Source organism: Lathyrus oleraceus, chromosome 5 (assembly GCF_024323335.1).
Source record: "Lathyrus oleraceus cultivar Zhongwan6 chromosome 5, CAAS_Psat_ZW6_1.0, whole genome shotgun sequence".
NCBI lineage: Eukaryota > Viridiplantae > Streptophyta > Magnoliopsida > Fabales > Fabaceae > Lathyrus > Lathyrus oleraceus.
Window position 1 is genome coordinate 248,201,249 of NC_066583.1, and position 144,179 is coordinate 248,345,427.

At 39.8% G+C, this 144,179-nt stretch overlaps 3 protein-coding genes and 1 non-coding gene across 4 annotated transcripts; 1 reads left to right on the forward strand and 3 right to left on the reverse strand.

Moving 5' to 3' along the window:
* Positions 1-29,627: 29,627 nt before the first annotated feature.
* Positions 29,628-29,734, reverse strand: LOC127089598 (small nucleolar RNA R71). The gene has a single exon (XR_007791173.1). It is a non-coding gene; the product is annotated as a small nucleolar RNA R71 (small nucleolar RNA).
* A 19,872-nt stretch (positions 29,735-49,606) lies between these two features.
* On the reverse strand, positions 49,607-80,357 carry LOC127080012 (uncharacterized). Its single transcript, XM_051020350.1, has 6 exons — positions 80,212-80,357; positions 72,413-72,700; positions 51,222-52,799; positions 50,901-51,098; positions 50,038-50,564; positions 49,607-49,890 (listed from the first exon to the last, which is right to left on the reverse strand). Exons 1-6 carry the CDS (start codon positions 80,355-80,357, stop codon positions 49,607-49,609), a joined length of 3,021 nt encoding a protein of 1,006 aa, XP_050876307.1.
* A 451-nt stretch (positions 80,358-80,808) lies between these two features.
* LOC127080013 (uncharacterized) lies at positions 80,809-81,519 on the reverse strand. Its single transcript, XM_051020351.1, has 2 exons — positions 81,139-81,519; positions 80,809-81,000 (listed from the first exon to the last, which is right to left on the reverse strand). Exons 1-2 carry the CDS (start codon positions 81,517-81,519, stop codon positions 80,809-80,811), a joined length of 573 nt encoding a protein of 190 aa, XP_050876308.1.
* A 7,780-nt stretch (positions 81,520-89,299) lies between these two features.
* Positions 89,300-91,928, forward strand: LOC127080014 (uncharacterized). The gene is made up of 3 exons (XM_051020352.1): positions 89,300-90,044; positions 90,101-90,227; positions 91,922-91,928. Exons 1-3 carry the CDS (start codon positions 89,300-89,302, stop codon positions 91,926-91,928), a joined length of 879 nt encoding a protein of 292 aa, XP_050876309.1.
* The last annotated feature ends 52,251 nt before the right edge of the window (positions 91,929-144,179 follow it).

Below are 144,179 nucleotides of genomic sequence, written 5' to 3' on the forward strand. Positions count from 1 at the left end.
TTTATTTATGTCTCTAACTTTTGTCTGGATCGCCCTTTCAGGTTTTCAATCCACCGAGACGCTCATTTTTGCCTAAGCCGCCCTTTCGGGTTTTCAACTTAGCGAGCTATTCTGTTTTTATTTTTATTTTTTTTAGGCGAAGTATTTCTTGACTGCATCTGAATTCACAGGACGAGTGAAATCCTCCCCATCCATAGTTGTAAGTATCAATGCACCGCCTGAAAAGGCTCTCTTGACAACATATAGACCTTCATAGTTTAGAGTCCACTTGCCCCTGGAATCGGGCGCGAAAGACAAAACTTTCTTGAGCACAAGGTCACTCTCTCGGAACACCCGAGGCTTGACCTTCTTATCAAAGGCTTTCTTCATCCTTTGCTGATATAACTGGCCGTGGCACATGGCAGTCAATCTCTTCTCTTCTATCAAATTCAGCTGGTCATAGCGACTCTGAACCCATTCAGCATCAGTCAGCTTGGCTTCCATCAAAACTCGCATTGATGGGATCTCTACCTCTACTGGGAGCACAACCTCCATGCCATAAACAAGAGAGAAAGGGGTTACCCCTGTTGAAGTGCGGACAGATGTACGATATCCATGTAAAGCGAATGGCAGCATCTCATGCCAATCTTTGTACGTAACAACCATCTTCTGTATAATCTTCTTGATGTTCTTATTAGCAGCTTCAACAACCCCATTCATCCTGGGTCTGTAAGGAGAAGAATTATGATGTGCTATCTTGAACTCGCTACATAGCTCTTTCATCATTTTGTTGTTCAAGTTTGATCCATTATCAGTAATGATCTTATCTGGCACGCCATACCGGCATATGAGTTAATTCTTGATAAATTTCACGACCACCTGCCTGGTCACGTTTGCGTATGATGCCGCTTCAACCCACTTGGTAAAGTAATCAATTGCTATAAGAATGAATCTGTGACCGTTGGACGCTTTTGGCTCTATCATGCCAATCATGTCGATTCCCCACATAGAGAAAGGCCATGGTGATGAAATCACATTCAGAAGTGTCGGAGGAATATGAGTCTTATCCGCATAAATCTGACACATATGGCATTTCTTCACATATTTGCAGCAGTCAGACTCCATTGTCAGCCAATAGTATCCTGCTCTCAACATCTTTCTAGCCATGGCATGTCCATTGGAATGTGTACCAAATGAACCCTCATGGACTTCAGTCATTAATAGGTCTGCTTCGTGTCTATCCACGCATCTGAGCAGCACCATGTCAAAATTTCTCTTATAAAGCACATCACCATTGAGGTAGAAACTGCCTGACAATCTCCTCAAAGTCTTCCTATCTTTCACAGATGCCCCAGGCGGGTAAATCTGGTTCTGAAGGAAACACTTGATGTCATAATACCATGGCTTATCATCTTTTACTTCTTCAATTGCAAATACATGAGCTGGTATATCCAAGCGCATCGCAATGATATTGGGGACTTCATTCCAAAGTCTTACCACAATCATCGAAGCGAGCGTAGCGAGAGCGTCTGCCATCCGATTCTCATCTCGAGGATCATGATGGAAGTCAACCTCAGTAAAGAACGTTGAAATCCTCCTCGTATAATCCCTATATGGAATGAGGCCGGGATGATTCGTTTCCCATTCACCCTTAATCTGATTAACAACGAGGGCCGAATCACCATAAACATCAAGATGCTTGATCCTAAGATCAATACATTCTTCCAATCCCATAATACAAGCTTCACACTCAGCCATATTATTCGTGCATTTGAAAGTTAGCCTTGCTGTAAAAGGAAAATGTGTGCCCTAAGGAGTAATAATCACTGCCCCAATACCATTTCCATATTGATTTACAGCACCATCAAATACCATACTCCATCTGGAACCAGGCTCTGGTCCTTCATCAAGCGTGGGTTCATCGCAATCTTTCATTTTCAATTACAGAATCTCCTCGTCTGGGAAGTCATACTGAACTGACTGATGGTCCTCAATTGGCTGATGTGCCAAGTGGTCAGCCAAAATACTACCTTTAATAGCTTTTTGAGCTCAATACTCAATATCATACTCAGATAACAACATCTGCCAACGGGCAATCCTCCATGTTAAAGCAGGCTTCTCGAAGATATACTTGATTGGATCCATTTTGGATATCGACCAAGTCGTATGATTCAACATATACTGGCGTAAGCGCTTAGCAGCCCAAGCCAAAGCGCAACATGTTTTCTCAAGCATTGAGTATCGGGACTCACAATCAGTAAACTTCTTACTCAAATAGTAGATGGCATACTCTTTCTTTCCTGATTCGTCCTGCTGACCAAGGACACAACCCATTGAGTCTTCAAGAAATGTCAGATACATAATAAATGGTCTTCCTTCCATAGGCGGAGACAGGATCGGAGGCTCAGACAAATATTCTTTAATACTGTCAAAAGCTTTCTGGCAACCCTGGGTCCAATCATGGGATTGATCTTTCCGGAGGAGCTTGAATATCGGCGCACATGTGGCAGTCATGTGTGATATAAATCTAGAAATGTAATTCAAGCGGCCAAGAAAACCTCGGACTTGCTTCTCAGTTTTGGGCGCAGGCATCTTTTGTATTACTTTGACCTTTGCAGGATCAACCTCAATACCTCTCTCACTAACGATAAAGCCCAAAAGCTTGTCGGAACGGACTCCAAATGTACACTTGTTGGGATTCAGACGAAGCTTGTACTTCCTCAAACGTTGAAAGAGCTTCAACAGGTGCTCTACATGTTCAACTTCCGTTCTTGACTTAGCGATCATATCATCAACATATACCTCGATCTCCTTATGCATCATATCATGAAACAAGGTAGTCATAGCTCGTTGATACGTGGCTCCGGCGTTCTTCAAACCGAATGGCATCACTCGATAACATAATGTTCCCCAAGGTGTGACGAATGTTGTCTTCTCCATATCCTCGGGTGCCATTTTAATCTGGTTATATCCGGAAAATCCGTCCATAAATGAGAAGACTTTGAATTTAGCTGTATTATCTACCAACATATCAATATGTGGTAGAGGGAAATCATCTTTCGGACTAGCTTTATTCAAGTCTATATAGTCCACACACATCCGGACTTTTCCATCTTTCTTAGGCACAGGCACAATATTGGCCACCCATTGAGGATATGTAGAAGTCACCAGAAACCCCGCATCAATTTGCTTCTGAACTTCCTCCTTGATTTTTACTGCCATATCGGGATGAGTTCTTCTGAGCTTCTGCTTCACAAGCACGCACTCAGGCTTCAAAGGTAGGAAATGTTGCACAATATTTGTATCTAAACCAAGCATGTCTTCATATGACCAGGCAAAGACGTCAACATATTCTCGTAGCAACTCAATCAACCCCTTCTTAACAGATTCTTCCAGGAGTGCCCCAATCTTCACTTCTCGCACACAATCTTCAGACCCCAAATTGACCGTTTCCAGATTCTCAAGATGCGGCTGAATGATTTTCTCTTCATGCTCAAGTAGACGGGTAATCTCGTCAGGAATCTCTTCAACATCATCTTCTTCTGCCTCAAATACAGGGAACTCAAAGTTGGGAGATGGTGTTGGATCATTATGTTCAATGGGTTTGATTAACCTGCATAATGATTTTGGATATAAAAGAAACTTTAGAATTCAAACAAGGCAAATCATTATGCAAATGAAAAGATTGATTTTATTCTTATTTTTAGGGTTTTATGTGATCACGAATTTCATGCAAAAGCAAAAAGGGAAAATAATTTGAAAAACAAACATTTAACATGAATTTATTGAATGAAAACATCATCGTATTTATGTGCCAACAATGTCATCACTTCTCCTTTTGGCATGGGAGAAGGGTTTTTAAACACAATGAACATTACTTTGACTTATGGATAACTGTCAGAATATCCACAACGACCCAATTATTGCAGACCCCTCCAGGGATGATGAAATTGCCAGAATCCTCCTCCTCTTCTTCCAAAATGGCAGCAACCTTTTCGTCTTGACCAGTGTGGATGAAACCTTCACTCTTGAACAATCCTTGCTTGTTGAAGACCCCAAAAGAATAGCCTATGCCAGCCCGGGACTTGTTGTCTTCCAACTGGATCATTTGCCCTAAACTGGCAGTTGCATCATGCTCAATGGCCAACTTTGCATCTTTGTAGGAAGCAAATGAAGGAGTTATCTTCTCAACAGGTTCAACAATAGATAAAGCTTGGAACGGAGTTCTGACTTTATCCTCAACATCTATATATGAGAAGGAAGACAAATGGCTAACCAAGAGAGCCTTTTGTCCCCCTATCACCACCAGCTTCTTATTCTTTACAAATTTCAGTTTCTGGTGTAGGGTGGATGTCACGGCACCAGCCTCCTGAATCCATGGTCTGCCTAGGAGACAGTTATACGATGGGTGAATGTCCATAACCTGGAAGGTGATCTGGAAATCACTTGGTCCGATTTTGACTGGGAGATCAACCTCACCAATCACAGTTTTGCGAGACCCATCGAAAGCCTTCACAACTACTCCACTCTGCCTCATGGGAGGCCCCTGATATGACAACTTCGCGAGAGTGGTCTTCGGCAATACATTCAACGATGGGCTAGTGTCCACCAACACATTGGACATGGTGTCATCTTTGCAGCTCATAGATATGTATAATGCCAAGTTGTGGTCTCTTCCCTCCTCGGGGAGATCAGCGTCACAAAAACTCAAGTTGTTACAAGCGGTGATGTTTGCAACAATACTGTCAAATTGTTCTATCATGACATCGTGATCCACGTACGCCACGTCCAACACCTTCTGCAGAGCTTCTCGGTGTGGTTCTGAATTTAGTAGCAATGATAACACATATATTTTAGATGGCGTTTGTAGAAGCTGATCTACAACGTTGTACTCGCTCCTTTTGATGAGCCTCAACATCTCATCACAATCTTCTCTCGTATTGCCACTCGGGCCAGCAGAAGCAGGAATTCTCGACGTAGAGGAGGGCTTAGCAACAAGTTCCGGATTTGGAGCGCTCACAGCATTCCCAATCGGGCGTTCAACAAAACCAGCGTCAACATTTTCTCGAGCATCAACTTGAGGCTTCGGCGGGGCCGAAAATACACGACCTCTACGGGTCAAACCGCTGACGTCGACAATATTAACGACAGATGAAGAGGGCAGGGACACCTCTTTCCCATTTTCCACTACTACATCATTGTAGCGATAAGGGACTGCCTTCTCGGAGGAGTACGGTACAGGTCCGGCTGGTTTGATAGTCAGAGCGGGAGAAACCTTCTACTTGTTGCCATCATACTTGATGACAACAGGCTCAGGTATCCGGAGTACTGGAGAAATTACGTTAACTTCAATAACATCTTCGTCAATATTTCTGTTTTGAAGGATCTCAATGACTCCTTCGTCCAACATCTCTTGAACATCTCTGCGCACCTGGCGACATCCTCTCTAATTAACAGAACAGACTCTGCATCTATCATGGTCATGCTCATAATGGCTATAGTCACACAACAAGCGATGCATCTCAACCAGCGATTGTCGAATATGACTGACATATTTATCTTTGTATTTGCCAGGGCAGCCCTGGACCATATTAACAGATTTCCCATGCTCGGGCAATGGGTTCTTCTTCACGTTCAGACCTACGTCCTCGAAAAACAGAATCCCACTTCTCACAAGGTCTTGCACCTTGGTCTTCAAGGGATAACAATTCTCCACATCGTGTCCGGGAGCACCGGAATGATATACACAGTGAAGTTCTGGCTTGTACCACCACTGGGGGTTAGCAGGTACAACGGGAGGATCTCGCGGAGTGATTAATTTTCTATCAATCAGAGATGGATAGAGTTCAGCATAAGTCATTGGAATTGGATCAAAGGTGACCCTCTTCCTCTCGTAGCTGGTGCTGGCATTGTTGTTGTTGTTTCGAGGCTAGTAGGCCTGTTGTTGCGGACGCTGTTGTTGTTGTTGATATTGCTGAGATTATGGTTGTTGATAATGCTGAGCTTCCCTGAAAACAGGCGCTATATGAGCCACCTGATGCTGATTGTTGATAGGGCGAGTAATCTTCCTCTTTACAGAGGGTCTTCTCTTGACATGGGAAGACACAACATGTTCCTCTCCCTCTTTCTTCTTTGCAAAGCTTCCATATCTCTTTGCTGAAGAGCCTTTCTCTCGAGTCAAACGTCCTTCACGGACCCCCTCTTCTAGTCTCATTCCTATATTCACCATCTCGGTGAAGTTTGAGGGAGCACTGGCTATCATTCTCTCGTAGTAAAATGAACTCAAGGTCTTCAAAAAGATCTTGGTCATCTCTTTTTCCTCAAGGGGTGGCACTATTTGAGCTGCCAACTCGCGACATCTCTGGGCGTATTCTTTGAAGGTCTCTTTCTCTTTCTGGGACATTGCCCTCAGCTGGTCCCTATCAGGAGCCATATCCACATTGTATTTATATTGCTTGACGAAGGCCTCGCCAAGATCGTTGAAAGAGCGGATGTTCGAACTCTCCAGACCCATGTACCACCAGAGAGCGGCACCGGACAGACTGTCCTGGAAATAGTGGATGAGCAGTTGGTCATTATCAGTTTGCGTTGACATCTTGCGAGCATACATCACAAGATGGCTGAGAGGGCATGTATCTCCCTTATACTTCTCAAAGTCAGGTACTTTGAATTTAATAGGGATCTTCACGTTGGGCACAAGGCACAACTCAGCAACACTTTTACCAAAGAGGTCCTTCCCCCTCAAAGTCTTCAGTTCCTTGCGAAGCTCAAGGAATTGATCTTTCATGTCATCCATCTTCTCATAAACGTCTGGGCCCTCAGATGGCTCCGAATGATAGATGGTATCTTCAACCCTTGGTAAAGTGTGCACAACAGGAGGTGGCACTGAAAGGACCGGGCTAGATGCCGACAGAGAAGAAAGAGTTGGAGCAAAACCCTCTGGCACAAAATTGGCGGGCATTCCCCAAGGGAACCCGGCTGGCATAGATGGCGCAAAGTGAGCTGTTGCAGCAGGCACAGTAGAAGTCACAATCTCAGAAATGACCGTCCTCTGGGGAGGAGTTGCAGGCGTTGGAGAAGACTGGCTTTGAGCGGCCAAGAATGACTCCATCAGGGCAGTCAATCTGGCTACCTCTTCTTTCAGCTCGCGATTCTCTTGTTCCAAATGATCCATCAGTCTCGAAGAGTTGGCCCTGGTGTAGTACCGGTGAGTCAGCTTCAAAATAAATGAAGAACAGAAAGTTAGACCATAGGACAAGAAGCTGGGAACAAAACCTGCTTATGCACATGATGCATGCAATGCTTGTGCATATGATTTGTTTTTTACTTCAATGGAACTTTAGAGTTCTACTTGCAAATTTTGGGAAATATTACATTTTCATCACATACGGAAACATCTTATCAATAATATATGGAAAATATTTTTTACACCAAAGAAGTACAACATTGGTAACCAAATACAAGAGAAAAGGAAAATAATCATCCTATGGATCCCTAGAAACAATCATTTAAAGCTCGGGACACGGGAAGATAAGATGCACGAAGCCTCTTCACCTCCTCCTCATAGGCTGCCTCCATATCTGCCTTTTCCTTATCGAGTCGATCGTACTTCCTCTTCTAAAACCTAGAAGACTGAGGAAGTAGAGAAGTCCATGCATCATTAGGATCATCAATAACCTGATGCTCGAGAAAGTCAATCAGGGCATCCTTCTCCTTAATCTGCTGAAGCAACTCCTCTCGTTCACTGATACAAGCACGCGAGCGGTCTTCGTCTCTCAACTCCTCTACTCCTTGGTCAGGGAGGGTTGAAGGCCCAACCTCAACCAAAGGTGTAGGTCTCGGATACTCGTATGGCATGAGGTACTCAGAAGCTCTTCTCCTAACCCAAGCAGTATAGGGCTCCAAAGTGACACATTTCTTTGGAGCTAACTCCTTCCTTTCTTTTCTATGAATCTTGCGCCAAGCGCGGACCATCCTGCCCTTCAAGCCTTGGGGATCTTTACCCTCCTGAAAGAATACACCCTCTAACAGAATGTTATTGGGTTTATCCTTTAGGGGGAACCCAAGATGACGACGTGCCAAAACGGGGTTGTAGCTAATTCCGCCACATGTACCAAGAAGAGGTACATTGGAGAATTCACCACAAGAGTCGATAATCTGCACACCATCATACACGCGATTATACCAAGAGATATCATCATTAGTGAGAGACATGAGTCTCGTGGACCACCATAGACATCCCTTGTTCTCCTTGAAGGAGACCGTCTGCGGTAAGTGAGAAATAAACCACTTATACAACAGAGGCAAACAACACACAATGGCACTACCACCCTTTGCGTTCCTCATATGCAAAGAAAAGTAAGTGTCACCCAACAGAGTCGGAACGGGATTAAGAGTAGAGAAAATCCTAATGGCGTTCACATCCACAAACTTGTCGATGTTGGGGAATAACACTAACCCATAGATGAGAAGTACAAATATGGCCTCAAAGGCGTCCTCACTCATGGCCTTCCCATACACAGTAGCTTGAGCAATAAGGAACTCGGAAGGAAGACCTTGAATTCCACCTTTGGTAGTCATATGAGCACCAACCAGAGATTCATCTATATGCAACATATCAGCGATCTCTCGAGAAGTAGGAATACTCTCCAAGCCACTGAACGACAACTGGTCTAGAATAGGTATACCCACAAGGTAGGCATACTCTTCAAGTGTAGGCAAAAGCTGGAAATCCGGAAATGTGAAGCAACGATACAAAGGATCATAAAACTGCGCCAATACACTCATCAACCCTTCATCCACCTGAGTAGTCAGAAAATGAAGAAGCTTCCCAAAACGAGCCTTGAAACCCAAGGGATCTAATACATAGGATGTCAAATTCCTTAGCTCTTTGAAATCAGGTTGTCTGAAGCTGTACTTCTTTGTATTCCTTCTTTGTCTTTCCATGTCTGAAAATTTGCAAATAGAACTCTTAAGTTCCTTGAAAATTTCTTATTATGTTGATGTTATGGATGCAAATGGGTGCATGAATGCATGAATGCAACAATCACACTCAAGGATCAAGCAAAGCACACCAAACAAAGGTCATGGGATGGATCATATTATCCTTAATATCAATCATCCATTTTGGTGGATTGTGGTTTACACCTTATCAACATCCAAGTTCCATTGATATTAAGGATACATGAACGGATCAACCACGAATCAAGGGTTTGTTGCAAGTCACGAGCATGGAGTCTCGGTTTAGAACCACCCAAAGGGAGTGTACTAGGGTTTAACCTGCCAAACATGTTCTACAAGAGGTTCCCATAGTCATCATCCCATCTTTCGGATATTATCGGAGAAACGACTACTCGTATTCCAAAAATATTCTCAAGAGAGACTCTTATGAGCGTAGTAACGCGTAACAATCGTATCAAATCTTACACTTGAACGACTTTCACACTACATCCTAAGAATAGGCCAAGATGGGCTTGGTAAACTAAGGTCCTTGGCTTCTAAGGTCTATATTGGAAAGAGTAATGTCTAACCACAACTACTTGTGTGACATTATTGATCCCAACATGACCTCCACCAAGTGAATGGACTTGCAAGTCAACTTGCTAAGGAATAACTCCACACAAGTCAACAAGACTATACCATTCTCCTATCCTAAGTGCACTCGAGTTCGGGTATAGAACTCATCTCACAAAGATCACCAAGCATACAAGGAATTAATATTTCAAGCAATTCAATCATTACATACAATACAGTAATCCCAAATTGCACAAAAATATCTCACAAAACAACATACAATACAATACAACAAATATGAAAAGTAGGCAAAACCCACTAGGCAAATCACTCCCCAGCAGAGTCGCCACTTTTCTGTAGCGGGGTATTCGTTACCATTAGAGATATTAACTAGATCCAAGGTAAACCATACAAGTCGAGTCGCCACCGCACTTCTATTTATCCAAAGGAATGGTTAGAAAGCGAACAAAAACCTAAAAGTTTTATCGAATCAAAAACTAGTAAAAATGTCAAAGATCTGGGTAAGGGGGTTGGTTATGCAATGGGAAGGTTTTAAGCACCCAAAACATCCTAGGTACTCCTAGGGAGCCCTTTTCACATTTGTTGTAAGGTTGGTATTTTTGTGAAAAAATTTGTTTGTGCAAACATGATTGAAGAGATGAGAAGAGAATATACAAGTTTATTTACATTTTGTGTTTGGATGGATAAACCCATTGCCTACGTACCATCTTTAAAAGATTAGGATCAAAACCTCGTAGTTCGGGGTAAAAATCTTAAAACAAGTTGGTGGATTGATTTGGTCCAAAAGCCTTAAGGTCTTTTGTTATCCAAGGGAGAAGACTCAACCTAAAAACCACAAATCCACCATGTGAGGATAGCTTCAACATGCTAGTGAGGGGTTAACCCTATAATAAGCATGGAAGACTCATTGTCCATCACTAAGTGTAGCGGGGTATTCGTTACCATTAGAGATATTGACTAAATCCAAGGTAAATCATACAAGTCGAGTCGCCACCGCACTTCTATTTATCCAAAGGAATGGTTAGAAAGCAAACAAAAACCTAAAAGTTTTATCGAATCAAAAACTAGTAAAAATGTCAGAGATCTGGGGTAAGGGGGTTGGTTATGCAATGGGAAGGTATTAGGCACCCAAAGCATCCTAGATACTCCTAGGGAGCCCTTTTCACATTTGTTGTAAGGTTGTTGTTTTTTTTTTAGTAAAAATTTATTTGTGCAAACATGATTGAAGGGATGAGAAAAGAATATACAAATTTATTTACATTTTGTGTTTGAATGAATGAACCCATTGCCTACGTACCATCTTAAAAAAAGATTAGGATCAAAACCTCGTAGTTCGGGGTAAAAAATTCAAAAAAAAGTTGGTGAATTGATTGGTCCAAAAACCTTAAGGTCTTTTGTTATCAAAGGGAGAAAACTCAACCTAAAACCACAAATCCACCATGTGAGGATAACTTCAACATGCTAGTGAGGGGTTAACCCTATAATAAGCATGGAAGACTCATTGTCCATCACTAAGGATAAAGGTGAGTATTATATCTACCTCAAGCATAATTCAAACCTAATAGCTAATGGTTATAAAATAAAGGGTTTGATTAAGAAGGTGGCCATTGAAACCACAAAAAGTATTTGAATGAGTTATATTTACCAATTAAAAGTATTTACAAAAATATGGTTAAAGTGGATTAAAAGGTTCAATTCAAAATAAGTGTTATGAAAAATAAGTTTTGAAAATCAAAAGCATAAGGCTTAGGTTTCTAATGTTGAAAACAAAAGTTATTGTTTGCACAAATTTTTTTGGCTTGGGTTAGAATGGAAAAAAAAGGGTTAAATTCCTAAACATACAAGAGATAAGGGGAAAGAAAATAAAACCACATTAGGAGTTCCCCTCTTGAGATCATATTGATGATCCAAGTAGCTCCCATCCTTTGGAATAAGCAGTCACAAACAAATATCTCAAGCCATTAAGCACAGGTAATCGGAATAAACCTCCAGGGGGTATCCCACAAATAAAGTGGAACACCAGGCCATCTCTGCAAGAGTCATGTGAGCCCTCACAAAAAACTCAACAAACAGGTTAGAGAAACAAGATAGGGTAATCAAGAGTTGCCCCCAAATCAAAATGTAACCACATGAATCATGCCATTAAAATTCACAAAAAAAAAACACACAAAAAGGAACAAAGGGCAAGAGGCCTAAACCTCCTGTCAAACACATGCATCAAAAGGGTATCAAATAATTTCAGGTTGAAAGTATAAAGTAGTGGAAATAGGGCATACCTGATTGGGGAGGATTGATTGAAATTGAGTTGAACCAGTGAGGTTTGTAGAGCAATCTGAGGGGTTGCCTCTGGAGGTTGCTCTGAACTCTGTTAGCTCTTCTCTCACTTTCTTTTTCCTGCCAGGGTAATAAGAATAGAATCTTTGTTTCACTGAAACTCTGAATTTATAACCTGGTTTTTGTGGACCTGTGGGCTCAAATGAGAGAGGCCCAAGTCCAAAATTTTTTTTGGTATATTTTATTATTTTTTTTTTTCGTTTTTCTTTTTCTTTTTTTCTTTCTTTTTTCGTTTTTTTTATTAAACAAAAGTAAGAGAAACAATGATGTATAATTCAAGCATGCTTGGTGATCTCAAACCAATCACAAGGAGTCCCGCCTAAAGGCAAAGGGAACCAAGATGCTCATGATCCTTGAGGCTATGCAAATGCAATGTTATGATGCCATGAGGGATCTTAGGGTCAAAATTGGGGTCTTACAGATGCCCCTATTTAAGGTCATTCTAGCCGGAGAAGTGAAGGTTAAAATCTTCGTCTCGACGAGGTAGAATGGGCTTAAATAATAACAAAGAGACAAATTTTGGTCCCTAAGAGACCTCATGATGCAGATGTATGTATGCAAATAGTACGAACTCTGTGGGGATATGTGTCCACAAAGAAGAAAAAACATCCGGAGAAACTGACAATCCATATGAGAAATACACTCAATGGGACAGAGACTCTGGGGACTCTTATGGGGATAGGAGAGGGAATAAAATGCGTGAGCAGGTCACGACTCAACGCTTGGGGAACAGAATTCCAAAGGGAAAATATCCAATGGAAAGACCCGAGCTGACTCAAAGGTGCATGTATTGGGGAATATGCCAATACAGCAAAAACTATCCACAACGGATACTTCGGATAAATATCCGAATGAAAATAATCCACTAAGGGACTTCGCTGGGGATGCCTAAAAGGACACCCCTGGGGAAGCAGCGGGACGAGGTATTACCGGTTACTGGGTAATAAGCTCAAGGAGACATGTGATCTGATCGCCGGTATGAGGGTGAGATACAACATGCTCGGAAAGAATGAATATCTAAGACCGGTATAAGGGTGAGAGATATCAATCAACCAAATCATCTGAGGAAGACCTAAAAAGGTATATCTCAACTCAGGAAAATCTGACTCCACAGAGGACAAAAAGTCATAATAGGGAGCAGAGAGGAGGGAACACCAGGGATATCGGTTACTGGGCATATAATAGGTGACCAACCAAGGCGTGAATTGGGGAATATTCCCAAAACACTCATCATCCAAAAGAGGGCTAAAAGTAAACTCGATGATAGGATGGATATTCTACTCCGTAAAGGGGGTACGAATCTTACTCGACTGGGGAAGAACAAAAGCTTCGACCAAAGAATGCATGAGATATACTATCTATTACCGTCATAACATAGATAATATACTCGCATGGACGATTATCCACAACCGGTTACTGGGTTAATAAAGGATAAATCGACCGAAAAGAAAAGGCATCAGGATACCGAAACTAGGTATATAATGATGACCAATCAAGGCGTGAATTGGGGAATATTCCCATAACACTCATCATCCAAAAAGAGGGCAAAAAGCAAACTCGATTATGGGATGGACATTCGACTCCGAAAAGGGGGTACGAATCTTACTCAACTGGGGAAGAACAAAAGGCTTCGACCAAAGAGTGCATGAGATATACTATCTATTACCGTCAGAACATAGATAATATACTCGCATGGGCGATTATCCACAACCGGTTACTGGGTTAATAAAGGATAAATCGACCGAAAAGAAAATGCATCGGGATACCGAAACTAGGTATATAATGATGACCAATTCAGGGGAGGAACAATCGTTACTAACAACAACAAGATAGACGAGAGATGACCCGCTGGGGATAAATTGCGTAATTAGAGCAATTATCCAAGAGATATATCACCGGTTACTGGGTGGTATACTAAAAAATTAAGGAATGTCAATATCGAATTTTGTATAAAGATAACCAACAAGAAGGGAATTACATCTACCGGTATGAGGGTAGAGAACCACAAAAGAGAGTACCCGTCATCGGTTAGGATGAACAACAATCAAGGTTTAACTCTGCACGGGGACAAAATGGGGTTTACAACTACCGGTTACTGGGTAGTAGACCACAGAAATATGACTTACAACTACCGGTATGAGGGTAGAGAACCACAGACTCCGCCGGGATAATAATTACTAATTATTGAGCGATTATTCATTTACCACAGGGAAACAGGAAAAGAGTCTCAAGAGACCGATCTAGGATCAAACTAGATAGGCACACCAAATCAAGACTTGTCCCGGTGAGGATATAACTTAATGGGGAAAACCATCCCAGTATATGTGTTGGGAAGGAACAAAAACAATCAACATCCACGAGGATATAACCCGTGGGGGAATATGGAACAAAGGATAGACGCTTTCTGCTTATGGAGCTGACTCTATATGGAGAGATCAGACACACACGTCTGCTTGGGGAAGTATATCACCAAATAGCAGGAGACAACAAACAACGATATATGGCAAAGAATGCAACATGAATACCTGAATGTTATAATTATGCATGAATATGCGTGGTTTATGTATGATGTATGCTGACAGACAGACATATCTAACACAACCAGGTCCAGGAATTAACCACCCGGTACTACATCTCAAGAGAGAAAGCCAAGTTCACCAGAGAGTATCCAATCTGCTGGGGATCAGAGATACCAGGAAGCAAAGAACTTTGCAGGGGATGAATCATCAATCATTCCAGCTGGGGACGAGAGTTATCACAGACAAGGTCCACCACACTAACAACTCTGCTGGGGAATCTATCCGAGGAGATAAAGGATTTATCGGGATCAACCACTAAATATCGCTCTTGCCCAAAGAGATCCAAGCTGCTGAGGAAGAAAGATTGCTACTCTGCTATAGGGAAGAGAGGTGACTCTCAACAAGCAATCCACTTGGTAGGATAAACCACAAGAGGTTCCGAAGGGAGGAGATTCAGTCATGCCAGGAATATGGACAAAAATATTACCCTGTTGGGGATCGTACCACCCTTGGGAGAGCACTGAGGATCTCCTAAGTATCCTTTCGTCATTGTGAATGTTCACTTTGTTTAAAAACAAGTTATGAAATTTTTTATTGTTTAAAGCAATGATATTTTCTCAATCAAAACATGCAAAACATTTGTTGAATAGAAACAAATAAGAGTGCAAATAATTGGATAAAGGCTCAAAATTATTTGATGGAATGGTGGTCTGCAAATGGCAAGACTCCATAGATCTTTACAAATTTGAAATTGGTGATATATATTGGAAAAGGGCTACATTAAACATAATGACCATTTCTCCACCAATTCTGAATCCGATGTATTTGAAGCTTTGGCTGATAATGAGCAAGGATCTCTGACGGACGACAGTTGTAGAACAAAGTCTTGTCAGGATGCAGTTACTTGCCAAATCCCTAATTTTTTCCTAGATTGCCCCAAGATGAGGTACTCAATCTAGCGGGATACATATATCATTATTATATATTTTTTGTGTCTCTAGCTTTTTCCTGGACCGCGCTTTCGGGTTTTCAATCCACCGAGACGCTCATTTTTGCCTAAGCCGCCCTTTCGGGTTTTCAACTTAGCGAGCTATTCAGTTTTTTTATTTTTTTTAGGCGAAGTATTTCTTGACTGCATCTGAATTCACAGGACGAGTGAAATCCTCCCTATCCATAGTTGTAAGTATCAAAGCACCGCCTGAAAAGGCTCTCTTAACAACATATGAACCCTCATAGTTTGGAGTCCACTTGCCCCTTGAATCGAGCGCGAAAGACAAAACTTTCTTGAGCAAAAGGTCACCTTCTCGAAAGACACGAGGCTTGACCTTCTTAAAAGCTTTCTTCATCCTTTGCTGATATAACTGACCATGGCACATAGCCGTCAATCTCTTCTCCTCTATCAAATTCAGCTGGTCATAACGACTCTGAACCCATTCAGCATCAGTTAACTTGGCTTCAACCTCCGATCTTGACTTAGCGATCATATCGTCAACGTACACCTCAGTCTCCTTATGCATCATGTCATGGAACAAGGTAGTCATAGCTCGTTGATACGTGGCTCTGGCGTTCTTCAAACCGAAGGGCATCACTCGATAACAGAATGTTCCCCAAGGTGTGATGAATGTTGTCTTCTCCATATCCTCGGGTGGCATTTTAATCTGATTATATCCGGAAAATCCATCCATAAACGAGAAGACTTTGAATTTAGCTGTATTATCTACCAACATATCAATATGTGGTAGAGGGAAATCATTTTTCGGACTAGCTTTATTCAAATCTCTATAGTCCACACACATCCAGACTTTTCCATCTTTCTTAGGCACAGGCACAATATTGGCCACCCATTGAGGATATATAGAAGTCACCAGGAACCCCGCATCAATTTGCTTCTGAACTTCCTCTTTGATCTTCACTGTCATATCAGGATGAGTTCTTCTGAGCTTCTGCTTTACAGGCATGCACTCAGGCTTTAAAGGTAAGAAATGTTGCACAATATCAGTATCTAGACCAGGCATGTCTTCATATGACCAAGCGAAGACATCGACATATTCTCGTAGCAACTTAATCAACCCCTTCTTAACAAATTCTTCCAGAAGTGCCCCAATCTTTACCTCTCGCACACAATCTTCAGACCCCAAGTTGACTGTTTCCAGATTCTCAAGATGTGGCTGAATGATCTTCTCTTCATGCTCAAGTAGACGGGTAACCTCGTCAGGAATCTCTTCAATATCATCTTCCTCTGCCTCAATACAGGGAATTCTAAATTGGGAGATGGTGTTGGGTCATTATGTTCAATGGGTTTAGAAATCAACCCGCATAATGATTTTGGATATGAAAAGATTTAGAATTCAAACAAGGCAAATCATTATGCATATGAAAAAGATCGATTTTATTCTATTTTTTAGGGTTTTATGTGATCACCAATTTCATGCAAAAAGCGAAAAGGGAAAATAATTGGAAAACAAACATTTAACATGAATTTATTGAATGAAAATATCATTGTATTTATGTTTCCAACAATGTTATCACTCCTCCTTTTGGCATGGGAGAAGGGTTTTTAAACAAAGTGATCATTACGTTGACTTATGGACAACTGTTGGAATATCCACAGCGACCCAATTGTTGTAGACCCCTCCAGGGATGATGAAATTGCCAGAATCCTCTGTATCTTCTTCTAAAACGGCAGCAGCCTCCTCATCTAGACCAGTGTGGATGAAACCTCCACTCTTGAATAACCCTTGCTTGTTGAAAGTACCAGAAGAAAAACCTATGCCAGCCCGGGACTCATTGTCTTCTAACTCAATCATTTTTCCTAAACCAGTGGTTGCACCACGCTCAATGGCCAACTTTGCATCTTTGTAGGAAGCAAATGAAGGAGTTCTCTTCTCAATAGGCTCAGCTATAGATAAAGCTTGGAAAGGAGTTCCAACTTCAACCTCAGCATCTATATAAGAGAAGGAAGACAAATGGCTAACCAGGAGAGCCCTTTCTCCCCCTACCACCACCAGCTTCTTGTTCTTCACAAATTTCAGTTTCTGGTGTAGGGTGGACGTCACGGCGCCTGCCTCGTGAATCCATGGTCTGCCTAAGAGACAACTATACGATGGGTGAATGTCCATAACCTGGAAGGTAATCTGAAAATCACTTGGTCCGATCTTGATTGGGAGATCAACTTCCCCAATCACAGTTTTGCGAGACCCATCGAAAGCCTTCACAACTACTCCACTCTGCCTCATGGGAGGCCCTTGATATGATAGCTTTGAGAGAGTGGACTATCCATCAGTCTTGAAATGTTGGCTCTAGTGTAGTACCGGTGAGTCAACTTGTCTTCAAAATAAATGAAGGACACAGAGTTAGACCACAGGGCAAGGCACCGGACACAGAACCTGCTTATGCATATGATGCATGCAATGCTTATGCATATGATTTGTTTTTTATTTCAAAGGAACTTTAGAGTTTTATTTGCAAATCCTGGAAATATTAAGCATTTTGTCACATATGGAAATATCTCATCAAATAATATCAGGGAAAAGAAGTGTAGCGTTGTTAATCATATACAAGAGAAAAGGAAAATAATCATCCTATGGATCCCTAGAAACAATCATCCAAAGCTCGGGACACAGGAAGATAAGATGCGCGAAGCCTCTTCACCTCCCTCTCGTAGGCTGCCTCCATATCGGCCTTCTCTTTGGCGAGTCGATCATACCTCCTCTTCAAGAACTTAGAAGACTGAGGAAGTAGAGAAGTCCATACATCATCAGGGTCATCAATAACCTGATGCTCAAGAAACTCAATCAACGCATCCTTCTCCTTAATCTGCTGAAGCAACTCTTCACGTTCACGGATCCAGGCACGTGAACGGTGTTCGTCTCTCAACTCCTCTACTCCTTGATTAGGGAGGGTTGAAGGCCCAACCATAATCATAGGTGTAGGTCTCGGATACTCGTAAGGCATGAGATACTCAGACGCCCTCTTCCTAACCCAAACAGTGTAAGGCTCTAAAGCGATGCAATTCTTAGGACCCAACTCTTTCCTTCCTTTCCTATGAATCTTGCGTCAAGCGCGAACCATCCTAGCTTTCAAGCCTTGAGGATCTTTACCATCCTGAAAGAATACACCCTCTAACATAATGTTATTGGGTTTATCCTTTAAGGGGAACCCAAGCTGCCGACGTGCCAAAACAGGATTGTAGTTAATACCACCACATGTACCAAGAAGAGGTACATTGGAGAATTCACCACAAGAGTCAATAATCTGCACACCATCATACACACGGTTATACCAAGAGATATCATCATTAGTGAGAGACATGAGTCTCGTGGACCACCGTAGACATCCCTTATTCTCCTTGAAGGCGACCGTCTGCGGTAAGTGAGAAATAAACCACCTATACAACAGAGGCAAACAACACACAATGGCGCCACCACCCTTTGCATTCCTCATATGCAAAGAGAAGTAGGTATCGCCCAACAGAGTCGGAACGGGATTAAGAGTAGAGAAGATCCTAATAGCGTTCACATCCATAAACTTGTCGATGTTGGGGAATAATACTAGCCCATAGATGAGAAGTACAAATATGGCTTCAAAGGCGTCCTCACTCATGGCCTTCCCATACATAGTAGCTTGAGCAATGAGGAACTCCGAAGGGGGACCTTGAATTCCTCCTTTGGTAGTCATATGAGCACCAACCAGAGATTCATCTATGTGTAACATGTCAGCTATCTCTTGAGAAGTAGGAATACTTTCCAAGCCACTAAACGACAATTGATCTAGAATAGGTATACCCACAAGATAAGCATACTCCTCAAGGGTAGGCAAAAGCTGAAAGTCCGGAAACGTGAAGCAACGATACAAGGGATCATAAAACTGCACCAATACACTCATCAATCCTTCATCCACCTGAGTAGTCAGAAGAGGAAGAAGCTTCCCAAAACGAGCCTTGAAACCCAAGGGATCTAATACATAGGATGTCAGGTTCCTTAACTCTTTCAAATCTGGTTGCCTGAAGCTGTACTTCTTTGTATTCCTTCTTTGTCTTTCCATGTCTGAAAATTTTGCAAATAGACCTCTTAAGTTCCTTGAAAATTTTCTTATTATTTTGATGATATGAATGCAAATGGGTGCATGAATGCATGAATGCAACAATCACACTCAAGGATCAAGCAAAGCACACCAAACAAAGGTCATGGGATGGATCATGTTATCCTTAATATCAATCATCCATTTTGGTGGATTATGGTTTATACCTTATCAACACCCAAGTTCCATTTATATTAGGGATTCATGAACGGATCAACCATGAATCAAAGGTTTGTTGTAAGTCACGAGCATGGAGTTAGGTTAAGAACCACCCAAAAGGAGTGTACTAAGGTTTAAACCTGCCAAACATGTTCTACAAAAGGTTCCCATAGTCATCATCCCACCTTTTGGATATTATCGGAGAAACGACTACTCAAGAGAGACTCTTATGAGTGTAGTATCACGTAACAATCGTATCAAATCATACACTTGAACGACTTTCGCACTACATCCTAAGAATAGGCCAAGATGGGCTTGGTAAACTAAGGTCCTTGGCTTCTAAGGTATATATTGGAAAAAGTAATGTCTAACCACAACTTACTTGTGTGACATTATTGATCCCAACATGACCTCGACCAAGTGAGTGGACTTGCAAGTCAACTTGCTAAGGAATAACTCCACACAAGTCGACAAGACTATGCCATTCTCCTATCCTAAGTGCACTCGAGTCTGGGTATAGAACTCATCTCACGAAGATCACCAAGCATACAAGGAATTAATATTCAAACAATTCAATCATTACATACAATCATTCTCCTTTTCACATTTGTTGTAAGGTTGTTGTTTTTTTTTTGTGAAAATTTATTTGTGCAAACATGATTGAAGGGATGAGAAAAGAATATACAAATTTATTTACATTTTGTGTTTGAATGGATGAACCCATTGCCTACGTACCATCTTAAAAAAAGATTAGGATCAAAACCTCGTAGTTCGGGGTAAAAAAATTCAAAAAAAAGTTGGTGAATTGATTGGTCCAAAAACCTTAAGGTCTTTTGTTATCAAAGGGAGAAAACTCAACCTAAAACCACAAATCCACCACGTGAGGATAGGTTCATCATGCTAGTGAGGGGTTTACCCTATAATAAGCATGGAAGACTCATTGTCCATCACTAATGATAAAGGTGAGTATTATATCTACCTCAAGGATAATTCAAACCTAATAGCTAATGGTTATAAAAAAAAGGGTTTGATTAAGAAGGTGGCCATTGAAACCACAAAAAGTATTTGAATGAGTTATATTTACCAATTAAAAGTATTTACGAAAATATGGTTAAAGTGGATTAAAAGGTTCAATTCAAAATAAGTGTTATGAAAAATAAGTTTTGAAAATCAAAAGCATAAGGCTTAGGTTTCTAATGTTGAAAACAAAAGTTATTGTTTGCACAAAAAGTTTTGGCTTGGGTTAGAATGGGGAAAAAAAGGGTTAAATTCCTAAACATACAAGAGATAAGGGGAAAGAAAGTAAAACCACATTAGGAGTTCCCCTCTTGAGATCATATTGATGATCCAAGTAGCTCCCATCCTTTGGAATAAGCAGTCACAAACAAATATCTCAAGCCATTAAGCACAGGTAATCGGAATAAACCTCCAGGGGGTATCCCACAAATAAAGTTGAACACCAGGCCATCTCTGCAAGAGTCATGTGAGCCCTCACAAAAAACTCAACAAACAGGTTAGAGAAACAAGATAGGGTAATCAAGAGTTGCCCCTAAATCAAAATGTAACCACATGAATCATGCCATTAAAATTCACAAAAAAAAAGCTCACAAAAAGCAACCAAGGGCAGGAGGCCTAAACCTCCTGTCAAACACATGCATCAAAAGGGTATCAAATAATTTCAGGTTGAAAGTATAAAGTAGTGGAAATAGGGCATACCTGATTGGGGAGGATCAATTGAAATTGAGTTGCACCCGTGAGGTTTGTAGAGCAATCTGAGGGTTTGCCTCTGGAGGTTGCTCTGAACTCTGTTAGCTCTTCTCTCACTTTCTTTTTCCTGCCAGGGTAATAGGAATAGAATCTTTGTTTCACTGAAACTCTGAATTTATAACCTGGTTTTTATGGACCTGTGGGCTCAAATGAGAGAGGCCCAAGTCCAAATTTTTTTTTGGTATATTTTATTTATTTATTTATTTATTTTACTTTTTTCTTTTTTTAATTATTTATTATTATTATTATTATTATTATTATTATTATTATTTTTAGTAAACAAAAGTAAGAGAAACAATGATGTATAATTCAAGCAAGCTTGGTGATCTCAAACCAATCACAAGGAGTCCCACCCAAAGGCAAAGGGAACCAAGATGCTCATGATCCTTGAGGCTATGCAAATGCAATGTTATGATGCCATGAGGGATCTTAGGGTCAAAATTGGGGTCTTACACTAAGGATTAGGTGAGCATTACATCTACCTCAAGGATAACTCAAACCTAATAGCTAAAGGTTATGAAATTTTTTGATTAAGAGAGTGGCCATTGAAACCAAAAAAGACATTTGAATGGGTTATATTTACCAATGAAAAGTATATACAAAATGGTCAAAGTTGACTTAGAAGTTCAATTCAAAATAAGAGTTAAGAAGAGAAAGTTTGAAAATCAAAAGCATAAGGCTTAGGTTTCTAATGTTGAAAACAAGTGTTAAATGTTTGCACAAAGTTTTTGGCTTGGGTTAGAGTGGAGAGAAGAAAAAGAATGGCTAAAGTCCTAATCATACAAGAGGTGAGGGATAAGAAGTAAAACCACAAATGGAGTTCCTCTCTTGAGATCATATTGATGATCCAAGTAGCTCCCATCCTTTGGAGTAAGCAATCACATAAGCATAAACTCAAGTAATCAACAATCAAATGAACTCTTGGAAAGCTCCTCAATGTATCTTGGATCCCTCTCTCTTAGAAGCTCATGGTAATGGTTCCTTAATTTAGATCAAGTTGGAATCCCTAGCACAAGAACACACACATTAAAAGGTTCTAGCAAACAAACAAGGAATGGACAAGAAGAGTTTAGAAGTTGGTCCTTTCAAGGTTATCTTCAACATTAAGCATTCTAAAGGCCCAATGCCTAGTTGCTCTTTGACTTTTATAGCACTCTAAAGGCCCAATGCCTAGTTGCTCTTTGACTCCAAATTTGCATAGGGAAAGTCCTAAAGTCTAAGTCCATTTGTCCATTTCTTTGCATTTGGTCCACAACAATTAAAACAAAACACAAACACAAATGATATATACACAATTATGTGCTCAAGTGAGCAAAAGGAAAATTGCATTAACATAAACATGTGCTCAAGTGAGAAAAGGAAAAAGCAAATGAATAATATGTACAAGAATAGTAAATTTCATAAAAGTAAAGTGCAAAAGTAAATGTTAATGGTTAATGGTTAATGTTAGTGGTTAGTGTGCCATAAGGCAAATTTAGCGCTATGTTAAGCAATCGTAATTGGACTTATGTAGAAGTCACAACTATCGGAGGCCGGTCAATAATAATGTAGGCAACAACACAAGTTAGAAGTCTTGATTAGTGAACCAAGTTCCAACAACTTGCCATGCCAAAAAGAAGAAGAGAAATGATCTTGTATTGGTTTAAGTCCTTTGCATGATTTAGGAAGCAACCTATCCTTAATGCAAATCCATTCACTTGATCATTTGATCAAGATGAATTAGATTTGAATCAAGGAAGATTAAACCTCCCTAATAAATGCTAACTTATCAACCTTTAACTCATTGATCAAAAAAGAAAAGAAGAAGAAGATGAAGAAGATGGATAATGGAAATGGAAAGAATAAAGGGCATTAAATGAAATAGAATGTACCAATCAACAAGTGTTGACCAATGACATTGAGGATCATGGTCAAACAATCAAAAACAGAAGAGAGACGAAGATTAGAGGTCAAGACATGAACAAAATATTTTTGGCATTTTTAATATTTGAAAATAAACTTGAATTAAAATGTTAAAGAAGAGTCAAACTTTAAAATCACTTCAAATCAACTTTGAAAAGTCCAAGTGATTTATCCCAAGTTCAACAAGGTCAAACAAAGTTTGACAAAAAATTTCAGCATTTTTAAAAGTCAGAAACTATTTTTAATCAATTAAAAATGAATAAAAATAACCTAATTGAACTAAAATCTCAAATAAATCTCAAATCAATTAATAAATTGATGAGAATATTTTTCATAGATCCATCATCATTCAAAGAGGTGGGGAAAATATTTTTGTATTTTTTGAATATCAAAAACTATTTAAAATGATTTAAAAATAACCAGAAAAGAGAAAATTCACAAAAAATATCAAATGATGAAATAAAAAATATTAAAAATCATTTTTAGAAACTAGAATTAAAAAGAGAAATAATGCAATTGGTCCCATATTTTTTTGGATTTAAAATGAGAGAGTTATGAATTTTTGAAGTTAAATGAAATAAAAGAAATAAAATGGAAATTATAAAAATCAGAAAAAACCACAAGCGTCTGATCAAGCCTCATTAATTGACGTGGCTGATCAGAAGGCTCTCAAGTGCGCGCTTACCATGTACATGAGTCAAGCGCGTGGTACCATGAATTAAATGGAGTCAAACATAACAAGGGCCCAAATTAGATCGTGGGAAACGCATCCAATGGTCCAGATTCAATCTGGCATGGTGGACGGTGGTGTACACCACCGTCTTCTCCGGCGAGCACGCCAGCTCCGGCCAGAGTTGCAGGTTTGCAAAAGTTAACCAAAACTCACGATCCATATACCAAATTAAAGCTGGGGTGATGTACATCACCCCTGTGCCATCTATTTTCACTCTAGATCTCCATGGTGAGAGAAATCAGAGGTTGAAACTTGATGGTGTTCATCATGAACTTGCTTGATTTCAAAAATTGAGCATACAACAATGATGCCTCTATAGAGAGGACTTCAGAGAACATAATATCAAGGCCAATAGATAAAAGAATAAGGAGTTTTGAAGAAAAAACCAGTTGATGCACACCTTTGAATTATGAAGCTTTGAGTCCCTTTCCTTAGCTCCTTTTGCAAAACAGAACTTCAATGGATCAGATGATGAAGGTTTAGGAACTTTAGATCTGAAGATTCAACCAAATTCAATTGAATTCCAGATCTGAAATTTTGAATAAATGTGAACTTAGTTCCTCTGGTATGGTTGGGAATTCACTCTTGCAGCATTTCAGGCACCTTTAGGTTAGTTCATAATGAAGCATAACACATGTATTTATAGCTGGAATTGGCTGAACAAGTGATTTTACTCGTGTGCATGGCAAATGGATTTTCCTTGCATGGGCTTGTATGATCATGTGGAAGGCCCAATGAAGCTTGGAATAACTTGTTGAACTCATGCAGATTGCAAATGGACGTGTACAAGAAGTGTAAACAGCTAATGCATGGCAATTGGAATTGAATTTCATAAAATGCACTAAACCTTCATGCCTTCGAGAATGGTGCTTCCAAACTCCAAATGCCACCTCACGGGTAATGGTTAGAAAGCTTATTGCATAAGGAACAAATTATATATTGATCAAAATTTCAATTGGGCCTTGGAAATTAGTGAATTTTGAGTTTAAAGTGTAAGGTGCAAAACATGCAAAAGTGAAGTTTCCAAATTTGGCCAATGTTCAAGCCCTTCTGTTTTGATGATGCAAGCCTCAATTGGAAAAACCTCCAACATCAAAGTTGTAGGTCGTTTCAAGACAATCAATATGGACTTGAATTTTGCATCATTTGGATTTTTGATGAAGAAGTTATGGGCACTTGAAGTTGGATTTTTTTTGTCTTTCAATGCATTTGGTCCAAAGTGACCTATAATGTTTTGCATTATCACATGTATTTTATTTGAGATTATGAAATTTTGTTCAACATAACATTTGAAGTAGACACAATAAGATTTCCAATTAATTTAATCCCACCTCAAAATCATAAAAAATGAATGACTTATGTTCTTGGGAAGTTGACCCAAAATTAGGGTTTCAGTCAAAATGACCTATAGTGTCTTGGGATGGGAGATGACCTTACATGATTCAAATCAATTTTTGATGAACATGAAAGTTGTTCATATTGTCCTTAAGAACATTTTTGATTTTGGGATTATCTCCATTTGACCAATACATAAAAAGTTAGGTCTCAGTGCATTTCAAAATAGTCAGATGAATTGATTGATCGACTTTCCAAGTCCACAACCCATATCTTGATGAATTGATGATTGAGGACACTTAAATAAGTTCAAATATTTATGAAATGATTAATTATAGAACTTCACTTGATTGTATTTGACCATGGGCTGAGGTTGCTTCATGAGCAAGGCATTGTGGATGATCAGATGAATTAGGGTTTCCTTGGGACACAAACCTCAAACCCTTTGACTTGCTTTGATAAAAATGATGAATTGAGATGCTAGGGAGGCATATTTGGTGGATGAGAGCTTTGGGAACCATTGCCATGCTTGCCCTCATATTCTCTTGGCCATATCATTGCACCAATGATCTCCTAGGAGCTTTGGGACCTTGTGATTGCTCAAGCTACAAACAAAAGATGTTAGTGACATATTTTTGTGCTTTTGGTTAGTAAATAAAAATGAGAAAAGCAATAATATACAATTCAAGCATGCTTGGTGATCTCAAACCAGCTCACAAGAGATCCCACCCAAAGGCAAAGGGAACCAAGATGCTTATGATCCTTTAGGCTTTGAAAATGTAATGTTATTATGCCATGAGGGATCTTAGGACCAAAATTGGGGTCTTACAGTCACGTGGCATAATTTGTTGACTTTTCAGAGCTTGAGCCTGCGGAGGCTGCTGATACTGAGACGTAACACCATGTGGGTATGAGCAGCTTGGCGTAGGCATCCAAGGTACTCGTAAAGAAGCATAAGTCGGAGGAATCGCCATTGGATGAAACATTTGAGTAGAGTGCCCCAAGCTAGGATTGACTGTCTGATAAGAAGTCTCTCCATGATGACCTTCAAATGGGGTATAGGATGCCCTAACATAGGTGTATTGAGGTGTAACAACAGTAGATGATGATGCCCCAAGATAGGCCAACGGCGTTCCAGGATGGTATCCTTGATTCAGATACTTCATAGTAGGTTGAACCACAGGTGGAGTAACTTTCACATGAATCGGAGGACCCTTGTATTCAAACCTTTTCTCAACAGATACTTCAACAATCGCAGGCGTAAAGCTCAACAACTTCTGATCAAATGAGTTCTTGAACTCTAGCCTTGAGAACATGACAAGTTTCTATAGAGTGCCCCACGTATCCAGCATGGTATCCACACGTGGCATGAGGGTCATGCTTACGGCTGTAGGGAAACTTAGCAGGCTCGATTTTTTTAGGCACAATTGCCCCAACCTTAACCAATATAGGTAGCAGATGTGCGTAACTCACAGGAATTGGATCATAGCGAGGACGTCTCCCTTCTTGATCTTTGATTCCTTTGCTGATTTTCTTCTGCTTTAGTTTCTGGTTGCTTTGAGAAGGCCTTTGAGGTGGAAGTACACACTGTTCTTGAGGAAGAAGTGGAAGAATGCCTGTAGCCATTTTCTGTTTGTTATCTTCCTTCAGAATGTCTTCAACTTGCTCATCAATCACAACCTGGTTTGGGAAGTTTGTTGTCATGCTATCCAGGAATAACCCCAAAACCATGTCAGTTCTGTCAATTCTCTTGATCTCCTCCATGATCCTCAGATGAGTGGTGTCGGCAAATCGTTGTCTTTCTGACGGAGGAATGGATGAGGTGAGTTTTCTGGTTAACATGCATGAAATGCAAATGAATGAATGCAAATCTTAGGGATGGAATGCAAATAATTATGAAACATCCATAGGTTCACGGCCTTGGCGGTATAACGACCCAAGTTCCAAGCTCCAATACGTATACAACAATGTAATAACATAGGTTAACAACACCAATAATCCGGATAGTCTGTGTACACTGCCTGATGCAGGATCAAAAGTTTGATATCCATAAGAATAAAGGTATTGATCACACCGAATTACACCGTGTTTTTGACTCGGATTTCATATGTTTATTAGGACTTTATTATCATTTTATTTGTATTATTCTCTCTTTTCTCTTGTTTTCAGATATTTAGCACTTTCAGACTCTTTTGGAGAAAACGAAGCAAAAAGACCTAAAATTAGGGTTTTTCGGCGAAATTACACACATGGCGTTGCACATGGCGGCCGCTACAGAGGAAACCATGAGTCATCAGCCCTCAACTAGGAGGTAACCACCATGTTCCCATGATCCACCCCATTTACACACATGGCGGGTGCCATGAAGGGATGGCGGGCGCCACCTTTGGAAATCACGTTCCCACTAAGTCCCACTAAAGGGAAGTTGGAGGGAACCATGGTCTTTACAAACTGTTGAGAATCTCTATAAATAGCTCATTTCATTTTGTTTTTTATCATCCAACTTAGTTTTACAACACTAAGCATATAGTTATCATTTGCAATAGCGATAATCCGTCACATCGGGGGGTTATCGCACCTTTGTGAGATTGAGTTGGGTCACTTCGAGTTGTTGTCGTCTTTAGCTTCAGGAGTCGGATGTTTATTTTTGTACCAGAATCGAAGCCTCCGTTTGGAGCAGGTTCTTATTTATCGCTTTATTTATTTATTTTCCGCATCGCTTTTACTTTATTTATTTTCCGCATCACTTTTACTTCATTTATTTCCCGCATCGCTTTTACTTTATTTATTTTCCGCATCACTTTTACTTTATTTATTTTCCGCACTCGCTTTATTTTATTTATTTTCCGCACTCGCTTTATTTTATTTATTTTCCGCACTCGCTTTACTTTATTTATTTCCCGCACTCGCTTTTATTTTATTTATTTTACGCACTTTACTCGCTTTCTACGTCTCACATTCTAAAACAAACTTTTCATCATGATTAACACCGTTATGTTTGTTTGTGTTACCATGTCTGACTAAATCTTTTAAAGGTTAGGATGTAAGGATCGCGGTTAAAGTAATGTTTCACATATTGAAATCTGTAGAAATACTTTAAAGGATGTTTTGATTTTTAACTTGAGTTTTCTAAAACAAACTTGGTTAGTTTTAATTATTCGAGGAGTGCGAAAGCCCCCTGGCGTAGTAACTAGGAATCTTTATCACTTTAAGGAAAAACTATTTTTGAAACTGTTTTCGGACGCGTTGATAGGTTTAAAATCAGTAAACTCCTTGTGTAAACTTTCTAAATCAAAATCACTTTTCAACTAAGTTTACGAGTCTCATTTCTTAAAAATAGGTTTACTACTTTAGCGTAGCACACCTTTTATAAGTGACAATAAAAGGCCTTAATTTAAGGGTAAACTCGGTTCTGAATACGCGAAAGCGACAATTCCTGTTAAATGGATTCTTTTCAAGAGTAGAAAATATTGCCTCATAAGTAGTTCTATTTAGACAATCGAAACATCACTTAACTGACGTGAATTACATTCAATCTGTCTTTACCTGCATTTATTATTTATCGTTATTTTGCAAACCCAATATCTCTTCTATACCGCCTTAGATAAACACCGTAACGATAGTAACCGATAGATTGACGATTGGTCTCTGTGGGATCGATATTCTTTTATATTACTTTGACGTTATTTGTGCACTTGCGAATCACAACGATCAAGTTTTTGGTGCCGTTGTCGGGGACCAACTTCGTCAAATTTCATACTCTGTTGTTACACCGTATAGACTAAGGCATTATTAGTCACTAAATGCGAAGAACCCGTAGTACCGAAAATTTAGTAGATCCTTTAGCGGAACCCGAAAGTTATACTCATACATGCCTCTTACTCATCCGAATTAAGAAAGCTATGGCCGAGAATCGTGATAGGCGACCCCTTAAGGAATTTGCCCAACCCTCTGATGAGGAACCTTGTTCGAGTATTGTAAACCCCCTTACACCTGCTAACAATTTCGACCTAAAACCTTCTTTGTTGTAATTAGTGCAACAGAACCAATACGCGGGTCTCGCTACCGAGAACCCGAATCAACATTTAAAAGTTTTTATCCAACTAGCCGACACCTTTAAATCTAATAGCGCTTCACCTGATGCGATCCGTTTAAGATTATTTCTTTTCTCCCTCAGGGATAAAGCACGTTCATGGCTAGATTCATTTCCAGCTAATTCAATAACTACCTGGGAAGACCTTAGGAGAGTATTCCTTGCTAGATATTTCCCCCCTAGTAAGACTGCTGTTCTTCGAAACCAAATAACTAGATTTGCTCAAAACCAAGGAGAATCGCTTTTCAAAGCTTCGGAGAGATATAAAGAGATATTAAGAGTCTGTCCACACCATGGCCTAGAACAATGGCTGATCATTCATACCTTCTACAATGGACTCCATTATAATACCAAGATGAGCATCGACGCTGCAGCAGGTGATGCACTGATGAACAAACCTTATCCAGAAGCTTGTGACCTAATTGAGGATATGGCCCAAAACCATTATCAATGGGGAACTGAACGAGCATCAATAGAGAAAAAGGAGACCCAAGGTGGATTGCATGAGGTAAGCTCTCTAGACATGATGAAGGCGAAAATGGACGCTTTATCCCTTAGGATCGAACATATGTCTACAAACACTAACACCGTAGCAGTAGTCCACACAGAGTGCGAACTCTGTGGATCTAAAGGACACGAATTGGCAGAGTGTAACCTTTTAAACGAACTAAATACCGACCAAGTGAATTACGCCCAAGGTAACCCGTTTTCAAACACTTACAACCCTGGATGGAAGAATCATCCAAATTTCTCTTATAGAAACCAAAACCCTATCCAAAATAATGCACTTCAGAGACCGCAAGGTTATCAAGCCCAAAAACCAAATCACCCTATGCAAGTTGTGCCCCAGAAGTCTAACCTTCAGAAGATCATGGAAAGCTTTATATCGGGCCAGACTCAGCAAAATAAAGAATTTCTAAACCAAAATATTTACGTAAACGAACTTATAACGCAATTAGGAACCAAGGTTGATCAGATAATCACTCACAACAAGATGCTTGAAACCCAGATCTCACAGGTAGCACAAAACCAAGCCCCACAAACTACACCTGGAGGCCAATTTCCTGGACAACCTCAACTAAACCCTCAAGGGAAAGCTAGCGCTATCTCGTTACGAAGTGGGACCGCTTATGAAGGGCCTCAGAACCCAGCAATAAGCGAGTCCAAAACTTCTAACAACCAAGAAGAGGAACCAGAGAAATCCGAGACACAAACCAACCAAGAAGGTGAAGCCAAGGATAAAACTTACAAACCACCGCCCCCGTACAAACCACCAATCCCGTATCCGCAAAGACTTAAACAAACCAAAGTCTACAACCAATATCAAAAATTTATAAAAGTGATAGAAAAGCTTCATGTAGAGATTCCTTTCACCGAAGCTATCACCCAAATTTCGTCTTACGCCAAATTTCTCAAAGACATCTTAACTAATAAGCGTAGGCTCGACGATCCAAAACCCTTGGAATGCAACTTTATTTCTAAGGATAAACTTGCCAAAAAGGAGAAAGACCCTGACAGTTTTTCTATACCTTGCATTTTAGGAAACCATGTGATCGACAAAGCTTTCCTAGACTTAGGTGCTAGTGTAAGTTTAATGCCCTTAGCTGTATGTAAGAGGCTAAACTTAGGAGAGTTACAATCAACTAAGATGTCCCTTCAATTAGCCGATAGGTCTGTTAAGTATCCCGTAGGCATTTTAGAAGACATCCCAGTTAGGATTGGTCAACTTTATATTCCAACAAACTTTGTGGTCATGGATATAAAAGAAGACGAAGATATCCCTATCCTTTTAGGTAGACCATTCTTATCAACAACCGGAGCTATAATAGATGTCAAAAGAGGGAAATTAACCTTCGAAGTAGGGGACGAAAACATCGAGTTCATTCTTTCAAAATCCCTGATGGCACCAATTCTAGGAGACGCATGTTATGCGATCGATATCATAGATGAGTGCATAAGAGAATTTGATCAGGGAGAACCTAAGATTGAACCATTTTCAAACCCGAATGAAAAGGATGACGAGTTAGAGGAAACGGAACCTCACGAATGTTTGGATCTTACTCCAGACCCTTCACCTAATTCTCAAAAACCAGCCCAAGAACTTAAGGAACTACCCAAGAACCTAAGATATGAGTTCCTGGATGAAGAAATGAACTGCCCAGTAATACTTAGTGCCACGTTAAACCAAGACGAGACGAATCGACTCTTGAACTTTTTAAGAAGATACCCCTCTGCCTTAGGGTACAACATCTCTGATTTAAAAGGTATTAGCCCATCCGTGTGTATGCACAGGATATCACTAGAGGAAGATTCAAAACCTTCCAGAGAACATCAGAGAAGAATAAATCCTGTGATGCGCGAGGTAGTAAAGAAGGAAGTCCTTAAACTACTGGAAGCCGGTATAATCTATCAGATCTCTGATAGTAAGTGGGTAAGTCCTATACATGTGGTACCCAAGAAGGGAGGCATCACAGTTGTGAAGAACGAAAAGGGAGAGCATGTCGCTAAACGCATAGACGGCGGATGGCGTATGTGCATAGATTATAGGAAGCTCAATAAGGAAACTAGGAATTCATAGATCAAATTCTTGAGCGTCTTTCTAGACACTCTTACTTTTTTTATCTTGATGGATACTCTGGATTTTTCCAAATACCCATTCACTCCGAGGATCAAGAGAAAATAACCTTTACATGTCCCTACGGAACGTTTGCTTACAGACGAATGCTGTTTGGACTCTATAATGCGCCAACTACTTTCCAATGTTGTATGATGTCAATCTTCATAGATTATCTCAACGGAATCATGGAAGTATTCATGGACGACTTCTCGGTGTGTGGATTAGATTTTGAAGACTGCCTTATAAACCTTGAGAAAATCCTAGAGAGATGCGTAGAAGTGAACCTAGTGTTAAACTGGGAGAAATGCCACTTTATGGTCAAAGAAGGCATAGTGTTAGGACATATAATATCCGAAAGAGGCATTGAGGTCGATAAAGCATAAATAGAAGTTATAGAAAACCTTAAACCTCCTAAGACAGTTAGAGAGATCCGTAGTTTCCTTTTACACGCCGGTTTCTATCGACGTTTTATAAAAGACTTCTCTAAAATAACAAAACCCCTGACCGGCTTTCTGATGAAAGACATCGAATTTATTTTCGATGAAAAATGCATCAAAGCCTTTAATCAGTTAAAACAAGCATTGATCTCATCACTCATTCTACAAACCCTGGATTGGACTAAACCCTTCGAAATAATGTGTGATGCTAGCGATTTCGCTATAGGAGCTATTTTAGGGCAAAGAAAAGATAAGAAACTACATGTAATATATTACGCTAGTAGGACCCTAGATACCGCTCAATTAAATTATACAACAATAGAGAAGGAGCTCCTAGCTGTAGTTTTCGCAATCGAGAAATTTAGGTCTTATCTGGTAGGATCTAAGATTATAGTCTATACAGACCATGCAACTATCCGTTACCTTCTGAGCAAAAAGGATGTGAAACCTAGATTACTCAGGTGGATCCTTTTGCTACAAGAATTCGATTTAGACATTAGAGACAAAAAAGGAACAGAAAACGTAGTTGCTGACCATCTTTCTAGATTAGAGCATTTAAAGCCAGATCATTTACCTATAAATGATGACTTCACCTATGACAGACTAGTAGCTAAGATAGACACCACTCCCCTTGAACCTGATAGAGACAACCTTGGGACGATTTCAGAAATTAGCGAAGTACCATGGTACGCTGATTTTGTGAACTATCTAGCCACTGATATCATACCACCTTACCTCAACTATCAACAGAAGAAGAAGTTCTTTAAAGATATAAGACACTTCTATTGGGACGAACCACTCCTTTTCAAAAGAGGAACTGATAACATATTTCGACGTTGCGTCCCGGAAGAAGAAGTCAGAAACATCATAGAGAATTGTCATTCTTCACCCTATGGTGGACATTCAAGCATATCCAAGACATACACTAAGATCCTTCAAGCTGGTCTTTATTTGCCGATATTATGGCGTGATGTCCATGCTTATATTGTCCGATGTGACCGGTGCCAGCGCACTGGAAACATCTTAAAACATGGTGAAATGCCTTTGAAGAACATCCAAAAAGTAGAACTATTTGACGTTTGGGGTATAGATTTCATGGGACCTTTTCCATCTTCATTGGGAAACAAGTACATTTTGGTAGCAGTTGACTATGTGTCCAATTGGATAGAAGCTATAGCCGCACCCACCAACGACACAAGAGTAGTCATCAAGATGTTCAAGAACAATATCTTTCCCAGATTTGGAGTTCCACAACTTGTCATAAGCGATGGTGGATCGCATTTTATATCTAGAATATTTAATAAGCTCCTAAGGAAACACAGAGTAGCAACACCATACCACCCCTAGACTAATGGTCAAGTGGAAGTATCCAACAGAGAGATTAAGCAGATCTTGGAGAAAACTCTATCAATATCTAGAAAAGATTGGTCTGAAAAGCTAACAGAAGCGTTGTGGGCTTACAAAACTGCTTACAAGACCCCCATTGGAACTACACCGTACCAGTTGGTCTACGGGAAGTCATGCCACTTACCTTTTGAACTCAAGCACAAGGCATATTGGGCCATTAAGACCCTAAATTTGGATTACCTAGCATCTGGAAAGAAGCGAATCCTTGATATTCACAAATTGGAGGAACTTCGCCAGAACGCTTACGAGAATGACGTTATATACAAGGAGAGAACCAAAGCTTGGCACGACAAGAGGATTATGAAAAAGGAATTTAATATAGGAGTCTCTGTTCTTCTCTTCAATTCGAGATTACGTCTTTTTCCAGGCAAGCTGCGTTCGAGATGGACATGCCCCTTTTAGGTGTCCAAAATCCTGATATCTGGAGCAGTTGAAATCTGGAACAACTCCTGTAATCCATTCGTGGTAAATGGACAAAGATTGAAGCAATACCAAGAGGTGACATACCCACAGAATGTCATGACCAAACTCTGACCGACCCTCCAGTTCCTACCTCTAACATATAAAGTCCGAATCGTCAAGCTAACGACGTTAAACAAGCACTGCATGGGAGGCAACCCATGACTTCTTTTCCTTTACTTTTAATATTTTCAATTTATATTTATTTGTTTTATATGTATGTATATCTACGTGGAGACTAACAGTTATAATATTTGTGATTTCAGGTGTCCTCTGTTTCTAATCTAACTTTTCAGGAATGGAGAATATCGACACCATGCCAGTAATCTTCCGTGACCCAGTTCAAGAGCAGCGCTACGCCATGCTTTCACAGTACCCGATGCTGCCTACTAGATATCCCGACTCGAGCTGCATGAAGGCATTGGACATTGAGCCTAGTGTCAGGCACTTATGCAATCAGTTACAATGGGATGAATATACAGATGCTATGCACGTGACTTACAGGAACCTGGCCTTGGAGTTCCTGAGCTCGCTTGTCTACGAGCCTTATGTTGGTCACGCTAGTGATGGAGGATACATTAACTTCAGGTGTTTGGGGCAGAATACACCTTCAACCACGAGCGTTTCGGCGACTTGGTTGGTTTCCAGACTGCCTATGATGCTTCGTCCGAGATCTTCATGAGCTACTTTCTGAGCCGAGACGTCGAGAAGTTTTGAAGCGATATCACGTGTGGAGGTAGTCTTGACCCTTCAACCCAGATCTCCAACAAGATTCACAACCCTGCTTTCCGATACTTCCAGATGATCATTGCCCACACCTTCCTAGGGAAGAGTGACCCTGATGCGCATGTGAGTGCTGAAGAGATCTTCTTCATGTACTGTACCACTCAGTCACGCCCGGTAGACTGTGGAGCTTTCTTGATCGAGAGCCTATACCTTAATGCTCGCTCTGCTGCGAGCCCCATACATGTCAGAAGCACTGTGACTCACATAGCCTCAGCCCTGGGACTCGATAGGAGACTTTCTCACCTGACACCTTATTGCAGCTACACCTTGATGGATGTTGATTTCTGTCTAGACCGTGGTCTGATGAGGAGATCCTCTTTCCATCCGGATCAATACAGACTGTTAATTGAAGGTGAGACCATTCACTACTTCACTTTACCTGACCCTTAGATGACTTGTGTTATTGATCAGGCCAACTGGGTCTACGCCATAGAAGGGCAGGGAGAGACTGTAGATGCGTCGAAGATTGCATCGATCAGAATTAAAGTCCGTACCAACAATCCTAATCTCCAGACTTCGAGCATGCAATCCGAATTGGTTAAGCTTCGCATGGAGATAGCCGAGCTTCGCTAGGAGCTTGTTGATGTTGCCCTGTAGGTCGAGGTAGCAGTTGCCTCACACGACACCGAGACTGATATGCTGCATGATGAGATCGCCGATCTCCGACGCCAGATCACGGAGATTCGAGGCTACGAAGTCGAGGAGACTCCACTATATCTCGAGCGTTGATGTCATCGTGGACCGAGAAATACCGTTTGAGTTTCCCTATTTTTCCGTACTTATTATTCATGCCTATTTTTATCGTTTCCTATGACATTATGCTTGCTTTATTTCCTAAGATCTCTGGACTCATGAATTATTATTGACTCTTCACACACACACACACACACACACACACACACACACACACACCACACACACACACACACACACACACACACACCACACACACACACACACACACACACCACACACACACACACACACACACACACACACACACACACACACACACCACACACACACACACACACACACACACACACACACACACACACATATATATATATATATATATATATATATATAATATATATATATATATATATATATATATATATATATATATATATATATATATGCATTATATTAATTATTATGTTTTTTATGTCCATTATTTTATTTTGTGTTATTTTGTTTTACTTTACTATTTTATTTTGTTTTGTTTTACTTTATTTTGTTTTATTTTATTTTATTTTATCAAGCTTAAAAAAAAAAAAACAGCATTCGTGGTTACCTATATACACCCCCCATTGCAAAAATGAAGACGAGAGAATTGAGGCCCAAGAAGCAAAGAGCACAGCCGACCCAAACCATATCCGAAGACATGGCGGGTGCCATAAGTTCCATGGCGGGCGCCATGACGTAACAGTCAGATTTACCTTTTTCACTATTTATACCTTCTTCAACCTCTCCAAACATATTCTCTTCTTCTCCAAACTCCACCAAATTCATAAAAATTTCCAAGCTTCTCATTTTCACTACAAGCCATCACAATTCTCCATCTTCACTTCTCCAACTCTCCACCAAAAATCCATTAAATTCCATTTTCTCCTTTCTTTTCTATAATTACTCATTTTTCTCTACAACCTCCATTAATGGCCGGAATGAAGTTTAACAACATCACTCTTCGTGGAGGAAAGCCCGGTGAGCGACAAAACAAGATTTTGCAAAGATTGCAAACTCGGGAGATCCTCGCTACCAGGTATGTCGACGAAGACTATTTGTACACTTTAGGCACATATCAAAGTGTATTCCACATGCTAGATAATTTAGGATTACACGATATTTTTGCTAGTAAAGTGCCCACCTACGATAGGCTCACTAGGGAATTTTTAAGTTCCCTAATTTACACTGTCTATCCTGGCACTGCTAGCACGGTAGGTACCGTTTATTTTAGAATGTTTAATGTAGAATACGAGTACACTACCGATGCTTTAGCGGGTTTGCTCAGAATGTCTTATGGTGATGGTGCTATTTCTGAGACGCCCTTAGATGCTGAATGGGCACTCGAGGCATTTACTTTTTGGAACCGATTATCTAATGTGAATGTCACTTCCTTTGAAGGAATTTTGGCTTCTAATATCTATAACCCGACCATACGTATTTTTAGATACCTTTTAGCATGTACTATATTTAGCCGAGAAAATTCTAACAAAGTAAATGCCCGAGAATTACTATTTTTACAGGGTTGCCTCACTGATCGCAGGATCAATCCTGTTCCTTTCATGTTGGCCCATATGTCTGACATCCTTAAGAAAGGAGGAACCATCTCTTTCGGTGGTTTGATTTCCTCCATTACTAGAGCGTTGAATCTACACACTGAGTTGGCCACCTTGGAACCACTCCCTCGCCGCACCATTAACTTGAAGTTTTTGAAAGATATGAAATTATGCAAGGTGTGGCGAGAAGGTGGTTTCTACCTCATGATACATGGTGCAGCTGTACCTAGTGTTGTCCTACCTTGCTCTCAGCGTAAGGATGTGCGACGTGCGAGGAATTGGACATACGATCTTGATGCTCCGCCCTTTACCGGACCTTTGCCACTTAACATTCTTATGGACGAAGGGCAGGGGACCGATGATGAGTATGACCGGCGCGACCAGTCACCGACTCATGATATTCCTGCTACATCACCTGTACATACTGCACCTTCTTCCTCTAACCCTTTTGCAGGTACCACTCCCGGTTTCTACATCACCGAGGAGTTGTGGCGCGAGCACCTGGCTCGTGAGGAAAGGCGTGACACTCTCCTGAACACCATAAACCAATAACTATCAGATAATATGAGTTTTATGGTAGCTTCCCAGCAACGTAGTGAGTGAGCACATCAGACTGTCGCTGAGTCTTTGCTTGCAATCACTAATAAGCAGCAACGCATGAGACAGTCTAATGAGCGTCACTTCGCTCTCATCGAGGCCACCCAAGGATCTCTCCTAGGTCGCTCTCAGCAGCTGCATGAAAGACTTAGTACTTGATCCAGACGTCGTCGACCCAGGCATCCTGACCAGGGAGGTGACGGTGACGGTACCGGTGCTCACCCCTAGCTCTCTCTCTCTCTCTCTCTCTCTCTCTCTCTCTCTCTCTCTTCCAGGTTACTCCTACCCTATCTCATATCGAAACATTGAGGACGATGTTCAGTTTAAGTGTGGGAGGAGATCTCATCGCTTTTCATTTCTCCTTTATTTTTATTGCTTTTTATCGCTTTTCTTTACTTTTATCGCTTTTTACCGTTTTCCTTTATTTTTAGTATGTTTTGTTTATTTTATTTTTAGTATGTTTTTCCCTTTCAATAAAATAACATGTGTCTGACGAGTCATCTGTGTGTGTGTATCCTTATTTCCCCCATTTCTTTAACCTTACCAAAATTTTTTAGCCAAGAAAACAGTACATCTTGAACATTCAGGCTATAAGACAGGTTTCTAATAGGATGTAAAAGACTTGGGAAAACTATTTTTCAAAAATCGGTATTGTCTTAACACCTTAGGCTTCATGATTATAAGAGTCGATCCCGATACCCCATATGCTGTAGCCCCAGTTTTTGTTCCAAATAAGTCCTTAAGTAGTTTATCCTAGCAGTCAGCTCCGGCTTAAGCATGCTCTACGTAGGGGACCGATGAAAATAAGTGAATGATCACAAAAATCCCTGCTTTGTTCCCAAACCGCATGAAAATTCGGGCTAGGTGACTCTCACACGGTCATTTAACCTGGCAAAATAAAAACATATGCGGAACATGCAGGAGAAAAATAAAAAAGTAAATAATAATAAGCCTATTTGTTTGTTGGTTCAGAGGTATCTGGTGCTGAACTTGGTAGGGTGGATCACAATCCAATCCCCCATGACTGCAAATTAGGTTAAATAAAAGGGCTACACCAACTTATGTACCAAAGCCCCATGCTTAAGATCATAATCACTAACCTGTCACTTTACTATGAGTATGTACAGATAACGGGCTTAACGTGATTGCACTTGAATGAAAAGGACTTTAGGAAAACAAAAAGAAGGCTTAGGTATGGTAGGGTAATGTGGATTGATTTGTATAGGAACGAAGCCTACGACCACAATTGCGGGAAGTGTCACTACAATACCCTTAGTTCGATTCGTTAGTACCTATCGATACATTCCTTTAATGAACTCGTAAGTCTTTTTGCCTCAAATTAACTCTAGTTGATAATAATTTTCTTGCATAAACTATAAAGAGTTTTGCTTGAGGACAAGCAAAGGTTTAAGTGTGGGAGAATTTGATCACACCGAATTACACCATGTTTTTGACTCGGATTTCACATGTTTATTAGGACTTTATTATAATTTTATTTGTATTATGCTTTCTTTTCTCTTGTTTTCAGATATTTAGCACTTTCGAACTCTTTTGGAAGAAACGAAGCAAAAAGACCTAAAATTAGGGTTTTTCGGCGAAATTACACACATGGCGTTGCACATGGCGGCCGCTATAGGGGAAGCCATGAGTCATCAGCCCTCAACTAGGAGGTAACCGCCACGTTCCCATGATCCACCCCATTTACACACATGGCGGGCGCCATGAAGGGATGGCGGGCGCCACCTTTGGATATCACGTTCCCACTGAGTCCCACTAAGGGGAAGTTGGAGGGCACCATGGTCTTTACAAATTGCTGAGAATCTCTATAAATAGCTCATTTCATTTCGTTTTCTATCATCCAACTTAGTTTTACAACACTAAGCATATAGTTATCACTTGTAATAGCGATAATCCATCACATTGGGGGGTTATCACACCTTTGTGAGATTGAGTTGGGTCACTTCGAGTTGTTGTCGTCTTTAGCTTCAGGAGTCGAAGGTTTATTTTTGTACCAGAATCGAAGCCTCCGTTTGGAGCAGGTTCTTATTTATCGCTTTATTTATGTATTTTCCACATCGCTTTTACTTTATTTATTTTCCGCATCACTTTTACTTTATTTATTTCCCGCATCGCTTTTACTTTATTTATTTTCCGCATCGCTTTTACTTTATTTATTTTCCGCACTCGCTTTATTTTATTTATTTTCCGCACTCGCTTTATTTTATTTATTTTCCGCACTCGCTTTACTTTATTTATTTCTCGCACTCGCTTTTATTTTATTTATTTTACGCACTTTACTCGCTTTCTACGCCTCACATTCTAAAACAAACTTTTCATCATGATTAACACCGTTATGTTTGTTTGTGTTACCATGTCTGGCTAAATCTTTTAAAGGTTAGAATGTAAGGATTGCGGTTAAAGTAATGTTTCACATATTGAAATCTGTAGAAATACTTTAAAGGCTGTTTTGATTTTTAACTTGAGTTTTCTAAAACAAACTTGGTTAGTTTTAATTATTCGAGGAGTGCAAAAGCACCCTGGCGTAGTAACTAGGAATCTTTATCACTTTAAGGAAAAACTATTTTTGAAACTGTTTTCGGACGCGTTGATAGGTTTAAAATCAGTAAACTCCTTGTGTAAACTTTCCAAATCAAAATCACTTTTCAACTAAGTTTACGAGTCTCATTTCTTAAAAATAGGTTTACTACTTTAGCGTTATGCGCACCTTTTATAAGTGACAATAAAAGGCCTTAATTTAAGGGTAAACTCGGTTCTAAATACGCGAAAGCGACAGTTCTTGTTAAATGGATTCTTTTCAAGATTAGAAATATTGCCTCATAAGTAGTTCTATTTAGACAATCGAAACATCACTTAACTGACGTGAATTACATTCAACCCGTCTTTACCTGCATTTATTATTTACCATTATTTTGCAAACCCAATGTCTCTTTTATACCGCCTTAGATAAACACCGTAACGATAGTAACCGATAGATTGACGATTGGTCTCTGTGGGATCGATATTCTTTTATATTACTTTGACGTTATTCGTGCACTTGCGAATCACAGCGATCAGGTATGTAGAGGCTATGGTTTCCTGCAGAAAAATCCCATATCCCCCTCACAGGTGTGGACTATGCTCCAAGGTGGTCCCTAGAAGGTCTCCCAGAGTCATCGACTCAAAATGAAAATACCCTGCCGTAGTGAATACTCACAGGACAAAAGTACTTCCAAGTGAATCTAGTCTGGGTGTGGTTCTCGTGACACCCAACGCAAAACGTAGGTGTACACGACTATGTGTGATATAATCTGCTTGTTGTGCTTGGTGATCTCTGAGTGGTGAGATAAGTTCTAACCCGAACTTGAGTGCAATTAAGATAGGAGGATGGTATAGTCATGTTCGATTTGTGTGGAGTAGTCCTTAACAAGTTAGTTTGAGATCCGTATACTTAGTCGAGATCCTTTTGGAGTTATTGATGTCACACAAGTTATTTGTGGTTAGGCGTTACTTTCTCTGATTTGGGGTCCGAGAAGCTAAGGATCGTATAACATTTAACCCAACTTGGTATATTTAAGACGTAGTGCGAATACTGTTCAAGTGTAGACTTGATAACAGTTATTACGCGATACTACATCAGACGAGTTTCTCTTGAGAATATTATGGATTGATGAGTCAGTCATCCTAACCAGTAATATTTGATAGATGGAATTAAGACTCTGGGAACGTTTTAGAACATGATCTACAAGTTTTTATCCTTAGAACACTCCTTTGGGATGGTTCTTAACCTGACTCCATGCTCATGACTCACAATAAACCCTTATTCTTGGTTGATCCAATCAAGTCTTGTCAATATCAATGGAACTTGGGTGTTGATAAGGTGAAAACCATAATCCACCAAAATGGATGATTGATCTTGATAATGATTCATCCCTTGACCTTTGTTTTCTTGCCTTGTGTGTGATCCCTTACTTGTGATTGTTACATTCATGCATTCATGTGCATCATAACATTCATCACACGAAAAATAACTTCAAGGAACTGAGGTTTTATTTGCAAATATTTTCAGACCATGGATTATGGATGAAGGAACACTAAGAAGTAAAGTTTCAGATGTTCTGATTTGAAAGAGCTAAGGAAGCTATCATCTTTTGTATTAGATCTCTTGGACTTCAAGCAACGTCATGCGAAGCTTCTATCTGTATTGTCTGTTGATGTAGTGGAAGGACTCTTGAGTGTTTTGGTTCAGTTATATGATCCTCTCTACCGTTGCTTCACTTTTCCAGATTATCAGCTTATGCTTACGTTGGAGGAGTATGCCCATCTCTTGGGAATACATGTTTCTAACAAAGTGCCCTTTAGTCGATTGAAGGAGATTCCCAGATCTCATCTTATAGCTGAAGCTCTTCATCTGAAGAAGTCTGAGATTGAGGCTCATTGGGTGAAGAAAGGAGGATTGTTTGGGTTAACTTCCGAGTTCCTCATTGGAAAAGCTACTACTTTTTCTCAAGCCGGTAGTGTGGATGCTTTTGAAGCTATCTTTGTGTTGCTCATCTATGGTTTAGCTTTGTTCCCTAACATTGACGGATTTGTTGATGTTAATGCCATTAGAATCTTCTTGATTGGGAATCCCGTGCCTACTATGTTGGGTGATATGTATTTCTCTTTGCATCTAAGGAATTATAAAGGTGGTGGAACTATTGTGTGTTGTTTTCCTCTTCTGTACAAGTGGTTTATTTTGCACTTGCCTCAGACGCTTGCTTTTGTGGAGAACAAACAATGTCTACGGTGGTCTCAGAGACTTATATCCCTCACTAATGATGATATTGTTTGGTATGATTCTTTATTGAGTAGCTTGGATATTATTGATAGTTGTGGTGAATTCTCTCATGTGCCTCTCATTGGTACATAACGAGGAATCAACTACAACCCTTCTTTGGCTTGTCGTCAACTTGGGTTCCCTTTGAGAGACAAACCTAATAACACTCACTTAGAAGGTCTTTTCTATCAAGAGGGTAAAGATCCCCAACATTTGAAGTAGAATATGGTGCATGCTTGGCATAATGTGCATAGGAAAGGAAGATCTGAACTTGGTCCGTGCAACTGTGTAGCTCTGGAAGCTTACACTACTTGGGTGATGAAGAGAGCTTTGGAATTGAAGATGCCTTATGCTTGTGAGAGACCTATGTCTATGGTTGTGGTTGAGCCATTAACTCTCCTTAACCAAGATGTAGAGGAGTTGGAAGACGCACTCGCCAAGATGAAGCAAGAGAAGGATATGTGGGAAGAGCGTTTCCATGATTTGAGCCGAAAGCATGAGGAGTTGCAGCTTGAGTCTAAGGATAAAGATGCACTTATTGAACTTCTTGAAGACCGAGCATTAAAGAGACAGAGAGAGCCAGAGGGTCCATCTTCCTCTAGTATGCCTCAGCCTTCCGGTGCTTGGAAGAAGATTTTGACCGGCTTGTCCTCGAGAAGGCTCAGATGAAGACTTCTTTTGAGTCTGAGATTCGACGCGTCCGAAGGAAGTACGCGCCAGCAGTCAGATCATCTGACATTGTTGTTAGGGGATCCTTAGGATGATTAGTTTCCTTTTCTCTTGTATTTGTATTTTGCTTTCTGAAATTATACTCAGTGTAATCCTTCCAAAATTATATGAATAAAAGAGATTTTTTATGGTCAATCAAATTGTTATTATATACTTGCAAATAAAATAGTATGTTCCTTGAAAATAAAAACAAACAAAACATTGCATTTCATGCATCATTTACATAACAGGTTTTCTTCTGCAAGATGTCTTATTGGTTATTCTTCTATGCTTCAATCAAGCTGACTCACCGATACAACACTCGTGCCAATCAACCGAGAATTGAAAGATGAGATTGCTCGTTTGACTGCCATGATGAAGTCTGTTCTAGCTGCTCAGAATCACTCTTCTACAATGCTTGCAACTCCTCCTCCTCATAGGACTGGCATTTTAGAGGTTGCTACCTCAACTGTGCATGCCACTCAGTTTGCTCCATCTAGGCCTACCGGATTCCCGTGGGGAATGCCACCGAACTTTGTGCCTGAAGGGTTTGCACCTATATTTACTTCCATGTCGGCATCTAGCCCGATCATGTCTGTTCCGCCTCCCGTTGTTCACACTCTGCCTCGTGCCAAGGACACCATCTTCCACTCCGAGCCGTCTGAGGGTCCGAATATTTATGAGAATATGGATGAGATGAAGGATTAGTTCCTTGAGTTGCGAAAGGAATTGAAGACTTTGAGAGGAAATGACCTGTTTGGTAAGAGTGGTGTTGAACTCTGCTTGGTTCCCAACGTCAAGATCCCGATGAAGTTCAAAGTCCCTGAATTTGAAAAGTATACGGGAAATATTTGTCCACTTAGCCATCTCGTCATGTATGTGATCGAAAAAATAGCAAGTTTACTATTTTTGTCGATGTAGTAATAAGAGGGATGTTTCCCAAAGATCTATCTCGAGGATTGCGCAACAATATAAAGGTAAACAGTCACTCAATTGAACAAAAGTAATAGTTATGGTTTTGGAGAATTCACTATAAGGAAAAATATAATAAATAAATATTTTCACAAGTTAATATGATATGCCAAGGAAGGTGTATAAAAATCTCCTGTAATGACCCTTGAATGTATATCTCCTTAATACTGAACATTGTTTCAATTACTAGATCTTAAGATTATTTCCCCCTTAGACTTCGGAGGGAAACCTTTGGTATTTAATTTAACCTCTAAGTCCTTAGGTGATTATGATGAAACCAAACATTTTAATTTAACAAGAATAATCTGATAACCATAGGGTATCCCTAGTCCTAGGTGATCTCTACTATGGTTTCACTGTATGAAAACCTTAACCATTGAAGTCCTGCTAATCGTTAACCATACATCAATCTTAATTTTTTCCATAAAGAAAGCATTATGCGAATCATACAGTGAAATTGAAATCAAATAACATATATTAAGGAAAATCAAACATCAGAGTCATTACATGATCAATTCAGGGACACCCCCTGGCATTGAGGGGTTTAGCCTATCATATTATTCAAATCAGATACAAGATAAAATTGAGACATTACAAAAAGTTTGGAATTCTGTTGATCTTCAATCGCGTTTGCTCTTGAAGGATCTTCGTTCTTCTTCGCTTTCCACTGCTTCAATCTTGATCGTCTCTAATTTTCTATCGTGTAAAAAGTCCTTTTCTACATATTCAAATCTCCTATAAATAGTTCTTGATGACCATTTTTTTCACGTAAAAGTCCAAAATGCCCTCCGGGATAAGCTGTACCAAAAACAACACAAAACTGGAAAATCAAGTGCCCAAGCCAACACTGGCCGTGTCAGGCAACACGCCAGGCCGTGTTGGCTTCTGAGGAACAAAGCCTTAACACGCCTGCTCAAGGAAGCTGACACAAGCCGTGTCAGCTGACACGAACACCCATGTCAGCTCCCTGGTTTCCTCTTCCATGCCCCTTCTCCTGACACGGCCCATGTTGGCCAACACGGGTGGCCGTGTCAGGGCTACTGTATGTCCAATTTTCTTCTCCCGACGGGCCCGGAACGTCTACTTTGCTTGTCTTTCCCTCTAGTACACTTGTTTACACCTGAAACCAAAAGATCTACCATAAAAGGACATAAAATGGAGTATGATGATGCATATAACATGTACTCAATAAATGGAGACAACAATACCAAACATATAAATAACCAAATAAAACAATAAAATAAGTGGACTAACGTGTTACCGACTTCTTACAACGATGTCGAATGAATGTCAGAAAACAAGGAGAATTGAAGATTGATCACAACCCCAAACTTATCTCATTGCTTATCCTCAAGTGATGCTCGAGACATCAGGACGGTTGCCCCCAAAATTTCGCATCCACAATGCTACTGCGATCTTTCGCGATCTCCTGTTCTTTTTTTAATCACAATTTTACTCTTTCCCAATTTCCGACTTTAGTGACACTTTAACTTTGACACACCTTTTGGCCTATAGCTTTTCACACTCTTACCAAATCTCTCGGGATCAAAGTGTGGTAGTGTATGTAAAGTCAACTGTTAGGTTTGAAATACATATGCCTTCATAACAAGCAACACATAACACACATTATTCGAGGATTTTTTCGGTTGTAGCGGGGCTAAGGTGTAAGGTGGGGAGTTAAAACAAAAAGGGAAATACTAGGGGTTCAGGCTTAGATTTTGTGTTGTTACCCTCGTACTGTTGTTCAAATTTAAAACTCGAGGGTATTTCTTTTGTACACCGTTCTTGTCGAGGTTCATTGGCGCATATATTTTCTTTTATCGCTCTTTTGAGCATGCTTTTTGCCAACCATAATATTTTTAGATAAGTGCTTCATGATTTTTTTTTTCTTTTTTTTTTCTTTGAATTTTCTCATCTTTTTGCACTTATCTAAGGTTTACCGGTGTCTTCAAATTTTGATGAAACCCCAAACTTAGGCTTTTCAGCAGCTTCGAGGTAAACAATACTTATCTAAACAAGGTGTGGTAGTGTATGGACTTATGGCTATATACAATGGTAAAATAACAAACAGAAGGAAATATGGCTCAAAATTGGTGAACGACGGGTAATAATGTCGGGTTGGCTGGAAAGGCTCAGGGTTAAAATACAAAAACAATGCCTCAGTGTGTGTAGTGTGTTATGAAATTTCAGTATCTCTAATGCAAACCCAGAGAGACAAAGACATACTTGAACAACTCTCATGATGACAAGTGTTTGGCTTTTTGTAGTTCTCACCATGTTTTATCTAGCTTTCAGGCTTCCAAGATGTCTCTCAGTGTGATGTAGTTTCTTCTTCTCTTCGGTTATGGAGTGTCCCTATAAAATCAAGTGACAGAGAGTCGCGTCCAATTTTTTGAGTCAATAGCATCAACCTTCGGGGGTTTCCAGAAGAGCAAGTAGAGGGGTGTGTCTTCCAGCCCATCGCTCCAAACTTCATCGTTCATCCGACACGGATGTCCTTTATCTGTAACACATAGAGTACCACACAACTAATTAAAACAAAAATATTAAGAACAAAACAAACAACAAAAACAATAAATAATACAAACCCCCCACACTTGAACTAAACATTATCCGCAATGTTTAATCCAAGATAGAGAGGGACTCACACCGGTTCACTATGGTGGCGGAAATTGAAACATCATACGTTGCATCATCACGTGCATCTCATCCATCAGAGTCCCTTGACGGGCTTGCTCTACACTTTGGCGTGTTTTCTCCGCTCGGAGATCACCAATTTTTGTTCGTATCCATGACCATTGGTCCGACATCACATATGACGAACCAACACCTGGGTGCATGGAGTCCTCTGGGGAAGAAGCAAATTGCTCCTAATCCTGCCTCTTTTCCTGTACTTCTTCTTCCCGTGGGTCACCTGCAGCAAATGTGTCAACATTGTACTCGTCCATATTATCTTAGACGACACTTTCATATAGCCAATTGGTCGTGTTTGAGATGCTAATTCATGCAGGGTCAGGAAAAGCCATAATAAACTGACCCGAACTCATTAAGGAATAATAATTAGAAACTTGTGAAATCATACCTTGCTGGACCAATGTGTTCAGGTCCAGTTTGATCTTACCTGTTATCGGTGTCTCATTAAGTGCAGTCGGGTCATATCTGAAATGGTGGGCAATCTGAGTGATGATGCCGCCTTTGGAGATTCCCCCTTTGGCTGCTCTCCCCACGCGATCCAGATAATCTGCAGCAAATGCTGCAACACTCACAGCTACCTGGTTTGCCATGGCAAATAAAAAGAATAACTCTCTCTGGGTGGCTACACCTGTACTGTTACCCCTGCCAAAAAGTGTGAAAGCTAACACCTTATGGGCATACCTGAAACATGGGTTTTGAATACCCGATGCCTTCGCCCCTTTAGCCACATAGTCGGATCGTCCCGTAATGGCCAACTAGAACGTCTTGACATCGAAGCTGTCTGGTACGACTCCAGGTCATAAAGGGGTAGGCGAAGAATTTCACCCAGCTGCTCCACTATCAACTCGTGGTTGACATTGTATAACCTGAAAGACATTGTTCCTCCAAAGTACATCGTTGTACCCGTCCGACCTTTTTTAAGCTTGAACTCAATTGTGCTAAGAAATTCTAATGTGATGCGCTATCAGGTTGGCGCTTCACAATGCACAAACTCAAGCATTCCTAGAACATGGAACACCCTATCTAATTCTTCAGACATACCTAATTGAAATAGAGTATTGGAGCAAAGGTACCTTATCAGAGTGATTTTCCGTTTGATATGAGATGCGTACCTCCTTTCATGATCTGGGTTGTCAAAGATTATGTCATGTGAATTTGGATGATGGATTGTCCGTTTCCATGGACGGGATGATTCCGCATCTGCTTGTTTCCCTTTGGAAATTATTTTCGGCGACATTTTTGTTTCCTGAAACATAGTTTATCAAAAAAAAATTAAGGAAAACAAAAAAAGATTACCGTAGTTTTGTATAGGATAGCGAGTAGAACAACTTTCGTGAAAGGTGCCGACAATTTGGACGGAGTATGACGGTAAAGATGGGAGCTTTAAGGGAGTTTGGTAATGGAGGAATGTAAAGAAAATGAGAGGAATGAGAAGGATGATGTGAAAATGAGAGAGAGAGTGAAAGAAAATCATATGTTATTGGTAGATTAAGGGTAAAATGTGTTTAAGAGGGGAAAATTTTGGATGGGGTTCACAAAAACACAAAAAGAAGAAATTTGAAAAATATGGTCGTTGGGCCTGACGCGGGCCGTGTCAGCTGACACTGGTAGCCGTGTCAGGCTACTGTAATTTGAGGTTTCCTCTAGTAGAGCTGACACGGGCGGCCGTGTCAGCCAACTATAAAAATTCTGTTATTCCTTTGCTTGTCTGACACAGGTCGTGTTAGATGACACGGGAACCCGTGTCAGGGCCCTATTTTTAAAAAAAAATCGACTTTTTTCACTGTTTTCGGATTATCCTTGTTCTTTTGGTGTCCGACAATCTTACTCAACCCTTCTCTTATGAACTGCGCGATGTAACCATGAACCTACGAATGAACCTGAAAACACACCAAACATGGAAATAATTAGATAAAAACCGTGTGGGTTGCCTCCCACGAAGCGTTGCGTTTAACGTCGCATGGCTCGATGGTCGTCTCCCTCATCCTTGGAGACGAACATTCTCAATCAGACCACTTTTCTGTCCCTGATAGTAGTGCTTCAACCGTTGTCCATTTACCTTGAAGGTATCCCAATTATTTGGATTTTTCAGTTTGACAGCTCCATGGGGAAACACTTTGTGAACCATAAACGGACCCGACCACCTGGATTTCAACTTTCCTGGAAAAAGCTTTAATCTGGAGTTGAACAAGAGCACCAGCTGTCCCTCGACAAACTCTTTTCTCTGCAGCTTCTGATCGTGCCATTTCTTTGTCCTTTCTTTATATAACTTGGCATTTTCATATGCATGATTCTGAAATTCCTCTAACTCATGGAGCTGAAGGATGCGAAATTCACCTGCTTTATCCAGATCATAATTCAAGAATTTGGATGCCCAAAATGCTTTGTGCTCCAACTCTAGTGGCCACTCATTTGAGGTTGATACGGAGTGGTGATTTTATGTTTAACATTAAACTTCTTCAGCAGGTTCTCCATCAGTTTGTTCAAAAAGTGAGTGCCTTCATCACTGATAAGTGCTCTTGGCACCCCAAATCTCGAAAAGATATTGTTCTTCAGAAATGTCACCACCACTTTAGCGTCATTGGTGGGTAATGCCAGAACTTCCACCCACTTGGATACATAGTCAACTGCTACCAAGATGTAATTTTTCCCACAGGATGGTGGAAATGGCCCCATGAAGTCTATTCCCCAGACATCAAACAATTCAACCTCCAGCATAGCATTTTGCGGCATTTGATTTCTCTTTGAAATGTTCCCCATTCTTTGACATCTGTCGCATTCTTTGACGATGTCCTAGGCATCTTTGAACAAAATGGGCCAATATATACCTGATTGAAGAACTTTGGCTGCTGTTCGGTCCCCACTGAAATGTCCTCCATAGTCTGAATCATGACAAGCTCTAAGTACATCCGTTTGCTCCTCCTCCGGGACACATCTTCTGACCAACCCATCCACTCCTCTTTTGTATAGGAATGGGTCATTCCACAAGTAAAACCGGCAATCATGAACAAACTTTTTCTTTTTGTTAGAATCAAAATCGTTGGGGATTATACCCCCCACCAAATAATTTGCGTAGTCTACGAACCACGGGATACCGATAACAGCGAGGATGTGTTCACCAGCGAACTCATCCTTTATTGGTCTCTTTTCTTCTATTTCTTCAATAGGTGACATGTGGGATAAATGATCCGCCACTGTGTTTTCACATCCTCTTTTGTCTCGAATCTCGACATCAAATTCTTGGAGGAGTAGGATCCACCTAAGGATTCTCGGCTTAGAGTCTTGCTTTGCAAACAGATACTTCAAAGTGACATGATTCGTATACACTACAACCTTTGATCCCAACAAATACTTCCTGAACTTGTCAAAAGCGTAAACCACAACCGATAACTCTTTTTATGTGGTTGTGTAGTTCATCTGTGCCGGGTTCAACACATGACTAGAATAGTAAATGACATGTAATAACTTCTCTCTTCGCTGTCCTAAGACTTCCCCTACAACAATATCACTAGTATCACACATGATCTCAAATGGTAGAGACCAATCGGGGGAAATAACAATAGGTGCAGAAATCAGCTTGCTTTTCAATGTCTCAAAGGCCATGGTGCATTATTTGTTGAACAAAAACGCCTTATCTTTAACCAACAGAATGGTTAGCGGTTTAACAATTTTCGAGAAATCTCATATGAACCTGCGGTAAAAACCTGCGTGTCCTAAGAAACTCCTAATATCCTTCTCATTCACCGAGGGTGGGAGTTTAGAGATCACTTCCACTTTTGCTTGGTCAACTTCAATTCCCTTATAAGAAATTTTGTGACCGAACACTATTCCCTCACGCACCATGAAGTGACATTTCTCCCAATTCAGAATTAGGTTCGGTTTCTGGCACCTGTCTAAAAAAAGAGAGAGATTAGTCAAACAATTATGAAATGAGGATCCAAAGACTGAGAAGTCATCCATGAAGGCTTCCATATGCTTTTCGAGCGTGTCAGCGAAAATGGAAGTCATGCACCATTGGAAGGTGGCAGGAGCATTACACAACCAAAATGGCATTCTTCGGTAAGCAAAAACACCATACGGGCATGTGAATGCCGTCTTTTCTTGGTCTTTCGGCGCTACAACAATCTGATTATACCCGGAGTATCCATCTAAAAAACAGTAGTAGTCATGCCCGGATAACCTCTCCAGCATCTGGTCAATAAATGGAAAAGGAAAATGGTCCTTCCTAGTTGTTGTGTTCAACCTTCTGTAATCAATGCAAACGCGCCACCCGGTTATTGTCCGCGTGGGAATTAGCTTATTTTTTTCATTCCTTATTACGGTGGTCCCCCCTTTTTTAGGGACAACGTGCACCGGGATCACCCACAGACTATCAGAAATGGGATATATAAGACCTGCATCCAATAATTTTACCACTTCTTTCCGAACCACTTCCTTAATTGCCGGATTGAGTCTCCTCTGTGGTTGGACTACCGGTTTGTGGTCGTCTTCCATGAGAATTTTATGCATGCACACAGTAGGGCTAATACCCTTCAAATCCTCAATTGCCCATCCAATAGCATTTTTGTACTTTTTCAAGACTTGGATGAGCTTTTCTTCTTGGATATTCTGAAGGCTTGAGTTTATTATAGCAGGACATTTTCCTTCAAGTTCGAGAAAAACATATTTGAGATTGTCAGGAAGTTGTTTCAACTCTGTTTCCTTCTTAGGTTCTTCATTCTCCTCACTAGATTGAGGTATGCGTAAATCCTCCCACCGGCGTGGTCGAGATCCTTTCCACGGGGTTTGTGCGTCCAACAAGGCAAGCACTTCAGATTCCCCGTCGTCCACCTCTTTATCCGACTCGAAAATGGACAAACTTAACACTCTTTCCAAAGGTGACTGGGGTGTATGCAAAGGGTTATCATATGTCGTCACCTGATCCAGAACCTCTATAGTATGACTGGTACAAATATCATTCTTGTACCTCATGGTGTTTCGAACATCGCTTTTCAATTCCTCATCATAAACCTTCAGTGTCATTGTTCCTTCTTCTATGTTTATGAAGCACCGTCCCGTCTCCAAAAAGGGTCTTCCCAGAATGAGTGGGATCTCTTTATCTATCGGCATTTCAAGAATTACAAAATCCACCGGAAATACAAACTTATCAATTTTCACCAGAACATCTTCAACAATGCCATACGGTTTCTTGACCGAATGACCGGTGAATTGGAGTGTCATTCTGGTATTTTGCACAACCCCTATACCAAGCTTCTTGTAAATAGATAACGACATGAGACTCACACTAGCTCCCAGATCAATAAGAGCTTTGTTGAACGACCTATCTCCAATAATACATGGAATAGTGACAGCTCCTCGATCCTTTTTCTTTATCAGAATCTTTATACCCTGCAAAATAGCACTACAAGTTTCGGTTAGAATAATTTGGTTAGTGTCGGTGACACGCCTCTTAGAAATGATATCCTTCATGAACTTGGCATACGTAGGCATTTGTTCAAGTGCCTCCAACAACGGAATGTTAATTTCCAGCTTCTTGAACAACTCTAAGAATTTTTCAAAGTTTTTCTCATGTTGCCCTTTTTTCTTATTTCTAGTGGGGAATGGGAGCTTAACAACCGGCTTGGGATCAACGACTATTTCTTTCACAACCGGTTTCGGTGCTACCACTTCTTCTCTAACAACTTCATTTTCTTTGATCTCAAGGTCCACTTCGATCAATTGGTCTTCCTCTTCATCCACTTCCTCAACAACTTCATCAATTTTACCACTTCGTGTTGTTGGTTCTAAGTGTTGGCAACAATTTTGGTAAAACAAAGAGTGTTCACAAGATATTGTATGTGATGTCTTAACTTAAGATATCTATGTACCTGCTGGAGTTTAAATGGAAAACATAATTATGCAGGATTGTTTCAGGATGTCATACACAATGTCATGGCATCTGATATGTTTGTACCTGCTGCAAATTATAAATGGAATTATGCAATTATGCAGGATTGTTCCAGGATGTCAGACCCGATGTCACGACATCCTGTACACAAAACATTCAGTAAGAATGTCTGGTGTTTTGTGATTGCACAATTAATGGCAATCTTTGTATGATTGAAGATCTGATTTACAGGCGCATTCAATCATTGATTACAACCTGATTTACTTAATTTCCAAGGATATCTAACCAGCTGTTATGAGAAGATTTAATTGGAAAATAGTTTAGGGTTTTCAAGATGTCCAAGCCCAGCTGAAAGCTTCTATAAAAAGGGACTTGGAAAACCTGATTTTACACACAACCAATACTGAGCGAAATATTGAGAGAATATAAGGGTTTGTGTCTTGTTTAGTCGTGAGACTTGTAAGCCATTCAAGTCATCCATAGATGATTGAATTGGTCTGATTTGTGGGTTGTAATTTGTCACTCAAAGCTTTTAAGAAAAAGTGTGTGTCTACTTGATTAAAGCTGTTAAGCAAGATCAAGTGTGTGTCTACTTGATTGAAATTGTGAAGTAAAATCAAGTGTGTGTTATTGAAAAGTGTTTTCTTTTCACAAGGAATTGTTGTTTAAAATCACAGGTGTGATTGAAGGGAAGTGAGTGGGTTCTCATATCTAAGAGTGCTTAGGTAGAAATTGCACGGGTAGAGATTAGGTGAGAAAGACTGTAACTTGTTGAAGTGTACGGAGAGTCTTTGAACTGATTCTATTTTAGTGGATTTCCTTCCTGGCTTGGTAGCCCCCAGATGTAGGTGAGTTGGACCGAACTGGGTAAACAATTGCTTGTGTCTATTGCATTACTATTCTTTATCTTTATCCTGTTTTCATTATTCAGATATTAGTGTCGTGACATTACCTTCGACATCTCATATCCGATACCAGAATTTCAATTGGTATCAGAGCAGGCATCCTGCTTTGGTTCTGGGTGAGATCTAGGGATAATACTTTCTAGTACTATGGAGAGAGATGGAGGATCTGTTCACAGGCCACCAATTTTGGATGGATCTAACTATGACTATTGGAAACCTCGAATGGTAGCTTTCCTAAAATCCCTTGATAATAAGGCTTGGAAGGTTGTGTTAACAGGCTGGGATCATCCAGTAGTTACTAAGGAAGGAGAAGCCACTGTTGATAATAAGCCTGAAGAACAATGGTCCAAGGAGGAGGATGACCTAGCCCTTGGAAATTCTAAAGCATTGAATGCCATCTTCAATGGAGTAGACAAGAACATCTTTAGATTGGTAAACAACTATGAAGTGGCTAAAGATGCTTGGGACATTCTCAAAACCACTCATGAAGGCACCTCTAGAGTGAAAATGTCTAGACTACAACTGCTCACCACCAAGTTTGAAAACTTAAGGATTAAAGAAGATGAAAATATTCATGATTTTCACATGAGTATCCTTGAAATTACCAATGCCTTTGGAGCTCTGGGAGAGAAGATGTCAGATGAAAAGTTAGTAAGGAAAATACTCAGGTCACTCCCTAAGAGATTTTCCATGAAAGTGACATCCATAGAAGAATCTCAAGACATCTCAAATATGAGAGTTGATGAGCTAATTGGATCCCTCTAATTATTTGAGATGGGATTATGTGATGGATCTGAAAAGAAAGCCAATAACATAGCCTTCATGTCAAACACTGAAGGGGAAGATGAGAAAGATGGTCAAGATATTGATGAAGATCTGGAAAATGAAGTAGCAATGCTGGGAAGACAGTTCAACAGACTTATGAAAAAGATATATGTAAGATCTAAGGCCAATGTCAAGAACATCGCATCTAACATCAGCAAATCCAAAAACTTTGGAAGAAGAATAAGGTCTGAAGAAAAGCCCAAAGAAGGAAAAGAAGTTCAGTGCTATGAATGTAATGGGTATGGTCATATTAAAACTGAATGTGGGACCTACCTCAAGAAACAAAAGAGGAGTCTTGCTGCCTCTTGGTCTGATGGAAGTGAAACAGAAGAAGCAGCAAATCATGTGACTGCATTAACAAGAAGATGGGGTTCTGATGAAGAGTATAATGATGATGAAGTAACCTTTGAAGAGATGGCCACTACCTACAAAGAGTTGTGTCACAAAAGTGTAGAAGTGCACAGACAAGCTAAAAGCCAAAAGAAAGTGATATCTCAGCTGGAGAATGAAAAGGGAGAATATGTGGAAAACATCTCCAAGTTGAAGACTGAAGTTGTACTCTTGAATTCCAAACTAGATGAGATGACCAAGTATGTAAGAATGCTTAATAATGGATCTGACATCTTTAGACAAGATTCTCTTGACTGGTCAAATGACAGGAGACAAATTTGGCCTTGGATTCAATGAATCTAAGGCTGAGTGCAGTTACACTGGTTGCAAGCTAAAATCCAAACCTAAGTGCAGCCATATTAAAAGCAAGCCTGAGATGTCATATCATATGTCACAACATCAGAAGGGAAAACAGTAGAAAGGGAAACATCAAAGATGGAGATGCCATTACTGTGGAAAATTTGGCCACCTGAAGCCCTTCTGCTATAAGCTGTATGGTTATCCTAGACCTATTCATCATCAGACTCAATATCAACCAAGACCCAAACATTACAGGCCTGTCAACAAGAAGCAGTGGGTTCCTAAGACAAATGTTACAAGTCTAATAGCTCACACTTCCTTCAGAGTTTCTGCCAAAGAAGATCGGTATTTTGACAGTGGTTGTTCCAGACACATGACTGGAAATAAAAACTTGCTAACTGACCTTCATCCCCATGCCACAAGTTATGTTACCTTTAGTGATGGAGCAAAGGGTGAAATCAAGGGAATCGGTAAGCTGGATTGCTCTGGAGTTCCTGACCTTGACAATGTCCTACTTGTTAAGGGATTAACTGCTAATCTAATAAGCATCAGTCAACTGTGTGATCAAGGTCTAAATGTAAACTTCACTTGAACTGAATGTCTGACTACTAACAAGGAAAATGAAGTAATCATGAAAGGAGTTAGGTCTAAAGACAACTGCTACATGTGGAGTTCTCAAGAAACTGGTTACTCTTCAATGTGTACCTTGGCCAAAGAAAAAGAAGTGAAGATATGGCATCAAATATTAGGCCATCTGCATCTTAAAGGTATGAAGAGGATCATATTTGTTGAAGCAGTTAGAGGAATTCCCAACTTGGAGATTGATGAAGGAAAAATCTGTGGAGAATGTCAGATTGGAAAACAGACAAGGATGTCACACCAGAAGCTCAGACATGACACCACCACCAAAGTTTTGGAACTCCTCCATATGGACTTGATGGGACCCATGCAAGTAGAAAGCCTTGATGGGGAGAAGTATGCATATGTGGTGGTGGATGAAAAACAGGTAATTTTCCCTTCTCCTTCAAACCCCCCTTTGTCCCCTCTGGGCTCAAATAAAGAGCACGAGAAATCTCAGCAACATCAGGTTCCCCCTTAATGGCAAAGAAAGGAATCTGATCTCGGGTCTGAATACCCAGGATGTTGGCATAATCCTCTATCAAGGGTCCCAACAAGTAATCCGGGAAGACGAAGCATCTCAAGCCTGGGTCATAGAACTGGAGAAGAGTATGAATGGCGCTCCTATCACTGTCTGTGAGCCTGAAAACCAACTTCAGAATACTACCGTATGCCTCACGGAACAAACCCACATGGTCAGGGGTAATCAATGCTATCATATCTCTCAGCACACTGATCTCTGGGTCAAAGAAACTGTAGACGACGTCGTCCTTCAAACCGGTCCTCATGTCTGAAACAAAGAAGTCTCTCAACCAGGATCTCAATCAAAAAATGTCCCTGCATATGGATAAACATGTGTTAGATGCAGATAAATGCAAAATGTTAATGATGCTGATGTATGAATGCAATGCACTGTGCCATCCTCCAGGTCATCTGATCAACCACTGCACTGAATTACGGCCTCTGAACTGATCATAACCATCTGAGGTACTGAGTAACCACAAATCCGACTTAGGGTTCTGAAATAAACGGAACTGAAGGATACATCACCATCATCACCAGAGATCCTCTGAACAGATAACCACAAGACCCTCTGATCCAGCCCAGGGAATCCTGAAATAAACGGATCCCCACTGATAAATACCACGGACGGAATTCCGGCGTCTCAAAAATAAATGTCCATAAATCCGACTTATAAATAGGACTCTGATCAATAACGGAACCATTAGTTACCATCAAAGTCACCATCAGAACATACATCTGTAAGAATCAACCCTCCCCTCACAGGTGAATTCTAATCAGGTCATCCTAAGGCGGATAATAGTCTCGACAATCGGGCAAAGATACTCAACGGGTTTGCCCTTTCGGGTGTGCCGTTGTAGCTCTCTTAAGATCATCTAAACCAAAGATCCGGGAAAGATCGGTCACCGAAGTCAATAGTTCAAATGAAGTGACTCAACCAAAGTGGATACTCCACAAAGGAAGAGCTCCCTCAAAAGAACCTTGTCCGGCTTGTGGTAAGTCACGTCGCCAAGATCATGTTGACCTAACATGAGACCACGCTAATCCTAGGTGTATACTCGGGCCTGGGTTTTAGCCCCACTCAGAACACCCACCCCAAATCAGAGGAACCAACCTGTACAGAAGACAGCACAATGATGGTATGATGCATGCAAACATTTATGCAAATATATACACAACATAATAATCATAAATGCAATAAATAAAGCAGCACAAGCAACCTAACTATCCTAGAGAACGCTAGGAGAGACTCGCTTAGGGAAGATGGACCAGCAAAAGGTCAACTTCTATAGTCCCCAGCAGAGTCACCAGCTGTCGCATCCGCGAAAAACAACCGGCGGGCAAAAACAAAACAAACAGAGCCGCCACCGTGCGTTATTTATCCCAAAAGAGGCAAAGGAAACGCTCGAAGTAAACCTGGAAAAGACATGGTCTCACGACCAAAGAGAGATGGGATCGGGAGTCGGTTATGCAAAGGGAAGGTATTAGCACCCCTACGCATCCGTCGTACTCGACGGGATCCACGCTCAAAAGAATAGAAGAAAGGTTGCTAACACTGCTCAAAAGAATACACACACACACTGGAAACAACACAGGTGGGAGAAGAGGGGAAAGGGCTCGCTAGGATATCGCATCCTATGCCTACGTATCTCATCTGGAATGAGAATCAGAGCTACCGTAGTTCGGCTCACGCACGCCAAACAAAACACACGCAAACAGGCAAACATGGAAACCGAATGCCAATCGCTGGACTTACATCAGACTCCGGACCAACAAACACACACTGGAAACCAACTGCCAATCGCTGGACTTACGTCAGACTCCACACAAACCAACACCAATAGGATATGGAATGCCAATCGCTGGTCTTACATCCATCTCCTAACACACAAGAGGGTTAACAAACAAACAAGTTACTAAGGAGTCTGGCACTCGAGCCTAGTAACTGTCAAGCAAACACACACAAAAAAGAAAAAGGGTGCCCGGAGAGACCTCGTACGATCTCCTGCCTACGTACCTCATCTGGTATGAGGATCAGGGCAACGTAGTTCCCCTTAACAGGGGAGAAACTTTCTCCTAACCAGAGACTGGGAAATGACAAACTAGAAGGGAGACTGACTCGAGCCTAATAGTTATCATGTAATCCACCATGGTCCTAGGTTGAGGTTTCTATCTAACTTGCACAGGCAGCAAGCTATCCTAAACAGCACAGGCAAAGCAAACATACACACAATTAGCACACACTATATACAAACAAAGTGGGCTCACACAAGGTTAGGCTGTGAAACACAAGCCAACTGGAATCGGGTGTAGTTAGCTCTTAACCCTAACATTGAGAGTTAGGGCGAAGCAGATGAAATGGGGAGTGAGGGCCCTCACAGCTCTTATCCCTGGCCTGGGAGAGCTTCAGACAAATGAAAGTGGGAGTTCAGAAAGTTGGAACTCTTCTCCACATATGACTGACACAACAAAAATCTTGGGTTAATGTCCACAATGCATCAACACAAGGTGTGAGCAAAGTGGATGACACACTGAATAGCAGGAGATGGATTACACATCTCTTTTATCTGCCAATTGCCTTATCAAAGGACTTTTCCTGCTTGGCACAAAGATAAACAAACACAAGCATTGCCTCTTAAGGAGGACTTCAGACAGGTGCCTGCCCAAATAACAGGACAGGTCTTCCAGACTACATGAAGTCAAGAGAGTTATACCTATGTGGTTAAGCAACCAAGCAAAAGCAAGTTCAAATTGAACTTAAGCAACTTATGTACCTGTGGAAACATCAAACAAATCAGTTCAACTGTACAGACAAACAGACAACACTAATATCAACAGTCAAACCCAATGAGCAAAGGCATAAGCCAACAAGTCAAACTCAAATGAGTTAACAACCCTACAAAACACACAAGGTTAGTAGTCACAAGTAAACATCAAAGGCTCAAGTGATAGAGCATCATCAACTATGGAACTTGAGTGCTCAACCTGAAATCAAAGCTCAAACATAAGCAACCAACCACTAGGTCAAGGCCTAGGGTCAAAGATGGAGAAAAAATTCAAAACAGAACATGAAATTTCACATGAATCAACTTCAATCAATCATGAACACCATCCAAAAGGTCTCATCTCATTATCAATTACCAAATCCATTTCATGAACTAAACATGGCAAGGTATGCAAGTTGTAACCACATTGTGACATCAGAAGAAACAAATGCACCTTAAATCAAAAATGGTTCAAATAATCTTGGCAAAATTCATGGGTAAACAGAACATACAACATGATCATCAAACAAAAAATTAGAGCATTTGGATAACATTAGGCATGGTAATCAAATTGTATAAGTCAAGGCAAGAACAATCAAGCACATATGTGACACAACTTGGCACACCAACTTAGCATAAGCCTAAAACAGAAATGGTAATTGGTAAAAACCTCAAACCAAAGCCAAAACAACCTTCAACATGTCTAGAATTAGTGTGCAAAATTTCACATCCATTGGATAAAGAACAAGCATTTCACAATCACATGAAGATCAAGACACTTCAAAAGCTCAAAAATGACCATCCAAAATGAAAAATCTCAATCAAATCAGAAATCAATCCAAAAATTCCACCAAAAATCATGAGCATTCACACAATGCATATCAAGCATCATACGAAAAATCAAGGCATTTGGAATTCATTTGGCATGGTAAATGCATCAATCAAGTTGGACAAGAAAAGGTGTGACACAAATTGTCACACCTAACTTATAAAAATCATAAATCAGCAATGGAAATTGATAAAAATGCAAACTCAACACCAAAATGTCTAGCAAGATGTCTAGTTTTAACATGTAAAATTTCATGAGTATTGGATTAAAATTGAGCATTTCACAAATGAAGAAGCAAGGCAAGGTCAAGATATGACACATGTACACAAACCCTAGGGCAAAACAAAATCCAGCCAAGCACAATTTGCAAAATAATATTCAGAAAAGACTAGACAAAAAATGTGACCTAATGCAAAAAACCACACAATTTTTGGATCAATTTTCCATTTGTTATGAATTTTTAAAGGTCATGAAAAATTAAAAAATGCATGAGAAGCATATGGAAATGATAAAGGAGAAAATGAAATAAAGCATGTGAACAAATGCCAACACGGAGGATCGAACACAAGAGCAATTTGAATTGCTCAGCGCGCCCAGGCAAAACGACAACGTTTCACCAAGCCAAGCCCTAGCGCGCGCTCAAAACATGTTTCAAAAATCCGCAGGAAATTCCCTAGGTAGCGCTATGAAGGTTGCAACAAAATTCGCAGGAAATTCCCTATGTAATCTGGAAACACATGCATCATGAAGAACACAATGAATGTTCTTCATGCAAATTTCCAGCAATTCTCAAACACTCCTGAAATTAATAATGATCATATCATTAGGTAGATCTTGCTTCATACATTAAGAATCAATAATCAATTTAACAAGAAACAACAACACATGCATGAATCGAAGGATTTAAAATTCATCATCCAAACTTGAATCACATAGTTCTCCATGGATATGGCATCAAATTGCTCGATTCAAAGCGCAGATTATTCAGCATTCAACAAACTATAAGAATATATCAATAATTTTTAGAATTAAGGATGTTGAAAAAATGACCTCTTGATGAGCAACACTTGGATCGACGTGTTTCTTGGCTTGGCAATGCTTCACTCTTGCTCCAATATGCTTCTTAAGGTGAGCGATGATGAATATGAGGCTCAACAATGAAGGAATCAAGCTAGATCTTCACTTGCCATGGAAGCTTCACCTCTTGAATATGAACAAAATAGCAACCAATTCCTCTGTTTTCACGTGCAAGAATGCTCAATAATGGCTCAAGATCATGAATGAATCAAGGAAAAGTGCAAGTGATTGAAGAAATTTGGAGAAAAAAGTGAGAGAGAATTTTGAGATTTTTGGGATTCTAGATCTAAACTTGGGAATTGTGATGAATTCTGTTATGATTAGGCATTTATAGTCCATGCTAAACATGATTAGGAAGAGGTTTAAGCAAATGCAAATGAAATTAAGGAACTTGTGGTGTTTATGCAAAAAATGAACTTTCATGCTCATGCACCCTCATGCAAGCTTGGCCACGTGAACAGTGCCATCACTTAGTCAAATTTCACTTAAAAACTTCCCATGCAAGGTTTGGAATGGTTTTGGTAGGCATGTATTCAACCAAAAATGAAATTATGCAATTTTCCACAAAAATCTTCATGCTTGAACCAATGCTATGAAAATGAGATTTCGCGCCAAATGATTGTATGCTTGGAAAATACATGTTACAAGGATCATTGTGCAAAAAGAGCCACCCAAATTGGCCTTGTGGTTTGAAAGTTATGCCCATTTGAAGTTCCATGCATCCTTTGTCAAGTTTTGATCACATCTCCTTAACCACACCTGAGAAATTGATGATCTTGGACTTTTTGGAAATGGGAGAGAAAGATCTACAACTTTCATGTTCAACAAAATTTCATTTGAAGCTTCCTTGATGATGTAATCTTGAGTTGAAAACCTTTCCATTTTTGGCAATTTTGAATTAGAGGTCACTTTCTATTTTTGGAAAGTTTTGACTGAACCTCAAATTCTTCAATGTTGATGTTTGAAATGTCAAATGAGACTTGTTTGAACATGAATGAAGTATTTCTAGTCACTTCCCACCTCCAAATCCAACAGTTGACTTGTGGTTGACTTTTGTAGTTGATAGATGACTTGGCCATGCATAGATGAATTTGGGCCTCAATCTCCTGATGAAATGGCTCCAAGATGAAACCCTAGCTTATACAAGCTCAACAAAATCATATGATGATCTCCATCTCATTAAAAACCTCATCTCCTTGAAAAACCCTGATTGGTACAATTCAACTGATTAGGGTTGACCAGAGGTCAAAACCCTAATCCCAAGGCACATGATCAGGCACAAGAACCCTAATTGAAGCACAAACCCTCAGATGGCTAGTGATCAATTCATGAGACCCTCCAGCTTGAATCTTTTAACCTCTTTATCTTCTGAGCAAGACTTAGAAGGATGACTTGCTTATTGTTTCCACATGACATGCAAAGATGTAATGCCTAATGTCCTACAAAATGAAATGCAATATGCAAAGCTAGTCCCAAGAGAGGAGGGCAAATTTTGAGGTGTTACAGCTGCCCCTATTCAATCCACTATGAACCTGTTGATATGAATAGCTTCGGCTTTCAGATGATCAGGGTGAAGAGTGATTGAATACCAAGAACAGACGAACAATTTGCACTTTGATGGGAAAATAAATAACAATGCCTGTCAGAATCGGCAAAGAAGCAACCTCAAAAGAAACATCCGTCTGATACGGAGAAAGTCGGCCTGAATACCGAAACAGGAATACTGACCTGAATACCAAAATAAATGGTAACACAGGAATAATCATGGCTTGAACACCACCTATCCGCTGGGGATTATTATTACTTTTTTTTACTTTTCTTGAACCCCGGAACTTTCTGATTGATAATCTTTTTTGCTTTTCTTGAACCCCGAACAAATATTTTCTTTCGCGCGGATGATCCCGGATCACCGCATTTGAACCCCGACATCTTCATAGTAGTCTCGTTTTCCAAATAATGAACCCCATTCTCCATTTTTAACCCCAGTCGCCGGACGATATCTCGCGATCGCCATTGTGAACCCCAGTCTCCAGAAAACACCTCGTGTCTCCCTTTCTCCATTTGGACCCCGTTCTCCAGAAAATGCCTTAACACTTCCTTTTCTCCATTTGAACCCCGCTCTCCAGAAACTGGTGATAATTCCACTGGCAACGTCGGAAATAACACCAAAACACCACTCTGATGGCGACATATCAGAGGGTACACCTTCACAAAAGGAAGGTAACATGTTCATCTCTTCCTCAGAAGACACCCATAACGACCTCTGTTGACCTTAGCCAAAGTCTAAGGTGACACATGAACAAAAGATAATCCTGAGGACCTCACCCCGGATATAATCTTCAACTCCGATCTCCATTTGAACCCCGCTCTCCAGAAAATGTCTCAACACTTCCTTTTCTCCAATTGAACGCCGCTCTCCAGAAAATGCCGCAACACTTCCTTTTCTCCAATTGAACCCCGCTCTCCAGAAAATGCCGCAACACTTCCTTTTCTCCGATTGAACTGTATTTTCCCGCTGATCGCGTAACGTCCTTTGATTTTATTTCCATCTCCGCCCGACGGAAAAGTTTCCTCCAGTATCGTACTACTGGGGAACATTGTTACTCCAACGTCATGATGCTAAACTCCTCAGAGTAACATCTTCCAACTTCTATCTCGCACGACAGAAATCTCCTCCAGTATCGTACTACTGGGAAATACGGTTGACCCAACACCATGATGCTAAACTCCTCGGAGTAACATCTTCACCATCCGGCGAAACCAAATCTCAAGCGGTAACCACGACTCGAGTAACTGATGCTTGCAATGTTGATGTTGATCTTCCAACTAGCGAAACCACTCCTCAAACGGTAACCACGGCTTGGGAAGCATCTTCACCAACTGGCGAAACCAAATCTCAAGTGGTAACCAGGACATGAGACTAGCTTATGCTTGCAATGATGATGCATGATTTTTTTAGCGCAATGCTCCATAATTATGGAAATGCTACGCAATTTATTATGCAATATGCTATGATCTCTTAAATGATGCATGCATAAAAAGCATCCCCCTCAAGGGACTCTCCTGGGGAGCTCGAGGCACTCTGCTGAGGAACTCGACAACACTCCAATCTCCACCCTGCTGGGGAATAGCACTGCTGCTGGGGAAAGGACCACCCTTACCAGGGATGACCTCCACTGAACCCGATCCACTTGGGGACTTCGCTGGGGAAGAATCCACCAACGCACTCTGTGGGGAAAACAACAGTCTCTGACATGCTGGGGAAAAGCCAGCAACGGACACCTCCACTAGGGAAATAGCAACCTTCAGGCCTGGCTGCTGAGGAAACACCGATCTCAAACATGCTGGGGAGATAACCATCCCGACCCTGCTAGGGAAATCACAGACCTTGAATCTGCTGGGGAGGTAACAATTCTGACTCTGCTCGGGGAAACAAGGAAATTCTGGCACAGAACACCCGTCGACTCGTCGAACTCTGGTATTCAACATCCCAATCCAGTGTCAGCTTTCCACTTTTGAGAGCTCCCAGACTCGTCTGGACTTTTCTGATTCATCACCTTGTATTCTCGACTTCTTCATACTCCACGGAGATTGTACTCCTTGGATTCATACAAACTTTCCAGTCTTCAGACTTTGAAGAGTCTTCTTGATTAACCCTCCAGGATCGTCGTACGTTCTTTCACCGTCTTTTCACCATTCTTCAATTCATTGTCCCTGATTGGACTCCACGGGGATCTTTTGTCAAAAGCTTCACATCACAGCCTGCAAGTGAGTGAAAATATCTAACAGCCCCTGCAAAAGAGATCGTTAGATAAAAACGTGCCCTAGGCGTGCCGAGATTCAACACTTGGGTCACTCAACCTTCCGAATAAGATTTCAAATTTTCAATCTTATAAACATGCATTGGAAGGGACCTGTATGTCTTAAAATGCAAAGATTCTTTATAAAAAATAATTGGATGTTTTTGCAATCAAAGCGGTAATGAAAACAAAAACAAAATTATTTGACTGAATATGCATTTTATTGATTGAAAAAGTGTGGGTCATGAATGAGCAATACAAAGGAAGCAATTCCTGAAAAGAGGTAATTGCGCACAAAAGGAAAAATTTATCCTAATGGCAATGTGAAACCGCGATCTCATCGAGTTCCAACTCGATTACACCCCATACGTCCTCAGACTCTCCGTGCTTTCTTCCTTCTGAACAAGACGCTTCCGACTGATCCCTACCGAGGATTATCCATATGCCTTAACCAAAGTAAACGAATCATGCCAGACGCAGTTGCTCGTTTCAATCCCTCTTTTCCCTGGACCGCCCTTTCGGGTTTTCAGTCCACCGGGATACCCTTTTTTGCCCAAGTCGCCTTTTCCGGTTTTCGACTTGCCGGGTGTACAGTTTTTTTTCTCTTTTTATCCCTAATTTTTGCCCGAACCCTTTCACTTTTTTTTTCGGTTCGCCGGGATGCCCATTTTTGCCTGGACTATTTTATTCTTTTCGTCCAACGGGTCTCTTATACGAAGAATTTTTTAACTGCGTCCGCATTCACAGGGGATGGAAAATCTTTGCCATCCATGGTCGTTAACAACAAGGCTCCACTAGAGAAAACTTTCTTGACCACGAATGGACCTTCATAATTGGGTGTCCACTTGCCCCTTTGATCGTTTTGAGGAGGAAGGATCCTTTTCAGCACCATATCACCTACGTGATACACCCGAGGTCGTACCTTTCGGTCAAAAGCATGCTTCATCCTTTGCTGGTACAACTGCCCATGACAAATGGCTGCCAGCCTCTTTTCCTCAATCAGGCTTAACTCTTCGTACCGAGTCTTTACCCATTCAGCCTCTTGCAACTTTACGTCCATCAGGACTCTCAAAGAGGGAATTTGAACCTCAACTGGTAGCACGGCTTCTATTCCATATACCAAAGAGAAAGGCGTTGCCCCAGTAGATGTACGCACCGAAGTTCGATACCCATGTAATGCAAATGGCAACATCTCGTGCCAGTCTTTATAGGTCACAACCATCTTCTGCACAATCTTCTTTATATTCTTATTAGCTGCCTCAACCGCCCCATTCATCTTCGGACGATAAGGAGAAGAATTGTGATGCTCGATCTTGAATTCCCGGCACAGTTCTGCCATCATCTTATTGTTCAAATTAGAACCATTATCAGTAATGATTCTCTCGGGAACCCCATATCTGCAAATGATGTCTCTCTTCAGGAATTTGGCGACGACCTGCTTCATCACGTTCGTATAAGAGGCTGCTTCCACCCACTTGGTGAAGTAATCAATAGCCACCAATATGAACCGGTGCCCATTCGAAGCCGTAGGCTCAATCTTCCCAATCATATCAATGCCCCACATAGCAAACGGCCACGGAGACGACATCAAACTCAATGGATTTGGAGGCACGTGCACCTTGTTAGCATAAATCTGGCATTTATGACACTTCCGCACGAAATTGAAACATTGGGCCTCCATTGTCATCCAAAAATAACCTGCCCTCAGCAGCTTCTTCACCATTGCATTCCCACTGGCATGGGTACCGAACGACCCCTCGTGAACCTCTTTCATCAACTGGCTTGCTTCTTTATCATCAACACATTTGAGCAAAACCCAATCGAAATTTCTCTTGTACAGAACCCCATCCTTATTCAGGTAGAACACCATAGCCAACCTCCTCAGAGTCTTTCGGTCCTTCTTGGATGCTCCCTCAGGATACTCTTGGGTCTCCAGATAGCGCTTGATATCGAAATACCACGGCTTCTCATCATCAGGCGCTGTATCAACAGCAAACACATAAGCCGGTCTATCCAGACGTCCCACCTCAACACTGGGGAACTGATTCCACCACTTCACCTTAATCAAGGCAGCCAGAGTAGCCAAAGCATCCGCCAAAGGGTTTTCTTCTCTGGGCACATGATGCAATACCACCTTGGTGAAAAACGTCAACAATCTCCTCGTATAATCTCGATATGGAATTAAATGAGACTGATGCGTATACCATTTTCCGTTAACCTGATTCACAACCAAAGCTGAATCTCTGTATATAACAAGGTTCTTGATTCTCAAATCAATCGCCTCTTCAATCCCAAAGATACAAGCTTCGTATTCAGCCACGTTGTTGGTGCACTCAAATGTTAGTCGGGCAGCAAAAGGAATGTGGGATCCTTTCGGCGTAACCAAAACAGCACCAACACCGCTACCATTCACGTTAACGGCCCCATCAAACATCAGAATCCATTCGGATTCAGGGTCAGGCCCCTCCTCCGGGATTGGTTCCTCGCAATCTTTCGATTTGAGAAACATGATGTCCTCATCAGGGAATTCAAACTTCATCGGTTGATAATCCTCAATGGGTTGCTGAGCGAGGTAATCAGACAATACACTCCCCTTGATTGCTTTCTGAGAGGTATACTGAATATCATATTCTGTCAAAATCATTTGCCACCTCGCAACCCGTCCGGTCAATGCTGGCTTCTCAAAAATGTACTTGATTGGATCCATCTTGGAAATGAATAAAGTGGTATGAACCAGCATATACTGCCTCAGTCGGCGAGCAGCCCAAACCAAAGCACAACAAGTTTTCTCGAGCAGTGAATATCTTATTTCACAGTCGGTAAACTTTTTGCTAAGGTAGTATATGGCATGCTCTTTTCGACCAGACTCGTCATGCTGCCCCAGTACACACCCCATAGACCCCTCGAGGACCGTCAAGTACAGGATTAACGGTCGTCCCTCCACATGAGGCATCAGAATCGGAGGCTCCTGCAAATACTCTTTTATTTTTTCAAATGCCGCTTGGCAATCATTATTCCACCTGACCGTTTGATCTTTCTTCAACAATTTAAATATCGGTTCGCACGTGGCTGTTAGATGAGATATGAACCGTGAAATGTAGTTCAATCTACCTAAGAAACCACGAACCTCCTTCTCCGTTCTCGGTTCAGGCATTTCTCTTATTGCTTTTACTTTAGCAGGATCAACCTCGATTCCTTTTTCACTTACAATGAACCCCAACAATTTACCGGACCGCACTCCGAAAGTGCACTTATTCGGATTCAACCTCAGTTTGAACTGTCTCAGCCGGTCAAACAGCTTGGCCAGATCTACCAGATGCCCCTCTTCCGTCTGGGACTTTGCTATCATGTCATCAACATAGCATTCGATTTCATGATGAATCATATCATGAAACAAAGTCACCATGGCTCTCTGATAAGTAGCACCGGCGTTCTTGAGACCAAATTGCATCACCTTATAATAGAAAGTGCCCCATGGTGTGATGAACGTTGTTTTCTCCATATCATCTGGCGACATTTTGATTTGATTATAGCCAGAAAAGCCATCCATGAAGGAAAACACCGAGAATTGAGCTTTATTATCTACCAACACATCAATATGAGGTAGCGGGAAATCATCCTTCGGGCTAGCTCTGTTCAAATCCCGGTAGTCCACACACATTCTCACCTTCCCATCTTTCTTCGGCACTGGCACAATGTTCGCGACCCAAGGCGGATAATTAGTAACAGCAAGGAAACCAGCATCAAACTGCTTCTGAACCTCCTCTTTAATTTTCATGGCCATCTCGGGTCGAGTTCTGCGCAACTTCTGCTTCACTGGAGGACAATCTGCTCTCAATGGTAGCTTGTGCACAACGATATCGGTATCCAACCCTGGAATATCTTGATAAGACCAGGCAAAGATGTCGACATACTCTTTCAACAAGGCTACCATTTTGCTCTTAACACTTTCCTCCAAAGCGACCCCGATTTTCACTTCCTTTCTGACCTCGTCGGTACCCAGATTCACTATCTCAACTTGCTCCTCGTGCGGCTGAATCACCTTCTCCTCTTGTTTCAACAACCTGGCTAATTCCTCCGGCAGTTCACAATCTTCTTCGCCTTCTTCTTCGGCATGATAGATCGGGTTGTCGAAGTCATATGAGGGTGTAACAGGATTGTTATCAATGAGATCCGGAGAATGATCGCATCTGCATGAATGTTGATTCATGCATTGCTTTAGAACCGGAGCGAGACAAATTGAAAAGGAAAATGAAAACATTGCCATTTTTATTTTTTATTTTTATTAAACTGCAAAAATAAATGAAAAACAGGGAACATCGCTTTTAACTGAAAAACATCCTTTCATTTATGATGCAAATTTTGCAAAATGAAACATGAGGTGGCCCTTACAATGAACCATTACGTTTCGGGCAAAACGTATGGCTTCCATGCAAATAAAATTGAAAACAGAAAATATTACTCTTCAAGTAGAGTGACAGTGATGATCTTTTCAGCCTTCCAGTTCTGGACTTCCATCCCTGGTGCGCACGGCTTTATCCATTGATCCATTTCGCAGTCACTGTCAACTTCTTCACTCATCATACAGATGTGATCTGGATCCAGCATTCCAGCACTGGTGAATGTGAATGACGGACGACGTCCTCTACCTGGTCCAGACGAGCCTCGGCCCGGCTGATAACCCACTCCAAATCTATCTTTCTTAGCGGAGATGTCCATCATTTTCCCCCAACCAGGAGCTTCTCCACTCTTCACCACCTCAACAGCCTGTTTATACGAAGAAATGGACGGCTTCTCCTCTTCTTTGGCAAAAAGAGCATTCTCCACCTTGACGGTTTCGAATGCTTGACTCGGTGTTTCCCATATCTCACCGTCCATTTCAACGTATTTGAACAATGACAAGTGGCTGACAAAGATATCCTCCTCCCCGCAGACTGTGACGACCTGCCCGTCCCATATGTACTTCAGCTTCTGGTGCAAAGTCGAAGTCACTCACCCAGCAACATTAATCCATGGGCGACCCAACAGGCAACTGTATGCCGGCTGAATATCCATGACATAAAATACTGACTTGAACACCTCGGGCCCAATCTTCACCGGGAGCTCCACCTCTCCAAACACCGCCCGCTTTAAACCATCGAAAGCCCTCACTATCAGGTCAGTGGGCGTCAAAATTAACCCTTCGCAGTCCAGCTTCGCCGAGGCTTTCTTTGGCAACACATTCAAAGAGGAGCCGGTATCAACCAACACATGTGAAAGCACGGACCCTTTACATTCTATAGCAATGTGTAAAGCCCGATTATGATTCCTCCCATCCACAGTCAGATCCAAATCGGTGAAACCCAGCCCATGACTGGCGTTGACATTTGACACCACCGTCTCCAATTGATTGATTGTTATCTCCTGAGGAACATAGGATCTCTTCAGAATCTTCAATAAAGCCTCTCTATGCCCCTCGGAGCTCAGCAACAACGACAAGATTGAGATCTTGGATGAAGTCTGCTGCAGATGGTCAACGAGTTTGTACTCTGACTTCTTGATGATTCTCAGGAATTCTTCAGCTTCATCATCAAGTTCTTTCTCCGACCCAATAGGCGCCGGTGTCACCACTGGAGTACCTTCATTCACCACTTGTTTTCCCCTCGCCCTGGCTAAAGCCTCAGCCTTTTCCTTCTTTTCTTTTTCTCCTTCCCCACTTCTCAAAGCGTCGGGGGCAAACAACCTTCCACTGCGAGTGAAACCACTGGGTCCGGCATTATCCACCTTTAAAACGGTGGTTTCACTTGCAGCTTGATCCTCCAATCTCTCCCCATTACAGTACACCTCCCCACCATAATGCCACGGCACGACATCATCTTTGTCATAAGGAATTGGTCCAGGTACCGTGATAGTAACTGGAGCCGTATCTGCCAGCGTTGACAAATCAACCGGGTGAAAATAGATAGTTATGGTCGAGACATCTTCCTTCCCCAGATCCACCTTCTCCAATCTGAGGCTTCCCTCGTCCATCAGCCTCTGGACAACCTCCCTCAACATTATACACCCATTGAAAGCAACAGTGCACGCAGCACAACAATCATTACAGCCCGGAAAAACCCCCTGCTTCAACAACCGCCTCTTGACCTCAGCCAATGGAGTCTTCAACTGATCTATACTCAACAACCCAATTTTGTCCTCCTCAGAAATTGCATTCACCCCCATTTGACCATGCGCAGGCATGGGATTAGCATTAACGTTTGGAGATGGAGCAAAGTTGATAGCTTTAGAATCCACCAAGTCCTGGACAACATGCTTAAAAGCTTTGCAATTTTCTATGTTGTGTTCAGGTGCACCCGAGTGAAATTCACATTTGGAGTTTTCATCAAAACTGGCTGGCCTCTGATCAGGTCTCAACGGTGCCAGCGTCCTCAACTGGACCAACCCCAAGTCTTTCAGCTTCTTCAACAAGAAGGAATAGGTCACAGGTGGTCTATCGAATTGACGATCATTCATTCGCCCTCGCACCTGATATCCAGCCCTCTGCGGCCTTTGTTGAAACGGCTGCCGTTGTTGTTGTGGTTGTTGCTGCTGTTGTTGTGCAGGCTGATTATCAGTAGGAATAGTTACTGCAGCAGTGTGCTGGTAGTAACGATCCCTACTCTGTTCTCTTTGGGTATATACAACGCTGGTATCACCCTCCTTTTTACGTTGGCCATTCCCAAAGGGCTTCTTCGATCCAGACGACGAAGCATTGCCCTGGATTTTCCCTAGCTTCAACCAACTTTCAATCCTCTCTCCGGCCACCACAATATCAGCGAAGTTAGTAACCGGGAAACCAACCATTCTTTTTGCAAATGTCCCTTGAAGGGTACCCATAAACAAGTTTGACATCTCTCTATCCACCAACGGAGGTTGGACCCTGGCAGCCAGCTCCCTCCATCTCTGCGCATACTCTTTAAACCCCTCATTAGGCTTTAGAGACATACCCTGCAGCTGGGTACGACTAGGAGCCATGTCAGCATTGAACTGGTATTGTTTAAAGAATGCATCTCCAAGATCCTGCCAGCTCTTAATGTCAGAATATTTCAGCTTGGTATACCATTCCAGGGATCCTCCAGACAGACTGTCCTGAAAGAAGTACATCCACAACTTCTGATCCATCGTATACGCAGAGATCTTGCGGACGAAAGCCTGAAGGTGAGTTTCCGGGCAAGAACTCCCATTGTATCTGTCAAATGCAGGCGCTTTGAACTTCTGTGGGATCACAATCCCCTCGACCAGCCCCATATTCGACATATTGACAAACCCCGGAGTAGCATGACTCTCTAAAGCTCTGATCTTCTCTGCCAGCAACTGAATTTCCTTATTTGGCGGTTGGACACCATACTGACCAAATGGTTCATTAAGCATAGAGAATTGATCCGCTTCCCTATCCTCCTCGCTATCCTCCTCAGCCCCAAAGAAAGGAGGAAACAGACTGTCTTTCAAATTATTGCCCACTAGACCTGGTCTACCGCTTGTGGCAGCACCGAAACCACCAGCATTGTTAGTCACCACACCAACAGTTGTCCTCTTCCCAAGATCTCCTCCATCCCTGGAACCACCAAGGCCATATTTAGAGACACCCTCCAAATTGACACCACTGTTGGCAGCTGAAGCCCGCTCGAGCTTCTCCACTTTATCAGCAAGCGCTTTCTGCCCTACGGCAAACCCTTGCATGATATTGATCAGTTCATTCATCTTCTCCTTCAGCTCGAGAAAATCTGTATTAGGTAGATCCATCAGCCTTGGCATGTTGCGTCTGGTAAAATATCTGTGCGGACGGGTTGTGTGCAAGGGAATGACTCTACGCGCACGAGCAATGATTCCTGAAACAACCAAGCACGTTAGAAACCGGCACCTGCAAAATAGAAGACAAGTTATTATGATTATGCATGAATGCAATGTCTATCCATATGAGGAACACTCTGTCTTTCGATCCTGGCTTCATCGAGACAGATAATAATCCGGCAACAATATTTCGACATTCACCATTTGATTTCATCATACAGATCAGAGATATATGATTTAGCAAAGATACCGCCCAACCACGTGTGTGTGATGTGAAAGCATACAGGAAAGAAAATAAAGCTTGAAGATTGATCACTGAATAAAAACAACCATTGCATATCAAAAGGGCACCATATGTGCGAGAGTCATACATCAAGCGGATACACATCACATACAATTCTCCAGAATCAAAAAGAAAATACAAGCAAGTGAATTCCGTCAACAGGCCTGACGGTAATCCACACAAATGAGAAAGGTCTACACTGATAAAGGTTCCACAGAAGGTTCTGCATCATCAACCATCTGGGTAAACTTCGCGGCAAACCTGAGCTCGGTGTTCTCCTGCAGCAATCTCCCTATCTCCTTCTGGCCAATCTTCATCTGTCTGAAGTAATGATCCCTCTCAGAAATGTAGTGATCTCTCTCAGCAATAATCTTTGCTTTCTCAGCTTCCCATTCTGTAGCAAGGATTTTGGCTCTGGCATCTCTCTGATCCCTCACAAGGATTTGTCTCCTCTTCTCATCTTCAATGACCTGCGAAGCTCTAGCTAGCTTCTCCTTGGTAAGGTCATGCTCCTTTGTAGACGCCTCTAATGCTTGGCTGATCTTACGGTAATAGGCAGTGTCTATCTCAAAGCGCTTCGCTTCCATGGCATGCCTCTTATCCTGATCTTCATCCTCCCTCTGATTTCCTGATTGGCTATCTGAATCCTAGCAACACTCATCTCCAATTCAGTCTTCTCTGCTTGCAGCTGATCTCTGGCCTTCTTCATCTCAAGGAACTCTTCCATGCTGACAGAAGAACGTGGCCCCTCAATCAAAGGACACCAAGGATCACCTCCAGGAAATGGTAGATATGTGAGCTCAATCCTCTTCCTAAGCCAATCATCAAATGGAGGAAAGGACCTGCTGTTAACCTTGCCAAAAGGAACCTTACCCTTTCTCTGAATGTCACGCCACTGGTCCAACACCTGCCTCAGCTTTGTCTGATTGCCCTCAATTGGGAAGTATAAGGACTCCTGAATCTCTCATCCAAGAGGAGGACCCTCCACAGCAAATCCCATCTGTCTCCTAAGAAGCACCGGGTTGTAATTAATGCAACCTTGAACTCCTATGAGAGGCACATTGGGAAGACTCCCACAACTGCATATGAAATCTCGTCCAGCCATACCGTTGTGAGTCCAGGCTATGTCATTGGCTCGCAAACCCATCAACCTGACTGACCACTTGACGGTAGGATCAAGAGCGACAAAGGCACCTCTGGAAGGCAAATACCCCATAAACCACTTGTATAGCAGCTGAGCACAACATCTGATCAGTCCCCCGAGCCGCTTCTCGTTCCGATTATGGACTGAGTAATACACATCTCCAACCAGGGTAGGAACAGGATTCCTCTGCATAAACAATCTGATGGCATTAACATCCACGATGTTCTTCTGATTAGAGAACATGATGATCCCATAGATGCTCACAGCAATCAAGGCACAGACAGTCCTCCAATTACCCACAACAGCATGCTCCTTGGCCTTAGCCTCCAAGAAACTCAGATGAAAACCAGGTAATTTTCCCTTCTCCTTCAAACCCCCCTTTGTCCCCTCTTGGCTCAAATAAAGAGCACGAGAAATCTCAGCAACATCAGGTTCCCCCTTAATGGCAAAGAAAGGAATCTGATCTCGGGTCTGAATACCCAGGATGCTGGCATAATCCTCTATCAAGGGTCCCAACAAGTAATCCGGGAAGACGAAGCATCTCAAGCCCGGGTCATAGAACTGGAGAAGAGTATGAATGGCGCTCCTATCACTGTCTGTGAGCCTGAAAACCAACTTCAGAATACTACCGTATGCCTCACGGAACAATCCCACATGGTCAGGGGTAATCAATGCTATCATATCTCTCAGCACACTGATCTCTGGGTCAAAGAAACTGTAGACGACGTCGTCCTTCAAACCGGTCCTCATGTCTGAAACGAAGAAGTCTCTCAACTAGGATCTCAATCAAAAAATGTCCCTGCATATGGATAAACATGTGTTAGATGCAGATAAATGCAAAATGTTAATGATGCTGATGTATGAATGCAATGCACTGTGCCATCCTCCAGGTCATCTGATCAACCACTGCACTGAATTACGGCCTCTGAACTGATCATAACCATCTGAGGTACTGAGTAACCACAAATCCAACTTAGGGTTCCGAAATAAACGGAACTGAAGGATACATCACCATCATCACCAGAGATCCTCTGAACAGATAACCACAAGACCCTCTGATCCAGCCCAGGGAATCCTGAAATAAACGGATCCCCACTGATAAATACCACGGACGGAATTCCGGCGTCTCAGAAATAAATATCCATAAATCCGACTTATAAATAGGACTCTGATCAATAACGGAACCATTAGTTACCATCAAAGTCACCATCAGAACATGCATCTGTAAGAATCAACCCTCCCCTCACAGGTGAATTCTAATCAGGTCATCTTAAGGCGGATAATAGTCTCGACAATCGGGCAAAGATACTCAATGGGTTTGCCCTTTCGGGTGTGCCGTTGTAGCTCTCTTAAGATCATCTAAACCAAAGATCCGGGAAAGATCGGTCACCGAAGTCAATAGTTCAAATGAAGTGACTCAACCAAAGTGGATACTCCACAAAGGAAGAGCTCCCTCAAAAGAACCTCGTCCGGTTTGTGGTATGTCACGACGCCAAGATCATGTTGACCTAACATGAGAGGCAACATGAGACCACGCTAATCCTAGGTGTATACTCGGGCCTGGGTTTTAGCCCCACTCAGAACACCCACCCCAAATCAGAGGAACCAACCTGTACAGAAGACAGCACAATGATGGTATGATGCATGCAAACATTTATGCAAATATATACACAACATAATAATCATAAATGCAACAAATAAAGCAGCACAAGCAACCTAACTAATCCCAAGGCACATGATCAGGCACAATGAACCTCTTGGTGATGATAAGACCATGATGATGGTGATGTACAATTGCAATCAAGATAATGATCAATCTCCTTGAGGAACCAAGAACCCTAATTGAAGCACAAACCCTCAGATGGCTAGTGATCAATTCATGAGACCCTCCAGCTTGAATCTTTTAACCTCTTTATCTTCTGAGCAAGACTTAGAAGGATGACTTGCTTATTGTTTCCACATGATATGCAAAGATGTAATGCCTAATGTCCTACAAAATGAAATGCAATATGCAAAGCTAGTCCCAAGAGAGGAGGGCAAGTTTTGAGGTGTTACACTCCCCAAGCTGAACCTGAAGATGACAAATCAACAAGGGACCCTCTATCAGAATTCAGAAGGATCATCCCAAAGATCTCATTATAGGAGATCCAAATAAAGGGGTCACTACTAGAGCAAGGGAAGTGATCTCACATGGCTGCTTTGTGTCAAAGATTGAACCTAGGAATGTCAAGGAAGCCTTGACTGATGGGTTTTGGATCAATGTCATGCAGAAGGAATTAGGTTAATTCAAGAGGAATGAAGTATGGGAAGTGGTCCCTAGACCTGAAGGAGTAAATGTCATAGAAACAAAGTGGGTATATAAGAATAAATTTGATGAACAAGGGGTTGTTACTAAAAACAAAGTAAGACTAGTAGCACAAGGATATACTAAAGTTGAAAGAGTAGACTTTGATGAAACATTTGCTCCTGTAGCTCGCCTTGAGTCCATTAGATTATTGCTTGGAGTGGCATGTATTCTGAAATTCAAACTGTTCCAAATGGATGTAAAAAGTGCCTTCTTGAGTGGCTACTTAAATGAGGAAGTATATGTTGAACAGCCTAAAGGATTCGCAGATCCAAATCTTCCAGAGCATGTATACAGATTGAAGAAAGCCCTCTATGGGTTGCAGAAAGCTCCCAGGGCTTGGTATGAGAGACTCACAGTGTTCCTCACTAATAATGGATATAGGAATGAAGGTATTGACAAAACTCTATTTGTGAAGAATGAAGGAGGGAAGCTCATGGTGGCACAAATATATGTAGATGACATTGTGTTTGGTGGGATGTCAGAGCAGATGGTGGAACATTTTGTTAGACAAATGCAGTCTGAGTTTGAGATGAGCCTTGTTGGAGAACTGACCTACTTTCTTGGGCTACAAGTCATGCAAATGGAAGACTCTATCTTTCTATCTCAAAGCAAGTATGCCAAGAACATTTTAAAGAAGTTTGGCATGGAGAATGCAAGCCATAAAAGGACACTTGCTCCTACACATGTGAAAATCTCCAAAGATGAAAATGGTGTCAGTGTAGATCAAAGTCTACACAGAAGCATGATAGGTAGTCTGCTATATCTCACAACAAGCAGACCTGACATTGCATTTGCTGTTGGTGTTTGTGCTAGATATCAAGCTGAACCGAAAGTCAGTCACATAAACCAAGTGAAGAGAATACTGAAATATGTCAATGGCACCAGTGACTATGGGATGTTATATACTCATGGATTTGGTTCTATGCTGACTGGTTACTATGATGCTGATTGGGCTGGAAGTGCTGATGATAGGAAGAGCACATCAGGAGGATGTTTCTTCTCGGGGAACAATCTGATATCATGGTTTAGCAAGAAACAAAACTGTGTATCTCTATCCACTGCTGAAGCTGAATACATAGAAGCAGGGAGTAGTTGTTCTCAACTGGTCTGGATGAAACTGTTTGAATATAATGTCACACAAGAAGTCATGACATTATATTGTGACGACCTGAGTGCTATAAATATTTCCAAAAATCCTATTCAGCACAGCAAGACAAAGCACATTGATATTCGTCATCACTTCATTAGAGAACTTGTGGAAGAGAAGATCATAGCACTGGAGCATGTTAATACTGAAAAGCAATTAGCTGACATATTCACAAAAGCTTTGGATGCCAATCAATTTGATTGTTTAAGAGGGAAATTGGGGATTTATATTAATGAGAATCTATAGCAATCAAAGGAGTTTGTGGTTAATATCCCAGAGGATATTTCTTACAAAAAAAGCAAGGTGGTTGTAAGAAGAAGATGTTATTTCCTCAGACTGAGTAGTGTAGTTTCTCCTGGTATGAAGACTGTATGTGATGTATGTTGTGATGAAGACTGTTTTGGGTTGGTTGTTTTGGGTGCTGATATGAAGACTGGTTCCCCTGCTGTTTTTGGATGCTGAATAATTTGTTTTTTTTTTCTGTTGAAATGTATGTAATTTGTGGCAGTCCTTACTGATGCCTTTATGTAATATTTTGGGCTCTTAATGAGTTCCATGGATTTTTCATTATCTCAGCTATCACAGTTGTGTATGATGATGGTTTGTATCTCCTAACAATTATGTTTTAACATTTTTAATGTTATAACATCTGATCTGACATTCTCTGCTAGGCTAATTGACATTTATTTTGTCTAATTAGTCAACTTTGACTAAAAAGGGGGAGAAGTGTTGATGTGGAAGCAGTTAAAGATGTGGAGCTGTGTGGAGATGTATGTGCTGGTGTAGCTGAACAGATGAACAACTATTATTGAAGGAGAGGTGTTTGATGTAAGACAGAATGTTGTTCTGTTTACAGATGTCAAAGGGGATGTCTGATGTGGTGCACAAGTGATGTTGAAGCAGATGTCATAATGATATTCTGACTATTACAGGTGTTGTGGTTATAGGTGCTATTATTATTAAAGGAGATGTATGTGGTGCACAAATTTAGGGGGAGAAGAAGTACCCTTGTGCATTTGTGTGTCTTACTAGTTGCATCTATAACTAGTAATTCTGTTTGTGTTGCCCAGATTTAGGGGGAGAAGAAGTACCCTTGTGCATGTGTGTATTACTAGTAGCTATAACTAGTAATTGTGTTTGCTTCTGCTGCTGCTTAAACTGTTGTTTAACTGCTATTAGTTTCTCTTGTGAACAAAATGGGCAGATATATACAGATATGTGTTTTAGCCAAAATTTGCCAAAGGGGGAGTTTGTTGGTTCTAAGTGTTGGCAGTAATTTTGGTAAAACAAAGAGTGTTCACAAGATGTTGTATGTGATGTCTTAACTTAAGATATCTATGTACCTGCTGGAGTTTAAATGGAAAACATAACTATGCAGGATTGTTTTAGGATGTCATACAAAATGTCATGGCATCTGATATGTTTGTACCTGTTGGAAATTATAAATGGAATTATGCAATTATGCAGGATTGTTCCAGGATGTCAGACCCGATGTCATAACATCCTGTACACAGAACATTCAGGGAGAATGTTATGTGTTATGTGATTGCACATTTAATGGCAATCTATGTATGATTGAAGATCTGATTTGCAGGCGCATTCAATCATTGATTACAACCTGATTTACTTATTTTCCAAGGATATCTAACCAGCTGTTATGAGAAGATTTAATTGGAAAATAGTTTAGGGTTTTCAAGATGTCCAAGCCCAGCTGAAAGCTTCTATAAAAAGGGACTTGGAAAACCCGATTTTACACACAACCAATACTGAGCGAAATATTGAGAGAATATAAGGGTTTGTGTCTTGTTTAGTTGTGAGACTTGTAAGCCATTCAAGTAATCCATAGATGATTGAGTTGGTCTGATTTGTAGGTTATAATTTGTCACTCAAAGCTTTTAAGCAAGAGTGTGTGTCTACTTGATCAAAGCTGTTAAGCAAGATCAAGTGTGTGTCTACTTGATCAAAGTTGTTAAGCAAGATCAAGTGTGTGTCTACTTGATTGAAACTGTGAAGTAAAATCAAGTGTGTGTTATTGAAAAGTGTTTTCTTTTCACAAGGAATTGTTGTTTAAAATCACAGGTGTGATTGAAGGGAAGTGAATGGGTTCTCATATCTAAGAGTGCTTAGGTAGAAATTGCACGGGTAGAGATTAGGTGAGAAAGACTGTAACTTGTTGAAGTGTACGGAGAGTCTTTGAACTAATTCTATTTTAGTGGATTTCCTTCCTGGCTTGGTAGCCCCCAGATGTAGGTGAGTTGGACCGAACTGGGTAAACAATTGCTTGTGTCTATTACATTACTATTCTTTATCTTTATCATGTTTGCATTATTTAGATATTAGTGTTGTGATATTACCTTCGACATCTCATATCTGATACTAGAATTTCACGTGTTGTCACCGAGTTCACATTATTATGCTCTCTAGGATTTGTCACGGTTGCACTAGGTAAAGTACCTTGTGCTTGAGAACTCGAAGCTAGTTGCTGAGCGATTTGCCCCATTTGGACTTCAAGATTCTTTATAGATGTCGTGGTGTTTTTCTGATTGTTCTAGGTTTCTTCTTGAAATTGAACATTATGGGTAGCCATTCTTTCAATTTCAATTTCCCAATCAGCTTTCTTAGGGGCTTGTTGCTGTTGTTGTTGTTGATATTGAGTTTGGTACTGATCATGTTGAGGAGCGGTTCCTTTTTGGTCTTTCCATGAGAAGTTGGGATGATTTTTCCAACCCGGATTGTACGTGTTGGAATAAGGATTATTCTGCTTCAAAAATTTGATTTCCTCCACTTGTTGAGGAGTTGCAAAATAATAACAAGTTTGGTGTAGACCACTACAAATTTCACAGCAGACATTAGGGACCGGTTGGACCCTTGCCACCGGTTGGGTGCCTATATTCATCGCCTTCAGCTTCTTATCAACTTCAGCAACTATAGTATCTTCAATACAAATTTTATTAGTTTCCAGCTTTAAATCTATAACCCCTTCTGGGTTTTCTTTGACACCTATCATACAACTCCATGTGCTCATTAGCAGCAATAACTTCAATGATCTTCTTGATGCCGGTGGCTGTTGAAAAATTTGTGGAACCACCGGCTGCGGTATCAATCAGTTGTTTGGTCTTTATTTTAAGATCGTTCACAAACATCTGTATTTGTTCAGTTGCATCCATATTATGGGTGGGGCAGGCTACCAGGACTCTCTTGAATCTCTTATAGGCGTCTCCCAAAGTTTCCCTGTCCTTCTGCTTAAAATTCAGAATTTCATACCTCTTCCGCAGAAATACCGATGCTGGAAAATACTCATTCATGAATGCCTTTTCCATTTCTTCCCAAGTTGTGATGCTACCGGCAGGTAAAGAATAAAACCATTCTTCAGCTTCTTCCGCTAAGGCAAACGGGAACATTCTCAACTTCTTGGCTTCTTCAGTGTGACCATCAATTTTCAGAGTGTTGCTCATGGGCAGAAACCTCTGCAAATGCTTGTTTCCATCTTCATTCACTTTTCCAGTAAAATGCTTCCTGTCAAACTGATTAATGGTACTCGGGTGCAGTAGGAAATTAGCCACGTTCACTGGTTGGTTGACAATAGTTAATCTGTCGGTTTGTGCATTGGCACCTCCGTAGTCTCCCAACAGTCTTTCTACTGGCGATGGAACCTCAGCCATAGTTTCGATCTCTCTATCTGAACCTGAATCTGAGCTTGAATGGATGGAAAGTTGTTCTTCGTATGATTCCAATCTGGCTAATCGATCTTGTCTGAGTCTTGAAAGGAAAATTAGCTGAGGCCTTACCTCGCATACAAATATCAGACACAGATTAGTTGATATAATAGAAATAAAATATTCAAAATACAGAAAATAAATTTTAGTTGCAGAGCAACAAAATTTCAATTGAGATAATTTTAAACTTATATTTGGCAATCCCCGGCAACGACGCCAAATACTTGACCGAAAAAATGGCAAGTGTACTATTTTTGCCGATGTAGTAATAAGAGGGATGTTTCCCAAAGATCGATCTTGAGGATTGCACAACAATATAAAGGTAAACAGTCACTCAATTGAACAAAAGTAATAGTTATGGTTTTGGAGAATTCACTGTAAGGAAAAATATAACAAATAAATATTTTCACAAGTTAATATGATATGCCAAGGAAGGTGTATAAAAATCTCCTGTAATGACCCTTGAGTGTATATCTCCTTAATACTGAACATTGTTTCAATTACCGGATCTTAAAATTATTTCCCCCTTAGACCTCAGAGGGAAACCTTTGATATTCAATAAAACCTCTAAGTTCTTAGGTGATTATGATGAAACCAAGCATTTTAATTTAACAAGAATAATCTGGTAACCATAGGGTATCCCTAGTCCTAGGTGATCTCTACTATGGTTTCACTGTATGAAAACCTTAACCATTGCAGTCCTGCTAATCGTTAACCATACATCAATCTTAATTTTTTCCATAAAGAAAGCATTACGCGAATCATACAGTGAAATTGAAATCAAATAACATATATTAAGGAAAATCAAACATCAGAGTGATTACATGATCAATTCAGGGACACCCCCTGGCATTGTGGGGGATAGCCTATCATATTATTCAAATCAGATACAAGATAAAATTGAGACATTACCAAAATTTCGGAATTTCATTGATCTTCAATTGCGTCCGCTCTTGAAGGATCTCCGTTCTTCTTCGCTTTCCACTGCTTCAATCTTGATCGTCTCTAATTTTCTATCGTGTAAAAAGTCTCTTTCTCCATATTCAAATCTCCTGTAAATAGTTCCTGATGAACATTTTTCTCGCATAAAAGTCCAAAATGCCCTCTGGGATAAGTTGTACCAAAAACAACACTAAACTGGAAAATCAAGTGCCCAAGCCAACACTGGCTGTGTCAAGCAACACGCCAGGCCGTGTTGGCTTCTGAGGCACAAGGCCTTGACACGCCTGCTTAGGGAGGCTGACAAAGGCCGTGTCATCTCCCTGTTTTCCTCTTCCATGCCCCTTCTCCTGACACGGCCCGTGTTGGCCAACACGGGTGGCCGTGTCAGGGCTACTATAGGTCCAATTTTCATCTCCCGACGGGCCCGGAACGTCTGCTTTGCTTGTCTATCCAACTGGTACACTTGTTTACACCTGAAACCAAAATGTTGGTTCTATGTATTGACATCAATTTTAGTAAAGCTTAGTGTTATCACAAGATGTCACGCCTGTTGTCTTGACATGTGATATCAGCTTCCTGCAGGTTGTTTAAATATAGTTGTGCAAGATTAATTCAAGATGTCAGACCCGATGTTAAGACATGTGCATATAGAACATTCTGTCTGAATGTTATGTGTTTTATTGTTGCGCTTTTCATGCAAGTCTTTGTATGCTTATGTGGAGATTGCATGCGTTATTCAAGGAGTAATTCTATTTAAAGCCAAAATATTATATTTCCCAAAGAGGAATGATTTGTTACTAATTCATAGGGAATACGCGTTAAATAGGATTAGGGTTACATGTTGCCCAGGCCCATTCAGAAAGCTTCTATTTAAAGACCATGTACACCCTGTTTGGAACAAAAGAAGAAAATCCAAACATTGAAGTGTGTGAGTATTAGGGTTTTAGCCTAATGTACGTTTGTGATTTGTGAGCCATTCATTCATCTTGTTGATGTGTGAATTGGATTGAGTTTTGGGTTGTAATCTGTCCACTCTAAGCTTTGAAGTACGAGTGTATTTGTTTACTTTATTGAAGCTTTTAAGCAAGATCAAGTATGTTTCCTTGAAGTGTGTCTTCTTTATTTGTAGTATTTGCTCTAATATCACTGTTGTGATTGAGGGGGAGTGAGTAGGGTCTCATATCTAAGAGTTCTTAGATAGAAGTCACACGGGTAGAGATTAGGTGAAAAGACTGTAACTTGAAGTTGTTTACTGAGAGTCTTTGAACTAATTCTGTTTAGTGTATTTCTTTCGAGGCTTGGTAGCCCCCAGACGTATGTGTGTTTGCACCAAATTGGGTTAACAATTGCTTGTGTCGCTTTTTCAATTGTTTCTCTGTTTTTATCCTGTTTATATGTCACTCGTTTTTCAGATATTAGTGTCGTGACATTACCTTTGACATCTCATATCTGATACCAGAATTTCAATTGGTATCAGAGCAGGCATCCTGCTCTGGTTCTGGGTGAGATCTTGGGACGTTACTTTCTGGTACTATGGATAGAGACGGAGGATCTGTACACAGACCACCAATTCTTGATGGATCTAACTATGACTACTAGAAACCTCAGATGGTAGCCTTTTTGAAATCGTTGGATAATAAGGCTTGGAAGGCTGTTCTAATAGGCTGGGAACATCCCTTCACTACGAAGGATGGAGAAGTTACAACTGATAAGAAGCCTGAGGAAGAATGGACCAAGGAGGATGATGAACTAGCTCTTGGAAACTCTGAAGCATTGAATGCTATATTAAATGGGGTTGATAAGAACATCTTCAGACTAGTGAACAATTGTGAGGTGGCTAAAGATGCTTGGAATATTCTCAAAACCACTCATGAAGGTACCTCTAGAGTGAAGATGTCTAGATTGCAGCTGCTTACTACTAAGTTTGAGAATTTGAGGATGAAAGAAGATGAAAGTATTCATGACTTCCATATGAATATCCTTGAAATTGCTAATGCCTCAGGAGCCCTGGGTAAGAAGATGTCAGATGAAAAGCTTGTGTGGAAAATTCTCAGATCACTTCCCAAGAGATTTCCCATGAAAGTGACAGCCATAGAAGAATCTCAAGATATCTGCAAGATGAGAGTGAATGAGTTAATTGGATCCCTCCAAACATTCGAGTTGGGAATGAGTGATGGATCTGAAAAGGAAGTCAAAAGCATAGCCTTTGTGTCAAACACTGAAGATAAAAAGGAAGAAAGTATTCAAGATACTGATGAAGATATGGCAAATGATTTAGCATTACTTGGAAGACAATTCAACAAAATCCTAAAAAGGATGGATGTAAGGTCAAAGTCTAATGTCAAGAACAGCTCATTTGACATCAGTAGGCCCAATGATGCTGGAAGAAGAACAAAATCTGAGGAAAAATCCAAACAGGGCAAAGGAATTCAGTGCCATGAATGTGAAGGGTATGGTCACATTAGAGCTGAATGTGAGACCTATCGCAAGAAACAAAAGAAGAGTCTTGCTGCTACTTGGTCGGATGATAATTCTGAAAGTGAAACAGAAGGAGAATCTGCCAATCTTATGACTGCCTTCATTGGGAGATGGGTTCCTGATGAAGACTCCAGTGATGATGAATTAACCTTTGATGAATTAGCTACTTCTTACAGGAAGTTGTGTTTCAGAAGTGAAGAAGTGTGTCAACAAGTGGAGAATCAGAAGAAACTGATAACCCAACTAGAGGCTGAGAAGACAGAACACTTAGAAAACATTTCTAAGTTGAAGATCAAAGTCGTGTTCCTGAATTCCAAACTGGATGAGATGACGAAGTATGTCAGAATGCTAAACAATGGATCTGACACCTTAGACAAAATCCTCCAGGCTGGAAAGATTGCAGGGGACATGACTGGCCTTGGATTCAATGAATCCTCTCCTGATTGTAGTCCCACTGGTAGCAAACCAAAGATGTTACATCAGGTGTCTCAACATCACAAGGAAAGACAACATAAAGGAAAACACCAAAGATGGAGATGCTATTACTATGGGAAATTTGGTCACATAAAACCATTATGCTTTAGGTTGTATGGTTATCCTAGTCCTACTCATCAACCTAGACCCAAACAACACATCCCTGCTAACAGAAAATAGTGGGTTCCTAGGGCTAGTGCTACTAACTTGATAGCTCACACTTCCTTCAGAGTCTCAGCCAAAGAAGATTGGTACTTTGACAGTGGGTGCTTTAGACACATGACTGGAAGCAAAAACCTGCTAGTTGACCTTCAATCTCATGTCACCAGCTATGTAACTTTTGGTGATGGAGCAAAGGGTGAAATCAAGGGGATTGGAAAGCTGAACTGCCCTAGAGTTCCTAACCTTGATAATGTGCTGCTTGTTAAAGGATTGACTGCAAACCTGATAAGCATCAGTCAACTATGCGATCAAGGTCTAAATGTGAACTTCACAAAAACTAAATGCTTGATTACTAATGCAAAAAATGAGATGATCATGAGAGGAGTCAGATCTAAGGACAACTGCTATGTGTGGATTCCTCAAGAAACTAGTTATTCATCAATATGCTCTAGCTAAAGAAGAAGAAGTGAAACTATGGCATCAAAATCTGGATCATCTGCATCTTAAAGGAAAGAAAAGGATCATATATGTTGAAGCTGTCAGAGGAATCCCAAAATTAAAGATTGAAGAAGGAAGAGTATGTGGTGAATGTCAGATTGGAAAGCAGACAAAGATGTCACATCATAAGATCAAACATGACACCACATCTATAGTGCTGGAACTTCTCCACATGGAATTGATGGGACCTATGCAGGTGGAAAGTCTTGGTGGGAAAAGGTATGCTTATGTTGTGATGGACGACTTCTCCAGATATACCTGGTTGAATTTTATAAGGGAAAAATCTGATGTGTTTGATGTGTTCAAAGACGTTTTCCAAAGACTTCAAAGAGAAAGAGAGAGTCATGTTATCAGAATCAAAAGTGATCATGGGAAAGAATTTGAGAATAGTAAATTTGCTGAATTCTGTTCATCTGAAGGGATTGGTCATGAGTTCTCTTCTCCCATTACCCCTCAGCAAAATGGTGTGGTGGAAAGGAAAAATAGAACTCTCCAAGAATCTGCTAGAGCTATCATTCATGCTAAGAAGTTGCCTTACCACTTCTGGGCCGAAGATATGAACACGGCCTGTTAGGTTCACAACAGAGAAACCTTGAAAAAGGGGACCTCAACCACTTTATATGAAGTCTGGAAGGGAAGAAGACCTACTGTCAAATACTTCCATGTGTTTGGTAGTAAATGCTATATCCTAGCTGATCGTGAACAAGAAAGGAAAATGGACCCCAAGAGTGATGAAGGAATATTTATGGGCTACTCAACAAACAATAGAGCCTTTAGAGTTTTTAATTCCAGAAAAAAAGTCATGATGGAATCTACCAATGTTGTTGTTGATGATTAAGAGACTGATGTCACAAACGATGTTGAAACATTTCTGAATGATGCCCCAGCTGAACTCCTGGACAAAAGTAGTGAGAGTGAGTCTACTCAAGCTGAACCTGAAGCTGATCAAGTAAATAAGGGACCCTCTATTTGAATTCAGAAGGATCATCCTAAAGATCTCATTATAGGAGACCCAAATAAAGGGGTCACCACTAGATCAAGGGAAGTGATCTCACATGCCTGTTTTGTGTCCAAGATTGAGCCTAAGAATGTTAAAGAAGCCTTAACTGATGAATTCTGGATCAATGCCATGCAGGAAAAGTTAGGCCAATTCAAGAGAAATGAAGTATGGGAATTGGTTCCAAGACCTGAAGGAATAAATGTTATTGGAACAAAGTGGGTTTACAAGAATAAATCTGATTAAAAAGGTGTGGTTACTAGAAATAAAGAAAGATTGGTAACACAAGGATACACTCAAGTTGAAGGAGTTGACTTTGATGAAACATTTGCTCCTGTAGCTCGCCTGGACTCCATTAGATCATTGCTAGGAGTGTCATGTATTCTGAAGTTTAAACTGTTCCAAATGGATGTGAAAAGTGCCTTATTAAATGGCTAATTGTGTGAGGAAGTATATGTTGAACAACCAAAGGGATTCAGAGACCCAAATCTTCCAAAGCCTGTGTATAAGTTGGGGAAAGCTCTTTATGGGTTGAAACAAGTTCCTAGAGCTTGGCATGAGAGACTCACAGTGTTTCTCATTGACAATGGATACAGAAAGGGAGGCATTGATAAGACTTTATTTGTCAAAGATGAAGGAGGAAAGCTCATGGTTCCTCAGATCTATGTGGATGATATTGTGTTTGGTGGGATGTCAAGTAAAATGGTTCAACATTTTGTTGAGCAAATGCAGTCTGGATTTGAAATGAGCCTTGTTGGAGAACTAACCTATTTTCTTGTCCTGCAAGTCAAGCAGATGGAAGATTCTATCTTTCTATCTCAAAGTAAATATGCCAAAAATATTGTTAAGAAGTTTGGCATGGAGAATGCAAGCCACAAGAGGGAACCTGTTCCTACTCATCTGAAAGTGTCTAAAGATGAAAATGGTGTCAGTGTGGATCAAAGTCTCTATAGAAGCATGATAGGGAGTATGATATATCTTACAGCAAGCAGACTTGACATTGCTTTTCATGTAGGTGTATGTGCTAGATATCAAGTTGAACCAAAGGTGAGCCATATAAACCAAGTGAAAAGGATCCTGAAATATGTCAAAGGCACTTGTGACTATGGGATGCTATACACTCATGGATCTGAATCTGTGCTATCTGGATATTGTGATGCTGATTGGGCTGGAAGTGCTGATGATAGAAAAAGCACATCAGGAGGATGCTTCTTCTTGGGGAACAATTTAATATCATGGTTTAGTAAGAAGCAAAATTGTGTTTCTCTGTCTACTATTGAAGCTGAATACTTAGCAGCTGGAAGTAGTTGTTCTTAACTGGTATGGATGAAACAAATGATGACTGAGTACAATATCTCACAAGATGTCATGATATTGTACTGTGACAACCTGAGTGCCATAAACATCTCAAAGAATCCTATTCAGCTTAGGAGGACCAAACATGTTGATATACGTCACCATTTTATTAGAGAACTTGTGGAGGATAAGATTATAGTCTTAGAGCCTGTTGCTACTGAGATGCAGTTAGCTGATATTTTTACAAAGGCTTTGGATGCAAATCAGTTTGAAGTCCTGAGAGGAAAATTAGGGATTTGCATTTATGAAGACTTGTAGCAATTAATATGGAGTGCAAAGAGTAATCAAATTAGTGTCTATGTGGATAAAATAAAGTGCCCCCATTATGGTAAATCATCACCTTGTTTTGGAAATACCATCTATTCCGTCTTCACACGCTACCCCCATAACCTCACTACCTACTCCAACTCTTCCCTCTTCCTGCTCCTTCTTCACAAACCTCAGCTAGGGCAACCGTGCTTTCTCCAAAAAAACTCCAAAATGTCACAACATCAAGATACATCTGCTTCTAAAAATACTAAGTCTACTCAAAAGGTTAGTGCTCCTCCCATGGGAATCCCTAATGATGAGATTCTGGATGTTGCTTCACTCTCTGTTATTCCCGGTGCGGACATTGATTTGAACCAACCCATCTCCATTGATGCCTCCGCTGCTGCATGCTCCAATCAAGGTAACACCTCTAGTACCCCTTTTGGTTCAACTCTTGTCGTTCACTCTAGGGAAGATAAACACTACACTGATCGTGTTATAAGAGACCTAGTCACTAGAATTCTTAATGAAGTTCACTTTGTCAAGGGAGTTTCTACTCCTCTTTCTCAAATGTACCCCTCTCCTGAGGTTGAACAACATAGTGGTAAGGATGACAATTCCTCCAGTTCTGAGAAGGACTTGGCTGCTGAAGGGTTGTGCTCTCTAGGGAAAACCGTGTCTGAAAAAGGAAAATTTGTGGCATCTAAAACTACCAATGCTTCCCACTTTGAGAAGCATGATGATGCAAATGATGTGATTGATCTAGAGGATGGTATCTCTGATGATCAAGAGGAAAGCTTACTTCATCACCTAGAGCCAAGTGTGGCTAAACGCATGAAGACTCGCAAAGGAAGCTATGTGGCTGAACTTATGTCAGCTAGAAAAGCTAAGAAGACTGCTGGTATTGGTCCCTCCAAACCATGGAGCAAGGTTGAAGTAAAGAAGAGAAACGTCAGAGATGATTCTGAGCCTGAAGAGGATGTTGAGGAAGATGTCCCTGACATCTCTCTTGTGAAGAAAACCACTGTTAGGAAGTCTCCTGGTAAAGTCCATGTTGTTCATTTGGATAACATCTCCTTCCATCTTGAGGATGGAGCTGCGAAGTGGAAATTTGTGATTCAGAGAAGGGTAGCTGTGGAAAGGGAGTTGGGAAAATATGTTGTTGATGTCAAGGAGGTCATGGACCTGATAAAAGCTGTTGGGTTGTTGAAGACTGCTGCTGGGTTCTCTCAATGCTATGAAGGTTTAGTGAAGGAATTTATTGTTAACATTCCTGAGACATTTCTGATAAGAATAGCAAGGAATTCTACAAGGTGTATGTGAGGGGTAAGTGTATATCATTCTCTCCTACTGTTATTAATAATTTTCTAGGCAGAAAAATTGAGGGTGCAGGTGAATTAGAAGTTACAGACAATGAGGTATGTAGAGAGATTACTGCTAGGCAGGTGAAAGGTTGGCCTCTTAAAAAGCACCTTCCTGTTGGGAAGTTGACTGTCAAGTATGCAATCCTGCATAAAATAGGAGTTGTCAACTGGGTCCCTACCAACCATATTTCCACTATTGCTAATACCCTTGGGAGGTTTATTTTTGCTGTTGGAATCAAAGTGAAATTTGACTATGGTAGATTTATGTTTGAACAAATCATCAAGCATGCAACTACTAATGCAGTTAAGCTGCCAATTGCCTTTCCCTCTATGATCTGTGGAATTATCTTGAATCAAAACCCTGGTATTATGTGCTCTAATGACTTACCTAGTAGAAGAAAACCTGCTCTGTCTGTTCACTATAAACTGTTTGAAGGCAGTCATGTCTAGGATATTATCATGATATCTGCCATGAAAAGGCCAACCTCAAAAGTTGGAACAATTGCTGAGCTTAAGGAGACTTGCAAAGAGCTAGGTGAAGGGATAAGGGTAGCCACAACTGGAAAACATTCGGTTAATGACTAAATAGACATTTATTTTGTCTCTTTGGTCTCTTTTGGATAAAAAGGGGGAGAAGTAGCTATAGATATAGATGATGTTTGTCTGATACAAATGGGGAGAACTTTTTGGTGTTTATTTGTTGGGCACAGGGGAATGATTCTATGTGTTCTGTCTGTGTGAAGCAAGTTCCTGCTTGTTGTGGTCTAGCTGAAGGGGGAGATGGTGTGTTCTGAGTACAAGCGCTATGTTTACTTCTGCTGCTGAACTGATACCTTGATTGATTTCTTGTGAACGTGTGATCTGTTGTTTGTTTTAGCCAAAATTTGCCAAAGGGGGAGTTTGTTGGTTCAATGTATTGGCATCAATTTTGGTAAAACTTAGTGTTATCACAAGAGGTCACGCCTGTTGTCTTGACATGTGATATCATCTTCCTGCAGGTTTTTTAAATATGGTTGTGCAGGATTTATTCAAGATGTCAGACCCGATGTTAAGACATGTGCATACAAAACATTCTGTCTGAATGTTATGTGTTTTATTGTTGCGCTTTTCATGGAAGTCTTTGTGTGCTTATGTGGAGATTGCATGCCTTATTCAAGGAGTAATTCTATTTAAAGCCAAAATATTCTATTTCCCAAAGAGGAATGATTTGTTACTAATTCCTAGGGAATACACGTTAAATAGGATTAGGGTTACATGTTGCCCATGCCCATTTAGAAAGCTTCTATTTAAAGACCATGTAAACCCTGTGTGGAACAAGAGAAGAAAATACAAATGTTGAAGTGTGTGAGTATTAGGGTTTTAGCCTAATGTACATTTGGGATTTGTGAGCCATTCATTCATCTTGTTGATGTGTGAATTGGACTGAGTTTTGGGTTGTAATATGTCCACTCTAAGCTTTGAAGTACGAGTGTATTTGTTTACTTAATTGAAGCTTTTAAGCAAGATCAAGTATGTGTCCTTGAAGTGTGTCTTCTTTCTTTATAGTATTTGTTCTAATATCATTAATGTGATTGAGGGGGAGTGAGTAGGGTCTCATATCTAAGAGTTCTTAGATAGAAGTAACACGGGTGCAGATTAGGTGAAAAGACTGTAACTTAAAGTTGTTTACTGAGAGTCTTTGAACTAATTCTGTTTAGTGGATTTCCTTCTTGGCTTGGTAGCCCCCAGATGTAGGTGTGTTTGCACCAAACTAGGTTAACAATTGCTTGTGTCGCTTTTTCAGTTGTTTCTCTGTTTTTATCCTGTTTATATGTCACTCGTTGTTCAGATATTAGTGTCGTGACATTACCTTCGACATCTCATATGTGATACCAGAATTTTACAAAAGAACTACCACAAAAGGACATAAAATGGAGTATGATGATGCATATAACATGTACTAAACAAATGGAGACAACAATACCAAACATATAAATAACCAAACAAAACAATAAAATAAGTGGACTAATGTGTTACCAACTTCTTACAACGGTGTCGAATGAGTGTCAGAAAACAAGGAGAATTGGAGACTGATCAGTATGCCAGGAAAATGTTAATGCAAACTGATAATGATCAGTTATTGATTCACTATTTCTAAGACAGTCTGACTGGTGCCGCACTGAGGTGGTATATGGGGTTGGATAGTGCAAGTGTTCGCACATTCAATGATTTGGGTGAAGCGTTTGTGAAGTAGTACAAGTACAACGTGGACATGGCGCCAGATATAGACCAACTAAGGTCTATGTCTCAGAAGGACAAAGAGACATTCAAAGAGTATGCCCAGAGCTGGAGAGAGCTTGCTGCTCAGATCAATCCTCCATTGGAAGAAAAAGAGATGACCAAAATTTTCCTTAAGACCCTGAGTTCGTTTTATTACGAGCGCATGATTGCTAGTGCCCCCAGTGATTTTACCGAAATGGTGAACATGGGGATGAGATTAGAAGAAGGTGTCCGTGAGGGACGTTTGTCTAAGGAAGAGGTATCATTAAGCAAGAAATACGGAAGTAGCTTCGCCAGAAAGAAGGAAGGCGAGACTAATGCAGTGTCAGTAGGGAGGCAGAAGAGGCCTCATGTCAAAAGAAATTTGCAACCGCGTCAACATCATCATCAAGTTTCGTTAGTTATTCCAGTATTTTCCAACAATCAATCAATGCCAGTTCAACAACAACATCAACAACAACCACAACAAAGAACAAACAACCACAACAATAACACCAATAATAATCAACAACAACAAAATTTCGAGAGGAAGAAGGTCACTTTTGACCATATTCTTATGTCATACGCCGAATTGTATCCATCTCTGGTTCTCAAGAACCTCCTTCAACCAAGAAATCTGTCGCAAATTCCAAAACCACTTCCATGGTGGTACAAGCCAGAACTTCGTTGTGCCTTTCATCAAGGAGCTCCCGGCCATGATATTGAAAATTGCTACCCTTTGAAGTATGAGGTCCAGAAGTTAGTGAAGAGTGGGATGGTGTCCTTTGAGGACCGGGCGCCAAATGTGTTTAAGACCCTCGAGCGAGTAGTGATTCAGTTTGACAGTAGCAGTAGTATTAGCGTCAACAGATCGGTATCGCCATTAGTGATACGGTTAGTGAGCCCCGTCCCATATGCATCCGATAGAGCTGTTCTGTACCAGTATAACGCTACCATGTTGGAGAATGGTCAAGAGGTTTCGTTTCCTACGACTAATCTGTTGGTGTAAGCCCAATATGCTAATACTTTTTGTACTTGTATCAAATTGTTTATTAATAATAAAAGGCATTTTCTTTATTATGTTTGTTTAATAAAGTCCCTGGAATAGATAGTCCGTTTAATGTATCAAGTGTGACTTAATCATGAGATCACATTAAACATAAGGACATTATTCTTAAAGTATCTGTAGTCGAGCTTTATTGTAAAGTGGGATAACATTAAAGCATGAAGACTATTATGTTTATAGACTGATGATCACATCTCATGGATCATGGATAAGGAGTTATCAAGTCTCAAACATAGGTATGAATATTAAGAGTAATATTTATACTGGATTGACCCGCTATGAGAATACTATATAGAATGTTATGCAAAGTGTCATAAGTTATTCTCATGGTGATAATGGTGTATACCACCCTTCAACCTGAAACCACTATGGACCCTAGATGTAGAGTCGAGTGCCTTATTGCTGATCAAACCCTGGATGACCATAAAGAAAGTTGATGGGTACTCCACGAAGCATGCTAAGGGACATGAGTGACCTAGATGGAATTTGCCCATCCTGCGTAACATGATAAATGTCTATGGGCCCAATATTGAACTGGACAAGGATGACACGGTCTATGCCTTGTGTTCAATATAGACATAAGGGCAAAAGGGTAATTATACACATAATTATTATCACAGAAGGATTTGTCAGATCACATGACATTTCCGGGTCTTGGGTAGCAGTGATCTGTTGCTAGATACCGCTCATTGTTTATTATGTTAAATACGTGATTTAATATAATTACCAATTCCGCGAAAACCTATAGGATCACACACAAAGGACGGATTGATGAGAGATAGAGTAATTAAGGAATACTGTAATGTACGGTTCCCTTAAGTGAATTATAGAACATCGTAAGGTACGGTGTACTTAAGTAGAATACGAAATATGGTAAGGTACCACGCGTTTAAGTGATTTTGGCATATTATCAGATATGGGCCATATACACTTGAGTGGGCTTTTTAGCCTGCAGCCCACACAAGTGGTTCTATAAATAGAACCCTTGTGTAGAAGCATTGTGACACTTGAAATTTCGTTTCTCTCTCTCTCTCACTCAAATCTTTCATTCGTAGCGGCTAGCACTAAGATTGAAGGAATCCGTTCGTGTGGACTGAGTAGAGGCGTTGTCATCGTTCAACGTTCGTGATCGCCACAAGAGGTAACGATTCTATCAATGATCATGCCCATTCGTAAGGATCATTAAAGGAGAAATTTTAAATTCCGCTGTGTTTTGGATCGCCATTCTCCTTTAGTGGTATCAGAGGCACTTACGAAACCATACATCTGATAGTTGTTTATTTTCTGTATTTTCTATATTAATACGATTAAAAGACAGAATGAATCAAAGAATAAACGAGTAATTAAATTGAGATCGATCAAGTTATATATATGATAGAAGTAATCCTGATGCAAAATACGGTATATATGATATACTGTTTCTGTTTCATTCATTCAAACACTTAATGATTGTTTTCCTTTGAGCGATCAATGGTTGTTTGCTTCTTGATCCGACATTAGTATGGTGAAGCAATGACGTGTTGATCAATCATACTGAATCAACAATCGAGATGTGTTTGACGGTCTGAAATTGGTGCATTAGGGTTAATGACGGCACAAGGGTTGTGTTGTCAAAAGAGTTATGCATTAGGGTTAATGATGCCACAAGGGTTGTGTTGTCAAAAAGTTATGCATTAGGGTTAATGACGACACAAGGGTTGTGTTGTCAAAAAGGTTAAGCGATTAGGGTTGTGGACCGGGCAGCGGACCCCCGGCTAACTTTGCGTAGTGTGATCGATCGCCGAAATTTAATTTGGTTTTAATTAATTAAAAGAATTAAAATTAATAATAATAATAATAATGTGTTTATTATTATTGTCTTGTGGTGATCGGTTATGGCCTTAGTTTTCCTTTATTTTGTTTTGGGTTTTAAAATACGACCTGCGTGTCGTGCCTCTCTTTTAATCTCTCAATGTAACTTCTTTTCTCATCTCACTCCCTCGTATGTAAAACGAGTTTCTTTTATGTAATGTAATGTTATGAAGAAAGAGAAGAATTCAATATCAAAGGAGGACAACCTTGAAGATCTTGCTTGGATAAGCTTAAATCGTTATTAGGTTAACTTAGGTTCTCTCATTGGCTTGGGAGAACAATTGCGCTAGGGGCCATAACTGTTTCATTGTGTATGTATGTTGATGCATATGAATGTATGTTGATGCATGTGAGAAACGATTTATATGATAAATAAGCCGGCGAGATCAGAATAAATACAAATTCCCTCAAATTAAATATTAAGTTTATGCTTTCCAAGTTTTAGCACTCATCAAGACTAGTATCAGATAATGTAGGTTTCGCCTACGCGAGGTGCATGTTCTATATTAGTAAGGTGCGATGGGATAATTGTAATATCCATTTGTTAAAACAATGGGTCAAACTTAACTAAACAAATTATAATAAGATTATATATGTTTAGAAGCAAGAGTTGGAAATGATCCATGTGATGGATTGGAATAAGGAGTTATTCACCCAACTAAAATATTCGAGAGTTGTATTAGATACAATTGGAAGGAGTTCCTACCTAAATAACCTAGTTTTGTGTAATCCGCCTACGCAGACTTAAAACAAAGTGAAATATGGATCTCGACCCACTAGAAAATCTTCCAACGGGATTTTCCGAATCAAATGGTGAGGGTCATTTGTTTTGAGTAAAATAGTGGGAGCATATTTAATTAAAGGCCTAATTAAATATGTTATTAATACTTATATTTTCATTATTTTCATGTAGATTACCATGACAACAAACACCTCTAACAACATTTTACGATCAATCATTGACAAGGAAAAATTGTCTGGGACAAATTTTCTGGATTGGCACCGAAATCTGAGGATTGTCCTCAAACATGATAGAAATAGATGCAATCGTTGCAATCGTTGCCAGATAGATTCAGTCAATTTGTCCTAAATTTCAATATGAATGATATGGACAAATCTCTTCTTGAACTGCTAGCCATGTTAATAACTGTTGAGTAGAATCTGAAGTCAAAAGGGAAGTCCATTATGATGATCGGAAATGGAAAGAGACAGAACAAAAGGCCCACCAAGCAGGGTGATAAAGGGAAAGGCAAGGAAGTTGCCAAACCCAAACCCACTATTGTTGCTTTGAAGCCTAGTGGAGGCATAGCAAAAGAAGGCACCTGCTTCCATTGCGGTAAGACCGGACACTGGAAGAGAAACTGCCCAAAGTACCTGGAAGATAAGAAGAATGGAGTAGAGACTTCAACTTCAGATACTGGATGCGGTTCTCACATTTGTACCAATGTGCAGGGACTAAAAAGGAGTAGAGATTTGACAAAAGGTGAATTCGACCTACGAGTTGGCAATGGAGCAAAGGTTGCTTCTTTAGCCGTAGGAACTTATGTATTGACTTTACCTAGTGGTTTAATAATTCAGTTAGAGAACTGTTATTATGTACCTACAATTAGCAGGAATATTATTTCCGTTTCTTATTTGAACAAGTTTGGTTTTTCATTTATAATAAAGAACAATTGTTGCTCAATTTATTTCAATGATATATTCTATGCTACTACACAAATGAACAATGGACTATATGTCCTTGATCTTGAAATGCCTATTTATAACATTAATACTAAAAGGATGAAACCTAATAAGTTAAATCCAACTTACCTTTGGCATTGTCGATTAGGCCACATAAATGAGAAACGCATTTCCAAACTCCATAAAGATGGACTGTTGGACTCTTTTGATTATGAATCATATGAGACATGCAGATCTGGTTTAATTGGAAAGATGAGAAAGTCTCCATTCACAGGAAAAGGGGAAAGAGCTAATAATCTTTTGGCCCTCATACATACTGATGCATGTGGACCATTGAACATACCAGCCAGAGGAGGTTTTCAGTACTTCATCACATTTACTGATGATTTCAGTAGATATGGTTATGTGTATTTAATGAAACACAAATTAGAGTCCTTTGAAAAGTTCAAGGAATTCAAGAATGAAGTACAAAACCAACTAGGTAAGAATATTAAAACTCTTCGATCATATCGAGGTGGTGAGTATTTAAGCCTAGAGTTTGATGACCATCTGAAAGAGTGTGGGATCCTATCCCAACTTACTCCTCCTTGAACACCCCAATGGAATGGTGTATCTGAGAGAAGAAATTGAACCCTGTTAGACATGGTCCGATCCATGATGAGTCACGCCGATCTTCCAAACTCCTTTTGGGGACATACACTATTGACAGCAGCTTACACACTTAACCGTGTTCCATCCAAAAAGGTTGAGAAGACACCACATGAGATATGGAGTGGTAAGAAACCACATATGTCTTACATGAAGATTTGGGGTTGCAAAGTTTATGTGAAACGACAAATTTTAACTAAGCTTGAGCCCAAATCTGACAAATGCTTATTTGTGGGGTGTCCTAAAGAAACAAGAGGGTATTACTTCTACAATCCTTCTGAGGGCAAAGTGTTTGTTGCTCGAACTGGAGTTTTCCTAGAAAAGGATTTTATTTCCAAAGGAATCAGTGGGAGGAAAGTAGAGCTTGAAGAAATTCAAGAATCACAAAGCATCGATACACCTATGGAGGAATTAGAGCAAGAAACACAAGTAGTTGTGGAAGAGCAACCTGCTCAAGTAGAACAAGACCAGCGTAGGTCAAGCATGATACGTCACCAACCTGAGAGATATGGATATCTCATAACTGATCAAGGTGATGTATTACTCATGGATCAAGATGAGCCTGTGACCTACCAAGAGGCCATAACTGGTCCTGAGTCTGAGAAGTGACTAGAAGCCATGAAATCTGAAATGGATTCCATGTACACAAACCAAGTTTGGACCTTGGTAGAGCCTCCTGTAGGAGTTAACCCTATAGGATGCAAGTGAGTCTTCAAAAAGAAGACTGACATGGATGGTAAGGTACATACTTATAAGGCAAAACTGGTTGCAAAAGGATATAAATAGATTCATGGGGTTGACTATGATGAAATCTTTTCACCAGTTGCAATGCTTAAATATGTTTGGATTTTACTTGCTATCGCTGCATATCATGATTATGAAATATGGCAGATGGATGTCAAAACTGCTTTGCTTAATGGGAATCTTCTTAAGGATGTGTACATGACATAGCCTGAAGGATTTGACATACCAGAAGAAGCCCAAAAGATATGTAACTTACAAAGATCAATCTATGGATTGAAGCAAGCTTCCAGAAGTTGGAATCTTTGTTTTGATGAAACGGTAAAACAATATGGATTCATCAAGAACAAAGATGAGCCTTGTGTCTACAAGAAGGTTAGTGGGAGCATGATCGTTTTCCTGGTATTATATGTAGATGACATATTACTCATTGGAAACGATGTCCCTACCCTGCAACAAGTAAAGTCTTGGTTGGGGAAATGCTTTTCTATGAAGGACCTAGGTGAAGCAGCCTATATATTAGGAATCAGAATTTATAGAGATAGATCACAAAAACTGCTTGGCCTAAGTCAGAGTACGTACATAGACAAAGTGTTGAGACGCTTTAATATGCATGATTCCAAGAAAGGATTCATACCTATGCAACATGGCATGTGTCTATCAAAAACACAATCCCCTTCAACTAAGGAAGAAAGGGATCACATGAATAAGATTCCATATGCATATGCAATAGGATCTATCATGTATGCCATGTTATGTACTCGACCAGATGTCTCGTATGCTTTAAGTGCAACGAGTAGGTACCAATCTGATCTTGGTGATGCCCATTGGGTAGCTGTCAAGAATATCCTTAAGTATTTGAGAAGGACTAAGGACTCATTCTTGATATATGGAGGTCAGGAAGTGTTGGATGTAATTGGATACACCGATGCTAGCTTCCAGACAGATAAGGATGACTTTAGATCGCAATCTGGTTATGTGTTTTGCTTAAATGGTGGCGCTGTGAGCTGGAAAAGTTCAAAGTAAGATACAATTGCTGATTCTACAACCGAGGCCGAGTATATTGCTGCCTCAAGTGCAGCAAAGGAAGCTGTTTGGATCAAAAAGTTCATTAGTGCAATTGGCATAGTTCCTAGCATTGTGGATCCTAGCATTGTGATAACAATGGTGCTATCTCACAAGCTAAGGAGCCTAGATCTCACCAACGATCCAAAAACATACTTAGGCGTTATCACCTCATTCGAGAGATAATAGGTAGAGGAGATGTGAAAATATGCAGAGTACCTACACTTGACAATATTGCTGACCCACTGACAAAGCCTCTTGCGCAACAGAAGCATGATGGCCATACTAGATCTATGGGCATTAGGGGTATGCCTGATTGGCTCTAGTGCTAGTGGGATATTATTAGTGTAAGCCCTAGAGGCCAATACTTTTGGTACTTGTATCAAATTGTTTATTAATAATAAAAGGCATTTTCTTTATTATGTTTGTTTAATAAAGTCCCTGGAATAGATAGTCCGTTTAATGTATCAAGTGTGACTTAATCATGAGATCACATTAAACATAAGGACACTATTCTTAAATTATCCGTAGTCGAGCTTTATCGTGAAGTGGGATAACATTAAAGCATGAAGACTATTATGTTTATAGACTGATGATCACATCTCATGGATCATGGATAAGGAGTTATCAAGTCTCAAACATAGGTATGAATATTAAGAGTAATATTTATACTGGATTGACCCGCTATGAGAATACTATATAGAATGTTATGCAAAGTGTCATAAGTTATTCTCATGGTGATAATGGTGTATACCACCCTTCGACCTAAAACCACTATGGACCCTAGATGTAGAGTCGAGTGCCTTATTGCTGATCAAACGTTGTCCGTAACTGGATGACCATAAAGACAGTTGATGGGTACTCCACGAAGCATGCTAAGGGACATGAGTGACCTAGATGGAGTTTTCCCATCATACGTAACAGGATAAATGTCTATGGACCCAATATTGAACTGGACAAGGATGACACGGTCTATGCCTTGTGTTCAATATAGACATAAGGGCAAAAGGGTAATTATACACATAATTATTATCACAGAAGGATTTGTCAGATCATATGACATTTTCATGTCTTAGGTAGCAGTGATGTGTTACTAGATACCGCTCATTGTTTATTATGTTAAATACGTGATTTAATATAATTGCCAATGCCGCGAAAACCTATAGGGTCACACACAAAGGACGGATTGATGAGAGATAGAGTAATTAAGGAATACTGTAATGTACGGTTCCCTTAAGTAAATTATAGAACATCGTAAGGTACGGTGTACTTAAGTAGAATACGAAATATGGTAAGGTACCACGCGCTTAAGTGATTTTGGCATATTATAAGATATGGGCCATATACACTTGAGTGGGCTTTTTAGCTTGCAGCCCACACAAGTGGTTCTATAAATAGAACCATTGTGTAGAAGCATTGTTACACTTTCAATTTCGTTTCTCTCTCTCTCTCTCTCTCACTCAAAGCCTTCATTCGTAGCAGCTAGCACTGAGATTGAAGGAATCCGTTTGTGTGGACTAAGTAGAGGCGTTGTCATCGTTCAACGTTCGTGGTCGCCACAAGAGGTAACGATTCTATCACTGATCATGCCCATTCGTAAGGATCATTAAAGGAGAAATTTTAAATTCCGCTGCATTTTGGATCGCCATTCTCCTTCATAATCATATTGTGAACATTGTTGATATAGAAAAGGTGACCCGTAAAGGTCGTATTTTTGGTCCCGTTTTCCCGAAAGATGTAGAAGATGGTGGTAAGAAGGTTGAAGTACCTGTAGCAAACCCGATTAGTGCTCCAAAGTGTCAGTCTGGTGAATCCAGCAATTTGAAGCCTAATGATGATAATGAGGTACTAAGGTTGATAAAGAAAAGTGAATTTAATATGGTGGAGCACCTGCTCCAAACTCCTTCAAAAATTTCAGTGTTGTTTGTACTTATGAATTCTGAAGCGCACAAAGAAGCACTACAAAGTGTATTGGAGCAAGCCTACGTAGAGCATGATGTAACCGTGGATCAATTTGACCATATTGTGTCTAACATTACTTCCGTCAACAATCCGAGTTTTTGTGATGAAGAGCTTCCTAAGGAAGGCAGAAATCACAACCTAGCACTGCATATATCGATGAACTGTAAGGAGGATGCATTGTCAAATGTGTTGGTTGATACCGGTTCTTTGTTGAATGTACTCCCCAAGTCAACTCTGTCAAAGTTAACATATCAAGGCACCCTTATGAGGGACAATGGCGTGATTGTCAAGGCATTTGATGGTTCTCGTAAGATTGTTATTGGTGAAATGGACCTTCCAGTAAAGATAGGTCCGAGAGATTTCCAAATTACTTTTCAGGTTATGGATTTCCACCCTGCCTATAGTTGTTTGTTGGGAAGGCCGTGGATACATGAGGCTAGAGTTGTGACATCTACTCTGTATCAAAAGTTAAAGTTCGTAAAGAATGGAAAGCTTGTCATTGTGGGTGGGAGAAGGCGTTGTTGGTAAGTCACCTGTCGTCTTTTTCGTATGTGGAAGTTGAGGATGAGGTTGGAACTCCGTTCTAAGCTCTATTTATTGCTGAAGTGAAGAAAATTGGGGCACCCATGTTCTCTTTCAAAGACGCTCAGAAGATTGTAGAAGATGGTTGTTCAGATCATTGGGTTTGTATGGTAGAGGTCACCAAGAACAAGAATAGAGCCGGTTTGGGATTCCAGCGAGGGTCGTCTTATGATAGAGATAAAGATGCGTAACCTAGTTTTAGGAGCGGAGGGTTCATCCATGGTGATGAGTAACACTCAACTGCCGTGATCGAGGGTGATGCAGATGAAGACTGCACCAATTTTGTGACGCATGGAAAGGCTTGCAACAATTGGATCGTCGTTGATGTTCCTGTTATTGTCCATCGCTCTATGTAATTTTTTTATTATTTTTGAAAATCCTTCTCCTATTCCTAAGGGAGAAGTGAATATTGTTGGGAACATTTCAAATTAATAATCAATAAAATGTAATTCTATTCATCCACATCCATGATGTTTTATTTATACTTTTTTTGCTTTTTCTGAAAATGGTAATCACAAAAAACATAAATAAATAATAATTGTCCATCTGCATAATATTTGGTCATAATTCACTACTCTAAAATCAAAATATCAAATGATTATGCAGGTTGGTTTCTAAACCCATTGAATACAATGATCCTAATCCTTCTTCAAACTTTGAATTCCCTGTGTTTGAGGCTGAGGAAGAAAGTGATGAAGAAGTGTCGGATGAATTGTCTCGTCTACTTGAGTACGAGGAAAAAGCCATTCAACCATTCGAAGAACAGATTGAGCTAGTCAACTTGGGTTACGAAGATGATGTGAAGGAAGTCAAGATTGGGTCTCAACTGTGTCCAGAGGTTAAGAAGGGATTGATTAATCTTCTTTGAGAGTATTCTGATGTATTTGCTTGGTCCTATCAAGACATGCCTAGTTTGGATTCTGATATTGTGGAGCATAGATTGACGTTGAAGTCAGAATGCCCGACAGTCAAGCAGAAGTTGAGAAGAACTCATCCTGATATGGTCGTGAAGATCAAATAAAAAGTGAAAAAGCAGATTGATGTTGGTTTCTTTGTTACTGCTGAGTATCCGCAGTGGGTGGTCAACAATGTGAGTGTTCCTAAGAAGGATGGAAAAGTCCGTATGTGCGTTGACTATAGAGATTTGAACAAGGCTAGTCCAAAAGTTGATTTTCCTCTGCCACACATTGATATGTTGGTAGACAATACAACTAAATTCAAAGTCTTTTCATTTATGGATGGATTTTCCGGTTATAACCATATCAAAATGGCACCCGAAGATATGGAGAAGACCATATTCATTACACCTTGGGGAACATTCTGTTATAGAGTGATGCCTTTCGGTTTAAAGAATGCTAGTGCAACATACTAGAGAGCTATGAACACTCTTTTTCATGATATGATGCATAAAGAGATCGAAGTCTATGTTGATGATATGATTGGTAAATCTAGTTATGAAGAAGAACATGTTGAGCATTTGTTGAAGTTATTCCAGCGTTTGAGGAAGTCCAAACTCTGCCTGAGTCCCAATAAGTGTACTTTTGGTGTTCGTTCTGGTAAGTTGTTGGGCTTTATTGTCAGTGAGAAGGGTATCGAAGTTGATCCTGCCAAGGTTAAAGCAATACAAGAGATGCATACGCCCAAAACTGAGAAGTAAGTCAGAGGTTTTCTCAGCCGCTTGAATTATATTTCAAGATTCATTTCACACATGACTGCCACGTGTGCTCCTATATTCAATCTTCTTCAAAAAGATCAGTCTTGTGATTGGACCGAAGATTTCCAAAAAGCTTTTGACAGTATCAAAGAGTATATGCTTGAGCCTCCAATTTTGTCGCCACCTATTGAAGGAAGACCGTTGATCATGTATTTGACTGTGCTTGATGAGAGTATGGGTTGTGTTCTAGGTTAGCAAGACGAAACTGGAAAGAAAGAATATGATATTTACTACCTCAATAAGAAATTCACCGACTGTGAGACTCGGTATTCTATGTTGGAAAAGACTTTTTGCACACTGACTTGGGTTGCTAAGCGTCTGCGTCAATATATGTTGAATCATACTACTTGGTTGATATCCAAAATGGATCCAATCAAGTACATTTTTGAGAAGCCTGCTTTAATTGGGAGAATTGCTCGTTGGCAGATGTTGTTATCAGAGTATGATATTGAATACCGATCTCAAAAAGCGATTAAAGGCAGTGTCTTGGATGACCATTTGGCTCACCAACCGATTGAAGATTACCAGTCAGTGCAATATGACTTTCCTGATAAAGACATCTTGTACTTAAAAATGAAAGATTGTGATGAACCATTGCTTGAAGAAGGGCAAAAGCCTGGTTCCCGTTTGGGCATGATATTTGATGGAGCTGTTAATCAATACGATAATGGTATTGGGGCAGTGATTATTACTCCTCAAGGCACTCATTTTCCATTTACAGCTAGATTGACTTAAAGTGTACAAATAATATGGTTGAGTATGAAGCTTGCATTATGGGGCTTCAAGAGGCCATTGATCTCAGAATCAAATATCTTGACGTCTATGGAGATTCAACTTGGGTTGTGAATCAGATCAAAGGTGAATGTGAGATGAATCAACCCGGTTTAATACCATATAGAGATTATGCGAGGAGGATTTCAACTTTCTTTACAAAGGTTGAGTTTCATCATGTCCCTCGAGATAAAAACCGGATGGCAGATGCTCTTGCAACGTTGGCTTCAATGATTATGGTGAGATTTTGGAATGAAGTTCCTAATTTGACTATGATGCGTCTTGATAGGCCAGCTCATGTGTTTGCTATTGAAGAGGTCAACGATGAAAAGCCGTGGTATTTTGATATCAAGTGTTTTCTCCAAAGTCAGATTTACCCGTCTGGGGCATCTTTGAAAGATAAGAAGACTTTGAGGAGATTAACCGACAACTTCTACCTGAATGGTGATGTGTGTAAGACCCTAATTTTTACCCTAAGATCCCTCATGGCATCATATCATTGCTCATTTGCATTTGCCTCAAGGATCATAGCATCTTGGCTCCTTAACCCTTGGGTTGGGACTTGTGTGAGTTGGTTTGAGACCACCAAGCATGCTTGAATTGTATATTATTGCTTTTCTTATTTTGTTTACTAACCAAAAGCACAAAAATATGTCACTAACATCTTTTGTTTTGAAGCTTAAGCAGTCATGTGATTCAAGGCTCCTAGAAGGCCCCTATGCTCATTGATATGGCCAAATGAAGTTGAAATCAAGCATGACAATGGTTCAAAAAGATCTCAATCATCATATATGTTTCCCAAGCATCTCAATTTGGTCAAACTGATCAAGATAAACCAAAGGGCTTGAGGATTGCTTCCCAAGGAAACTCTAATTCAATTGTGCATTGACTGTGCCTTGCTCATGAAGCAGCCTCAACCTATGATCAAATTTAATCAAGGGAAGTTATTTAATTCATTATTTTATGCATATATGAATCTATGTGAGTATCCTTAATCATTCATTCATCAAGATTTGAAGTTTGGACTTGAGAAGTTGACCAGTCAATTCATCTGACTATTTTGAAGTCCACTGAGACCCAGCTTTTGATGTGTTTGTCAAATGAATATGACCCCAAGAGAAAACATGTTCTTAAGAACCATATGAAAAACTTTCATGTTCATCAAAAATTCATTTGAAACTTGAAATGTCATGATTCATTTCAAAACATTATAGGTCATTTTGACTAAAACCCTAATTTTGGGTCAAATTCCCAAGGACCTACCTCCTTCATTTTTTATGATTTTGAGGTGAGACCAAGTGCATTAGAAAGCTTGAGATATATAATTCAAATTTTATGTTGGACAAAATTTCATAATCCTAAAAGAAACACATATGATAATACAAAACATTATAGGTCACTTTGGACCAAAGCCATTGAATCTTGAAAAGTCCAACTTCAAGTGCCCATAACTTTCTCATCAAAAATCCAAATGATTCAAACTATAAGTCCAAATTGATTTTCTAGAAAATATCTACAAATTTTACGTTTAAGGTTTTGTCATATGATGCTTGCATCATTGAAACATAAGGGCTTGAAGTTGGTCCATTTTGGCAAAATTTTCAAATGTATGTTTTGTACCTTGAACTTCATGGCTAGTTTTCAATATTTTCCACACTCCAAATGAATTTTTTCTCAACATAACATTTGTTCCTTATGTCAAGACCTTTCCAACCAATACCCACATGCTTATGTTTGAATTTTACAATTGGCATTTTCGAAGAGGTGAAGTTTTATGATCATTTATGGAAACCAAGTGAAATCATCATGCACAAGCTAATGCCTTGCAATCTGCACGTCCAATTCCATTTGGCTGATGTTTAGCACTCACTTGCAATGGATTTTGGGCCTCACATGCGCCTGTACAGGCCCATGCATGGAGGACCCAAGTTCATGCACACGAGTTTGATCACCCTTGCCTTGCACTTCCATCTATAAATAGAAGCTTCATTTCATTCAATTGGCAACCTGAAGGGGCCTGAAACTCTACTGAACTAATTCCCTAACCTCTCACCAAAGGAATTTTCAATTTCACTTTTATTTTTCAAGTGTGATTTTCAACAACATCATTTGATTATCATCACTAATTCCTAAGCCTAGCTCTCATACCAAGCGACCAGATCAAGCTGCAAGCAAAGGATTGGTTGAATTATGCTCTTGAAAGCTGCTCTACAAAGGTTGAATTGCCCTTTCTTGAGCTTTAAGCTTCATTTCACTTCCATTTACCATTGATTGATGTTGATTCCATTCATGTTTGATCAATGTGTTTTGGTTATATCTTTTGAATTTCAATTTTGTACATTCCATTTTCCATCTTCATGTTCTTCTTTTTCTTTTGACCAATGAGTTAATGATTCGTGGTTAGTCTTGACATATGAGAGGCTTAACCTTCTTTGATCCAAATCAAATTCATCTTGATCAAAGATCAAGTGAATTGCTTTGTGTCCTAGATAGGTTGCTTCTTGGTCAAGCAAAAAACCTAAAATTCATACAAGGTCATTCTTCTTTTCTTTTGGCATGGCAAGTTGTAGGAGCTTGGCTTACTAGTCATGGTCTCTAACTTGTGTTTAGTTGCCTATTGACAGACCTCAGATTGGTGTGACTACTACATTAGTCCACTTACGATTGCTTAACATAGCGCTAAATTGCTTTATGGCACACTAACAATAACTACTAATTACTAACTTTTAATTCAAGCATTTAATTCTTGAAATTTATTTTAATGCAATTTAATTTCTTGCTCATTTATTCATATTTTCTTTTTCCCTTTGCTCATTTGAGCTCATGTTTATGTTTATGCCATTTGCCTTTTGCTCATTTGAGCACATTATTGTGTATATACTATTGCCTTGTACTTGTTTTGTTTTTGTTTGTGTGAACCCAATGCAAAAAGGAGAAAGGACTTAGAATTAGGACCTTACCTATGCTAAAAGGTGTTTCAAGAGCAACTAGGCCTCATGCCTTTAGAATGCTAAATATGTTGAAGAGCAACTAGGCCTCATGCCTTTAGAATGCTTAATCTTGAAGATGAATTGAAAGGACCCTTATTCTAAACTCACTCTTGTCCATTCTTATTATTGCATTGTGGAACTTTTTGATTTGTGTGTTCTTGTGTGATAGGGATACCAAACTTGAGCTAATTAGAAGGATCATTGTCATGAGCATCTAAGTTGAGAGAGACAAGTCCCATTGGAAGATCCTAGGAGCTTTATTGAATATTTGCTTGATTGCTTGAGTTAATTGCTTATTGCTTGCTAAGTCCAAAGGAAAGGAGCAACTTGGATCATCTTTATGATCTCAAGAATGGAACTCCAAGGGTTTTATTTCTCTTCTCTCATCTTTGCATGTTTAGGACCTAGCCCTTCTCTTCTTCTCCTCACTCTAACCCAAGCCAAACTTATTTTGTGCAAACATTGACATTGTTTTCAAAATTAGACACCTAGGCACTATGCCTTTGATTTTCCAAACTCTTTTCCTAATACTTATTTTGAATTGAACTTTAAGTCAACTTTGACTTTATTTTGTGAATACTTCTAATTGGTAAATCCAACTCACTCAAATTGTTTTGTGGTTCCAATGGCCATCTTTGCCAAAGCTTTTCATAAACATTAGCTATTAGGTTTGAGTTATCATAATGGTTGATGTAAACCTCACCTTATGCTTAGTGATTGGACTATAAGTCTTCCATACTTATTATAGGGTGGATCCCTCACTAGTATGTTGAAGCTCTCCTCACATGGTGGATTTGTGGTTTAGGTTGAGTTTTCTCCCTTTGATAACAAAAGACCTTAAGGCTTTTGACCAATCAATTCACCCACTTCTTTTGAGATTTTTATCCCAAACTACGAGGTTTTGATCCTACCTTCGTGATGGTACGTAGGCGATGGGTTTATCCATTCAAACAACAAAATTGTACATAATTTGTATATTCTTTTCTCATCTCCCCAATCATGTTCGCACAAATATTTTCAGAAATACCAACCTACCATACAACATTTGCAAAAAGGGCTCCCTTAGAGTACTAAGGATGTTTTGGGTGCTTAAAACCTTCCCATTGCATAACCAACCCCCTTATCCAGATCTCTGACATTTTTATTAGTTTTTGATTTGATAAAACTTCTCGGTTTTTGTTCGCTTTCTAACCTTTCCTTTGGATAAATAGAAGTGCGGTGGCGACTCGAATTGTATGATTTACTTTTGATTTAGTCAATAAATCTAAAGGTAACGAATACCCCGCTACAGAAAAGTGGCGACTCTGCTGGGGAGAATGTCACTTCTTCCTAGTGGGTGTAGCCTATTTTTTGCCTTTGTTGTATTGTATGTTTATATTTATTTTGTGACATATTTTTGTGCAAATTTGGGATGATTGTATTATTTGTAATGTATGAATTGCTTGATATATATAAATTGCTTGTGTGCTTGGTGGTCTCTTGTGAGATGAGTTCTATACCCGAACTCGAGTGCACTTATGATAGGAGAATGGCATAGTCTTGTTAACTTGTGTGGAGTTATTCCTTAACAAGTTGACTTGCAAGCCCATTCACTTGGTGGATGTTTTGTTGGATCAATAATGTCACACGAGTAGTCGTGGTTAGGCATTACTCTTTCCAATATATGCCTTAGAAGCCAAGGACCTTAGATTACCTAGCCCATCTTGGCCTATTTTAGGACGTAGTGCGAAGATCGTTCAAGTGTAAGATTTGATACGATTGTTACGTGATACTACACTCATAAGAGTCTCTCTTGAGAATATTTTTGGAATACGAGTAGTTGTTTATCCGATAATATCCGAAAGATAAGATGATGACTATGGGAACCTCTTTTAGAACATGATTGTCATGTTTAACCATAGTACACTCCCTTTGGGTGGTTCTTAACCGAGACTCCATGCTCGTGACTTACAACAAACCCTTGATTCGCGGTTGATCCGTTCTCGTATATCCTTAATATCAATGGAACTTGGGTGTTGATAAGGTGTAAACCATAATCCACCAAAATGGATGATTGATATTAAGGATGACTTGATCCATCCCGTGACCTTTGTGTGGTGTGTTTTGCTTGATCCTTGAGTGTGATTGTTGCATCCATGCATTCATGCATTCATTTGCATCCATATCATCAACAGCAAGAAAATTTTCAAGGAACTTAAGAGGTCTATTTGCAAATTTTCAGACATGGATAAGCAAAGAAGGAATACGAAGAAGTACAGTTTCAGACAACCCGACTTGAAAGAGTTAAGGGTTTTGACATCCTATGTATTAGATCCCTTAGAGTTCAAAGCGCGCCATGGGAAGCTTCTGTCTATTCTTGCTACTCAGGTGGATGAAGGTCTGATGAGTATGTTGGTGCAGTTCTATGATCCTCTGTACCGTTGCTTCACTTTTCCGGATTTCCAGCTTTTGCCTACGCTTGAGGAGTATGCCTATCTTGTGGGTATACCTATCCTAGATCAGTTGTCGTTTAGTGCCTTGGAGAGAGTTCCTTCTTCCCAAGATATTGTTGATCTGTTGCATATAGATGAATCTGATATTGGTGCTCATACGACTACCAAAGGTGGAATTCAAGGTCTCCCATCTGATTTCCTCATTACTCAAGCTACTTTGTTTGGGAAGGCCATGAGTGAGGACGCCTTTGAGGCCATATTTGTACTTCTCATCTATGGGTTAGTGTTATTCCCCAACATCGACAATTTTGTGGATGTGAATGCTATTAGGATTTTCTCTACTCTTAATCCCGTTCCTACTCTGTTGGGTGACACTTATTTCTCTTTGCATATTAGGAATGCAAAGGGTGGTGGTACCATTGTGTGTTGTTTTCCTCTATTGTACAAGTGGTTTATTTCGCACTTGCCACAGACGTTCACCTTCAAGGAGAACAAAGGATGTCTACGGTGGTCCACGAGACTTATGTCTCTCACTAGTGATGATATCTTTTGGTATAATCGTGTATATGATGGTGTGCAGATTATTGACTCTTGTGGTGAATTCTCCAATGTGCCTCTTCTTGGTACATGTGGTGGAATTAACTACAACCCTGTTTTGGCACGCCGTCAGCTTGGGTTCCCCTTAAAGGATAAACCTAATAACATTTTGTTAGAAGGTGTGTTCTTTCAAGAGGGTAAAGATCCCCAAAACTTGAAGGGAAGGATGGTCCGCGCTTGGCGCAAGATTCATAGGAAGGAAAGGAAAGAGCTTGGTCCGAAGAATTGTATTGCTTTGGAACCCTACACCTCATGGTGAGGAAGAGAGCTTCTGAGTACCGCATGCCCTATGATTACCCAAGACCTACACCCATGGTTATGGTTGGGCCTTCAACCCTCCCTAACCAAGGAGTAGAGGAGTTGAGAGATGAAGACTGTTCGCGTGCTTGGGTCCGTGAGCGAGAGGAGCTACTTCAGCAACTTAGAGATAGGGATGCTTTGATAGAATTTCTAGAGCATCAGGTTATCGACGAGCCTGATGACGTGGTTACTTCTCTTATTCCTCAGTCTTCCAGGTTTTTGAAGAGGAAGTATGATCGACTCGCCAAGGAAAAGGCAGATATGGAGGCAGCCTATGAGAGAGAGGTGAAGAGGCTTCATGCAACTTATCTTCCGGCCTCAAGAGCTTTGGACGATTGTTTCTAGGGTTCCATAGGATGTTCATTTTCCTTCTCTCTTGTATTGTATTTGGTTACCAAGACTGTACTTCTTTGGTGTAAATTTTTTTCCAGATATTATTGATATGAATATTCCATTATATGTCTAAAAGAGCAATATTTCCAAATATTTGCAAATAGATCTCTAAAATTTCCTCTAATTAAAAATAAAATCATATACACAAGCATTGCATGCATCATATGCATAAGCAGGTTTTGTTCAGGGTTTCTTGATCAGTGGTCTAACTCTGTGTTCTTCATTTATTTTGAAGACAAGCTGACGCACTGGTACAACACCAGAGCCAACTCTTCAAAGCTAATGGATCACCTCGAGCAAGAGAACAGAGAACTCAAGGAGGTAGTGGCTAGGTTGACTGCCTTGATGGAGTCATTCCTGGCCGCCCAAAGCCAGTCTTCTCCAACGCCTTCAACTCCTCCCCAGAGGACGGTCATCTCAGAGGTAGCTTCCTCTACCGTGCCTGCTGCCAGTGCTCATTTTGCTCCGTCTGCTATGCCAGCTGGGTTTCCCTGAGGGATGCCCGCTAATTTTGTTCCAGAGGGTCTCGCCCCTACATTTGCTTCTCTGCCAACATCTAGCCCGGTCCTTGTTGTGCATACTTTGTTGAGAGTTGATGACACCATTTATCACCCTGAGCCGTCTGATGGCCCAGATGTGTACGAGAAAATGGACGCTATGAATGATCAATTCCTTGAGCTGCGCAAGGAACTGAAAACTCTAAGAGGGAAGGACCTCTTCGGTAAATTTGCTGTTGAGTTGTGCCTCGTGCCCAACGTCAAGATTCCTATCAAGTTCAAAGTGCCTGACTTTGAAAAGTACAAAGGAAACACTTACCCGCTCAGCCATCTTGTGATGTATGCACGCAAGATGTCAACTCAGACTGACAATGATCAACTCCTGATCCACTATTTCCAGGACATCCTGTCCGGTGCCGCATTGTGATGGTATATGGGCTTGGATAGTGTGAACATTCGCTCCTTCAATGTCCTTGGGGAAGCTTTCGTCAAGAAGTACAAGTATAACGTTGATATGGCTCCCGATAGGGACCAACTGAGGGCTATGTCCCAGAAGGAGAAGGAAACATTCAAGGAGTACGCCCAGAGGTGGCGTGAATTGGCTGCACAGGTTGTGCCCCCGCTCGAAGAGAAAGAAATGACGAAGATCTTTCTTAAGACTTTAAGCTCTTTCTACTACGAGCGGATGATTTCTAGTTCTCCCTCTGACTTCACCGAGATGGTGAACATGGGGATGCGACTAGAGGAAGGAGTCAGGGAAGGACGCCTGACCAGAGAAGAAGGCTCTTCTTCCAAATATTATGGGGCATTTGCCAAGAAGAAAGATGGAGAGGCACATGATGTGTCCTCCCATGTCAAACAAAGAAGACCCTCTGTGAAGAGGAAGACTGTGCGCCCAGCCAGTAACCAGCACCAGATGGCTCATATAGCACCTGCATTCAGGGAAAATCAACATTATCAACATTAGAACCAGCAACAACATCATCCACAACAGCAGGCCTACCAGCCTCGAAACAACAATCAAACCAACACTAACTATGATAGGAATAGGGTCACTTTTGATCCTATTCCAATGACTTATGTATAGCTATATCCTTCATTGATTGAAAGGAAGTTGATTACTCCATGTGACCCACTTGCTGTACCAACCAACCCTCAGTGGTGGTACAAGCCCGAGCTTCATTGTGTTTATCATTCCGGTGCTCCCGGACATGATGTGGAGAACTGTTACCCTCTCAAGACCAAGGTTCAAGACCTTGTTAGAAGCGGTATCTTGTTTTTCGAGGATGTAGGTCCTAATGTTAAGAAGAACCCATTGCCCGAGCATGGGAAATCTTCTATTAACATGGTTCAGGGTTGCCCTGGCAAATACAAGGTCCGATATGTCAGCCATATCAGACAATCTTTGGTCGAGATGCATAGACTGTTATGTGGATACAGTCATTATGAGCATGACCAGGACAGTTGCCGCGTATGCACTGTCAATGAGAGGGGATGACGTCAAGTCAGGAAAGACATCCAAGAAATGTTGGATCAGGGTGTGATCGAGATACTTCAAAATCATGATAAGGATGAAGTTAATGTTATATCGCCTGTATTCATAATGCCCGAACCTGTTGTCGTCAGATATGATGGCAGCAAGAAGAAGGCTTCTCCCTCTCTCATTATCAAGCCAGATGGCCCGGTTCCATACTCTTCAGGCAAGGTTGTTCCCTACAGATATAATGTGGTTGCATTAGAAGATGGGGAGGAGGTGCCTTTGCCCTCCACTTCTGTTACAAGTATTTCTGATGTCAGTGGTTTGACCCGCAGTGGTCGTGTTTTTTCGACGCTACCGAAACCCCATAAAGACGTGTTGAGAAGAAGAACTGACGTTGTTGATAATGTTGTCCGTCATGTGGGGACTTCTTCTTCTTCTCCGAATCCGGCACTTGCTGTTGATAGACCTGTCGTTGCTGCTAGAGCTCCTGTCCCTGTTGGCCAGAATGGCATATTGAGAGAGGACTGTGATGAGATGTTGAGGCTCATCAAGAGAAGCGAATATAATGTTATAGATCAGCTGCTACAAACTCCATCAAAGATATATGTGTTGTCTTTGTTGATGAATTCCGAGCCACACCGTGAAGATTTGCAGAAGGTGTTGGACGTGGCATACGTGGATCACGATGTCATAATAGAACAGTTTGATAGCATTGTTGCAAACATTACTGCTTGTAACAACTTGAGCTTTTGCGATGCTGATCTTCCCGAGGAGGGAAAAGACCACAATTTAGCTCTACACATTTCCATGAACTGCAAGGATGATGCCTTGTCTAATGTGTTGGTAGACATAGGATCATCGCTAAATGTGTTGCCAAAATCCATTCTAGCGAAACTTTCATACCAGGGGCCTCCCATGAGGCAGAGTGGAGTGGTTGTTAAGGCTTTTGATGGATCCAGAAAGACTATGATTGGCGAGGTTGAGCTCCCAATCAAGATTGGACCTAGTGATTTCCAGATCACTTTTCAGGTCATGGATATCCACCCATCATATAGTTGCTTACTTGGAAGACCATGGATTCACGAGGCAGGCACCGTGACATCCACCCTACACCAAAAGTTAAAGTTTGTCAAGAACAAGAAGTTGGTGGTGGTAGGGGGAGAGAAGGCTCTCTTGGTAAGCCATTTGTCTTCCTTTTCTTATATAGACGCTGAGGATGAGGTTGGGACTCTGTTCCAAGCCTTATATATTGCTGAGCCTTCTAAGAAAGGAACTTCTTCATTTGCATCCTACAATGATGCGAAGTTGGCCATTGAGCATGGCGCAACTACTGGTTTAGGACAAATGATTAAGCTAGAAGACACTAAATCCCGAGCTGGCATAGGGTACTCTTCAAGCACTTTCAATGAGCGCGGTTTGTTTCAGAATGGTGGTTTTATCCACACGGTTAAAGACTAAGAGGCAGCTGCTATGGTGGAAGATGATGCAGAGGAAGATTTTGGCAACTTTGTCATCCCTGGAGGAGTCTGCAATAATTGGGTCGTTGTTGATGTTCCAACAGTTGTCCATAAGTCCACGTAATGTTCATTTTGTTTAAAAACCCTTCTCCCATTCCAAAAGGAGAAGTGATGATATTGTTGGCACATTAATACAATGATATTCATTCAATAATTACATGTTAAATGTTTGTTTTTCCAAAATATTTTTGCTTTTTGCTTTTTACATGAAATTGGTGATCACAAAAAACCCTAAAAATAGAATAAAATCAATCTTTTCATCTGCATAATGATTTGCCTTGTTTGAATTCTAAAATATCTTTTATATCCAAAATCATTATGCAGGTTGATCAAACCCATTGAACATAGTGATCCAACACCATCTCCCAGCTTTGAGTTCCCTGTATTTGAGGCAGAAGAAGATGATGTTGAAGAGATTCCTGACGAGATTACCCGTTTGCTTGAGCACGAAGAGAAGATCATTCAGCCGCATCTTGAGAATCTAGAAACAGTCAACTTGGGGTCTGAGGATTGTGTTCGTGAAGTGAAGATTGGGGCACTCCTGGAAGAGTATGTGAAGAAGGGTTGATTGAGTTGCTACGAGAATATGTCGACGTCTTTGCCTGGTCATATGAAGACATGCCTGGTCTGGATACTGATATCGTGCAACATTTCCTGTCTTTGAAGCCTGAGTGTGTGCCTGTGAAGCAGAAGCTCAGAAGAACTCATCCTGATATGGTAGTGAAGATTAAAGAAGAAGTTCAGAAGAAAATTGATGCGGGGTTTCTGGTGACTTCTACATATCCTCAATGGGTGGCCAATATTGTCCTCGTACCTAAGAAAGATGGAAAAGTCCGAATGTGTGTGGACTATAGAGACTTGAATAAAGCTAGTCCGAAAGATGATTTTCCTCTACCACATATTGATATGTTGGTAGATAATACAGCTAAATTCAATGTCTTCTCATTTATGGGCGGATTTTCCAGATATAACCAGATCAAAATGGCACCCGAGGATATGGAGAAGACAACATTCATCACACTTTGGGGTACATTCTGTTATCGAGTGATGCCCTTCAGTTTGAAGAATGCCGGAGCCACGTATCAACGTGCTATGACTACCTTGTTTCATGATATGATGCACAAGGAGATCGAGGTATATGTTGACGATATGATTGCGAAGTCGAGAACAAAAGTTGAACATGTAGAGCACTTGTTGAAGCTTTTTTAGCGTTTGAGGAAGTGCAAACTCCGTCTGAATCCTAACAAGTGTACATTTGGAGTCTGTTCTGGCAAGTTATTGGGCTTTATTGTCAGTGAAAGAGGTATTGAAGATGATCCTGCCAAGGTCAAAGCAATACAAGAGATGCCTGCGCCCAAAACTGAGAAGCAAGTCCGAGGTTTTCTTGGCCGCTTGAATTATATTTCCAGATTTATATCCCACATGACTGCCACATGTGCGCCAATATTCAGGCTCCTCCAGAAAGATCAACGTCATGATTGGATCGAGGATTGCCAAAAAGCCTTTGACAGTATCAAATAGTATCTGTCCGAACCTCCGATTCTGTCTCCGCCTGTGGAAGGGAGACCCTTGATTATGTATTTGACTGTTCTTGAAGACTTTATGGGTTGTGTATTGGGTCAGCAAGATGAATCAGGGAAGAAAGAGTATGCTATATACTATCTGAGTAAGAAGTTCACTGATTGTGAGTCTCGATACTCAATGCTTGAGAAGACATGATGTGCTTTGGCTTGGGCTGCTAAGCGCGTACGCCAGTATATGTTGAATCATACGACTTGGTTGATATCCAAAATGGATCCAATCAAGTATATCTTTGAGAAGCCTTCTTTAACTGGGAGGATTTCCCATTTGCAGATGCTATTGTCTGAGTATGATATTGAGTATCGAGCTCAGAAGGCTATTAAAGGTAGTATCTTGGCTGACCACTTGGCACATCAACCAATTGAGGATTATCAATTTGTTCAGTACGATTTCCCTGATGAGGAGATTCTGTATTTGAAAATGAAATATTGTAATGAGCCTACGCTCGATGAAGGGCCAGAACCTGGTTCCCGATGGGGCATGGTGTTCGATGACGATCTAAATCAATATGGAAATGGTATTGGGACAGTGATTATTACTCCTCAGGGCACACATTTTTCTTTTACAGCAAGGCTAACTTTCAAATGCACGAATAATATGGCGGAGTATGAGGCATGTATTATGGGTTTAGAAGAGTGTATTGATCTTAGGATCAAACATCTCGATGTTTATGGTGATTCGGCCCTTATTGTTAATCAGATTAAGGGTGAATGGGAGACGAATCAGCCTGGCCTCATCCCATATAGGGATTATGCGAGGAGGATTTCAACTTTCTTTACTGAGGTTGACTTCCATCATATTCCTCGAGATGAGAATCGGATGGCAGATGCTCTTGCTACACTTGCTTCAATGATTATGGTGAAATTCTGGAATGAAGTCCCTAATATTACTGTGATACGCTTGGATAGACCAGCTCATGTATTTGCAGTAGAAGAAGTAAAAGATGATAAGCCATGGTATTATGACATCAAATGTTTTCTTCAGAGTCAGATTTACCCGCTTGGGGAATCTGTTAAAGATAAGAAGACTTTGAGGAGATTATTTGGCAGTTTCTACCTCAATGGTGATGTGCTTTATAAGAGGAATTTTGACATGGTTCTGCTCAAATGTGTGGATAGACACGAAGCAGACCTGTTGATGACCGAAGTCCATGAGGGTTCATTTGGTACTCATTCCAATGGACATGCCATGGCAAAGAAGATGTTGAGAGAAGGCTATTATTGCCTGACAATGGAGTGTGACTGCTGCAAATATGTGAAGAAATGCCACAAGTGTCAGTTTTATGCGGATAAGTTTCATATTCCCCCGACACTTCTGAATGTTATTTCCTCATCATGGCCTTTCTCTATGTGGGGAATTGACATGATTGGCATGATAGAGCCAAAGGCATCCAACGGTCACAGGTTTATTCTCGTAGCAATTGATTACTTCACCAAGTGGGTTGAAGCGGCATCATATGCAAATGTGACCAAGCAGGTGGTTGTGAAGTTTATCAAGAATCAACTCATATGCCGTTATGGTGTGCAAGACAAGATCATTATTGATAATGGATCTAACTTGAACAACAAAATGATGAAAGAGCTGTGTAGCGAGTTCAAGATTGCACATCATAATTCTTCTCCTTATAGACCCAAGATGAATGGGGCTGTTGAAGCTGCTAATAAGAATATCAAGAAGATTATCCAGAAGATGGTTGTTACGTACAAAGATTGGCATGATATGCTGCCATTTGCTTTGCATGGTTATCGTACATCTGTCTGTACTTCAATAGGGGCAACCCCTTTCTCTCTGGTATATGGCATGGAGGTTGTGCTCCCCGTGGAGGTTAAGATCCCATCAATGAGAGTCTTGATGGAAGCCATGTTGACTGAGGCTGAATGGGTTCAGATTCATTATGACCAACTGAATTTAATAGAAGAGAAGAGATTAACTGCCATGTGCCATGGCCAGTTATATCAGCAAAGGATGAAGAAAGCCTTTGATAAAAAGGTCAAGCCTTGTCTTTTCCGAGAAGGTGACCTCGTGCTCAAGAAAGATTTGTCTTTCACACCCGATTCCAGAGGCAAGTGGACTCCAAACTATGAAGGTCCATATGTTGTTAAGAGAACCTTTTCAGGCGGCGCTTTGATACTTACAACTATGGATGGGGAGGATTTCACTTGTCTTGTGAATTCAGATGCAGTCAAGAAATACTTCGCCTAAAAATAAAAATAGAATAGCTCACTAAGTTGAAAACCCGAAAGGGCGACTTAGGCAAAAATAAGTGTCTCGGTGGATTGAAAACCCGAAAGGGCAGTCCAGGCAAAAGTTAGAGACATAAATAAATATATATATATATATATATATATATATATATATATATATATATATATATATATATATATATATATATATATATATATATATATATATATATATATATATATATATATATATATATATATATATATATATATATATATATATATATATATATATATATATATATATATATATATATATATATATCCTGCTATATTAAGTACCTCACCCTGGGGCAATCTAGGCAAAAATTAGGGATTTGGCAAGTAACTGCATCTTGACAAGACTTTGTTCTACAACTGTCATCTGTCAAAGAATCTCGCTCAGTCACCGTCAACTGAAGCTTCAGATACCTCGGATTCAGAGTTGGTGGAGAAATGGTCATTATGTTCAATGTAGCCCTTTTTCCAATATATATCACCAATTTCAAATTTGTAAAGATCCACAGAGTCTTGTCATTTGCAGACTAACATTCTATCAAATAAATTTGAGCCTTTATCCAATTCTTTGCACTCTTATTTGTTTCTGCTTAACAAATGTTTGCATGTTTTAATTGATAAATATCATTGTTTTAAACAAATAAAGTTTTATAAACTGTTTTTAAACAAAGTGAACATTTAGAAGGACTGAAAGGATGAAATGGAAAGTCTTTAGTGCTCTCCTAAGGATAGTATGATCTCCAAAAGGGTAAGGCATTTGTTCAGGTTCCTAGCATATTTGTATTCTCTTCATCATCTTTCAGGTTATCTCCTCTGTGAGCGTAGAAAAAGATGCACCACCAAATTCCCCAGAGAGTCTGGAGTTTCAGTCTCGGTCTTCTAACTCCCCAGTGAGTCTGGGTCTATCATATCTGTTTTATCAAATATATGGTTGTCATCCCTTGTGTGGATTGACCTAAAATCCCTTATAAATTGATAAAAATTGATATGCTTTCTGTTTTCGAGGAAGTTGGTGTAAGAACAAAATTAGTTCTACAATAGAATTCCAGGATTTTGATGATAACAAAGGATGAAACCAAAAATGACACCCTAACGAAATTTTTCTAAGTGTGCAGGACTCTGAACAGCAACGAAGGACTCTGATCATTTCATCAGATACAAACACTGATCAGATACAAAGTGCTAGAAGATCAGGCGCAGCCAAGGAAGAAGTGCGTCCAAGAAGTTCTGAATCTGAGCAAAGCAAGACGGTAAAAAGAACCATAAGCTCTAACATCTACTGGTCTTAGAAGACTAGTACTCTGAGAAGCTCTGATGAATTCAGACATGATCTCCTTCTGAAGAATGACTCCGATATAACAAGACTTTGATGAAGATTCACCAAATCCAAAAAGAGTAACGGAAAGAATTTCTCAATATGGAAAGGAAGTATTTTAAGAAACAATTTATTCAGGGAGACAAAATGGTTTTAGTAAGAAACACAGAAGTAATGACATTGAATGCTCATCAAAGACCAAGATTCTGTCATCACTCCAACGGTCCTTCTCACTACTATATAAAGGACAGTCTACCTCATTGAGAGAAACAACAACAATGCACAGAAAAAGTCATTCATATTCTCTCTCAATTTTCACGAGTTGGTGCTCATACGTGAAAACTCTTGCTCCAATACTTTGTTGTAATACTTGCTTACTCTTAGAAGCACTTTCTATTACAAATTTATTTTGCTAAATTGCTTTTGTTCCTCAAGTGACTCTGCGTAGTCTGTATACTTGAGAGGACTAAGAGATCATTCTCTTAGATGTTTGGTTGTGTAATCTTTCAAGATTAGTGGATTAAGTCTTTTTTGAAGGCGAAATCACCTTGGCCGGGCGGACTGGAGTAGCTTTGTTTTCTAAGCAAACCAGTATAAAATTTTGTGTGTTCTTATTTTTTGAAAAAGCTTTTATTTTCTAAAACAATTCAAACCCCCCATTCTTGTTTTTCTCACCTTCAGTTGGTATCAAAGCTTCGGCTCTGTTATTGATTTTCTAATCAAACACTTAATAGTGTAGAGAGATCCAGAATGAGAAAAACTATGGCTAACACCAATGAAAGAGATAGTTACAACGCTAAACCTCCAGTCTTTGATGGAGAGAAATTCGATTATTGGAAAGACAAAATTGAAAGTTTCTTTCTGGGCTACGACGCTAATCTCTGGGACATTGTCACAATTGGTTACATACCACCTGTAACAGATGCTGGAGTTGCCATTCCCAGAAGCAAAATGACAGATGATCAGAAGCGTGAATTCAAGAATCATCAAAAAGCCAGAACGATACTTCTCAATGCCATATCCTACAATGAGTATGAAAAAATCACCAACAGGGAACAGCTAAAGAAATACTTGACTCCCTGAGGATGACTCATGAAGGAAACTCTCAAGTCAAAGAAACAAAGGCTCTGGCTCTAATCCAGAAATATGAAGCCTTCAAAATGGAGGACGATGAAGTTGTAGAGGTAATGTTTTCTAGATTTCAAACTTTAATTGTAGGTCTCAAAGTGATAGATAAAGGATATACAACTGCGGACCATGTCAAAAAGATAGTCAGAAGCTTGCCAAAGAAATGGAGACCCATGGTCACATCCTTAAAGCTATCAAAGGATCTGAACAACATCAGCCTTGAAGAACTTGTCAGTTCACTCAGAAGTCATGAGATAGAACTGGAGGAAGATGAGCCTCAGAAGAAGATTAAGTCTGTAGCACTAAAGTCCAGATCAGAAAGGCGCAAGTCTGATAGAAACAAAGCCTTCCAGGCTGAAGAAGAAGACATTGATGACTCTGAAAAGGAAGATTCTGACGATGAGGAAGAATTATCCCTTCTGACCAGAAAAGTAAAACAACTCTGGAGAAAAAGGAATAATAACTTTAGAAAACCAAGATCCAAAGGAGATCGATCAGAATCAACCTCAAAAGGTAAATCTAACAAAGATGTTACGTGTTATGAATGTAAGGAAACAGGTCATTACAGAAACGAATGTCCCAAGTTGAAGAAAGACAGTTCCAGAAAAGAAAACTTCAAGAAAAATTCCTTCAGAACCAAAAAGGGACTAATGGCTATCTGGGACGACAATGGATCTGACTCATCAGAATCAAACTCTGATGAACAGGCAAATGTGGCACTCATGGCTACCACCTCCAAGAATACTTCAGATGAAGAATCTGAATCCAAAGAGGTATTTTCTGAACTTTCTCGATCTGACCTAGAATCATGCCTATCTGAAACTCTAAACTCATATCAGAAACTCAAACAAAAATTTAAAGCTGTAAAAGGTGTGCTTGAAGAAACTCTAGAAGAATGTGGTAAACTTGAGATAATAGTTTTAGAACTAAAAGATGAAAACCAAGCCTTGATATTAGAAAGAAATTCCACAAACAAAAAATGCTTAAAACTTGAAGAAGCGCTATCTCAAGCTCCATAAACTTCAAACACAGTAATTTATGAATATGAAAAATCCTTTCAAAAGTTTCTGAAGAATGGGATAGAGAGGAGCAGAATGGCATCCATGATTTATGGGGTCAGTCAGAACAATAGAAGAGGAATTGGGTATGATCCTAGTGAAGATAAAACTTCTACTAATGACCAACCTAAATCTCCATTTTCCTATCATTATACACATACACAAGCACAACGATTTAATAATACTAGAAAACCCAGAGTGTTAAGATACTCTGGGAAAACTAATCACAAAGGACCCAAAAGATTTTGGGTTCCAAAGGATAAGATTGTTTATGTTGCAGATATCTTATGCAGCAGAGTTAAAACACAAGTCATGGTACCTGGACTCTGGATGCTCGCGAGACATGACGGGAAGAAAGTATATGTTCCAAAACCTGGAACTTAAAAATGCCGGATTCGTAGGCTTCAGAGGAGATCATAAAGGAAGGATCAGAGGCTCCGGAACTATTGGTAATGGTACTCTTCCCTCTATATATGATGTTCTCTATGTAGAAGGGTTAATGCATAATCTGTTATCAATAAGTCAATTAAGTGATAACGGGTATGATGTAATCTTCAATCAAAAAACATGTAAAGCCATAAAGCAAAACAATGGATCTGTCCTATTCACTGGCAAGAGGAAAAACAATATTTAAAAAATAAATCTTTCGGATTTAAAAGAACAAAATGTAAAATGTTTAATGTCTGTTCATGAAGAGCAATGGGTATGGCATAGACGCTTGGGCCACATTAGCATGAGAAAGTTATCTCAGCTAAATAAACTCGAGTTAGTGAGAGGTCTACCTAAGCTGAAGTTTTCTTTAGATGCTCTATGTGAAGCATGTCAGAAAGGAAAATTTTCAAAATCATCTTTTAAAAAGAAAAATATTGTTTCTACCTCTAAGCCTCTAGAACTTCTTCACATTGATTTATTTGGTCCTGTGAAAACAACATCAGTCAATGGAAAGAAATATGGACTAGTTATTTTTGATGATTTTAGTCGTTGGACATGGGTAAAATTCTTAAAGCATAAGAGTGAGTCTCACTTTGTATTCACTAGCTTCTATTCCAAAGTGCAAAACGAATTTGACTCTAAAATCATCAGAGTCAGAAGTGATCATGGTGGGGAATTTGAAAATAAATTTTTTGAGGAATTATTTGACTCTAATGGAATATCCCATGATTTCTCCTGCCCTAGAACTCCACAACAAAATGGAGTTGTAGAGAGGAAGAATAGGACACTCCAAGAGATGGCCAGAACCATGATCAATGAAACAAATGTGGCTAAGCACTTTTGGGTTGGAGCAGTAAATACAGCGTGTTATATTCATAATAGAATCTCCATAAGACCTATTCTGGAGAAGACTCCCTATGAACTGTGTAAAGGAAGAAAACCCAACATTTCTTATTTTCATCCTTTTGGGTGCTCTTGCTTTATTCTAAATACTAAAGAACATCTGAATAAGTTTCATTCAAAAGCACAAAAAGGTATTATGTTAGGATACTCAGAACGCTCTAAAGGCTACAGAGTATACAATACAGAAACCAAAATTGGGGAAGAATCAATTCATGTCAGATTTGATGATAAGCTTGACCCTGAAAAGTCAAAGCTAGTTGAGAAACTTGCAGATCTGGAGATTACTCTTGCAGGTTCTGACGAGAAGATCAAAGCACCTGAAGCATCTGCTTCTCAAACTTCAGTAGGAAATAAATCCCCAGCAATCCCAAAGAGAGCTAAAAGTCGCCTCAACATATCTGAAGAGTTAATTCTGGGAAGCAAGGATGAACCTATCCGAACTAGGTCAACCTTCAAGGTACCTGAAGGATCTCCTTTGGGACTAGTATCTCTGATCGAGGCTACTTCCTGTGATGAAGCACTCCAAGATAATGACTGGGTTCTAGCCATGCAAGAAGAGCTAGATCAATTCACAAAGAATGACGTCTGGGATTTTGTTCCTAAACCTAAAGGCACTCACATTATCGAAACTAGATGGGTGTTCAGAAACAAGCTGAATGAGAAAGGAGAATTTTTCAAAAACGAAGCTCGACTGGTGGCTCAAGGGTACAGTCAACAAGAGGGCATTGACTACAATGAAACCTTTGCCCCCGTCTCCAGGTTAGAATCTATTCGCTTACTTGTTTCATTTGCTGTAAATCATTCTATCAAACTGTATCAAATGAATGTCAAGAGTGCATTTCTTAATGGGTATATATCAGAAGAAGTGTATGTCAATCAACCTCCAGGTTTTGAAAATTCAAATTGTCCAGAACACGTTTTTAAACTTAAGAAATCTTTATATGGACTAAAACAAGCTCCCAAAGCTTGCTATGAAAGATTAAGTAATTTTCTTTGGGAACATGATTTTATCAGAGGGAAAGTTGACTCTACACTCTTCTGTAAAAACATTAATAATGATCTCATAATATGCCAGATATATGTTGATGATATCAATTTTGGTTCAACTAACTCCTCTGTATGTCAAGAATTTCTGAGCTAATGCAGGCAGAATTCGAAATGAGCTTAACGCAAGAACTAAAGTTCTTTCTAGGAATTCAGATCAATCAAGCTTCAGAAGCCACCTAAGTTCATCAAAGTAAATACATAAAACACATTATGAAGAAATTTGAAATGGCGGAATGCAAACCTGTTAAGACACCCATGCATCCAACTTGCATTCTTGAAAAAGAAGAAGTTAGTCAAAAGGTTTGTCAGAAGCTCTATTGTGGTATGATAGACTCTCTTCTCTATCTGACTGCTCCACATCCTGATATTCTATTTAGTGTTTGTCTCTGTTCCAGATTCCATTCAGATCCTAGAGAATCTCATTTAACAGTCGTTAATAGAATACTCAGATATCTGAAAGGAACTCCTAACCTAGGCCTGATGTATGAGAAAACATCAGAGTATAGACTATCTGGTTTTTGTGATGCAGATTACGCAGCAGACAGAATGGAACGAAAAAGTACATCTGGGAATTGTCAGATCTTGGGAAAGAATCTGATATCCTGGGCCAGCAAAAGATAATCAACCATAGCCTTGTCTATTGCAGAAGCGGAATACATTTCAGCATCATTATGCACTACCCAGATGCTCTGGATGAAGAATCAACTAGAAGATCTTCAAATCTTTGAGAGTAACATTCCTATCTTTTGTGACAATACTGTTGCCATTTGTTTAAGCAAGAATCCTACTTTGCACTCCAGAGCTAAGCACATAGAAATAAAACATCATTTAATTAGAGACTATCTTCAGAAAGGGGTAGTAATGTTGAAATTCATTGATACAGACCATCAATGGGCTGACATCTTTATCAAACCCCTTGTTGAAGATAGATTCTTCTTCATCTTAAAGTATCTGAACATTCAAAATTGTCCTGAGTTAGCGAAATGAGATTCTGATGTAAACACAGTGGATTATGCATCTGACTCTAATACTTCTACCAGTTAGAAGTCATCTGAGTTAGAAATCTCCAGGAACCAACCCTTTGGTATTCCTGAAGATCAGATAAAGCAAACACGTGGAGCACCTTGCGTCTGACCTTGGAACTTCTAGAGAGCTGTCTAGCAGAAATCAAGAAACAGTCTCTTGAGATCTCCTCGAGCAGTGTGCTGATGTTGGGATTAGACATCATTTATGAGCTGTAATCATTCTCCCTCTAACGTGCGTACTTGGTTTTTATGCTAAACTCATTTATGTGTGTCGATTTGCATGCACCTTAATTTGGGTATTTAAACTCTTCTCTTCACACATTGCACACTTTTCACTCTCACAAACACTCTAAACCCTCTTGCAAGTTTTTCTTCTCTCAAGGCATTCCTGCAGTGTGCACTCCATTTCTTCAACATTCAACCCAGTTCATCAACAATCTTCATGGATTCTCAACAACAATCAGTGTATAACTTCTCTCAATAGATGAACTCAAATGAGCAAGCTCCAAGTTCAAGCACTCCAAACCCAGTTCTTACCGGTGTCGTCTCCACTCCAATCTACAAAGAACCTCACATTCTTGATCGTGAGCCTCATATCCACCTTGCAACACCTTTTGAAAAACTGGAAGTTTTGTGTGAATCACTAGTTGATTTTGACAACATGCGAAGGAACGGTGTCGACCTCACTGAAGAACTGAAGAATCAAGGCTAGGGAAACTACTTTCAACGTCTTTATGGTCCAGTCTACACAAACTTGGTTAAGGAATTCTGGAGATTTGTTGACGCTGACGATCACTACATCGTCTCCTATGTTCTGGGAGTCAAGATGGTGATCATTGAAAAGTCTATTGCTGCTCTTCTGGGCATGGAGAAAGTTGGAAGAAGACGTATCTACAACATTAATCCTAGGGCAAAGTATCTGACCCATGAGATTAACCCAACAATCTTCCAACAGAACGCTGAAGGCAAACACTCCAAGAATAAGGAACTGCACCAGAACCTCCGAGTGTGGCTGAAGATCATCTTGGGCACCATCCATCACCGCCTAGCCTCCAACTCCTCAAACTACATCAACACAGACCAGAAGTGCATTCTGTACTGTATCCACAAGGGTCTGAAGCTCTGCCTTCCTGCACTCCTCTTCAAATATCTCAGAGACTCTGTGAGAGATACCAGAAACAACATGAAGCTCAGAAACTACATTCCCTTTGGGAGGCTCATCTCTGACGTCCTGATTGAAAGCGGTCTCATGGACCATCTGATACAGTTCAGACTCATGGAAGACATGATGATAGATACTGGAAGAGCTCTAAACGCCCGCAATCTGAAGAGCATGGGGATTCTGGATCAAGTAAGGGTCAAACCAACTCTAGACACCTTCTGGGAAGCTCTTAAAGATCAAAGAAAGATCCCAAATGGACTCTGAACAGCAACGAAGGACTCTGATCATTTCATCAGATACAAACACTGATCAGATACAAAGTGCTAGAAGATCAGACGCAGCCAAGGAAGAAGTGCATCCAAGAAGTTCTGAATCTGAGCAAAGCAAGACAGTAAAAAGAACCAGTAGCTCTAACATCTACTGGTCTTAGAAGACTAGTTCTTTGAGAAGCTCTGATGAATTCAGACATGATCTCCTTCTGAAGAATGACTCCGATACAACAAGACTCTGATGAAGATTCACCAAATCCAAAAAGAGTAACGGAAAGAACTTTTCAATATGGAAAGGAAGTATTTTAAGAAAGAATTTATTCAGGGAGACAAAATGGTTTTAGCAAGAAACACAGAAGTAATAACATTGAATGATCATCAAAGACCAAGATTCTGTCATAAAAGACATTGAATGCTCATCACTCGAACGGTCCTTCTCACTACTATATAAAGGACAGTCTACCTCATTGAGAGATACAACAATAACGCACAGAAAAATTCATTCATATTCTCTCTCAATTTTCACGAGCTGCTGCTCATACGTGAAAACTCTTGCTCCAATACTTTGATGTAATACTTGCTTACTCCTAGAAGCACTTTCTATTACAAATTTATTTTGCTAAATTGCTTTTGTTCCTCAAGTGACTCTGCGTAGTCTATATACTTAAGAGGACTAAGAGATCATTCTCTTAGACGTTTGGTTGTGTAATCTTTCAAGATTAGTGGATTAAGTCTTTTTTGAAGGCGAAATCACTTTGGTCGGGTGGACTAGAGTAACTTTGTTTTCTAAGCGAACCAGTATAAAATTCTGTGTGTTCTTATTTTTGAAAAAGCTTTTATTTTCTAAAACAATTCAAACCCCCCTTTCTTGTTTTTCTCACTTTCAGTTGGTTTTTCCCTCATTGTGATTAGAAATCTCCCGCAGATTGAGTAGGAATTCCCAGCATGAGTTGGAAATTTTCAGCATGTTGGTTTGTAGCTTATCCCCGGCAGATTTGCTTACATTTTTCCCCAGCAAGTTTTGCTTACCACTCGTCCTCAGTAGGTTTGCTCACATTAGACTTCCTCCAGTTGGGTCGCCAACAGGTTATCCCCAATATGATCATCAGCAGTCTTTCCCCCAGTGGAGTTGCCTGATCAGAGCATAGTATATTTGCTTCCTCCTTCTTGGATAGCTTCCTCCTAGCAGGGCTGGTGTTGAAGATGTTTATTTCCATCCCCCAGTGGAGCAATGGTTCCCTTCTCCTCGGCAGAGATTGTTTCTCCAACAGATATGAGGAAATATGATGATTATTGGAACTTCTCTTTGGTGGTTATTCCCCATAGAGTTTCATATCTTTCCTTGATAAGTTCCCCAGTAGAGTTGCTTCTACGATAGATCTTATCTGAGTTGAGCTCCCTGGAAGTGGTTCTGTAGCTTCCCCAACTGACTTTATCTAATCCTAGTTTGGCGTTAGAACTTCGAGAAAGATGTGTTGTTTCCTTCCCAAGTGGAATGATCTTGCTCTTTCTCCACAGCAGAGATGTTCCTTCAGTGGTTAGAAGTGAATGTTTGATTGATGTGTTTCTGTTTGGTGGTTGTTCCCCACAGAACTTCATATTATCCCCTGACAACATACCCAATAGAGTTCTTCTATGACTAATCTTATCTACATCTCTGCGTACTGCTGGAAGATCCTTAGCTTTTGTAGTTATGATCCTTTGACTTATCCCCGACAGCGGTCTCTGGTACCCAGTGATCCTGCTTGTTCCCTTAGCAGTAGTCTTGATCCCCGGCAGCGACTCTGTTTGATCCTCAGCGGTGATCGGTGTTTCCTGGTATTTGTTGCTCCCTACCAGATCGGATTTTCTCCTGTAGGCCTGGCTTTCTCTTTTGAGATGTTGTACCGGATGTCCGTCCATTGATTCTCGGACCTGTTTGTGTTAGATATGTTTGTTTGTCAGCATTAATCATACATAAACCACGCATATACATGCATAATCATAGCATTCAGATATTCATGTTGCATTCTTTGCCATATATCTTTGCTTGTTATCTCCTGCTATTTGGTGATACATATTTCCCCAAGCAGATGTCGGTGTCTGGTCTCTCATAAAGAGTCAGCCCTGTAGGCAAAAAGTGTCTATCTTTCCTTCTATATTCCCCACTGAGTTATGTCCTCATGGATGATTATTGTTTCAGTTTCCTCCCAAAAAATATGTATTGGGATGGAATTACTCCTCTGAGTTATATCCTCATTGGGTTGAGTCTTGTTTCATTGCGTCTCTCTAGTTTGTTCCCAGATTGACTCCTATCTTGTTATTTCCCCTGCAGTCCCCTGTGGTTCAGGTGACCAATTGCTCAGTAAATAGTAATTGTTCATTCTCTCCCAGCGGATCTTCTGTGTCCTTCTACCCAGTAACCGGTAGTTGTAAGTCCTATTTCTGTGGTTTTCTACCCAGTAACCGGTAGTTGTAAACCCCATCTTATCCCCTTGCAGAGTTAATCCTTGATTTTGTTCATCTTAACCGATGACGGATACTCTTACCTTTGGTTTTCTACCCATTAATCGATAGATGTAATCCTCTCTTTGTTGGCTATCTTTATCCAATATTCGGTACTGATATTCCTTCAACTTTGAGCATATCTCCCAGTAACCAGTGATATGTCTCTTGGATGATTGCTCTGATCAAGCAATTTATCCCCAGCGAGTCATCTTTCCTTTACCTTTGTCTGGTAATGATTGTTCCTCCCCTTGATTGGTCATCATTTTATACCCAGTATCTGGTATCCCTATGTCCTCTCTTTTCGGCCGACTTATCCTTTATTAACCCAGTAACCGGTTGTGGATAATCTTCCATGCGAGTATGTTATCTATGTTCTGACGGTAATAGATAATATATCTCATGCGCTCTTTAGTCGAAGTATTTTCCTTCCTCAGTTGAGTAAGATTCATACTTCCTCGTGGAATCGAATGCCCATCCTGTAAATCGAGTTTGCTTATTCAGCCCTCCTTTCGGATGATGAGTGTCTTGGAAATATTCCCCAATTCACGCCTGGTTGGTCACCTATTATATGCCCAGTAACCGGTATCCCTGGTGTTCCTTCCTTCTGCTCCCTAGTATGACTTTTTGTCCCCTGTGGAGTCAGATTTTCTTGAGTTAAAATATACCTTTTAGGTTTTCCTCAGATGTTTAGATGATTGATATCTCTCTCACCCTTATACCGGTCTTAGATATTCTTCCTCCCCGAGCGTGTTGTTCTTTCACCCTTATACCGGTGTTTGGATCACATGTCTCTTTGAGCTTATTACCCAGTAACCGGTAATATCTCGTTGTTTCTTCCTCAGCTGAGTCCTTTGTGGACATCCCCGTCTGAGTCCGGATTTTTATCCGAGGTATCCTTTGAGGATAGTTTGTTGTATTGGCATATCCCCTAATACATGCATCTCTGCGTCAACTCGAGTCTTTCCATTAATTTATTTTCATGGAATCCCTTCGTGTCTCTCAGCAAGCTTTAAGTCGTGACCTGCTCACGCATTTTTACCCTTTATTCCCCCCAGAGTCTCTATCTCCCTAGTGGGTGTATTACTCCTTTGGATTTTCAGTTTCTCCTGATTTCTTTTTTTCTTTGTGGACATATATCCCCATAGAGTATTAACTTTTGCATACATACATCATGAGGTCTCTTAGGGACCAAAATTCGTCTCTTTGTTATTATTTAAGCCTATTCTACCTCGTCGAGACGAAGATTTTAACCTTCATATCTCCGGCTAGAATGACCTTAAATAGGGGCATCTGTAAGACCCTAATTTTGACCCTAAGATCCCTCATGGCATCATATCATTGCTCATTTGCATTTGCCTCAAGGATCATATCATCTTGGCTCCTTAACCCTTGGGTTGGGACTTGTATGAGTTGGTTTGAGACCACCAAGCATGCTTGAATTGTATATTATTTCTTTTCTTATTTTTTTTACTAACCAAAAGCACAAAAATATGTCGCTAACATCTTTTGTTTTGAAGCTTAAGCAGTCATGTGATTCAAGGCTCCTAGGAGGCCCCTATGCTCATCGATATGGCCAGATGAAGTTGAAAGCAAGCATGAAAATGGTTCACGAATATCTCAGTCATCATATATGTCTCCCAATCATCTCAATTTGGTCAAATTGATCAAGATAAACCAAAGGGCTTGAGGATTGCTTCCCAAGGAAACCCTAATTCAACTGTGCATTCACTGTGCCTTACTCATGAAGCAACCTCAACCTATGATCAAATTTAATCAAGGGAAGTTATTTCATTAATTATTTTATGCATATATGAAGCTATGTGAGTATCCTCAATTATTCATTCATCAAGATTTGAAGTTTGGACTTGAGAAGTTGACCAGTCAATTCATCTGACTATTTTGAAGTCCATTGAGACCCAACTTTTGATGTGTTTATCAAATGAAGATGACCCCAATATAAAAAATGTTCTAAAGAACCATATGAACAACTTTCATGTTCATCCAAAATTCATTTGAAACTTGAAAGGTCATCATTCATTTCAAAACACTATAGGTCATTTTGACTGAAACCCTAATTTTGGGTCAACTTCCCAAGGACCTAACTCCTTCATTTTTTGTGATTTTGAGGTGAGACCAAGTGCATTGGAAATCTTGAGATATCTAATTCAAATTTTATGCTGGACAAAATTTCATAATCATAAAATAAACACATGTGATAATACAAAACATTATAGGTCACTTTGGACCAAAGCCATTGAATCTTGAAAAAGTCCAACTTCAAGTGCCCATAACCTTCTCATCAAAAATCCAAATGATGCAACATTTAAGTCCAAATTTATTTTATTGAAAAGATATACAACTATGAAGTTGAAGGTTTTGTCATTTGAGGCTTGCATCATTGAAACAGAAGGGCTTGAAGTTTGTCCATTTTGGCAAAATTTTCAAATGTATGTTTTGTACCTTGAACTTCATGGCTAGTTTTCAATATTTTCCACACTACAAATGAATTTTTGTTCAACATAACATTTGTTCCTTATGACAATACCTTTCCAACCATTACCCACATGCTTATGTTTGAATTTTCTATTTGGCATTTTCGAAGAGGTGAAGTTTTATGATCATTTATGGAAACCAAGTGAAATCATCATGCACAAGCTAATGCCTTGCAATCTGCACGTCCAATTCCATTTGGTTGATGTTTACCACTCATTTTCAATGGATTTTGGGCCTCACATGCGCCTGTACAGGCCCATGCATGGAGGACCCAAGTTCATGCGCGCGAGTTTGATCACCCTTGCCTTGCACTTCCATCTATAAATAGAAGCTTCATTTCATTCAATTGGAAACCTGAAGGCGCCTGAAACTCTGCTGGACTGATTCCCTAACCTCTCACCAAAAGAATTTGCAATTGCACTTTCATTTTTCAATTGTGATTTTCAACAACATCAGTTGATTATCATCACTAATTCCTAAGCCTAGCTCTCATACCAAGCAACCAGATCAAGCTGCAAGCAAATGTTTGGTTGAATTATGCTCTTGAAAGCTGCTCTACAAAGGTTTATTCTCCAACTGTTTTCCTTCGAATCTCTTTGAATATTGTGCACTGCTTGGTTTGGTTGGTATTTCTGAAGTCCTCATGTGAGAGGCAATTGATTTGTGGTTTTAATTTTGAGAATTGGTTAACTTCAGATTGAACACCTCATTTTTCAAGCTCAAATTTCTCCTTCTATAGGGATCTTGAGTGAAAACTAAGGTCACATGGGTGATGTACATCACCCTAGCTTTCATTTGGTATATGGATCGCGTGATATGGTTGAGGTTGTAAAACCTACAACTGGTGGCGTTTTCTGGCCTTCGCACCGGAGAAGACGGTGGTTTCCACCACCGTCCCCATGCGTCCAAACCTTGGCCCTTATCTCCAGTCTTCCAGATCTAATCCTAGCCTTTTGTTGTTATGACTTTTTTAAATCATTCATGTTTCACTGTTGACTCGTCCACACAATGAGCGGGCGCTTCACAGCCATCTGACCAGTCACGTCAATTAATGAGCGCTGATCAGACGCTTGTGGATTTTTGCTATTTTTTAATTTCCATTTTATTTTCTTTTATTCCATTTTCTTTTCTTTTATTCCATTTCATTTTAAAAAATTCATAACTTCTTTATTTAGAATCACAAAAATATGGGACCAATTGCGAAAAAATTCTCTTAAATTCTAGTTTCATAAAATGATTTTTAATTATTTTTATGATTCCATTTAATATTTTTTGTGAATTATTTCATTTCTGGTTGTTTTTAATTCATTTAAAATACTTTTTGATATTCAAAAATGCCAAAAATATTTTCTTAACATCTTTGGATGATGATGAATCTATGAAAAATATTCTCATCAATTTCTTAATTGATTTGAGATTTATTTGAGATTTTAGTCCAATTATGTTATTTTTCTTCATTTTTAATTGTTTAAAATTAGTTTCTATTTTCAAAAAATGTTGAAAAAATTGTCAAACCTTGTTTGACCATGTTAGACTTATGATGATCCAATTGGACTTATCTTAGTTGATTTGAATTGGATTTGAAGTTTGACATTTATTTGTTCTTTTTATTTTATGTATTATTTTAATTCCAAAAAATACCAAAAATATGTTTGCCCTTTCTTGACCTTTAAGCTTCATTTCACTTCTGCTTACCATTGATTGATGTTGATTCCATTCATGTTTGATCAATGTGTTTTGGTTATATCTTTTGAATTTCAATTTTGTATATTCCATTTTCCATCTTTATCTTCTTCTTTTTCTTTTGACCAATGAGTTAATGATTTGTGGTTAGTCTTGACATATGAGAGGCTTAACCTTCTTTGATCCAAATCAAATTCATCTTGATCAAAGATCAAGTGAATTGCTTTGTGTCCAAGATAGGTTACTTCTTGGTCAAGCAAAAAACCTAAAATCCATACAAGGTCATTCTTCTTTTCTTTTGGCATGGCAAGTTGTAGGAGCTTGGCTTACTAGTCATGGTCTCTAACTTGTGTTTAGTTGCCTATAGTTTTATTGATCGGCCTCAGATTGGTGTGACTACTACATTAGTCCACTTACGATTGCTTAACATAGCGCTAAATTGCCTTATGGCACACTAACACTAACTACTAATTACTAACTTTTAATTCAAGCATTTAATTCTTGCAATTTAATTTCTTGCTCATTTATTCATATTGTCTTTTTCCCTTTGCTCATTTGAGCTCATGTTTATGTTTATGTCATTTGCCTTTTGCTCACTTGAGCATATTATTGTGTATATACTATTGCCTTGTGCTTGTTTTGTTTTTGTTTGTGTGAATCCAATGCAAAAAAGAGAAAGGACTTAGAATTAGGACCTTACATATGCTAAATGGAGTTTCAAGAGAAACTAGGCCTCATGCCTTTAGAATGCTAAATATGTTAAAGAGCAACTAGGCCTCATGCATTTAGAATGCTTAATCTTGAAGATGAATTAAAAGGACCCTTATTCTAAACACCCTCTTGTCCATTCTTATTATTGCATTGTGGAACTTTTTGATTTGTGTGTTCTTGTGTGATAGGGATACCAAACTTGAGCTAATTAGAAGGATCATTGTCATGAGCATCTAAGTTGAGAGAGACAAGTCCCATTGGAAGATCCTAGGAGCTTGATTGAATATTTGCTTGATTGCTTGAGTTAATTGCTTATTGCTTGCTAAGTCCAAAGGAAAGGAGCAACTTGGATCATCTTTATGATCTCAAGAATGGAACTCCAAGGGTTTTATTTCTCTTCTCTCATCTTTGCATGTTTAGGACCTAGCCCTTCTCTTCTTCTCCTCACTCTAACCCAAGCCAAACTTATTTTGTGCAAACATTGACATTGTTTTCAAAATTAGAAACCTAGGTACTATGCCTTTCATTTTCCAAACTCTTTTCCTAGTACTTATTTTGAATTGAACTTTAAGTCAACTTTGACTTTATTTTGTGAATACTTCTAATTGGTAAATCCAACTCACTCAAATTGTTTTGTGGTTCCAATGGCCATCTTTGCCAAAGCTTTTCATAAACATTAGCTATTAGGTTTGAGTTATCATAGTGGTTGATGTAAATCTCACCTTATCCTTAGTGATTGGACTATAAGTCTTCCATACTTATTATAGGGTTGATCCCTCACTAGTATGTTGAAGCTCTCCTCACATGGTGGATTTGTGGTTTAGGTTGAGTTTTCTCCCTTTGATAACAAAAGACCTTAAGGCTTTTTACCAATCAATTCACCAACTTCTTTTGAGATTTTTATCCCGAACTACGAGGTTTTGATCCTACCTTTGTGATGGTACGTAGGCAATGGGTTTATCCATTCAAACAACAAAATTGTAAATAATTTGTATATTCTTTTCTCATCTCCCTAATCATGTTTGCACAAATATTTTCATAAATACCAACCTACCATACAACATTTGCAAAAAGGTCTCCCTTAGAGTACTAAGGATGTTTTGGGTGCTTAAAACCTTCCCACTTCATAACCAACCCCCTTATCCAGATCTCTAACATTTTTATTAGTTTTTGATTTGATAAAACTTCTCGGTTTTTGTTCGCTTTCTAACCTTTCCTTTGGATAAATAGAAGTGCGGTGGCGACTCGAATTGTATTATTTACTTTTGATTTATTCAATAAATCTAAAGGTAACAAATACCCCGCTACAATGTGTTATACAAGAGAAACTTCGATATGGTTCTGCTCAGATGCGTGGATAGACACGAAGCAGACTTATTGATGACTGAAGTTCATGAAGATATTGAGAGCATGTTACTATTGGCTGATAATGGAATTTGACTGTTGGAAGTTTGTTAAGAAATGCCCCAAGTGTCAAATTTATGCAGATAAGATTCATGTTCCATCGACACCGTTGAACGTCATTTCCTCCCTATGGCCCTTCTCCATGTGGGGAATTGATATGATTGGCATGATTGAGCCTAAAGCTTCGAACGGACATCGTTTCATTTTGGTGGCTATTGACTACTTCACAAAGTGGGTTGAAGCGGCATCGTATGTGAATGTAACCAAGCAAGTTATTGTAAGGTTTATCAAGAATAAGAATATATGCCGGTATGGTGTGCCGAGTAAGATCATTACTGATAATGGATCGAACTTGAACAATAATATGGTGGAAGCTCTTTGCAAAGACTTCAAGATTGCACATCATAATTCTTCTCCTTACAGACCTAAGATGAATGGGGTTGTTGAAGTTATAGATAAGAACATCAAGAAGATCATTTAGAAGATGGTTATAACATATAAAGATTGGCATGAGATGCTCACATTTGCTTTGCATGGGTACCGTACATCCGTACGCACTTCAACAGGGGCAACCCCTTTCTCACTTGTTTATGCCATGGAGGTTGTGCTCCTAGTAGAGGTTGAGATCCCATCATTACGTGTCTTGATGGAAGCCAAGTGACAGAAGCTGAATGGTGTCAGACTAGATATGACCAGCTGAATTTGATCGAAGAGAAGAGATTGATTGTCATGTGCCATGGTTAGTTATATCAGTAAAGAATGAAGAAATCTTTTGATAAGAAGGTCAGGCCTCGTGTGTTCAGAGAAGGTGACCTTTTGCTCAAGAAGATTGTATCTTTCAAACCAGATTCCAGGGCCAAATTGACTCCCAATTATGAAGGCCCATATGTTGTTAAGAGAGCCTTTTTAGGCGGTGCTTTGATTCTTATAACTATGGATGGTGAAGAGTTCACACATCCTGTGAACGCCGATGCAATCAAGAAATACTTCTCCTTAAAAGAAAAGAACAACTCGTTAAGTTGAAAACCCGAAAGGGCGGCTTAGGAAAAAATGAGTGTCTCGGTGGATTGAAACCCGAAAGGGCGATCTAAGCAAAATTAGAGACATAAAATAGAAAAAATTTGTCCCGATAGATTGAGTACCCTACCTTGGGGAAATTTGTGCAATAATTAGGGATTGTGGCAAGTAACTGCATCCTGTTGATCTTCAACAAGTCATTCAATTTTGATTCGTCATTCTCAACCGAAGCCAAGAGCACAGTGGATATCAAAGTTGGTAGAAGGACTAGTGATCATTGTATTCAATGTAGCCCTTTTCCATGTAAATTACCATTTTTCAACTTTTGTAAAGATCTATGGAGTCTTGTCATTTACAGACTACCATTCTATTAAATAAAGTTGAGCTTTTTATCCAATTGTTTCTATTCTTATTTATTTCAGCCAAATATAATTAAATTTTATGATGATCATTTTGAAATTAAATTTTAAATCAAAATCAGATTTTCTTAAAAATAATAAAAGCAGTTACTTTTTAAAAGAGCAATCGATTTCATTTAAGGAATATCAACAACGTTCTGAGAACAGGTGAGCCCTAAAATGCGAATGATTGTTGGTTTTCCCCAAGCAGTTGGCGTGGTCCCTATTTCATCCTCAACAGCATTTCAACATCTCCAGCCGAGTTTTCTCAGTAATTTGCATAGATCCAACACAAGATTCTTATTTCTCATCAAGTCTCCAACGGATTTCATTCAGCCCTGATTCTAGAGAAGTATGCTTGATCCTATGTAAGGTTGTCTCCCATTTGATATGGTGTTGACCTAAAATTCCCCGCACATTCGATAGTTCAGATCCCCAACAAATCTGTCATATTTCCCCAGCCATGATTAAGCCTTTGAGATAGCTAATTCGTGTTCATCCGCAACGTCTCTTTCTCCAGTTGATGCTTCCTCCTGTTGAGATTGACTGAGTGTTATATTGATGATTCAGATCAATGACGGTTGTATCCTTTATGATCGTTTTTTTCAGCATAATCATCATATATACATATACATATACATTCATTATTGCATCATTACTGCATCTTTGTGATTCATTATTTCTATGATCCCCTGCTACGGTGGTATCCCTTCCCCCGCGCAGATTTGGTATGTCTGATGTCTTTCAATTGTAAAGTACCAGCCCCTAAGCAGAAAGAATTTAACCTTTCTCATTCCCGACTAAGTTATTTCCTCGTGGATGATTATTATTTCAGCTTCCTCCCCAGTCGATTATCTGGATGGAACTACTCCCTCTGAGTTATATCCTCATTGGGTTGAGTCTTTGATTGACCTTTTATTTCTAGATCTTGCCTAGATAGATGCTTTTAGGTCCTCTGAGAGTCTATTACCCAATAACTGGTAATATTCTTCTCAATTTGTGAGTATTTTACTTTTGTCCAATACCCGGTAAAAGTAATTTATTTCCCTTTTCGGATTCGTTTTCACGTTTCCCCATAAAGTTTATCCTTGATATGTTCATCCTAACCGATGACGTATATTTTCTTCCCCTGCTTTGAGTCTATTCTTTATATGTTCATCTTAACCGATGACGGATATTCTCGTTTTGGTATTCTACCCAGTAAAAAGGTAGTTGTAATCCTTATTTCCTTCCCCAGAGGGTTAATCCTTGATATGTTCATCCTAACCGATGATGGGTTTCCTCCACTTTACGGTCTTTTGCCCAGTAACCGGTAGTTGTAAATCATGGTTCCCTTTGTGGAGTCTATCCTTGATATGTTCGCTTTAACTAGTGACGGATATTCTCTCTCTTGGTTTTCTATCCAATAACTGATAGATATAGTCCCTACTTTTCTCCGGCAATCTATCCTTGATATGTTCATCTTAACCGATGACAAATATTCTTCCCTTTGAGTTAATTCTTGATATGTTCACTTTAACCAGTGACGGATATTCTCTTCCTTTTGGTATTCTACCCAGTAACCGGTAGTTTTAAATCCTATTTTGGCTTTTCCCCAACAGGTTATTCTTACCCAGTAACTGGTAATGAGTACACCTTCTATTTTGCCCTCAGCGAGTCATCCTTGATATGTTTACCCTATCCTGTAACAGATGTTCTCTCTGACAGATTTTGTTATCTCCTTACCCAGTAACCGGTAGTGGATAATACATTTCTGTTACTCCTGTGTTGAAGTTCATTTCTTCCTCAGTTGAGTTTGAGTGCGTATTTCCATAGTGGAATCGCCGTCCCCTATTTGGTTCAGGTATCTCAGTTTTATTTTGACATACCTGTTTCCCCTGCAGATTTTCCTTTATCCCCGACTGAGTCTTTCTATTAATTTATTTTTGTGGAATCCCTCATGTCCCCCAGCAGTTTTAAGTCGTAGCCTGGCCTACGCGCAACTTTTTATCCCCCAAAGCCTTTGTCTCCCCAGTGAGTTTTCCTTGTGGAATACACTATGCTCCTGGGGACTTTTAGTCTCCCCGAATTCTTTTCCTTTGTGACAAAATTTTCCCCAAATAGATTATTTTTAGCATTCATATCATATGCATCCCGGGGTCTCTTAGGGACCAAAATTTGATTCTATATGTTGTTATTTAAGTCCATTCTACTGAGTCGATACGAAGATTTTAACCTTTATCTCCTCAGTTAGAACGTCCTTAAATAGGGGAAGCTGTAAGACCCTAATTTTGACCCTAAGATCCCTCATGCTATCTCATCATATGCATTAGCATTGAGATCAAATCTTGGCATCCTCCTTACCCCTCATTCATTGGGTTTGCATTAGGAGAGATCACCAAGCATATTTGATTGTATCATACTTCATTTTTCTTTGTTTAATAACCAAAATACTAAAAATATGTCAATATATAGTTTGTTGCTTTTGTAGGTAGTGTGTATGCTCATCTATGTTCTATCAAGCTCATATCTAGGGTTTGAGACCCTCAATGCAAGGAGCTCAATCAAGAAATGGTTTGCATTGGCTCTAAGTATCATATATGAATTCCCATGACCTTCACATGTTATTTTGATCAAAAAATCATCAAGAGTTTGGAGTTGGTTTGCCTTGGAAACCCTAGTTCATCAGGGTATCTTCTGTGGCTTCTTCAACAAATTTCTTAAACAATTTATCAAATATTTCAAGATATACTTCACATTACATCATCCTATTCATATATGATCTTCCATGAGTCCCAAAAGAATGTCAAGCTAGCAAGATGATTCATGGTGATTGACCAGAGGAAGTCAACTAGTCAAAACTGAGGTCCCCTAGACCCTATCTCCTATAATTTTTGTCATATGAAAATGATTCCAAGAGAAAAGTTACTCTAAATGACATTCCAAACAACATTCATGTTGAGGTCAATGTAGCGGTAAATTCATGATCATCAAGCTATGGATAAGCTAGACATCAAATAACAAGAGTCGCCACCGCGCTTTTATTGTTTCCAAGGGAAAAGAGATAAAGTACGAACAAAACCCAAAAGTAAGAAGTTTTCAAATCAAAATTAATAAAATGTCAGAGATTACAGGTAAGGGGGTTGGTTACTCAGAGGGAAGGTGTTAGCACCCAAAGTGTCCTAGGTACTCCTAGGGAGCCCTTTTTGTGTGCATATGTATTTGGTACAAAAATGATGTTTACAAGCAAATAGAATGGGGGGATGAGAAAAAATTCATTAATTATATTTTTGTGTTTGACAAGACCTTCAGACTTGTGCCTACGTACCAACATAAAAATGAGAGATCAAAACCTCGTAGTTCGTGATACAAATTTCAAAGTGGATGCATTGCTTTTAACAAAATTTTAAGTTTGAAAGGCACAGAGGCCTAAAATAGTTTAAAAGAGTTAGTTCTTTTTGGCTTTTCTGAAAGGTTAACTCAAGTATAGTTAAGTTCATTTACATGTTTGATTTAAGAAAAGAAGTTTGAAAATACAATGGCATAAGGCCAAAGTTTCTATATTTTTTGCAAAGTGGTCAAAGTTTAGAACAAAATAAGTTCAGTCAAAGAAGATTTTAAAAAGGGAGGGAGAGATTTTGAAATTAAAGAAATGGGGAGAAGATGAAGAGACTAATCCTATGCACAACATTAAAAGTTAAGAGTTGAAAAGATCTGACCAAATGGGTAGTAATCCAATAGACAAGAATGTCAATAGAAACCCAGAATTCCCTTGGACATTTAGAATCAAGCAACACACAAATGCACAATTATATTGTCTTGAAGAGAAAAGGCATCAAATAAAGATAGCCACATCCAAGATTTAGCCACTCCATGATCTTCTTCAAATTAGCCCATGTAACAGATGAATTCCACAAGTCACAGGTTCAAAATGACAGCTTCTCAATGATCTTGTTACAGATGAACTCAGAGGGATCTTGAATGATGTATCAGATGAAGTTTCAAATTCCAAGCACTTGGTTTCACAGAAAGTTTGCATTGTCCAAGTCCTTTATCATAGGAATGTTGCCTAAGTTCTAAGTCCGTTTGTCCAAGATCAAGCCAACAATCCACAGAAAAGTTTTTTTTAGGGTTTTTGTTATTATTATGTACATTAATGGTCAAAGACCACACAAATAAGAAAAGTATACACAAACAAGATATATCACACAATATGATCCAAATGGACAAAGTGAAAATTGCATTAACATAAACAATTAGAATGGTATGAATAATGGCAAATGAATAAAGGCTAAAATTAAATGACATTAAAGTAAATGGCTTGAAATTAAAAGTTAGTTGTTAATAAGTTAGAAGTTAGTATTGTTTTGCTTTTGCTTTTCATTTTTAGACATTCTTTGGAGAACACTCAACCCACTTATAACAAGCATGGATCCTTGAGCCAAGACATCTTCTAAAGGAAGGAAAAGAGGCCAAGTTTCCACACAATTATATTATCTTGAAGAGCAAGACATCAAATAAGGATAGCCACATCCAAGCTTAGCCACTCCATGATCTTCTTCAAATTAGCCCATGTAACAGATGATCATGTTGTAGATAAACTCAAAGGGATCTTGAATGATGTATCAGATGAAGTTTCAAATTGCAAGCCCTTGTTTTCACAGAAAGTTGTCATTGGCCAAGTCCTTTAGCATAGGAATGTTGCCTAAATTAAATGACATTAAAGTAAATGGCTTGAAATTAAAAGTTAGTTGTTAATGAGTTAGAAGTTAGTATTGTTTTTGCTTTTGCTTTTCATTTTTAAGTCATTCTTTGGAGAATACTCAACCCACTCATCACAAACATGGATCCTTGAGCCAAGAAATCTTCCAAAGGAAGGAAAAAAGGCCAAGTTTCCATACAATACCATGAAAGAGGGGAGACTTACAATCTCACTAACTAGAATGTTATGCCTTTTGTGTCACAAATTTAGCGCTATGTTAAGTAATCATAATTGGACTTATATAGAAGTCATAACTATTTGAGGCCGGACAATAGAATTTTGGTGTTAATGCATGTTAGAGACATAATATCATGGACTATGCTCATGAAACATACCACACACAAAAATAATATTCAAAAGAGGTTCCCTAATCTCATCCATACTTATGTTGATTTTTTAATCAACTAGCCTTAGGACTTTGAGATATCATAGGCCAAATGAATGAATGCATAAAGAAGGGGAATGAGATGAAGAGGGAGGAGAATGCATCAAAACTAAAATTGGTCAAAGGAAGACTTTTACCAAATTAATATCATCAATTCATTTTGGGAGATGGAATATACATTCCATCAATCCCCTAAATCCAATGATATTAACTCGACAAAGTCAAATCAACCTTGACCAAGGCCCAACAACAAGAGTCAAACTCAAACAAATCATCACAATTGCTCAACACAATTAATTGACATTTATTCAAATTAAAAAGACTAAAATAATAAATTTAAATTAAATATGGTTTGTCAAATCCCTAAAACCTCATCAAAACACCAAAGAAATAGCCATGAGATTTATCATAGGTCAAACAAGGTCAAAGGACCTTGGAGAAAAAATTTCAGAATTTTTAAAAACTTAAAAGTATTTTTAAACAATTAAAAATAATCACAAAATCAATTAAATCATGAAAAATATTAATAATGATCCAAAAAATAATTTTAATTCAAAATATGAAAAATAAAATTATTTGAAAATTTTTGGTGAAACTCTCATATTTTTTGGATCAATATTAAAATTAATATGAATTAATGAAAATAAAAGGATTAAAATGAAAATCAGAAAATAACATAAAATATTGACCACTTGATCTGCCTCATTAATTGAGGTGGCAGATCAAGTGGTGGAGAACACACGTTCCATGGTACACGCTAGTCAACTCATCCACACGCCTGGTATTCACAATGAGTGCTCTAGATTAAAACGTTTTAAAACAAATCAATGGCTCTGAACACTTCCAGCTCATCGCCGGAGTTCTAAGGTCGGTCATCTTCTCCGAGGACCCTGGCCGGACTGGTTCGATCATCACCACATCAAAAATTACAAAAGAGGACATCATCTGAAAGATAAAATGGTGTAGATCACGAATATCACCTCAATTTTAACTAACTCCACATATATAGAAAGATGTGAGGAGTTGAATTTTGAGGTGCATCAATTCAGTTGCTTCGATTTGACCTCTAAGCAACTCAATCTTCTTGCCTACATTGGTAGGACTTCAGACAACCAAAGATCCAAGAGAATTGAGTAGAATTGAGTGAGAATCGAAGAGATGAAGTTTTCTGAAAATTACCTTCAATGTTATGCAGTTCTTGATGTTGCTTGCTCCAAACACGATCTGATCACACTTGAGGAGCTAGCAGGAAGTGATTAGAGAGGTTGCAAGGCTTTGGATCCTGGAGTTCCTGAATCTCCAACAGTTGAGATTCAAACTCAAATTTCAAATTGAAATTTCTCAGGTTTTCCTTTAGAATGAGAGGGTTTCAATGGGGGGCAAAGCTGGCGCGCAAAGTGTTGTTCAAATGAGCTCATAAGCCTTCTATTTATAGCCAAAGGGAATGATATTTGCACACTTCAAAATCTGTCCAAAATTGGCAATGTGGATGGCACGAGTGCATGAGCATGTACAGGCCCATGATGCAATGCATTAAGGTCCAAAATTATTTCAATTGAAGTCTGAATGAAGCTTGTATGGCAAGGCATTATGAACTGGAGTTTGTACAATTGATTCTTTCCAATGATGCAGCCCTGTTAAAGCCATGCGCAGACCTAACAATCTTTGTCCAAAATGTATGAACTTGGGTTCTTTGGAAAGCTTGGGTCAAGGGGAACAAGTTTTATGTTCAACACTTTTTCATTTGGAGCTTGGAACATGGAGAATATTGAGGTGAAAGCTTGGAAATTTCAACATGTTGAAAAAATTTCTAAGTGTCAAGCCATATATCTCAATATTCCACCTTGCTTAACTTTTTATGTAGGCTTCAAATGAGAAACGTGTCTTCGCCAAAGTTGTATCTCTTTCAAAAACCTTCAAAATGGTCACTAATTTCATGTCATTTGGATTTAGAATGATAGAGTTATGCATTTTTCAAGTTTGGAAAAATCACTTGTTCAATGGTATAGGTCAAAAATGACCTATAATGTATCCTCATATCACATGCTCATAAAATTTTAATTTTCTTTCACTCCAAACA

What these genes read in the sequence shown, in the direction of transcription:
- LOC127080012 (XM_051020350.1), bottom strand. Translation starts at nt 80,357, where the DNA reads ATGGGGCAAATCGCTCAGCAACTAGCTTCGAGTTCTCAAGCACAAGGT. An exon ending in GAGAGTCATGCTACTCCGGG is followed by an intron (nt 52,800 to 72,412) that starts GTTTGTCAATAT and finishes ATTCCCCACTAG; the next exon opens with AAATAAGAAAAAAGGGCAAC. An exon ending in CACGCAGGTTTTTACCGCAG is followed by an intron (nt 50,565 to 50,900) that starts GTTCATATGAGA and finishes TGACAAGTTCAG; the next exon opens with GAAGTATTTGTTGGGATCAA.
- LOC127080013 (XM_051020351.1), bottom strand. Translation starts at nt 81,519, where the DNA reads ATGGCTGAGGTTCCATCGCCAGTAGAAAGACTGTTGGGAGACTACGGA. An exon ending in ATGAGTATTTTCCAGCATCG is followed by an intron (nt 81,001 to 81,138) that starts GTATTTCTGCGG and finishes GAACAAATACAG; the next exon opens with ATGTTTGTGAACGATCTTAA.
- LOC127080014 (XM_051020352.1), top strand. Translation starts at nt 89,300, where the DNA reads ATGTACCCCTCTCCTGAGGTTGAACAACATAGTGGTAAGGATGACAAT. An exon ending in AGCAAGGAATTCTACAAGGT is followed by an intron (nt 90,045 to 90,100) that starts GTATGTGAGGGG and finishes ATAATTTTCTAG; the next exon opens with GCAGAAAAATTGAGGGTGCA.